A 144,179-nucleotide genomic window follows, 5' to 3' on the forward strand; every position below is an offset into this window, starting at 1 on the left:
TTCTCCTTAAATGTTGTCATCGTGAGAACGCAACGTGCCGCTAAGGATCTCGGAAATTGTAGTTCCGGCCCAGGGCATGCCGGGAGACGTAGTTTGAGTATGTTGCAAACTCGACAGTACATCCCTCTCTCAACAGAGGGGGTCATGAACCAGGCTTCACTGGGCATCTCCGATGGAAGGCAGACACCAACATGGGGGCATGAACACCCAGAGCAGGTTCCCACGAATTTTCCTCAGGCCCATACCACTTCCATGACACCAGATACCAAAACTTACTCCTCCGATACTTGGAATCCAGAATTCTGCGGACCACATACTCCAACTCACCCCGTACCAAAAAGGGGGGAGGACGATGTTGGCCCTTGGACAATGAAGGTTTCAACAATGAGACATGAAACACCGGATGGATGCGTAGATGAGAAGGGAGTTTTAATTTCACCGCCACCGGGTTCACACGTTTCAACACCTTATAGGGTCCAATGTCCCTAGGGTTGAACACGCTGTGTTTTCTGAAACGCAGATTCTTCGTGGACAACCATACCTCATCACCTGCGCAGTACCATGGACCTTGCCTCCGGTGTTTATCAGCGGCAGCCTTATAATTGAGTTTCACGGCCTGCAGCTGTTCCTGCGCTTTAACCATTGTTTCTTTAATATGAGCCACTCTGTGTGCCACCTCCGGAAGGAGTGAGTCTGTTTCGGGTGCACAAAGGGAAGAAACCGAGGGTGTCTGCCATACAAACAATAGAATGGAGTGTTCTTGGTGGAACTGTGCGTGGCGTTGTTATAAGCCACCTCTGCCAACCACAAGTAGTCCACCCAGTTCTACTTATCATTATCCACATAGCATCTCAAATACTGCTTAAGAGTCTGGTTTAACCGTTCAGTCTGGCCATCGGTTTGTGGATGAAAACTGGTGGAGAGGGCTGAGTCGATATGCAACGAAGAACACCATTTCTTCCAAAACTGGGCAGTAAACTGTGACCCTCTGTCGGAGACAATGACACTTGGCAGACCATGTAACCTAACCACGTTGACCATGAGCAGTCCAGCCAGCTGGCCCGCCAAAGGCACTTGTTTGCAGGCCACAAAATGCCCCATCTTGGACAGATAATCGACCACCACCATTATAGCCATACATCCCCGGTCAGCGGGAAGACCCACGATGAAATTCACCGATATCCGATCCCAAGGGATCGTTGGAGTAGGGACAACCCCTGTGGACGAGAGTGGTCGGACTTCATCCTTGCACATTGCGCACAGGCGGACACCCATCGCCCAACATCAGGTCTCACAGAAGGCCACCAGAACTGTCGCAGTACACGCTCCAGAGTCTTGGCAAAACCAAGATGACCCGCACTTGGCGACTCATGGCACCAGTAAACCTGCTTCTTCAAGGCCAATGTTAACACCAATAACCTGTTACGAAACATCGGCAGGCCCCCATGCAACCTCCATTCCTGATGACAACCAAGCAAGGTCCTCCAAACGAAGGAGTCCACCCCATTCTTGACATCCCTCAAGAAGGTATCAGGCTGCAAAACACACACCACTCTGTCCGGAGCAACAATGCTAGCCTCGGCCTTCTCCTCATAAGGAGTAACCATCGACTGGCGGGTGAGTGCATCCGCCTTCCGATTGGCAGTACCAGGGCGGAAAGTGATGACGAAATTGAACCCAGAGAAAAACATCATCCACCTGAGCTGTCTAGGTGAGAGATGACACGCGGCAGACATGAATTGTAAATTCCTGTGGTCGGAATAAACAGTGACCACATGCGGGCTCCCATGAGGAATTGCCGCCATTCCTGAAAAGAGTCCCAAATGGCCAACAACTCTTTTTCGGCGATGTGGTAGTTCTTTTCTGCTGGATTCAGCTTGCGAGACATATAAGCCACCGGGTGTAACTGGCCCGTATCCGCATGGCGTTGAGATAGGATAGCCCCGATCGCCACATCCGAGGCATCTGCCTCCACAACATAGGGCTTGTCCGGATCAGGGTGGGACAACACAGGAGCTGATACAAACGCGTCTTTGAGAGCCGTGAAAGCGGATTGCGCTTCCTCAGACCATACAAATCCCTTCGCTTTCCTCAGCAGCTGAGTGATAGGCGCCACCAACCGAGTGAACTGATTGATGAAACGCCTGTAAAAATTGGCAAAGCCGATGAAACACTGTACATCACGAACATTACATGGAACAGGCCAATTCCTCACAGCCGCTACCTTCCGTTCAGCCATCTCTTGGCCTTCAGGACTCAGCATTACCCCCAAAAACTCTACAACACGAACATGAAAGTCACACTTACTAAGTTTACAGTACAGATTGTTTGCCTGCAAAATGGTTAGCACATTTGCCACGTGTTGACAGTGCAAATCCTCCGAGTCCGAGTAAACCAAAATATCGTCTATATAGACGATCACATATTGGTCCAAGATGTCATGAAACACATCATTTAGAAAGAATTGAAAGGCCGCAGGGGCATTACAGAGACCGAAGGGCATCACTCTGTATTGGAAGAGTCCGTATCTGGTCTTGAATGCCGTCTTCCGTTCATCCCCGCTACGCATGCGGACCAGATGATATGCCCCCTTCAAATCAAGTTTTGTGAACTCAGTAGCCTTTTTCACCTGCTCCAGCAAAACACTAATCAAGGGTAGATGATACCTGTTCTTAACAGTAATTGCATTTAGTGTTCTAAAGTCAACACACGCGCGCAGCTCGCCATTTGCTTTTGGTATAAAAAAAAGAGGTGAGGCGGCTGGGGATTTGGATGGACGTATAAAACCTAGATCTAACAATTTGTCCAAATACTCTCATAGGTGGAGGTTCTCTGGTTCCGTCAGAGCATAAATCCACCCACATGGGCTCGCAGCTCCCGGGACCAGAACAATCTGGCAGTCATACTGCCTATGGGGAGGGAGCTCCTCAGCCTGTACCTCATTGAACACCTTGCCAAAGGACTGATACTCAGCAGGAAGTTGAACGCATTTTTCTGCGGCCGTGGCAATACAAGACCCACCAGATAAGGCTTGAGCAGGTTTCATAGCTCCCTTATGACAATGATTCATACAATACTCGAAACCCATATGAACGGTTCTATTGTCCCAATTTATACTAGGGTTATGCTTCTCTAACCAAGGTAAACCAAAGATTATACCGTATTGAGGAGCCCTGATAACACCAAATGTAAGAAACTCAGAGTGTGTCCCTTAGTAACACCTCAATTTCTTCTGTTTCATAGCTAATGGGACCCATACTAAGCTTCCTCCCATCAACAGCATATACTTCTTCAGGCCTCTCTTTTTGCACAAGAGTTATTCCTATGTGTTGGGCTTCTTGTATATCAATGAACATGCCTGTTGCCCCTGAATCCACCATAGCTGATGCTAGTACAGATTCCCCTGCCAGCATTAACACAATCGACACAAACAGATGATTCGTCACCTTTTTCAATCTGCCACTTAATGAAGGAACATATTTAGGACTCCAAGAAACCCCTTTCCCGTTTTCCAGAGTCAATTAGTTTTCCGCCACCTTTTCTGTATCTGCAGAGGCCACTCGGTAACCTCGGAAATGGTTTGTTTTGGGTTTAACTGGGCATTCTCTCACATAGTGGCCTTTTTTTCCGCAATATAAACAAAGGCCCTGTTTGCGCCTTGATTCTCTCTCGGCTGGTGTCAAACCTGATCTCGCAGCACCTATATTCATAGGTTCAGAAGAGGAAGCCGGATTCCCTTCCTTGGTGACATGTGTCTCAACCCCTGGTTTCCTCCGATTTTCCCCTTTCCTCTCACCTATTCGATGGTCTAACCGCAGGGCCAAATTAATCAAACCCTCACATGTGGTGAGTTGAGGATCGATTTGTGCTATAGCATCTTTAAGTTCATCGTTCAACCCTTGATGAAACAGGGAAGCCTGTTTATTTTCGGGCCATGTGGTTTCTGTCACTAAACGCCTGAAGGCATTCAAATATGTAACCAAATCTTTTTTACCTTGCCGTAATTCCAACAGTTCCCTATCAGTCATATAGGAATCAGCCCTTCTATCAAACACTCTAAGGAACTCTGTTTTAAAGGCTTCCCAATCATGTAACAAGGGATCATTGCGATTAACCAACGGGACCGCCCACTGAGCAGCATTGCAAGCTAGGTAGGATATCAGAAAGGCCACCTTTGCCTGATTAGTAGGGAACGATCAGGCTTACAAGAATAATGTAACGCTATCTGAGTGAGGAACACCTGAACTTTGTCTGAATCCCCATGAAAACGCTCAGGTGACGTTAATGGAACAGACACTGGCATCTCCACCACCACAGGCTGAGGCGGAGGAGCGGTCCCCGCATCAAAAGGATTGCGTTGAACGACATCCACACGGGCCCTCAAGTCAGCAGTCTCTAACCGAGACGCCGCTACCTCCAACTGTAAAGCAAACAGAGCCTCTATCACATCATCCAACGTGGCCATACCAGCAAAACCCGACCGGGAGGACTAAGATACGTGGGACGGGTATTCTGTTATGATGTAGTCCTCAGGATCAGTTTGCTGATTGATATGCCCACCTCTAGATCGAGCCAACGCCTGAATTGCCGTAATGGCGCAGAGCATTGACAGGATCAAGCGAGGGGATAATAGAACAGATCAGGGAAGGAAAGGAAGGGGACAGCAGGGAGGGAGATCAGAAAGACATAAACAGAGCACACACAAAAGACTAGTTTTCTATGCCTTAAACACAACAATACTCTTGAAACAACTGTAAGGAGATATACCTGTAAAGGAATATTTAAACCTTGTAGATGTGTAGAGGCAACGTAGGGGTTGATACGGTGAAACTATAGTAACGCAAAAGACAGGAAAACGTGATATACTACATGACGTATCATACAACGTATTATCTACATGTCCTGCCTTACAGAAATAGGAACATACCTAAGTATCTCTCTACTAAGCTTCACAGGGGAAGAGTGTAACCTACACCTCCAGATCCCCTGTTAAATAGAAGGGGTACATACACAGTTAACACCTTAAAATGAAGTGATGCACGTTGCCACTTACAGATGAAAATATAGTTCAAATGAGATAAAACAAAGATCACTTCTGGAACTCTTGGCAGTTCCAAACCCCCAATTAATGCCTCTTAGCTGGGTTCAAGGCGGAATCCCAATGTACGTAAAAAGCAACCTTGAATGTACTTAGTGCTACCCAAAAGTCTGCTAGCACTAAGCAGAGAATACACCGTTGGCCGAAAATGCCAACTGAGTCAATTCCACTTATAACCAAGTCTCAAAACCAGTACCAGGATAACAGCTTTATCGCGAAACCCTAAAGTATCTAGGAAACCAAAAAAACAGCAAACTGCTGTGAAGGGCTGTGGTGCAAGCACCCTTACCGCACCAGGACAGACGAGACCTCTATCCTGAACAAGCTCATGGACCAGAATACCCGACACCGATCCCCGGCCGCCATTCTCCTTAAATATTGTCATCATGAGAACGCAACGCGCCGCTAAGGATCTCGGAAATTGTAGTTCCGGCCCAGGGCATGCCGGGAGACGTAGTTCGAGTATGTCGCAAACTCGACACACGTTCACAAAAGGGTCTAAAACACATTTGCGCCCGCAAAAAACATTAGTACATCTGCCCCAAAGTCTTTTCCACAGCAAAGTGTTTTAGCACAGGATTAGCAGTGTGCTATCCATGCCAAGTTGCAAAATTAGAAGTTTTTTTTTCACTTTTCCGTAGAAGCTGCTCCGATGGGCATCAGGTTGATTTCTTTCTTCTGTGGGAAAAGTTACATTATATATATTTTAAATGTTTATTTGTAGGTGGTTGGGAGCTTTTAGTTTTATGTTTTACTTTGAAGGAGTAGCTGATATTTAGGAGTGTTTTGATTTTACATGCAGTTTACAGGCCACACTCCAGGTTTTTGATTGTCGAATTTTATTGGTAGTTCTGTAGGTTGTAGATTGTTTTGTAGATATTCTGTTTTACCTAAAGTGTGGTATATAAAAGTAGGTTGTAGATTGTGTAGAAGTGTTTACTGTAGTACCTATATATCAATAAAAATAGAAATGTTTGTTAATTGTTTATACTTTTATGCTTTTTAAATATGATACATTCAACCATGCTAAACTAAGCTGTTTATTTACTTGTGAAGGTAATTCTATTTTCTCCCTGTTCCCTTTTTTTGGTTTTCAGCTCGCAAAACTGCAGAGTGTCATTGTTTGGCATCATTTGGTGTGGTAAGAGTTTACATTTTCCGCTCTTTGTATATTGCATTTTTAATTAATGAAATATTTTTATTGGTTAGTTTGGTTTATGGTTGTTTTTATTGGTTGGTGTTCATTTAGTTAGAAGTTTACTTTTGTTGCGTATTGCCGTTTATGATGGTTGCTAGTGTTTCTTTTTTAATGTAGAATGTGTATTACTGTTTTTTGATTTTTCTGGATACATTGCTTATAGTTAGCTTTATTTATTAATTTTTCTTTTTATGTTAAATTAATTGTTTAATACATATTTTTGGTTTGTAAATTGTTTGATATTTTGCAATGTATTTTCATTTAGTTGTAGGTGTTTACAGTTTATTTTATAGTTTTAAAATTCACATAATGCAATTTAAATTATTAATGTTTGTGGATTTTAATTTTTTTGTTGTTTAAAGTAAAATAGAGTAATTACATATTTTTTACTAACTGGCTTTATTTTTTGCAATAGGGTAGTCAGTATTGTGTGATCTGATATTTTTAACAGTTTATGTATTTATTTAAAGGTAACAACAATTTTATTTCTGATACTTCTGTTTTAATATTAGTAGAAAAAGATACTTTTAACAGGATTCCAAATGAGTGGCCTGATCTCCCTCTTTCTGGTGAAATACAGTAGTAGGGAGCACATGCTTTCGTATTTAGGGCATTCCTTTCTAATACTGAATCACATCACTATGTAGGAATGTTTAGCGACCAAAATGCGGTTGCAAAACATTTGCATTTTACCACTTACTTTAAGGGACCCCTTCCCCTTTGTGAATGTTTGTTACAGTGTTTTTTAAGAGCAAGTAGTGGTCCCATGGACAACTACCTACTCTTAAAAAATTAAAAGAAAACTTTTCATTTCACATTTTGCAAATTATTTAGTTTTCCTTTAAGGAAAATAGGCTGCTTTAAAAAAAACATTGCTTTATGTAAAAGAAATCACGACGGACATGGTGATCTGCTTACCATCTCTGGGATTTTTGCAATTCCTAGGGGTCTCAAATTGCAATCCATCTCATTAATATTAATGAGGTAGAGTGATTTGAGAACCTCAAGGAATTGCTATCTAAAACTCTTTGAGTTTTGTACATTGCAAATTGTGATTACCTCATTGTGATTCTCAGGAATCCGCAATTAGGTATTCTCAATTACAATTTTTATGTAAGTATCCCTTTGCTCTTAAGAGATTTTGAATCCCAGAGTGTTGATTCTAGAGGAGACATCTGGTGTTTCTGTCTTTAGTCCATCTCCAGGAGTCATGTCTGGTGCACTGTGTTAGGTGGTGATGGCAAATCTCCTAAGTGGGTCACATGCTCCATTCAGATAGACGAGTAAAGCTTGCCCCGCTGAAGCTGCCTGAGTTGCACAACCTTTCATCGCCGAAGCAGCTGGGAGACAGGATCAAGTAACTTGACCCCCCTTCCCTGGCTAGGGAATGTCAATGGTCTTGCAGGTGCTGCCTGATCCATCAGTCCTGCACCATGGCATGTACATATAGGAACCCCACAGTTCTCTGCCATCACACAAAAGGAGAAAAGCATGAGAGGGAAGCAATAGACTCTGAGGTAAGCGATTCCCTCTGAAAGTGCCAAGTTATCCAACAAGCCCCCATAAGCTGATGTAGCAAAATTGAAGCCATATACAAATGGAAAGGAGTAGAGGGATTACTCATATAGGGGGTGTTAGAAATAGGGTGTCTGGTTGGCTAGGGCATGTACCTAAGTCAGGCATAACCCACCACTCTAGCCAGGGTAAGGGTGTTACACACCCAAGATAACCCCAGCTCACACCCTTGGAAGCTTGGCAGAGCAGTCAGGCTTATCCCAGAGGCAATGTGTAAAGTGTTCACACACCACACACACACACACCAGTGACACACTCGGCATACCACAAAAGTGACTCTACACCAGGTTATATCAAAAATCCCTTTAATTAGACCACAATCATTTACTACAGATAAAACATATCAGATCACCATTACAGTATTGGATGTCAATTTCATCAGACCATATCACTTATTACAGATAAAAACATAATAGATCACCATTATTTTGTGTTGAATGTGAATATCATTACACCATACTCTATCCAAAGCGCATTAGGCCAAAATCCTTTAAATTACCCATGTTCTGCCAACTAGGCAAGTATTGTCAGCATCACAGTGAAAAGATTTATATCACAGATACATATGAAAAGCTCACTTCCCCTGCACCCTCTACACTGCTACTGCAACCAAAAGACAAAATAGACAGGCTCCACTATTTCAGCAGTGGCAGGCAATGGGTGTAATGTGTGAGGCGTACAGGTAGAGAATAAACTGACAATATTCCCCACCTTGGAAGTAGCAGCTTGGTGCCATTTACTTGCGAGCACACGGTTACGGTTGTTCAATGGGTGGGCAGAAGTGTGGTATGGAGGGCAATCAGCCCAGAGCCCCTAGACAGACCACATCTGTGCTGTCCGCTCTCTGCAGTGCGAGGCACAAGCAACTGGCTGATTCCAGAGAACATGGCATGGCAGCCCTGGGCCGCTGGTGTGGTGGTGCGAGGCTCCTGATCCTTGTGCCATGTTGACTTGCACTGGGGCTTCCTTGGAGAGACTGGGTCCAACGTTGGTTGTGTTGGGTCGAAAGCTGCAGAGGCTGCACCGTTTTGGGCTTCTTGGGCGGTTGCCAGGCAACGCAAGGAACACCAGGTGGCACGTTGACCGTGCAGCACTGAAGACTCCTTCGTGCCGGCCACACCTGTTTTAGACAGGTTCTCTCCTACTTCACGGCTATGAGGCTGTGGGTAATTTGCAGAGTTTCCCAAGTGTATCATCCTGCTGGGCAGCCCACGTCTTTCCTCTGGTCACACCGCTGGCTTTCACAGGTCACAAGGCAACGCCCCGTGCCTCTGCAACCCTGCACGTAGTGGCTGATCCCAGGGCTGGGAAGCCTTTCTGAGGGAAAATGACTTTCAGCATGGACGGCCCAAGACATGGGTATTCAGATCAAAAAATATACAGGAGGAACTTCCCCTGCAATGAAGCACAGAGAGCCTTTCAGGTGATAAGCCTCAAGCAATCCTTTGTAGATATTGCAAAATGAAAGTGAAAACCTAGATGTCTCTGAGATTCCTTGAACAGAAGGCGAGCACACAGAGGCCCTAGAGTTCTTCACAGCAGGATACCACAGCAGGGTAAAAAGATTCAGTCCTTTTCCTCCACCACAGAGAGAAGCAGCAACTGCAGGCCGACCCACCCCTCACTCAGACAAGGCAGCGCTCCTCACACAGTCCTTTGTCTCTTCTTCTTGACAGGGTGCTCTTGTTCCTTGAAGAAATGTAATGTCCTGGGGTTTTAGGTGTAATACTTATAACCCAAAATGTAATTGTTCTCTCTGTAGCAAGGATCTCCGAACCCAGCCCAAACCAGTTCTATACTCCCTGGTGCAGTATGAACACAGGGGGTGGAGACAGCATTGTGCAAGGGAGTCAGGCCCTATTCAGGTGCAAGGAAAACGCATACCACTACTCTAAATTCAGACAAGGTATATTCAGATCAGCCCTGAGTCATCCAGGAAGGGCCAGGTACACCTTAACCCCCCCAGTGACTGTCTGCAGAGAATGTACATCTCTAGCCCCTGTCACTCCAAAACCAGACAGTAAATCCACAAACAGGCAAAGTCACACAGAATGGTTAAACAAGAAAATGCATGCTTTCTAAAAGTGGCATTTTTAAACGCACAATATAAAAAACATTTTCACTAAAAGATGGGTTAATAAATTCTGAGTTCAGAGAGCCTAAACTTTATTTCTCCATCTTGTCTGAATGGGAATTTATACTTGTAAGAAGTTAAACAGCTTCCCCCATGTTATCCTATGGATCAGATAATCTTTCAATTGTGAAAAACGAAATTGATAGTATATCACTATCAGGACATGTCACACACACCAGTACATATCCTACTTTTTACATACACTGCACCCTTACCACGGGGGTACCTTGGGCTTACCCGAGGGGTCCCTTACATGTAAGATAAGGGAATGGTAGGACCTGGCAAGTGGATGCACTTGTTATGCTGGCAAGGCAGTTTAAAACTGCATGCAGACACTACAGTGGCAGGTCTGAGTTACCTTTTAAGGGCTACTAATGTGGGTGTCAGAATCATTACTGCAGGACCACTAGTAGCATTTGACTTACCATCCCTGGCACACTCAGTGGAATTTACTAGGGGCTTACAAGTAAATCAAATATGCCAATCATGGATAACCAATCACAATAGTAATTTATAAAGGGAGCACTTGCACTTTGACACTGATCAGAAATGGCAAAGAGCCCAACGCATCTAAGCCAGCACAAACAAAGTCCTGCACAGCATAAAAACTACAGGTGGTAGGGGCAAAAAGTCAGGGGAAATCACTCCAAGGATGTCAGGTCTAACAGTGGGGGTAAACAGACGCTCATTTGTTGAGTAAATTAACCTGATGCCATCTTGCCTCCTCATGATCCTCAATAACTGACTAGTAGCTTCATTACAAAACATTGGTTTGCAGATATCAAAAGGCAGCCTTGTAGGATTTTAATGACGTTAATTAAAGTCTTCGATTTTTGAAACATCTTTTTTGTTTTGCTTTGTTCATCTTTGTGTCTTTGCTCACTGAGCTGCAGGAATAATTTGGCTTTAATTTGAAATGAATGTATACAATGCATATGTGTATATTCACCCGGATGGCTTTTTTATTTTGTACTGGAAGCATTTGAGTATGTTTTTTATTATCAAGGTTGGCATTGAGGCAGAATATTGTAGTTTTGTTTGCTCTTTTTATTTTAATGAGCAATGAAGGTGTCAGCAAAAAAGAATATATGGGCAATTGGTAATTCGTATCAAAATTTATATTACTCCAGGTTTACACGATATCCTATGTGTGCAAAATATGAAGTCAATGTTATCATTGATATATAAACATTCAAATGGTATGAAATTGTTTACACTTCGTAAATAGTATGTGGATATCTGCTTTTGGATGTTATTGTCTATAGACCATTAAAACAGTAAATGTTCTCTGTATTCACCATTTAAAAAAAGAGTAAGAATACTGGTTAATGGGATACATGATGAATGAATCACAACATTTTCTCGCTCCAAAACTTTAAGCTGTCTATCAGCATCACCATCCTGAACATTCATAGCAATTTAACAAAGACTTCAAATCTGGACTGCACACTGTGAAATACTCAGTGAAGTTTATACTTCTAAATCATTTAAGTTTACATCCTCTAACATCACACTGGCAATCAGTAGTCCTTTATCAATAAAATTCATACCATTTTTTGTTCAGCTGCTCTATAAAGGAACTCATATTGCAAATACAAATCCCACAACGTCATTGTCAAACAACCATTAACTGACTAATACGCACAAACCTTAGTTGTTCATTGTATTGTACTTAATTAATTAAAATCAATTTGCTCCCTAATGCACTAAAGTTGCCTTCAAGTTGATTGAAAAGACTAATCATTTATACAGATCATTCTAGCATATGCTCCAAGGTGGTATTGATAATTCCACACAGGGAACCAATGCAGGGATTAGAAATTCCAGCATTCAAAATTAATACAGTATTGCAAAGTATGCCCGTGGAATGGAATAACTCAGGGCATTTCATGAGTGGCATAAAAGGTTAACAAGTCAACAACAACCACAGCAGACCTACATGTCTGTGTAGTGGTGGAGTTGAGTGTAGTGGTATGATGACAGCGGTGCATTGATTTAGTCAATTCATTTGGAAAACGCTATGTTGCTGTATATGTGCTGCTTTGTCTGTCTCTGTCAAAATGTAAGCTAAATGGAGGTTGGTTCACAAGTGCTGTGGGCCTGCTCGGTCCTGTTGTTGTTGTTGTAGGTTAATGCTGGATGTATCCATGACGTCTCAGAAAGTGTTCTTGTTGCACTCCACCTTAATTTATGCATTTGTTTTCTCCTTGATTTTTCAATATCCCTTTTGTTTTTCCATCTACAATTACAGGCTGGCCCTTACCCTGTGCTATACCGGGAAAAACAACTCACACTTACCTTACCAATCTGAATCCGCCAGGCAGGCAGTGGCGGTACCCAAGATTGATGAACTGAGTGTCCATGGAAGGGAGGACCAAGAGGAATGCCGAGATGCAACTCCCCAATTTGACCAGGATAACATAAAGTAACAGTATCAACATTCATCATCTTTTAAATAATTAGATTCATTTTTTATCTTCCAAAACTACTACTGTGTGTTGTTGTTATTATGTTTTCTCTCTGCTTATAATTCATCCCTACAGCTATTTTCTCATTTTCTTTGCTATCTTTAAAAGTAAGCCCGGTACAACAGAACAGAAACTGTATGTCATTTGGGTCTTTCTGAGGGAATTCCGGCAAGGCAAATTGCATAATATACTGCTGCCCTGTACTGTCTAATTCTCTACTAGTAGCTAGGTAGTAAGTACTCTAACATTTGTGGGAGTTTCAGGCATTATACTAGCACTATGGACTCGAGTACACAGTACACTAGTTTTCTTCTCTCTTGTTTAGTGAAATTACGTTACCTTGTTGAAGCCGGCATGCCAGCCCAGTCAGCTTTTGCACAAAACAAACATACTCGAGTCATGACGCAGACTCACGTTATTTTTATGTACTACTGTCTGCAGGTGGGGAAATTCGTATTTTTCTATTATGGGTAGTACTGGCCATACTCTTTCTGTCACATCAAGGGCAACTGCTCAATTTCACTTTCACCCTACCCTGACTTTTATAAAAAGGCAGATGATATCTGATCCACTGATCATTGCTTATATATGGGATGACAGGAGGTACTTTGTTTTGATTCATTGTGTAACCAGCTGGTAGGCCACCCATGGCAGGCTGGCTGACACAGTTAAAAATAAATTAACATAGGTATGGCGCGGTCCTCGGAGTCTGAGAAAGGAGCCCAATAACTACCTACATGCACAATATATACATATGCTGTGCTTGCAAACTACTGTGAGTCAAGCGAGTGTTCTGAAAATACAACTTATATTCTCCTCGGCTTTGCTACTCTGGCGCAGTTTCTTTTACATTCTCTTCAAACAAAGACTAATTCAGTGACAGTCTCCACTGGCTTCCAATTGCTAAAAGGATTCTGTTTAAAACTTTGACCACGACTTTTAAGGCCTTACATGGCATAGGCCCCAAATATATTTCCAAACGATTGTCCTGGTATAACCCCCCCAGATCTCTCAGATCTTCGTCCCTATCAAAAATGAGTGTTCCCATTATCAAGCGTGCTAGAGCAGGAGGACGGTCTTTTCGCTACTTAGCTCCTCATGCTTGGAATGACCTCCCAATCTCTCTGAGACAGACCTCTAGCCTTCTGTCCTTCCGAAAGGCCCTTAAGACATGGCTTTTCCCTTAATTTGATGCTGCTTCCTGTGTCTGCACGTCCTCTCAGTGTTATGTTCTCCCTTCTTCGCTTGGGTTTCCTTCGATAAAGCGCCGGGATACTCCGTGGAGTGGCCGTGCGCTATAGAAGTATAAAAATAGCATAACATAACATAACATAACCTATGCTATCTATGATGAATACCATCCAGGCATCCATACATTCAAAGTAAACGTCTATCATTCTTCTTAATCTCTCAACAAACCTTAGTTTGTTTCACCAACAACAAACATTCATTCTTTTTTTTAAACCACCACCCATGCGTCCTACCTTGCTTGCCTTGGCTTTGAGTTTGACCCAAACACCACTAAGTATTCTTGCTATCCACACATACAGTTTCACCCACCCAGGCAGGCATCTTTTTTTTCACCTTCCACCCATGCTTCAACCACCCATGCATCTGATTCCTATCAACCACATATGCATGCTTCCCACGTATCCTTTTCTGCCAGTCATATTACATCTCGCACGTCCTTCCTCCTTCCACCCTTCTATCCCTTTTGGTTCGACACATCCATCAAGGTCATCTGATTTGACTTTTAGTCTTCTCCATAAAACATTCACAGATGAGATAAAGTCAGATAGAAGAGGCCATTGGTTACTCAACTCCCGCCGCTAATGCTATTGCTACTGCTAATGATAAGTGAAGCGTGCCTTCTTCAGCCGTTGTTCACAACAACTTTTTACTTGCCAAGTCTCAACAGTACAGTGTACACCCTTGCAGCGAGTGTAATGTCAATAAGTAATATATATAACTTACCATTGCCTGCCACTGCTGCTGGCTCAACCTCTGCAGCTCCTGCAGGTGCCGCATCTCCTGCTCCGTCCAAAATGTCCGAGTCGCCATCGCCGCTGGACCCAGCACTGGTGGTCAGTAGTACGCCTCGAAAAAACTTACATATTTTTTAGATGCCATAATCATCTCCCCCTATTTATTCATTTTAAATAGAAAGTTTGAAAAAAAGTTAATACATACATATACAACATAAATCACCAGGTCAAATCGGGTACTAGAGTAGAGTAGATACTGGTAGTGTTTATGGTCCCTAGGGTCATTCTATTCCACTCTTTGCTAAGTTAGCCTGAGCCATGCAACCATTTTAGCTTCCTGTCTTTTGCGCATGTTGCCTCGCAGCTTGTTGTGTAAGATGCCTTTTAGCCCACATGAGCTCATACTGACACTGTCTGAGTGCTGTGTACAAGGTCGACAAACAAGCCACTTTGTTATGGAGTTCTGGTCAGTCCGTATTGCTTAGCCATAACATGCTACACTTTTTGGCACGGCTGAGAAATGCTTGCATTATACTAGCGTGCACCATTTTTCTCATAACTGGCGAAAGATTCCCAGCTACGAGCCAGAGCTTTGCAGAGCTTATGATGTAACTAGTACTTCTAGGTTCTTAGTTCAGAAAAAATAAGGGGGCATATTACCAAGCAAAAGCGATAATTATCGCTATTGCTTGGTTAGAGACAAAAATTTACCACTGAGCTGAGGCGATTTTTATCGCAGATAAACCTTGGTATTACCAAGGTTTATCGCAAATGCGATAAAAATCGGCTGCAATGCATGAATATCGCTGAAAAGTAAGAGATATTCATGCATTACCGAGCTAATGCTCTTAGCCATGTTATCCACCTCCCATTGGATAACATGGCTAAGAACTGCTCAGGGCCGGTGTTAGCTTTTGGAGATATTCGCGCTTTGCGCGAATATATCCATAAGTTGGTAATAGGAGATAGCGATGTTAGCGACAGTTTCCAGTCGCTAACATCTTGGCACGCCCACTTTGCATGTCATTAGTGATAAATATCACTGACATGCAAAGTGGGGCCCTAGATGGTCGCTATCTCCTACCAGCTGTCGCTAACTGGTGTAGTAACAGCTAGGTAATAGGGAGAAAATGTTATCTCCGCTTTCTTGGCTTTTAAAGCCAGAAAAGCGGAGATAAACCCCCTTGATAATATGCCCCAAGGTGCAGTAAAAGCTAGGGAAATATAATTATTTATATTAACCACGGGAGGACTAACTGGGGCCAGCAGCAGAGCCCTCCGTAGAGTAGTAGTCCTAACCATGGGAGGCATCTGCTCCTGCTCATGCCAACTCTGACCCCGTCTTCTTGCCCCTGGGTACTGATAATGTAAGATATGATAAAGAAAGAGACAAACATTAATGATTGGTGTGAAACAAATACAATATTTTCAAAAACACTCAAAAAATATTTTTGGAAACAACAATTGCAATGAAATTGACCGATCTAATCTGATCAACTAGTAGTATTGCGGGATTCACGGACCGTCTAGTTATTATTTATGAACACTAATCCAGTGTTCCATTCTGATTCCAGAATACTAACTTAGCCTAAGTACCACCTGACCTAGACCACCTATTCCAGATGGGCCGATTGTTCACTAAGTCTGCATTTCCATTTATGTTAGCCCTCAAAAATGCATAGATGGAGGACACATGCATACATTTTTGCATACACCAAATTGTTGGTTGGTTGCTGCGGATGTATGACGTTACAACGCATACTTTTACCACGCATACCATTACAACGCGGTATTTACAACACATACCGTTACAACGCATAGCGCTTAGAGGTGCTGGATAGTGGTAAGTATAATTTTATATTCCAACTCCAGTCCCCGTGGACACTAGGGAAGGTGTTGGATATAAAATGTTACTTATTCCCTATCCTAGAGCGCCCCGCAGCGCAATGCGTTGTAATGGTATGCGTGGTAATGCCTGCGTTGTAGTGGCAGTGCGTGGTAAAAACTTCGTTGTAAATGTTGTATACCGGTTGCTGCTGATGTTCTGCTAGTGATGAGACTATTACCACTCACTAAACAAACTACTAAAGGTTCTACTAAGGACTGGGGTAAGCAGCACTCAGCAGCACCTGATGTGACAGAGGATGCGTCACGCAGACCACTAAAAAATGACCAGCTAAAACTAATAAGTAACTAAACCTATCAATCCACCACTATCTCTTCCTAGTGGCAGGAGGACAAAGGAAGAACAAGAGACTCTCTAGCATTACCTAACTTAAGTTTGCTAAAGTAAACTCTTACATAATCAGGCTAAGTGAGCACAAAGTTGCAAACAATTAATATTAGTAGGTAGTGCCGAGCACCTGTGTCATAACAATCACAGTAGAATTTTAAAATTAATTTACCTGCAACGTAAGCTGCAGCATTCTTGCTGTTCAGAAAAAATATATATTCGCAATATATAAGACAGAGCAGAAGAACAAAAACCTCCACTCCTAGGAGGTCTAGCAGGCCCTTCTCCCGGTCCAGGATATTGGACCACCAGTGCGTCAGCTGGGTATCGTTGAGACGGACACCAGAGCAGCAGAACACTGCCTGGCACACCTTTACCCGCCGCTTGTAATGCTCCCGGAGCCCGTACCCTGACCCAGGCCTGCAGCCTGCTGCTAAGGTTAAAGGGAGATGGCGCTGCACAAAAAAAACAAATGTGGCCACCTCTGCCTCACTAAAGATATTCCTAGCATGCACCCCTGTGGGTGCCGCCTTCCGCAGGGAAGTCGGTTGCGGCTGCAGCTACGGGCAGACTGCCCTTTCCCTTGTTGCCCTTGCTCTCTCCCTTGGCTATGGTTTTGGGAATCAGGGGTTGGAAAAGAAAAGGGAAGCATTAGGAAAGTAGGTAAAAATAATTAAAAAAGCAAGTTATAGAAAAATTGTGAAAAAATAGTAGAAACAGTCCCAAAAAAGTCAAAATATAGATGCAGGAAAGCGGAAAAATATATCAAAAATAAAAGAGATTTAAAAAAGTGTACAGAAACAAAGGATTGCAAAGAGAGAGGGAGAATAGAAAAGGAGGCCTAGAACCATAGCAATAGAATGAAAAACAAAATGGCCACGCCCGTTGCGACTGCTTAGGCAAGTTTGTGTGATGTTTCCCCCTGAGCACGCAAAAAGCACCACAAACAGGTAAAAGGCATTCCCGAACAGGAAATACTCATTGCAAATGGACGGGAGCATGCAGTAAGTCACCTGGAACAGGAAATAGCATTGCAAATGGGTAGGACAAGTGAAAAACAAGATGGCCGCGCCCATTAGCAAGTTTGCAAGATATTTCCATGCGAGCACGTTACGTGCTTTCCTGATCAGGAAAAACGCATCGCTAACGAGCGTAACAAGCAATTCCACATGCTCGTGGAATTCCACGTAGCTAGTGGAGAGTTTTCACCATTTTGCTGAACTTTACGTAACGCGACTACGCAAATTCCAGCCACCCCAAGAGTAGATTGGAGTGGCATACAGTGGAGTGAGGTAAATGAAACAGATGTAGCATGAAAGTGTGTTAGGTATAATGTGGTAGGAAAATAGAATATTTTGTGAGAATTATAATTTTTGGTGTTATGTGTGAAAGGCATAAGTAGTGTTAAAGTGATAATTTTTTAATACTGTAGCGATATACTGCAGAAAGTTAATGGTATATTTCCGTACATGGGCATGATAAGGTAGTATGTGATTGGTTAATGCTTGTATTTGCCAAATGTAAAAGGCAGCTGTGTAATTTTCTGTAGATTGTGGCTAGTTCTGCATTCTACGTTTCGCTGCGTTCTGGATTAGGAACCTATATCAAGGTAAATAGTTGGTTTTCCTGTTGTTTCCTATCTGTTACTACTTTAATAAAGTGTGTACATATAAAGAAAAATATTTATAATTTTCTATATGTTTTTTATGGCAGTTCAGTGATAACTATTCTGAATTGTACAAGTCCAAATCCTCACAAGTGGAAGAGGAAATAGATGATTATCTGAGTTACAATAAAATGCCCTTACTGTCCAACTCTCAAAGGGAATTCTTGATAATGCCCATACAAAAAGATGAGATTATGGAGGCGTTGGAGGGGATGCGGTCTGGCAGTGCCCCAGGTGCGGATGGGCTAACGGTAGACTTTTATAAGTCCTTTAAAGATAAATGTGTGCCTCATCTGTCCAACCTCTTTGACGACATCTGCGTGGAGGGAAGCATGCCTAGCTCTATGAGAGAGGCACTATTAATCACAAACCTGAAGCCCCAGAAACCGGCTAACGCGTGTGGTTCATATAGGCCACTGTCCCTAATAAATGTAGATGCCAAATTGTACGCTAAGGTCTTGGCCACTCGCCTGGCACTACTTGCGCCGGAGCTGGTTGCCCTGGAGCAAGCAGGATTTATACCCTACAGAAACCTCACATATAACATTCGTACAGTACTGGGGACAATGCAACATGTGCTCCAGGAGAACAAAGCGCTTGCAATTTTCCTTGACATGGAGAAGGCCTTTGACTCAGTAGAGTGGCCCTTCATGATACGGGTTCTTCGGAAATTGGGGCTGGGCGAACCCTTCCTACAGATGATAGGAGCATTATATCACAAGCCCACAGCGAGATTGCGGATGGGCGATTGTGTCACCGATCCCTTCGAGATAAGTAGAGGCACCAGGCAGGGCTGCCCTCTTTCGCCCTTACTATATGCGCTGGTTGCGGAACCATTGGCATGCGCGATTAGGGAATATCACAGGTTTGAGGGGATCAACTTCCCAACATACAAGATTGGCATATCTACGTATGCAGACGACACACTATTGAATGTCCGAGACCCGGAAACTAACCTCTCCTCGGTGTTAAGAGAAGTGGTGCGATTTGGAGTGCTTTCAGGGCTGAAAGTGATTTGGACCTAATCAGTTGCGTTCCCTCTAACGCCAGTGACGTTACAATTTGATATGGAATACCCATTACAATGGACAACCGAGCCGGTCAGGTACTTAGGGATCCAGCTTCACACAGATCCGGACATACTGGTTCAGGAAAACTACGGGGTAGCATATATGAAGCCGGTGGAGGATGTAGACACCTGGTGCAGACTTCCTCCATCTTTAATGGGAAGGATAGCACTCAGGAAGATGGTGGTTTATCCTAGATTCTTGTTTCTTTTTAATAATATCCCGGTGTTTTTGTCAAAAGCCTTTTTCAAAACATTGACACAAACTCTTATTAAACTTGCATGGGGTGGTAAACAGCCCAGAGTCCAGTGGAAGGTCCTAATGCTTCCATATGAGATGGGGGGGGGGTTGGGTGCACCTGACATGGAACAATACTACAGAGTGGCCGAGGCTGCTCATCTGCACACGTGGATCCACTGAGACTCTAATATTCCACATGTGACTCTTGAACGTTTGTTTGCAGACCCATCCCCTTTATCTGCTACGGTATTTCAGCCGGTCGATCGCAGTATTGATAAACTGGACTCTATTAAGGCCACGAATCTTGCCTGGCATGCTCTGCTGCAGACGCCGGACTGTGAACTGCTATACTCTCCCCTTATGCCGGTAGAATGGGCGGTATGGCTGACCCCACTAGAGGAGAAAGGAGCTATACGAGTGCTGAATAAGTTGGGCTTCACAAAGATGGAAGACCTATTTATAGATGGGGTGGTGAAAACCTGGGATCAGATAGCCTCAGTGAATGTAGAGGCCCCACTACTACTACACTTTCAGTTCCATAGGGTGCGTGGTGCACTATTAGACCTTTTGGGTCCGGACCTGGCAGAGCCACCTGAAATCCCAGAGCTTACATACGTGATAAAAACATCCTCGCCTCACAAACTAGTCACGAATCTAGGTAAGATAGGTGCTCAACACAAGGGACACCAACTTTCGAAGGCCAGGGTGGCGTGGCAGCACGATCTACAAATGCAGATCGATGATGACATGTGGAAATACTGTTGCACGAGTACAAGGAAATTGTCTCTTAATGGAAGACACAGACTGATTCATTTCAAATACCTTCAATGGGTTTATTACACACCAGAGAGGCTACGTAGATATAGACTTAGGCAATCTGCAGATTGTGAGCGCTGTCATACACAGGTGGCAGATTTCATGCATATGGCGTGGAGTTGCCCAGGTATTAATACATTTTGGAAGGAGATTTTTTCCGAATTGAGCGTAATACTGGAAACGGAGATGCCGTCTAACCCTGCACTGGCACTATTGGGATACTCCAAGACGCTGCCAGTGGCACTGCGCCACCTGGCAGATATAGGTCTGTTAATTGCCAGACGGGTTGTTGCTATGTGTTGGATGAGGGGACCGTTACCAACTAAGAACAGGTGGGCCAGGGATATGTTATACTGCTGCACGCAATCAGAAAATGATAGTGAATTGCTCCCACTTAAGAGTCGGCCGAAGAATTTTTGGGGTCTGTATCGGAAATATTTGAACGATAGAGATTGTGAGGAGACGGAACAGGACGAGGCAAATGACAGTGTGGAACTTCTGGGAGAAGAGGGAGTAACTGGACAGGCTGTGCGTGTTGTATGAATGGGGTTAGAAATACTAGTGTGGGACTAGGTACATAGGGAGGGTGGGGGCTGGGAGCTCTGGTCCACTAGCTAGGAGGCAGAGACGCTGAAGTGAAGGATAATCTGGGTGGTCCTGGGTGGTCGATAGGAAGGGACAGATTATAGCATGGAGGTGGGCTTATTTCTGAGGTAGGTGAGAGGGGGAGTATGTTTGCTCAATTTACAAGACGATAGGACGAGAGGGCACGCAGACCGGGTGTTGGGGTGGGGTGGTTGTTGGGGTTTGATTTTAGCAATGTTGAGCGTAAGGAACCTCTACAGCTCGGCTTCATGATAAGATGGTAATTGCAGTTCCTGATAGGAGAGAGTCCATCTCCATGTATGCTGGGCGGGTCTGGGAGAGTAAGGGCCTGTTATCTGAACGCCGCCGGGCCTTCGGGATGTCGGCTTCTTGGCTGTGTATGACACGATCTAGAGATGCAGACCTGCTGACTATAATTCGCTGCCGGCCCCGGGTTGTAGGCTGCTAGCTGTGTGAGATGTTTGGTTGCAAATAAAGGTTTTTTGAAAATCCCCCCCCCAAAAAAAATCATCTCTTCACAGTGCACAGGGTGTTTTGCACATCAAGAAAGGGAGACAGGAGCCGCCAAATAAATGCCCTAAATGCGGTGAGGAAAGGGCTGATAATGTCCATATGTTCTGTCGGTGTCCTCTGAAAGAGTCCTTCTTTCTGGATGTGGGTAAAATGGTTAAAGAGATTATAAATCAGATTATTAATGACGATATCAAGGTGATAAGGTTGGAATGTTTGCCGTAGAAGAGGGAGGGAGTAAGCTATCCAAGAATCAAACATCTTTATTGTTTATGCAAATGTTGTTGGCTAGGAAGGAGATCTGTATTAAAAGGGTATTGCCCATTGCCTCAACTAAATTGGAGTGGGTATTATCAATTCAGAGAATTAACTCTTTGGATCGTAAGAGCTCTTTAGAAAAAAAAGCCAAGTTTTGGGAGATTTGGGAGAAATGGCAAGAACAGTAAGAAATAAAAAAAGGAGTATTAGAGCCCTAAAGCATTTAAATACGAAATCTGTTCTATGATTAAAATATCAATAGCTAATTCACAGGAGTGGGTAACTCATTCTAAAAGACTTAGCAATGTGGTCATTGGGCTGAGTTACAGTGCAATATGGACTCTCCTCTTTGTAGGGGAAAAGCCCCTGAAATTGCCTGCTTAATCTGCCAAACCAAGCCTTGATACACTTAATGATGGTTTATGAGGGCAAGCAAAAAACTTTACTGTAATAATGAGTTCACAGGAAATTACATTCCTAGATATTCTTTTGAAGGTACATGAAGGGAAAGTACATACTTCTGTATACTGGAAGACCACCGCAGGCAATAGCACACTTCATTTTTCCAGACAATATCCCAAAAATCTAATAGAATGCATACCCTTGGGAGAGACCTTACATCTAAATCTGTAGTTATCAATATGACCTAAAGACACAAACATCACAAATGACAAAAAGATTTAAGGAGAGGGGACATACACCTAAATATTGAGTACAGCGGCCAGGAAAGCAAAACCCCTAATGAGAGACCAGTACCTTTGCCCTAATACTAAAATCAACGTGGAGGAAAATACTATTCTATTTATTATACCCTAGAATTCCTCATATTATTAGGTCAGGAATCTGATTTGTAAACATTGGACTATAGTAAGAAATGATCTGGTGATTGGTCAAGATCTACCTATGAGATCTTCTATTACTTATAGAAGGCGAAGAACTTTAGACGATGCCCTAAAACATAGTTATCATACTACAGCATGAAAAAAGGGTTAATGGCTAAGTAAAAACCAAAGGTATTTACGTGTGGTCATTGTAAGGCCTGCAGAATTATTTTAAACACTACTGAATACGCATAAAAGAAAGATTGTCAATTTTTATGATTGCGGCTCAGATCATTGTATCTAAGTTTTAGCATGTCCCTGTTTTCTTATGTACGTGGGAAGTATTATTTTCCACTTTGCAAACAGATAATAGAACATCAAAGGGCAATAAAGAAAGTGGATTTGACATATCCTGTAGCACGTCACTATTTTGAATTGTGTGATACTGATGTGTCTTAAGTTAACAAATTTTGCCTTAGACAGAATCCCAGCTAATGTGAGAGGAGGGAACAGGGTAACACAACTTAGATGCGTGGAATTGAGGTACATTTTGACTCTGCATACTAACACCTCTGCTGGATTGAATAAGAATCTGTAGTCATAGTTATCTCCAAAGGGAGGAAGCCCTGAGAACTGCCTGGTATTGCCTAGAAGTGTAATAGTAATAATGAGTGTGACATCTGTCTTTGGCTGAAAAAATGGTTGATTAATTGGGCACCAGCCCAAATTTAGTAGCTTTGCCCACCCCTAATGGAGATATAAAGTCGGAATTTCTAACATAATGGCTTTGGTATAATCCCTCCATTGTTAAAGTGGTTAAAACATGACCAGTCTCTTAGCAAAGCTCCTCCAAAGAGCATTCCTTTATTTAAAAGTAAAGCAAAGTGTGTGTGTGTGTATTATTCATAAGGAGCACCAATGAAACATTGATTTTATCTATTGTGAATTTTTCTCCTAAATGAATTGCCTATGATGATGTAATTGTTTTACATTTCATGATGCCTGGAGTGCCTGCGCATTCTTCGATTTTGATGGATTGAAGCTAAATCATACACACCAACACACACACACAAACGCGTCCTAATCTGGGATTGCATTACTGTGGAATAAATATATATATATATATATATATTCACTGAAAAAACCATAGGTTTCACACCAGTTATAGTTAGGAATTAGCATTTAAAAAACCTATTAAATTCACCATGTCATGAGTGATGTAATATGTGACGTCATCAGCAGTGCATTGCAAGTTATAGTGAGTCCAACTAACTATAACCTGGGAATTTCAATGGTTTTATGTCATTAAAATTTCCAGCTAACTATAACTGGTGTGAAACCTATGGTTTTTTCAGTGAATTTAATAGGTTTTTTAAATGCTAATTCCTAACTATAACTGGTGTGAAACCTATGTTTTTTTCAGTGAATTTCATAGGTTTTTTAAAGGCTAATTCCTTTCTATATCGAGTTTCTAACCTATGATTTTTTTTTTATTTGCTGTTTTGTGTAAGTATGAATTATTATTTTAAATTTTTTTTGATCATTTTTTTCCTGGGGCGCTCTGGGTGCGCGCTCCGGTAAGCTCTCCGGAAAGCGCACCCAGAGCGCTACTTTTGTTCGTGAAAAAAAATATGAATGAAAAGTAAATATTAACGCAAAACATTTAGTACCATACATATAAAAACAGTTTTTTGTTTTATAAGGAAATGAAAATGATTTTGCATTTCCGTGAAACTATCAAAACGTCACTTCGGCGCGCCTCATAAGCGCCCCCGGAAGCACCTACGTTCGCGCGGCGTATGCGCCCCGGAAGCACCTACGTTCGTGCCGGGTATGGGCCTACGTTCGCGCTGCGTGTGCCCCCCGAAAGCGCCCACGTTCATGCCGTGTATGCGCACCCGGAAGCGCTCCAGTGCGCGCAGCGTCAGCGCGTCAAGTCACGTGACCTTAAAATAACACTTTTCATTGGTTGCTAACAGTTTATTTTACAATGAATGAAATCCCCACCCATTTCCTTCACTTCTTCTTTCACTTTTGTGACTGAAAGACCTGTTTTTTGCTCTTGGATCTTTCTTGGTTTACCATGGCTGCCAGAGAATCCAGCAGCGATGAAGAGCGTGAATTCATCGATGAAGAGCCTCCTCAGAAATGTTTTAAAATACCACCTAACCAGAAAAAGGTGAATGGTCCAAAAGTGGAGTGCAGAATCTGCAAACAAGTCCTGTCACGGGGTGACCCCCCAAAAAAATATATTCTTTTGGGAACTTTACAATGATACGGCATGTGGAGAGGAGGCACCCCCAGAATTTTGCCCGGGAAAGTGTCAGGGCTCTGGCACAAGAGGTTCCCAGCGATGGGGCCTCTACATCCACCGGAGGAGCAACTACTTCTGGGAGGGGGCGATCGCAGGAGCTCGTGCCAAATATTCAACCTGCTTTCAACAATGCTGTCCTGAAATGCAGATACTGCGATCAACTCCTTACCTATGGGGAACAAAGTGTCCTGCTCATGGTTCGAGCATTGGAGAACCATCACTGCCGTTCCCAGCCCTAATTTTTTTTGTTTTTTTTGCTCCTGTTGAGCAATTTCCATTCCCTGTTTTTGTTTCTGTTCTTAAAAAAAAGAAGAAAAAAAGTTATTTTCAGAACTACCTCCAATTCTCATCAAAGAGCTATATTCTTAAAAAAATGAAAAAGAGTAAGTGAAATGGAGTGCATTGATAATGGAAAGGAAAATGAGTAAGAAAGAACAGAAAGGTATGAGAGGAGAAAGGAAGTGAAGTAGGGGGACTGAAAGAAGGTGAGTGTTGGGAAAAAAAGTAAGGAGAAGAAGAGTAAATATGGGGAATGTGGATATTCAAAGAAAATGTTGAAAAGGAACGGGGGTGTGGAAGGGTAAGAAAAGATGCATTGCTGGAGTTGAAGACTGAATGCCTCATTTATGAAGCCATGCGTCACTTTAACGCCACCAGAGCGTCACTTTTTGGGACGCATCAGTATAGTAAAAAATGCACCTTATTCAGTCATATTTACAAAGTGGCGCATCTAGGTAGATGCGTCACTTTGTAAGCCCCTGCGCCACATTATTCCTACGTCAGGTGTAATGTATGCAAAAGGGACGTATTGACACAAGAAAGGGTCGTAGAGGTGACGCAGTGAAATCTATGAGATATCACTGCGTCACTTTTATGACGCTGTTGCGTCCAAATATTACGCCTGTTTCACAGCCGACGTGCAGGCCCTTTCACATGGGGCTTGGTCTGGCCCCATGTGAAAGGATGCATTGCTGGAGTTGCATCATTTTTGAGACACACTCCAGCAATACATCACTTTTACGCTTACAGATACGTCTGAAATACTGACGTATCTGTAAGAACTTCCAACATAATACGTCATAAATTTAATATGATGCATGAGTAGAAGACTAAAGGCCTCATTTATGAGGCCATGCTCACTTTAACGCCACCGGTGCGTCACTTTTTGTGACGCACCAGTGCTGTAAATAATGCACCTTATTCAGTCATATTTACAAAGTGACGCATCTAGGTAGATGTGTCACTTTGTTAGCCCCTGCGCCACATTATACCTACGTCAGGTGTAATGTATGCAAAAGGGACGTATTGACACAAGATAGGGTCGTAGAGGTGACACAGTGAATAAACTGGGGCCTCATTTATGAAAAGTGACGCATCGCTGCGTGAAAACAGCGATGCGTCACTTTTCAGTGCGCACTCCTTACGACATTCCTGATGCGTCATATTTAATGTATGACGAATCATGTCACAAGGAGTTACAGATACGTCAGTATTTCTGACGTATCTGTAAGCGCAAAAGTGACGCATTGCTGGAGTGTGTCACAAAAGTGACGCAACTCCAGTAATGCGTCCTTTCACATGGGGAAAGCCCCATGTGAAAGGGCTTGCGTCAGTCTTACGCCTGCTGTGAGGGAGGCGCAAGATTTTGACGCAACAACGTCCTAAACGGGACGCTGTGAAATCTCATAGATTTCACTGCGTCACTATTATGAGGCTTTTTGCGGGGGAACGCCCCCTCTGCATACATTATAACTTACGCAGGTATAATGTGGCGCAGGGGTTTAAAAAGTGACGCATCTACCTAGATGCGTCACTTTTTAAATATGGCGCAACGAGGCACATTTTTTACACCGCTGGTGCGTCACAAAAAGTGACGCACCGGCGGTGCAAAACTGTTGCAAGGCCTTTATAAATAAGGCCCTGAATTTTCCCCATGCTTCGCTCCCCGGTCCGCTCCCCGGTGCGCGTACCGGGCGCTCTCCCCGCGCATATCGATTTTTTTTTAAATGCCCTGCGGGACCCTATTATAGCCCCCACATCAAACCTAGGTGGTCAGGGGGGGGTCTACCCTGCCCCCTTATAGTAATTTCCCCCTTTTTTTTATGCCACCTCTTGTGTCTCGATCCTACCGAGACACAAGATGGCGGCCGCCCCTGACTGTTTCAAATGTTTACAGACACCCGTGAGCCAATCAGCTTTCCATGCGCAAGTCACGTAGCTTGCCCGGTGCGCTCCCCGGTGCGCGTACCAGGGCGCGCCTATAGATATATGTTTTTTTGAACCTAAATTACTCAAAATCCACTGGAGCACATATCTTGAGACATAGCAAAGGCACATCGGGCTACCAGTCCCTACAATTTTGCCAAGTTTGGTGTAAATCCATTCAGCCGTTCGGGCTAAAAGTGAGTTCGACCGCCCTATGGAAATTAACATGGGGAAAACGCGTTTTGGGACCCCCCTTTTATCTCGGCCCCCGCTTGACGCATCCCCCCCCCCAATCTTTCAGGGAAGGGCCGGAGCTTGACGAGGCCATTTTGAGGAAATTTTCAGGCAGATTCGTCAACCGGCGCCAAAGTTTTCCAAATAGAATTTTGAGATTTTGCATTGAAAAAAATCCTAACTATAACTACCTACTGGCGACCGCCAGTAGGTAATATATATATATATATATATATATATTGACTGAAAAAACCATAGGTTATAGACCATATATAGTAAGGGATTAGCATTTACAAAACCTTATTTTACTCGCACAAAACCATTGAAATTCGCATATATAGTTAGTTGCACTAACTATATATCGCGCACCCGCAATCCACTGCTGATCATGTCACATATTACATCATTCATGACATGGTCAGTGACATCACTGATGACATCACTGATGACATCTCAAATGACATCACTGATGACATCACTGATGACATCTCACATGACATCACTGATGACATCACTGATGACATCTCAAATGACATCACTGATGATATCTCATTTGACATTACTGATCACATCACTGATGATATCATTCATGTGATAATACAATGAACCTCTTCAGACTCTATTATAACCTTAGATAGAATCAGTGTAAACAGACACTCACAGACTGTCACTCATCCATGGAGTTACTTACACACCTAGTCAGTCATGCAAAAAATCAATCACACCTCCATTTCCTCAACTATACAGTTATACACACCTTACTTATTCAAACATATACTAATACATATTTACTCTCTTATACAATCCCTGATACAAGTTTACAATGATCCATACAGCCACTCACACATTCACTGGCTCTTATGCACAGTTATTTATATATGTCAGCTCTGACATGTACTGTGTTTTACATATGTACTTACTTTGACATGTAGCACTGAGATATCCATTCACTCACCAATACACTCATGCACACAGTCAACCGCCCATACAGCTGATTCCACATGCACTTTTGAACCCATACATCTAGTGAATCAACTGCTCACACATCTATGCACAGAGTCACACACCTCCCAGCCATCCACACACACACACTCACTCTCCCATACAAATACTTGGGCAACCAATCAATAACCCTTATAGTTACTCATATAGCTACTAATTAACACATGCAGCAGTTTACAGAACAACAGACATAATGATGCACAAATTAAGACAGTTTAGTCACTTACCCATGCACTCAGTGAGACACATTTAATCACTCACTCATACAGTCAGTCATGCACCTACTAAATCCTTCATCCAGACACTTAAACATCCACTCATTCTTCAATATGTAAGACATATTTTAACTCTACAGAAACATACAGTCACTGGATGTTGTCATCAGTTGTCATCCAGAACTAATACACCAATTTTTATGTCCCTCAAAGAAGTGACTCTGTGTGTGTGTGTGTGTGTGTGCGAGGGTGGCTCTGTGTGTGTGGAGGTGGGTCTGTGTGAGGGTGGCTGTGTGTCTGTGTAGGTGGCTCTGTGTTGGTGGCTCTGTGTGGGTGGCTCTGTATGTGTGAGTGGGTGGCTTTGTGTGTGTGGCTGCAAATGCAGTAGGTCTCGCATTTGCGAGAGATTAAGCTATTGGCATTGTAAATGTCAATGCCATTTATCTATGTTTTAAAAACATAAATAAAAATAATGTCATGAGCAATGCCAATAGCTCTAACTTTAACAATGCAAAGACCACTGCATTGTAAATGCTTGTTAATTTTGTTTATGGGATTGCATACTGCTTTCTATGTAAGAAAAGTGCTTTGACCCATATTGTTGTGTTATGTTATTTTATGACAAATGCTAATAAAACATTTAAACCTTAAAGGAGTAGTGTGAAACCGGATGATTCCTGACAAAAGAGCAGAACCATTAACTGTTTTTTCACTGGTTCAGGTTCTGCCTTGGTCATCAGTGGAATTTCTGTTTTTTTTGCTAAACACAAATCATGGAAATTACCTGTAGCACCTGTGTTTAGCAAAACTGAAAGACTGTGTCTTTGAGGGCAGAAATGATAAAGGTAATTCAGATGGTCATGATTCCGGGGATATGATTAACAATATTAGTGACATATTGTGAGATTTAGTGATTCTGTTACTCTCGAAGGGGCGACCTCAATACTCTCTGAGAGAAGCAGTTTCCCGGATCTAGTTGGTTTACGTCTACATTTGCAATTACTTTTTTCTTTTGGGGTTTTTCATTGGACAATCTCTTGCAAACTACCAAGCCTTGCCACAATATAAGCACGGGTTACCTTTGTGACATTGTTCTTTCTCTTCTAGGGATAATGGACCTTTTGTTCTTTAAATTTGCATGGGTTTAGAACTATTTTGTTTATCTTCAGTTTCTTTTTTATCTATTTTTACAATGTCTACTCTGGGTTCTCTATGTGGTCTTTCATGTTTTCTCTCTCCTAACCTATAATCTAATTTAACAACGAGATCTAAGAATTTAGTATAATCCTCAGGCAGATCCACGATATGAGCCGGTGGATCTTTTAGCTCTTCTCTAAGTCCTCTATAAAACAAAGAAGTATGCTTTTCTTTAAGCCCAATGTGTTTCCGAGATTAACCAATTGAAATTTGTTATATACGTAAAGAGATCCTTGGAACATTGTCGTGAGTTTAACAACTCGTTGTCACTAGATTGGATGAAAAAATGACATGACATAACATTCTTAAACGCAATAACATTATTTAAAAGAGGATCGTTATTTTCAATCATGGGTATTGCCCAGTTTACAGCTACGCTGCCTTGATAGGAAATGATAACGGCGGTTTTGGGGCTTTCAGAGAAAATTTAATTGACATTGACTCTTAAATGAGGCAAAACATTCGGGATTGTCCAGGGGAACTGAATTTGAAGTTACTACAGTCACTTGTAAGTTTTGATCAGAGAGCAGAAGAGAAAATATCTGAGGAGCAAAAGTACTGGGGCCAAATTTCAGTGGAACCAACATGGGACAGGATTCAGGTACCTTTTTTCTCTCCATTGAGTGAATGCTCATGATTTCCTCCCTAAGCATGAGATACTCTTGTCTACATTGTTGCATTTCTGAATTTAACCCACAAATGATTTCAGTGAACTGCGATGCGTCTGAAGAGACCTGTGAGAATTCCATGGCTTCAGTTGTCGCCAAAGAGGAATAAAGTGCTGTGGCTTAGCCTTCTGTTATGACAAGCCACTCACCTGAACTCTAGGTTGTTCTGCCTTGGCGACGACTGTTACTTAATCCCTACAGGGACTCGCAGAGCGGCTGTGTAGACAAACACACTGTCAACCTGGAAGTGCCCAGGGGAAACATGGATTGGGATGAGAGACAATGGAAGAGACAGGAAACATACTGGTGTTCCTGGATGAGGTGGATTGGACCATCTCTCAGGGTTTCAGGAAGGTTCGTGGTAATTGGGGATGAGGGTTCTGGATATGTCCGAACTCTTTCAAGGGACAACTTTTCCAAAACGATTTACTTGATTAGTAGAAGAGAAGTTTTACCACATACAAGAATTAGCTAGCATAGCCAAAACTCTTTTGAAAAGTATCCTAACTAGATGTGCGAAATAATGTCTCTTAACAGTGAGATGTCAATTATATTCTGGATAATGCACACTGGATTAGTTATCAGTGAGGTGGCTTCTTATGGGATTATGCACATTCTGTGAATAGACGAATTGAATATACACCATTTAGCCACCTTTCTTATTATTAATCACTAGACGTATTATGTATTTGCCAAATATTCAGAATTTAAGATTATTGCGCAATCAACTTGGAACTGAATTCACTAAAAAGGAATAAGCAAAACAAATGCAAAAGAAAAGAGAAAACACTGTGAGGAATAATGCTCAATACGAAATGTCAATGACAATCTTTCACTGGAATGCAAATTAGACTTTTGTATTAGTCTAGTCCAGTCCACATTATAAGAATATTACAATTTTGTTTTCACAGCAAATGATAGCTGGTTGCTCTGCAAGTTTCTTAATGCAGAATATTAAGTAGTTCATATCCCTTGTACAAACACCAGAAGGTCTTTAATCTGCTTGTTTTATCGTTCAATATAATCAGTTCATATCTCTTTGTGCTCATATAAAAGTAAAGTTGAGCTCGCCAGCATATTTGTAGTTGCTTCGTTTGCACCTTTGTGGATGCTATCATGCCACGGTAGAAATCGCCGGAGTGGTAGAGTGAAGTACGGGTCCAGAGGCCGCCGAAGATGTCTGATCTAGGAGAAGGGACACCTAAGGATTCTGCCGATAACCTGGAGCCAGGTAAGTGCTGCAACCAAACGAGGCTACGCAAGGAATTCAGTGGCGGCTGGTGACATTTGAAAGTGGTGCGGCGGAAACTGATAATCATACTGCACCGTAGCGAGCGCGCGTAGCGCGCGAGCCCGAACCCCCTAAGGAAGGTTCGGGGGGAATTCCCCCCGAGAAAATTTTGAAAAAATTGTGGGAAAATGGTGCATTTCCAAGCAAATTTGAGTAAGCAGGAAGGATAATAAAGCAATTGTCAAAGTGCAGGTATTACATTATTAAAGAGCTGTCATATAACATACTAGGTAGTTGCTTATTCAGTATAACAACAGAGCTTCATAACAGACTTCAAGATACAATGATGAGAACCTCACAGATTGTTTTTATTTAAACTGCAAACAACAAAACAAACCACTTTTTTGATTTAAACTGCAAACAACAAAAGAACCAACTAAACAGGTCACAAACTATCACCATTCAACATATTTACTTTTTGCTGCTCTTTCATCCCGGCTACGACCCAGCAAACAACCGTCCGTGTTCAAGGTAAGGAAACTGATGATATTTTTTGTAGCTTAGAGTTAGGGCTTTGTGTATGTGGTCACTCACAGGGTGTAATATGACCTGTAGCTCCACAGACACTAAAAGTATACAAAAGTAGTAGAGACACTAGTACCATCAAGTGTTTTGCAATGGCCACTGATACATGATATTATTCTGTAAAAATCATAATAAAGTTATTGAGCTCTCAAAAGCAACCATTACTCTTGACACGTCCACTCTAAGCGCTCCGATGTGAATATGGTGGCACTGGAGACTGTGACTGCTTCCCTTGCAAGAGGGCCACCTCTTTCAGAGAGCGCAAGGACGGCGGAGGGTTGGAATATAGATTATGGTCATTCGGCATGCTGCTTTTTCTTTCCACCACTGTTCCTTTTAATAGTGCCCACCTTGCTTGCGATTCACAACCATTCCACAACTGTCGAGGTTGTGAATCTTTGCAGTGCAGCATTTTATTTGGGTCCCACACTGGTTGTAGGGGGAAGAGTACACCCCATGAATGCCTACACTGTACTACTTGACTTGGTCTCCGTTACCTTACCATATATCATTCCATTGGATAGGGCTCAGGAGGATAAAGAAATTGAAGACTTGAGAAGAAGACAGATGTTTAAAGAAGACAATTGGACACCCTAAGCCCACCAGTGTCTCAAACCAGCAGACAGCCTGCAGAAATATGTTGGAGGGGTGGTGTTATTTCAGAGGATTTAGCCCCAATACAGTGAGAGCGCATGCTGAGGTGTGAGAGGCTATTATTCAAGACATGCATAGAAGGCATAGAAGGGTGTAGAAGGCTGTTGGCCCCAGACTGTGGGTTCTAAAAGGCCTGATCGGACCCCAGGCATGATGTATTTGATATCGCCTGATTTGCAGTCGTAGCATCATTCTCAGTTACTCTGGGCGCTTGATAAGTTCTCCAACTGAGTCCTTTGCAATTTTTTTTATATGACGCAAACTCGTCCCGAATGTGTTAGAGCGCTTTACATCAGCACGGGTTCCATGTGGGGTACAAGATGCCTGCAGCAGTCGAGGGTGGAGGTGGGGCTCCTCTGAGAGGTTTCGAGCAGGAGAGGCTGGGGGAGGTGGGCAGATGACTGAGTGCTTCACTGAAAACAACAGTTATGATGCACTGAATGATCACAAAAGATTCTGTTTATAGGGGTGGTCTGTGATTGATCATTGAGTTTGTACCTAGGCAGAATACTATGCAAACTGACATGAGAAGTAGTGCCACTAGATGGACCACAAGGAGGAGGTTGCAGACTCTTTGTAACATATGCTATTTTAGATGAGCACTATACCAGTCCATTTGCAATCAACTTCATCACGGACGCCAGCTCTTGAAAGTTTCCCACATTCCCTCAACAAAAAATGTGGTTGAAGGGAGGAAACCATTAAAGGCCAACCACAGCTAGAACTGTCAGATGTATGTAAGGTTCACACCAAGCAATATTTTTGTAGAGTTAACTTAGAATGTATAGAAAAATATGACATGATTTGCTATAGAATAAAACAAAGTGAAAAAACTACTGTTATGGGAGAGTAGGCTATGACAAAAGCGGCTTCCTTAACTTCTTCAACTGCCTTTTAATGAAAAACATGAAACCCATATGTGGATAGCAAGCTAAAAATGATTTTCTCCAGCTATATTCAATTAGGCCCACAGTAGGTGGTTGACCACCTTACTTAAGGTCATTATGTATGCTGCCTCCAGTCCTAAACTTTTTCCCTGCAAATTTTTGCTTTCAGGTGTGTTAATTCTATCTAGCAGGTTGGGTGCACTCATTGCATGACTACAGTATCCACAATGCAGTAGGCTATCACACAAAGGTTCTGGAATGAAGTGTTCATAGTGACCGGATGATAGGAAATCTCCTTAGCCGGAAGCGAAAAATGAACGGCAAAAGAACAGTCAGGAAAAAGTGAATCATGAAATGTCAATCATTGGTTAAACCCTTTATATTAATTGGAGTCCGTAACCTTTGGCATCAATATGACCCAGACCCAAATGTACTGCATAATAAAGACAGAGAAAATAAAATCTTGTCAGAAGGAAAATATGCTCACACGAAAAGAAATATATAGGCAAAACATGTTTGGACTAATGGACTTGTTCGGTAGAGTGAAGGGACTTAAGCAGGTGTCTCATATGCATACGTTTACCAATCTTTACGTATTTTTGGGACATGCAAGCATAACACGGTATTAACTAAATACATGCATCTAATTGTAACGCTCCATTTGTAGTGACTTTATGGACACACTTCGGCGTCTGCAGGTTTGTTTTACAAGGAGCAGTGTGTTTATTGTCAATAAGGGTGTTGGCGCCCTTTCAACCACTAACAGTTTGCACGGTTAGATAGGGTTTAAAGCACTCCATTAATGAGAAAAGCAAAACTATATATTCCTCAATAGAAAGAACAGTTACACAAAGGTCAGGGCTGTTTGGTGTCAAACATGACGTTAGTGCATCAGAGCAAGCAAAGCAGATTGGTTTTACATTGCCAAATTCTGTTCTGATTCCTATGTGTAACGGCTACCATCGCATCAATATAGGGAAGTACACTAATTAAATAACATACACAAAGCATAGCATTTATTTTTAGGCTTTAATAACATATGGTTTTACAGCAGGCAGGCACACACCGTGATGCGATGGCGGAGCAGAAGCCTTGGGCTAATTCCAGGCAGCTCAGCTCTATTCACGGGCCTCACAGTCAGGGTATCGCGCACTCAGCACATGGCACAGCCTTCGGGTGGGATGGCAGTACGCTCAACGTCAAGTGCAAGGAATAGTCCGTCGTTAGCAATTGTAGCAAGATACCCGGTAATTATGTACTCCCTCCAAAATGGCGGCACACTCAAACGTGCCTGTTGCGGTAGCACGCACCACGCAGAGATGGACAGGCACTTGTACCAAAACGTCTTACTCATTGTTCCTAAGGTTTATTAATAAAAGCAATTGAAAACTACATCATTGGCTGGACATCGTAACTTCCCAGGACCTAAGTTGGCCAAAGAGAATGCCTGTATCTTATATCAATGTTAACACCATCCCTGTCAATAAAGTGAGTATGGGAGTGGGCTTTAGTAATTTCGTATGTCCTAAAGGGTTTTGGGACCTTGGAAGGTTGGTGTGAACTGACATTGCTTTTCAATGATACTACCGTAACCTAGAGATGCAGATGGCACTGTCGAGAGGCAATGGTATAATTACGTTGACAGAGGTTGCTTTAAGAAACATTAGATTATGTGTTACATTAATTAATAATTCAGAGAAGGACCTGAGTGTAACGACACAGCTGTCCAGCTGTATGATCCCCTTCACATGAGGTAGGCCAGGGATGGAATCAATCTACTCAAAATGTGCAAAGTTTTTTCAGATGCGTAGTGACTTGATGTGCCTAGAAATGAAGGTACCGAATTGCAATGGAACTAAGGGGCATATTTAGCAAAAAGTAATGCAACGTAGCACAGAGCACATCAAGTCACCAGAGGAAGAGCCACTCAACACCCCTGGGACGCCTTCCCAGAGCATAGTAACGCAATGCAGCGATTTGAGATGCATAGCTTGACAGTTTTCTCATTCAATGCACTCCAATAATATCACTGCAAAAGCGCAGTCTTCAGCTTCAGCCCTGGGCAGCAGCCTCCCTGGCTATTCAGCCAGCTCATAAACTGTGCCTATTCATGACAGGAGGATAACACTTGCAATTGTAAATTTCAATTCGTATTTTATGGCCCTCCAGTAAACTCTTACGGCTGCCACGTGTAAGTTGTGTCCTCTGTGTCTGATCTCTGGTGCAGCCTTACTCATGGCAGGAGGAGCTAGGGTCTGGGACAGTGAAATCCCTTGTATTTCTGTAGCCTAATAATACAGTTGCTGAGTACCTGCGCTTTAAAAAAAAAATGTGTAAAGATCGGCACTGCTTTCACTTCTCTGCCGGGGCGCAATACTTTTAATGTGGGAGTGCACAGAATGAATCAGCAGCAAACAGTGGGGTGGTGGGGGTGAAGGAGGGAGTGAGTACCTTCACTTTCATTTCTAGCACGGATTACAAATGTCGTAAATAAAAGTGACGAGTTAGACTTCCCGCACCTATTACGGGACATTTGGACTAACTTTCTTCTTTGGGCCTCGTTAGGAGATGGGAAGTAATCCGCTTCAGCTGGTAACCGCGGGTGACGGACAAGTTCAGTTTACAAATTCTATGGGAACAATGCCACGCGTGAGTTTAGCCAGGAAGTAACACTGTGCAATGTTTTTCAGAAACAGGGACCAGGAATAGGTCTAGGTGGAAATGTATACCAAATGGGTGTGTGCCAATGCCCCCAGGCGTGGGCGTGCCAATGCTCCTCGACCGGGCGGTGTGCCACTACCCCTAGCAATAAGGGCTTCTGGGCACTGTAATAAATACGCACAGTAGAGCGGGGCACATCCCCGGAACACTTCTTAATCAGCATTGCAGACAGGGTGGACGGTGCACGTTTTTCACACTTTCTATCAATACTGCTCACCTGGACACTCTGAGAACTCTTCTTTAAGCATCACTGAAAAAGTGAACATCAACAGCGGTTCTTCTCTCACCGCCACCAGACAAGACTACGAGGAGTACTTTGGACACCATCTCATTATCGCAAACAAAAATGCAGAGGCCGCAGGAGCCGCGATTTGTTTTAATATTTCGCAGACACCGAAAAGAAAACAGATCTAACTCCTTGCTGCAGAATTTCTACTTCTATGAATAAAAGCTAAAGCACCAAGACATTTTGTCTTGTCTTGGTAGTGTGCTTTATAAAGCTATATTATCATAAGATAACATGGGTCTTTTTGTATTGCGATGAAGCTTTTATAAAGCGCTGCCCAGATGGTGTTTCAAAACGCTCCACTTTGCATTTGGTGTACTTTTCCAGTTTGTGATTGAAATTAGCTGTAGACTGGCCTATGTTAGGGTCAGGTGTTGTCGAGGGGTGTGAAGCGCTTAATTTGTACGGGTGATTGCAGTTTGTGGGCACTGGCACTCACTTTTTGGGGGGACAGAGACCGAGACATATTTTATCATTAGACTCAGACTCAGAGCAAGAGATAAAACAGCAGAAAGATTAAAAGAATGAGGCAAACACTCCACTGCCCTAGTGTCGGATTATTATAGCCAAGGTCGCCCTGCCAGCCCTCAGAAAGCACTTTTCTGTTCCGCACAGACAGATATATATGTTCGCCTTCACAGCTGTGCAGTGACCAGCTCTGGCAGAGGTGGGGGGAGTGATGGGGTGGGGGTGAGTGGGGGCTCGAGGTGGGCTCTGAGTTTTACCGCAGTAAAATAGATCCATTCTTTAAGTTTGAAGAACGCCACTGATCTGCTTTCCAGAGAGACAATTGTTTCCCCCCTTCCCTCCCTCTCACTGCTCCGCATACACTGTCAAATTCACCTCCGTTCAACTCTCAAAAACAATAAAATAACAGGACGTAAAGGCAGGACGGATGCCCAAGACAGGTTTCAGGTTTGACACAAAAATCAAGCATTTCAGATGTATTCAGAAGTGGGGATATGTTGAAATATCGCTGGCGCTGAAGCACAATAGAGAAGAAAGAAAGGCAATACGAGAGGTTTTTTAGATATACCTATAGGCCCGCAGCGCTATCTCTAAGGTTACTAAATGGGCCTGCAGTGCGACAGGTCGGACAGGAGGGTGTAAAGAATAAACTGCATAGCATTAACAACAGTAACGTTACTTACATCACCACGATACGATACGACGACGAGTCGGGAGTCAGTCACGCGCTCTCCTCTCCGGATGGATCGACTGGACTCTCAGTAGTGGTCTGGTCTGGTCTGGACTTAATTAGTTCTAGAAGAACTTCAACTTTCAGTTTCACAATCACTCAGTCACTTGTTGTTGTAATGTGTGTGGCACTGGTGCGCCACGCGCGGGCACGTCACTGCAGCTTTCAGAAATGGCCAATCACCTCAACATGGCTTGATATAGCCATATGTGATTGGCCATTCTGAACAGAGCAGCAAACACCCACACTCGGCACCATGATCTGACCCTGCTGTCTTCTCAGCCAATCCTGGCGCAGGCTTAACAGCGCCACTGCGCCAGGATTGGGCTACGAGCAGGAGAAAATCTGCCCATACTGAGACCGGGGCCCCGGGTCCCTGCCAGTGTCTCTCAATGCTGTAGGGGGGGGAGGGCGAGGTCTAATAGGTACTACGCATGCGCAGGCCAGTCTCAATTATGAGTACCCCTGGCTGTCACATGCGTAGTCACCCCGACCCCGCTGCAGCTGCTTACGCTGCCTGTGCGCTGTCACTCACTCTGTCGCAGCCCCGCCCCCCACGGCCCACTTCCATAGGCAATGCCCGATTCTGTCGGGCTCGTCCCGGCCCGGTAGCGCTGAGTCAGTGCGCTCAGATTTATTTTAAAGAATGTGTTTTGGAACTTTTATTATGCATGTTGGCACCAGCGGCGGTCGTCCATGGCTAGTGGGGCAACGCCCCAACGCCCCCAATGGACGCACCGCCACTGAAGGAATTCATACTAGAGTGATGAAATACCCTTTCCGCCCTGCAGCTAATTTCCTTACACGTGTTGAACATTTAGCAGTGTACATGTGTAGCTAGAGCTGCCAGTGAGCAACTAATTAACATACTAGTGCAATGGCAGTACAACGTATGGGGAGTCATCTTATGTTCATACTGTTGATGAGAACAGGCTGGTAGTTTAATCGTGTAGCTAGAGCTGCTGGTGAACATCTAATTAACATGCTGAGGCAATACAATATGTGGCAAGCATTTAACATTCATCTTAGTGCTGAGATTAAAATACAACATATGCTGAGGCATACAATAGGAAATAAGAAAATAGAATGAAATAATGAGACCAATTGTTTGTTATTCAGCATAATGAGGAATTGTGCACTCACCAAGCTCTGCTTCAGGGTAGGGTATGTGGAAATGTGGTCATACCATAACATTGTTCCTCTAGCTCTACAGCTGCAGTCCCAGAGGGACTCACCACGGTAGAAAAGTATTTTTTTTATTCACCGCTATTTTCTCAAAATATTGCTGAGAATTGTTTAAAAAGGTGCAGGATCTGCTGTGCTTGTTTTCATTCTAGCCCTTGGATGGGCCAGGTTCCAGGACTATGCAGTCTTTAATTAAAAATGGAAGGGATGCATGGGGCCTTCCTCCAAGAGCTTGACAATGCCCTGGGGACCAAAAATGAGGGGGTGGGTGCATGGACTCTCCCCAGGCCGTGGTGGCCACCACTTCCTTGGGGCTATACATTTACATTAGTATGGGGGCTGCACAGACCTCCCTGGGTCGAAGGGAACACCACCTCTGTGGGGCTACATATTGAAAATGATATGGAGACCACGTGGACCCCCAAGGTCCCATGGACTACCACCTCTTCTGGGCTAAAATAACCATTAAAAGGGAGGAATCCAGCCGCCCTCCAGCTCCATACACAGCCTGGAAACCACCACCTTCCAGGGCTGGTCTGTGCATTGTAAAGAAGGGAGGCTGCATGGCCACCCTTCCAGGGCCATTATTGACCCTGGGCCACCACCCCCAGGGCTGACTTCTACTAAGTCCCAGCATGCCCACCCCAGTACATAGCTGTTTGCACTTGCTTGACGGGAGCTGACAGCTCCCGACCAACAAAAGCAAACAACTTGGCTTCCAAAAAGTGGGAGCAATCAAACTGCTTGATTGCTAGAAGTTGAGTTTCATCAGTTTCCCAGCCACAGACATGTGGGCAAGGAAAGGGATGCAAGATTGCTCTTGAATGCAGGCAGCTGCATTACCAGCAGCTTCATGTGTGTAAGAGCAATGCTGGCTCAGCAGGAGGTGGGGAGCCAGCTTGGACCAGGGCACCCAGTGACACATGGCCGAGCCCCGGAAAATTACATCCTTGGTCCTGAAATCAGCCGAGGAAGTAGGGCAAAATGGTTCCCTTCACCCACTCTATTGAGGCTGGGACCCAGGCAATGGGGTCTCTGGGGCCAAAATCAGCCCATGAAGGTGGCCTGCACAGCCCCCTCTCCCATTAATGTGTGGCCAAGCCCCAGGGGATGGGGTCCCCGGTCCCATTCTGGCACTGATGCTCCTTTCACAGAAATTAAACATCAACATGAAGCACTTACAAATATAGACATAGCAGGTACCCCATTGAAGCTCCACTACTGTAAGGGGCAAATGATTCTAACTCCAGTGTGGGTGAAAGCAAAGCAAGTGTTATATCTTGGCAATTTGAAAAAAAGATCTGAAATCCTTCGTGGAGATGGCTGCATAATTTATTTGTTGGAGCGCATCTGTATGTGATTGTGATGAGTGGGTTTTTGTTGTTCTGTCCAAGTGAGAGCAAAGCCCCTGGTTCTCCCTTTAAATTGCTATGAGTATGCAAATGTGGTAATGACTTTGATGTTATCCTGTCTCCTTAGCATCCAAAGGTCTTCTTGGCTTTTGCCAGGATGATGGGCAGTTTAACAAGCAGTTCTCCAGCCCATTACTTGCTGATTTTAGTCAGGAGTTCTTGGTGCTGAGGAACGTGAGAACATCTCAACCAAACAGGCACTTACTTCATGTAGTTTAGAGGAAGGACCCTTGTTTGGTGAAATTGTACCTCTTTGTAGTCTTGTTGTCTTCTCTATAGAGAATCCATTTACTCTCACAAGGACCAATCCCAGCGCAACACTTTTGACTTCACCAGCACTCCGGCTTCTGCAGCGCCAACTGACCCCTCCTTTACAAGATTTAACGAGAAGCCGTATTTACAAGATATACAACTGTATCGGTTAGTAACTTACTCAAAACAACGCCATTCCTCTGTTTCGCTAAAGAAAGTGATCGTTTTTCTCAATCACAAAAGTATTCTGTATTTCCAGTAGACCGCGCTTACCTGTTCTCTACCACAGAATTTTATACTCGCCGATAAAGTAGGACAACTTCCTCTACCTTACCCTTCTCTCAAGCTCGGGTTAAGCTCTGTTACTCTCCAAGCAGTAAGTTTTATATCAGGATACGCAATGATCCCTGTACTTGAAGGCTAAGATTTTATATGCTGTCCTTGCTATGCAATTTTCCTTTCACACGTAAAGTCCCTAAACTTGTGATGTGCAGCGAAACCACTTGTGTTATACAACGATACCACTGCAGTATACGACAATACTACCTTTTGAAACAGACTATGCGATGTGCGACTTCACTTGTCACACTTCCTCTGCCTGCAGACAGAAAGACTAGCTTCACGCAATCCTCGGAAGCCTTTTCAGGACTACATATAACGTAATACAAACTCAACCGGTGTCAGTCATATTTCTATACATCAAACTCTATATATTTCACCTTATACATTATCCTAGCTAATTCTATAGCAACCAATGCTCTGCTACCAAGTTTATAACTGATGCATCGCCTCTCCGTAAATAATTTCTAAAATCCTCATCACCTTTCCCTGAAGTCACAATTATTACATTAACTCGTCAGTGGGGCCAATAACACTGACATCACTTACGAACTTTCTCTCTACTTCATGGATTGGTAAGATTCAAAGGAGAGTGGCTGGATCAAAGTGGAGTGTCTAAATTAAACTATCCTATTTACAAAATTTACATCTGCAGTTAAATTCTTTTACCATGGCTCTGATATTTAATCGATTTATTCAGACACACCACCATTTATTTCGATGGATCATGCTAGTAAAAAATTAGGCTAAGGATGAACAAGACCAGCTTAATTCTTCATTTATCTAATGTTCATTTAGCAACGATTCTTAGTCATAAATAATTTTTATCAACGCAATTTAAATTATACTGAATTCAAGTTTAATAATTGTACGTCTCAAACATTTAATTTTATTAATAAGGCTCAGAAATTGACATTTATTCAAATTCAAAGGACACTTTTATTTAAAGAAAAAACATAATAGTTCCCAAGCTCATCATTCTATTTCCCTAACTATCAACCTCACCTAAAGACTCTGTTCCCATTCAGGCTAAGTTCAAAATTTCAAGAAAAACAGCAACGTTCTTACGCATCAGAATTCAATCAGCATTCTGGCAGCATGTCAAGATAAATCAGGCAAGAAAGTGTTTTACTTCATCGGAATGCCCTCTTTTATACCCTTTTTACTAACAAAACTATCTAATTTTCTAAAACATTTGGGGTCTCAAATACATCTGATTGGTCCTTTCAAGGGGTGGATGAGCATAACCTCATCTGAGCTTCCTCGAAATCAGCAACATTGAATATAGCCATTGTCTCTGCAAATGTTCATGTCACTTGTGTCCTCAAATTGCAATATTAGATTTGGTTCCCATGATTTCACTATGGACTTCCATCTTGTTGGCAGTCATTTAGGGTTTCAGGGCATATTGTCCTTGATCCATCTCATACAGCTAGAGGCTTTGCAAGCTTCGTCTGCAGTTTCATTCACAGCTCTGCACATGCGTGGTACACCTCAAGCTCGATTTCATACAAACGTACATTTTCCTACAGGCTGCAAAGGCCCATATGGGAACTAATATAGAATCAAACCCAGATAGCTATTATTTATTGAATTAAAACCCATTCTGTTTACCTCCCCCTTTACTAAGGTATCCCTGTTAGTTGTTACCTAGCAATTAAAGCCACAAATATGCTTGATTTTCTTACCCATCTTTTGGTTTCTGCCACAAATAGACAAACAGAAAGCACATTCATCCCACTTTTGGATTAATTTAAAGCTGCTTATTATTTTATGGTATGACTGAACTGGGGTGGTGTGGAGTTCAGAAAAACGATGGATTTAGGCCCAGATCTCTGTACTGGGGTGAATGTATGACATTGTTCTGCATTCTGTCCACCAACTGTGGTTTTTGCATTTGTCACCCCGAGTGGGATGGGTATGCTCAGACGTGAGTCCCATGCTCTCCACACCACTGGAGTCAAGCTATCCTGGCTGAAGACGGCTGATAGCCAGAAACCGGTCCTCGGATGCTTGATTCCGGTCCAGGAAAGACATGGCTTGGCTGTTTGGGCTGGACTGCTCCCATGAGGCACAGGGTCAAGGCTGATTTGCATATGGTATGTCTGAACCAGGGGTGGTGTGGAGTGCAAAAAAATTATGGATTTAGGCCCAGATCTTCGTACTGGGGTGAATGTATGACATTGTTCTGCATTCTGTCCATCAACTGCGGTCTTTGCATTTGTCACCCCGAGTGGGATGGGTATGCTCAGACGTCAGTCCCATGCTCTCCACCGCATTGGAGTCAAGCTATCCTGGCTGAAGACGGCTGATAGCCAGAAACCAGTCCTAGGAAGATTGATTCCGGTCCAGGAAAGACATGGCTTGGCAGTTCGGGCTGGACTGTTCCCATGAGGCACAGGGTCAAGGCTGATTTGCATATGATATGTCTGAACTGGGGTGGTGTGGAGTGCAAAAAAACGATAGATTTAGGCCCAGATCTCTGTACTGGGGTGAATGTATGAGATTGGTCTGCATTCTGTACATCAACTGTTGTTTTTGCATTTGTCACCCCGAGTGGGATGGGTATGCTCAGACGTGAGTCTCATGCTCTCCACACCACTGGAGTCAAGCTATCCTGGCTGAAGACGGCTGATAGCCAGAAACCGGTCCTAGGATGCTTGATTCCGGTCCAGGAAAGACATGGCTTGGCAGTTCGGGCTGGACTGTTCCCATGAGGCACAGGGTCAAGACAGATTTGCATATGGTATGTCTGAACTGGGGTGGTGTGGAGTGCAAAAAAACAATGGATTTAGTCCCAGATCTCTGTACTGGGGTGAATGTATGACATTGTTCTGCATTCTGTCCATCAACTGTGGTTTTTGCATTTGTCACCTCGAGTGGGATGGGTATGCTCAGACGTGAGTCCCATGCTCTCCATACCACTGGAGTCAAGCTATCCTGGCTGAAGACGGCTGATAGCCAGAAACTGGTCCTAAGATTCTTGATTCCGGTCCAGGAAAGACATGGCTTGGCAGTTCAGGCTGGACTGTTCCCATGAGGCACAGGGTCAAGGCTGATTTGCATATGGTATGTCTGAACAGGGGTTATGTGGAGTGCAAAAAAAGGATGGATTTAGGCCCAGATCTCTGTGCTGGGGTGAATGTATGACATTGTTCTGCATTCTGTCCTTCAACTGTCGTTTTTGCATTTGGCACCCCAAGTGGGATGGGTATGCTCAGACGTGAGTCCCATGCTCTCCACACCACTGGAGTCAAGCTATCCTGGCTGATGACGGCTGATAGCCAGAAACTGGTCCTAGGATGCTTGATTCTGGTCCAGGAAAGACATGGCTTGGCAGTTCAGACTGGACTGTTCCCATGAGGCACAGGGTCAAGGCTGATTTGCATATGGTATGTCTGAACTGGGGAGGTGTGGAGTGCAAAAAAATGATGGATTCAGGTCCTGATCTCTGTACTGGGGTGAATGTATGACATTGTTCTGCATTCTGACCATTAACTGTGGTTTTTGCGCTCATTAGTTTAGGACATGACAAAATCACTTTATTAGAATATTATGGTTGCAACATAAGCAAAATTATTTCCCACATATAATTGTGTAGGTGCAAATTTACTCTAGGTTGATTAGTATTTCAAACCACTCAAATTAGTAAATGTTACTGTTATGAGGGATTTCACGAGGGATATACAAAAATTTTGTTTCTACCCTCGCTCCATCACTTGATGCTGAGGAACGTGAGAACATCTCCACCAAACAGGCACTTACTTCATGTAGTTAAGAGGAAGGACCCTTGTTTGGTGAAAATGTACATCTTTGTAGTCTTGTCTTCTCTATAGGAGAATCCATGTTATCACATATTTCTGGATAAAGACGAACCAGTAACAATCACATTGCCAAAGCGCACACATTGTGAAATTTTTTTGTGCTCCATTTTGTAGCTGTAGTGTAAAATACGTACTGGGCATTTACTCAATGAAGTAACACTTACCAATTACCCAGTTGAAAGAACTCCACTTGTGAAGATATTGTATGTAAAACTGTGGACTCTTGTTGGTTAAAATAGAAGGTGTAGTTCTTTTGTGGCTGAGTCACTTCCACAGCTACTGACTCACCGACACAGACACTCAAACACCCACTCACAGACACACCAAGACACTCACTCAGGCACTCATGCATCCCCTCATAGACCCAAAGAGCCCCTCACACAGCACATCACATACCCATTCAGATACTCATGTACCCACTCACAGACCCACTCAAACACACACATTGACTCACAAAACAACTCAGACACTCAGAAGGCCATTCACAGACCCACTCAGAGACTCACACACCCATGCACAGACCCACTCAGGGACTAATGCACCCACTCACATACCAACTCAGACACTCATGCACTCACTCACAGACTGACTCACACACTCACAGACAGACTGACACACTGAGGAACCAGAATTCGATTTATGCCTAGTAAAACATGTATTCACTATTAGTAATTAGAGTGATGCACCTATTAGGCCAATATAGGGATTCGAACCCTAATAACATTGTATAGTAATAATTTAGGGATTAGTATACACCATATTACAAGTTTTTTGCACCTAATCATAGGCAATACAGCTTGACCCGACCAGCGCCATTTTGTGGCCTAGTCTGCCTGCAGTATTAGTGAAAACCTACCATTGCACTTAGCTAAAGCTGTTTTCCTGAGAAATAGTACAACTGTAGCAAACTGCTGCTTCTGCACGTTAGGCCTGTCAAGGTTGTAGGTGGGGGTAGGCTGGATAAGCACATTCCAGGAGGCGATGTGCAGACTCTCTCGAAGCTAGCAGAAGGGAGTCAACCTCTCTACCTTGCTATAACGAGCTGAGCTAAACTAAGGAAGATTTTTGTTCCATATATGGTCTTTCCCCTGCACCAACCTGTACCAACTTGTATTTTTCCTTCTTAGGTAACGGTTTCAAAATGTAACAGTATATATGTGATCTGTTGATAATGTGCCAGCAGTCTTCTTGGCGGACCTCGTGGGGTTAGGTCGCGAGAAGCTCCTCTGGCAGAGTTTGTTTGTTATATTAAATGATTGGACCTTCTACACTGCCAACTGACTGATTATTGGTAATTGGTATTAGGGATATTTGTAAATATGGCTCTATTTGGGTTGTAATTTATTTTTCGGTACTTCAGTTGGCGACTCCGCCGGGACTCCGCGTTGGGGTCGTCCCTCTGTAATCGGAAAAGAACGGGACATTGGGAAGGGTGATCTTGCTCGGGGGGGAGGATCAACCAAAGAATTTGGGGGTTTCTCCTCTCTCCCGATCGAGAGAGCCCCAGCTGCTAGTGACCCCACGCCGGAGTCCTACGGGTGTAACCCGAGAACGGACCACGTTGGTCTACAGGAGTTGGCAGTGGAGAGCGCACAATCGAACCTGAGTGCACCAGGTGAGTGATTTGTCTTGTTTTGTGTTGGATATCCTTTGGATCTGAATTTGGAATTTGGTGACTTTCGGTCACGGAGAACTCGGAAGGGGGTCTGACGGGGCAGTATTGAGACTGCACGGGCAGACGCTCCTGTTTTCAATTTTGGAGAAAACTAGAGATTAAGACCAGACGCCTTGGTGTAACTTGTGGAAAAAGTTCACACCTGGCCTAACTGCTCTCAGAAACGCTGGCAGCTGAGATTGGGTAGCACTCGGACAAATCTGGAACGGCGCTTGAAAAAGCAGGCTCAGCCAGAATAGTCCGGGAGGTGAACCATGAAGGTTGCCGGAAGGCCCGTAGGTCCGTCTGTGGTTTAAAAAAAAACATGTGTGACTATCTCTAGGCAGTCTAAGGACAAGACTGTTTGATTTTGTTTTCTTGGGGCCTCCTGTTTTCGGAGGTTTGGATAAGAGTTCTCCATAGGTGGGAGTCAACGGGCTCCACCTTTTGCTTGGAATACGTTTGTTTGTCTTTTATGTCAATGTAAAATTGAGGTCGATTTGTTTGTACAAATTTGAATATAATTGTAAACATGGCCATGTGTATGAGAGTGTTGTAAATAACACTTTTTCTTTTCAGCTAGAAGCAGTTAGATTCTATAAAGGGGGCAATGCCGTGTCCTAGTAAGTTATTCTTCGGCTGTATTGGCCAGGGAGGTACAAGACTGGACAAAAGCCAACCAGCCCCTCCTGAGGGAACTCCCAGCCATGATATGTATTGTAAACATGGTATTGGCCCACTCCTATTTAATACCTTATGGAATAAGTACACCAAAGATAATGTAGAACTACAATTTCCAAAGACCGGATATTTCAACGAGAAAAGGATCCAGTATCTGCAAGATCGTCTGTTCGCTAAACGCAGCAGACAAGTTTTGTTTGATACTCTTAATAATTGGCAGAAAGAGGCAAAGCTGAGACGTATATGGGCCGAGAAATGAATAAAGATACAGCAAGGGCAGACCGTAACTCAGAAAGCCATTGATTGTGATAAAAATCAGACCGAGCAAAATATCGAGTGTTTAGATAGACAGTTTAGGTTACAGGTGGACAAAAGTTATGTGACTTGAAATGAAGCGGAAGATGAGATAGAAGATTTATTGAATGTGCCGCCTCCCCCACCGTATGCGCCTCAACGCATATATCCCGCTGTGCCTCTCCAACCAGCTACCGCTTCCCTAGCCTTCTTCCCGGAGGCAGACGTGTCTCTCGTTTCCCTAGGTATTACTCATGCCACTTCTACCTCATCGAGAGACACAGCTACCCTTATCCCTGACACACGGCAACCCCTGGGAGCTTCCCTTATAGTTTTGGCAGCCCCAAGTCCCATATGGACGTCTCAATCAGCTAGTGCAACCCCCGAGGACAGAGAGCGTACTCCATTGGGGGATCCTAGAGGACTGAAAGCAAGACGATTATTTACAAGAGCCTCTTTGGGTTATAGTGAGAAAGAAGCTATAGCAGATCAGGCAGTTAAATGGATTATTTTTTGATACTTCAACACACTCATGAAGGCACTAGCAAACCCACTCAGACATTCTCACACCTACTCACAGACCCACTCAGACCCTCAATCTGAGACTCATGCGCCCACTTGGACGCCCATTCAGACACAGATGCACCCTCTCACAGAACCATTAAAATACCAATGTACCTCCTCACATACCCAGTAAGACACCTATATATCCCTCTCGGACCCATACAGACACTCACACAACCATTGAGACACTCCCACACACACCCACTGAGATACTCATGCACTCACTCACACACCCACTCTCAAAGGTTCTAGGTTAAAGTTAGGATTTGTTTTTAATGACGATATTGACTTTAAAAAACAATGGTTACAGGGACTTTATAGTTAGGAAATAGAATTAAAAAAAGTTAGATGAAAATTCGAAAGGTTACAGGTTAGTAATAGTTAGGCTCACATTTTACTTGTACACAATGAGTGAAATTCATCACTTATAGTTGGCTGAGCAATATATCATCTATACCCATGCACCATACTGCTTATGAACTTACATATTACATCTCCCATGACATGGTTTGTGACATCACTGATGACATCTCAAATGACATTGCTGATGACATCATCTACTGAAGCACTCAGGCACCCACTCATACCCATATAAAACCTCTCCTCTACCCACGTACCACACACCTACTCACAAACCCATTCACAGACTCATACAAGTATTCATATAACCACTCACTCATCTATAGAGATGCTCACACACCCACTCACTCACTCATATAGCCACTCATACAACCAGTCACTCACCCATACAGCTACTCATACAACCAGTCACTTGCCCATACTGCCACTCTTACAGCCCAAATCACCCATAGTTACTCATACACCCGTTTATTAATCTGTACAGCTATTCACACACTGACATATCCACTCACTCCCCCATACATCCATTCGCACAGACACTTACCCAACAATACAGCCACTCATACACCAAATCACTTAACCAAACACTCATTAAAAAAGCTACTCACTCACTCATACCGCCATTTAGACACCAACTCACTCACCCATACACTCACTTACATTCCCATTCACCCACCAGTACAGCCACTGACACACCCACTCACTTATTAATACAGTCATTCACACAGCCACTTATTCACCCACACAGCTATTCGCACACCTTATTAAAGAGCCATACAGTGACTCACACGGCCACTCACAAACCCATACAGACACTTCAAACAGCCACTCACACACTGATACACATAGTCACACAGCCACTCACATAATATATGTTAAAAATAGTATCACTAATTAGTAGTACAAAAAGTATACTATTTTAACTTTTGTAGTACCTGTGTATATATGTTTAACACTCATAAACATTTAGAAAACACTCACATTCACTGGATAATGTCATCAGTGATATCAGTTGAGATTTTATGAGTGATGACATCACTGATGGCATCAGGGATGTCACTGAAGATGTCATGACTGATGCAATATGAGAGGTCATTAGCAGAGCATTGTGGGGGTATAAGATATAGTTCGCTCAGCTGAATATGGCTGCTGAATTTCACTAATTTTGTATGAGTGATATGTAAGCCAAACTATAATGTCTCTGTAACCTTTGTTTTTTCAGTGAATTTCTAAGGTTTTTTAAATTCTATTTACTATCTTTAATGTCCCTGTAACCTTTGTTTTTTTCAGTGAATTACGAAGTTTCTTTAATATTGTTCTCTAACTATAATGCCCCTGTAACCTTTGGATTTTTAAGCAAATATCTATCTATCTATCTATCTATGGAGAAGTGTGGCTCAATGGTTAGAGCGGCAGACCCTGATGCAGAGGTCTGGCCCGGGACCAGGGTTCAATTCTCCCCTGTCTCGGCGGGTCTTGGGCTCAAAATTTCACAGACCTGATAATTCTCGCCTCGGTACCTATTCCAATCATCGAGTGCAACTCTGGGCAATAGCTTGCTTAATCTCCACAACGGCCCCCACAATGCTAAGGATGCCTGGCCTCCACCTTGGGGATGCCCACGAGTGGACGCCTCACAGGAAAAGCCAGGATGGGTTCCACAGCGGTATTCGTACAAGCACCTTGAGACCCTTGCGGGTGAGTAGTGCGCTATACAAGTATCAATTTACATTTTTGTACATTTTTCTATCTATCTATCTATCTATCTATCTATCTATCTATCTATCTATCTATCTATCTATCTATCTATATATCTATCTATCTATCTATCTATCTATCTATCTATCTATCTATCTATCTATCTATTCATCTATGTATCTATCTATCTATATATATATCTATATATCTACTTATAATGAGAGTGTGTGTATTACAAAGTGAGTTTTCATCATACCAACATCAAAATAATGAAAGGCTGAGCCCGTCATGCCAAGGTTTGAGCCTGTTTCCTATAGTTACATTGGACCATGATCATTAACCCACTGACCCACCCCTTCCCTACACATCCAATGTCCTGATGATCAGTTCTTCATAATTAACTAACCGCAATGGATTTGATCTAGAATACACCTTTCATGATGTGAGGAGGCAACCTATGGGCAATACTGCCTATGTGTTATTCTGGGACAGGACAAGATACACCAGGTGCATACTCCTGAGACAGCATACTAAAAACAAGGCATGGGAACCTGACAAAGTAACACCAGAAAATTTCCTTGAAGAGGATACACACTTAAGATCTAGCCTACTAATAAGAGTACACTCAGAACAACCCCTCTAAAACTGAATACAACTCTAGATGTGAGCCCTACAATTGGACACAATATTACTGATAAGGCATTGAAACTCCAGGAGCGAGAAGATGTGGCATGCAGCACTGGACACAAAGCTCTGATTTGAGTCTCACCAATAACGCCTACTGTGGTTGAAGAAAACCATGTGCACTTTCACAAATACTCTCTCCAAGGCTTCCTGGCATTAGCTAGAACAAGGGATTCCTGTCCCCATCGACACACCTCCCACAGTCTCAGCATGTGCGGTAGAAATGGTCAGTCACTCACTCAGTAAGTCCAGGTGTCAACTCTTTCTGCCCATGTTGTCAGGTCAACTCACTATTTTCCCCACCCAATAAGATGCAGTGTTTATAGAGACATGGGATTCTTCTACATTTTACAAACGCACATCACAAATACTCACATCATTCACATTACCCAACAGGGGTCCTTGCATGGGGTGCTCTCATTATACTGATTGACCTCTGATGTGGACTAGACAAAGAAGGGAATAAAATCATTCTGGGCTGGTCGGGTTGAGGCAGAGTCACTGCTTGTGCGGTCTGTCCTTTATTATTTTTTATTATTGTCACAACAAGGAGACCCTCTCAGCAGCACTTTCCAGTACAGAAGATGCTACACAATCACAGACAGAATGGCTTTTGTTTATGAATATTCTTTTTCTGAAGCGGAAATGTGCTCTCTCGTGTTTTTTGTCCTTTCACAGCAGGCCTTTGAGTAGGTTGTTTTGGCCTATATCATTGCCTGCTGCCCATCTGCACATTCTTGACTCAGCGAACACGTCAGCAAGAACTTTAGAAGGACCCCTGACAAAACTGAGCTCATCAGCACCGAAAACAATGGAGCCAGTGTGTGGAGAAGGGACTGGCAACAGAGGATTTTACTGCAGTAGACTGCAGCTGGAACACACCAAAGATAATATATATATTCCATGCTGACAATAGCTCAGCTAGGTGAGCACATGATGCATCTGCAGGTAACTAGCAGATCAAAGGTTTGAATTTCTGCAGAGAAACCTCAGCCTTTCATCCTTCCAAAGTAGACTAAGTATACATGCATGCTAAAACACAACCCAGTTTGTGGTGTGCGCTCTAAATACAGTCCTTTTACTGGTGTTCATCCCTGGACTAAAATGGGTGCGACGAGGTGCAGTAATCAAGCAAACATTTAGAGTGCTGGAAATGCTCCACGTATCTTCCTCAAATGGTTCTTTATTTAGTCCTCTTTGCTCATTAGTGCAACCCTGGAAGCCTGCAAACCCAGGTTTCTGTGTATCACTTTAACATGGCTTGCAGCTAGGAAAAATTGTCACAATAATTAAAAAGAAACACAGGTGATGCTGTGCTTTTCGCATAAGCCAGATTATGAAGATCACCCCTTCAGTCAACATCTTGAATATGTTGGATATGACCTTGCTCCTTTTAGCGGGTATACCAGCTATGTTACTACGCAGTGTTTTTAGAGTCACTCAATCACTATCCATGACCAAACTGTATCATTGAAACACAATGCAATTTCCTACTTACTCAACATCAGCCTGGTAGCCTATTGCTGTGAACGGATTGTGAGGTAACGCATAGCACTCTATAAAAGCAATTTAAAATAAAGGCTGGGTACCCAATGCAACTGACATAGGCAAGGAAACAGGCCCGCGCTTCAGCCACCTCTCCTCTGTAAGTGCTGCTCTCTCACCCAGTAGTTGTCACAAAGGAGTTGCCCCCTTCCCTCTTCTTCAGTCAATTCCTGCTCCCCTCCTCCCCACTTTATACATTCTAACCCAATCTTTACCCAACTCTATCCTCTGATCCAAGCCCTTTCAGTAGTTCTTGCTCTATCCATTCTCCCAGTGTCTACGTCCTCACCCCCTTGCACCACCTCTTCCCTTCACATCATATGCCTTCTCCCATTTTGGCCTCCCCTTTGTAGTTACTTCCCACTTGTACAACCTCTCACTCCGAACCCTACATTTTCTTGCTTCGCTGATTGCCACCTTTACTCCTTCTTTCTCATTCTCTGCAGTATGAGGGATACACCTTTCCAAAAGGAGACAGGACTTGGAAAGAGGCTTGCAGACCCCGAAGCCCCAACTGGAGGGGTCTACCATCTTTACTGGACCCTAGACCGAGGGCCTTGACCTCTTAAGGCCTCATCTAGGGGCTGTTGTGCCCAGGTCTGAAGACCTTAGCTGCAGCACTGTGCCCACTTTAAAGGGGCCAGCAATGGAGCATTGTACACAAAACTGGTGCCAAACCCAGAGCCTTGTACTGAGTCCAAAATGCTGCAATGGAAGCACAGTAACTCCTCTCTGGAGACCAAATTATGTCTGGAGCGCTGGACATATAAATATGCTCCCGGGACCTGGCCCGTCAGGGGCCTGAAATATAAACAAGCGTTGGAAGCCGCACTTGTTATTTTTACAAAAGGTTGTCACAAATTTGTGAATCTTTCATGATTTTCACTGCAAAGATTTTTAGAAATGCTTTTTGGGCCAGGTGGGGTCCCTTGGGACCCCACATCAGCCCTTGTGGGTCAGGGTATTCCTACCCTGCCCCTTTCTCTATTTGTTTTATATTTTTCTTTTGGACTCAGCTGAAACCAAATTTCAAGATGTCTGCCAACACTGGAGCATCCAAGTCCCTACATATACAAATTTGGTTTTCCTTTAGTGTCTCCAAAATTACTGAATGTATTCTCACCAAATAACAAAAAAACACTCTTTATGTACCAAGAGTTAGCTTTCTGCCAAATTTAGTGTCAATCTGTCCAACAGTTCAGGCTGTAGTTGTGTTCAAAATCCCTATGGAAATTAACATCGGAAACACACTTTTTTGCCGCCACTCCCTTTTTTTAAGCCCCACTTTACGCAACTCCCAGAAATCTTCCAAGCACAACAATAATTACCCAGTACACTTTTGTGGAAAGTATTTGTGAAGATGTTACAACAGTTGCCAAGGATAGAGGCAAATAAAAAACCTTTTTTCCTATGGAAACTAGGTCCTAACTATAACTACATATTGGCAACTGCCAGTATATATATATTCGTCATAAGTCAGCAGGGTATGCTCAGGCTTGAGTCCCTTGCTCACCTGGCCACTGAATTTAAGCCTGGTTGAAGACGGCTGCAATGCCAGAAACCGGTCCCAGGAAGCTTGAATCCGGTCCAGGGAAGGCATGGCTTGCCAGCTCGGGCTTCACTGTTCCAATGAGGCACATGGTCAGACTGATTTGCATATGGCCATATCTGAACTGGGGTGGCAGAGTGGGCTAAAGAACGGTGATGGATTAAACCCAGATCTGTTGACTGAGTGTGAGTGTTTGATTGGTTCAGATGCTCCGTCCATCACCACCCCCTTTTGTACCGCTTTGTTCGCTATAAATTGGCAGGGTATGCTCAGGCTTGAGTCCCATGCTCACTTTGCCACTGGATTCAAGCAAGCCTGGCTGAAGACGGCTGCAATGCCAGAATCCGGTCCTGGAAGCTTGAATCCGGTCCAGGTTAGGCATGGCTTGGCAGTTCGGGCTGGACTGTTCCCATGAGGCACAGGGTCAGACTGATTTGGATATGGCCATGTCTGAACTGGGGTGGCACAGTGGGCTAAAGACCAGTGATGGATTAAACCCAGAATAGTTGACTGGGTGTGAGTGTTTAATTGGTTCAGATGCTCCATCCATCACCACCCCCTTTTGTACTAATATCCAAAGTAAACACGCACACTCGAAGGTCTATCAATCCAGAGCAGATGATTTATTTCTCAAAAACGTTACGTGTTTCGCCAAATGAACGGCTTGATTACACGCCGTGTTTCCAATGTTACGTGCATAAATAAACAAAGGAAATCGATATTGGACTCTATGTTGCAATCATCTCAATGACCTAGGAAAACTGTCAGCCATATTGGAATAGATAAGACTATATCATCAACACACTGAGAAGTGAATACATCAATCTTGAAAGTACACATAAATGCATTCATACATTTTATACTCATGTTTAAAGTAAAAAAATACCAAAACAAATATGCCCCAGCTCTTCATAGGAATAATATACATTCTCTGTTAATGGTATCGTTCAGACACGTAATTCCAGTGCTCGGCCCCTCCCGCCCTCGCTGATACAAAAGCCCACTGCTCTCCCGTGCACCGATTGACAGAGTGTTCATCGTCCTGAGGCAGAAGCCGGGACTTGTGAGTGTGTGTGTGGTTTTGCAATTTACTTTACTTTTAATTTCACGGCGTTTGAATAATTGGGACTCACCTCGTCGATAATTTTAATTCAGAAACTGCACTCCAGCACTGACAAAGGGACTTCTTAATTACTGCCCCAACTAGTCTCCCTACCCTGCCCCTGCCCCATTTGCAGCCGATTAGGCGCTGCTTGGGTGACAGCCCTCTAGCCACCGCCATCTTGGGTGAGGAGCCGGCAAGCGGTCCAGTGCTCGGCCCCACCCGCCCTCGCTGGTACAAAATGGCTCCCCCACCTAGGGAGCGCAGCAGACGGGTGCAGCGGGCGTGCCGGCGGCGCGCCGAAGACACGCCAAAGGCAAGCCCGTCTGCGCCCTTCCGCGCCCAGACGGGCCTCAGGGCCAGCCATGCTGCCGGGCTGACCTCTTACTCCTGTGATGAGTTGCTGAACATCAACAACGGTCAGGGCTACTTGTCTGGGGCAGCATATAACCGGGCCCAGAGACTGGGGATTTTAGCTAACTGCACCTCCCCCCTGAAACCATTACAATGATAAATCCATTCCCTATTAGTCACACAGAGCCTGTTTCCCATTTTCATTCCATGTCCATATTTTACCTAAACACTCGTTCCATGGTGAAACACAAGATGGACCTTTTTCTCTTGCTGGACATGGATAAACCTGACATCCTTCTACTCACTCAGACGTGGTTGACCCAAGATTATGCCCCAGATATAATAGCGGCACTGCCACCTAATTACTGCATTATCCGTGCCGACAGTGGGTCAGGTAAATCTGGTGGGGGGAGTGGCGGCCATTTTTTGCTATGACCTGAAAGTCACCGCCCTGACTAGTTTGACGTTCCGGACACTGAAAACCTGGTCCTAAAAATTGAAACCTCATACACAACAGTGGCTTGTGTCCTATTGTACAAACCCCTTAGCAATAGGACTGCCTTCCCTCTCACGCTCAGCGAAGAAATCGCTAATCTGGCTATAGACCATGCCAGGATTCTTCTGGTAGGGGACTTCAATTACTGGTTCAATGACCCTTTGGAAGGCCCCCAGTCGTGTGAACTCACCAAGCTCCTCACAAATCTGAACTTTGAACAACAAGTGTTCTCACCAACCCATCGTAAAGGCCACACTCTGGACCAGGTTTGGTCTAATTCCCTCTTAGTTACAACCCCTGTCATTACCCCATGTTTATGGTCTAACCATTTTCTTCTTAAATTCAATCTCGTTTTTCCCCCTAGAAGGATAACCGCCACAGCAGCTGGTGGACGGGCTAGGAAATGGAATTCCCTAGACAGATCTGAATTTTTAGAAACACTTGCTAATTCCATCCCATCCCATCACCCTGATATTAATACATCAGAAAATAATCTCTCTGGCTGGCTGCAAACAGCTAGTGACACCCACGCCCCATACAAGAAGGTCAAATTAGCCCGGAGCGCAGACGCCCAAAAATGGTTCTCTCCGGACCTTAAAGTAAAGAAATTGGCCCTGCGCCAACTAGAGCGTCAGTGGCATTGCAACTACGCCCCTGACTCTAAATCCCGCTATATTATGGCCAGAAAAGAATACATGAAATCTATCCTATCCACTAATGATGCCTCTTTTTCCTCTCGTATTATCAACTTGAAAAACTGATCAAAGGACATTTTCTCCATTCTCAATGAGCTAACGGATCTTGACAATACCCGCTCAAGCTTACCTCCGACCCAGACCCTTTGCGACTCATTGAATGTCTTCTTTATAGAGAAAATTACGGCCATTAAAGCCAGTATTCCACAAACCATAAACCCCACCTTCTCTGAAACCGTAAGTCTTAATATTACTGGTACACTCAGCAGCTTCCCCTCCATTACCCCAGATCAATTTCAGGAGCTACTGGTGAGAGTAAAATCAGGCGCCCCTTTGGACAGATGCCCACCCTACATCTTGAAAGACTGCCTCTCAGTCATTCCGGCCCCTGCCTGCATCCTCCTACACGATTCATTAGCCTCCGGACAAGTCCCCCTCGCGTTTAAGGAAGCAACAGTTATACCACTCTTAAAGAAACCCGGGGCAGACCCCACATGCAGGGCAAACTATCGCCCAATTTCCCTTCCCCCCTTTTTTAGCTAAGGTGTTGGAGGCTCATGTAGACAAATGCCTGACCAACTTCATGGAGGAATCAAACTGCCTTGAACCACATCAGGTGGGATTTCGCCCTGCCCACTCAACGGAGGCTGTGGTCGCTTCAGTAATGGACACTCTCCGGGATTGTGCTGATAAACGTCTTCTTCAGGCCTTAGTGCTCCTGGACCTGTCAGCCACGTTTGACACGGTCGATCACACCATCTTGATCGACCGTGTCACCCAGGCGGGCCTCCGAGGCACGGCAGCCTGTTGGCTGAAGTCCTTCCTAGAGGACCGATCTCAGTCAGTTCGTCTGGGTGACTTAGTTGTCACCAAACAGGTCATCATGTGTGGCGTACCCCAGGGCTCCTCCCTGTCACCCCACCTGTTTAATCTCTATATCTTCCCCTAATCCAGGATCTCAGAGATAAACAAGTGACAGTGCTCAACTATGTGGACGACCTGCAGCTACTCTTTACAATTGACAACTCGGAAGCGTCCATTTCCATCTTTCAGTCAACAATGAGGTTCATCCAAGCCTAGATGGACCAAAATCATTTGAAGCTTAACTCAGGAAAAACCGAGTTGGTTCTCACAGGTGACAGTGTCAAACACTGGGGTTCACATTACTGGCCGACGGACATGGGTCAGGCATCAATCCCGTCCTCTTCGGCAAAGACACTTGGTGTCACCTTGAACAGCGACCTATAACTCAAAACACATGTGGGTCTGGTGGTCTCCAAGTGTCTTTTCCAACTTAGGAAAATACGGAAGGTCCGTCGCCTCCTGACCCTGGAAGCTTTGTCACAGGTGGTGATCGCCACGTGATCTCTCACTTAGATTATGCAAACTCGATCTATCTGTGCCTCCCTCAGTATCTTCTGAAACGTCTTCAGATGGCGCAAAACCACGCTGCCAGGCTGATTTTGAGTCAGCCCAGATGGCAATCAGCCACCCCCCTTTTAAAGAAACTTCACTGGCTCCCTGTGGCTCAGCGCTGCACCTTCAAAGTTGGCTGCATGATTTTTAAAGCGCTTCATTGTAAAAGTCCTAAATTTATTACGAAACTTATTATGAAGCATGCCCCGTCCTGAAATCTGTGCTCGGCTCACCAAGGCCTTCTACAGATACCATCTTTTAAACGCAAACGCTCGGGTGGTTGCAGATTCGGCACATTGGCCCCTCGCTTGTGGAATGCCTTCCCCCCTGAGATCCGGTTATGCCCGGACCTCATGTAATTTAGGAAAACCTTAAAGACCTGGCTCTACCAACAAGCATACCACTAACTCTGCAGGCTTACAACTCTGACATCGTCCTTTGTCTTCAATAGCGCCCGGAAACCAATCGGTGTCAGTGCGCTTAATAAACCATTATTAACATAACATAACATAACATAACATATAACACGTATGTCTGATAGTCAATAGGGTTAGGACTTAATATACAAAGTCTTGTTAGACATAATACCAGGCCCGAGCAGGAAAGTGAACTGTAAAGGCTATATGCATTCGCCAATTGGGTTTATCATCATTTATCACTTAGGCTTGTGCCTATAGTGGTTAGCGGGCATTCAAACTCAGTGCTTATAAGCACCGGAGAAGTATTAATTCCAGACAAAATACATTTTAAAACTTCCTGCATTCGCCAAGTTGCAATATATGAGGTCCTATGAGTTCCAATGTAAATTATAAAAACAGTGTTGACACCAATCCATAATGTGAGCATCAAATGACAAAATAGTGATTGCTGACCCGGGCCTGGGTGAAGAGAAGGGTAGGGAACCCGTGTAGTGACCGACTGTCCAGTGGTGGGTCCCTTCCTTTCATCCTGTGTAAAGACAAGACAAGAAAGAAAACAAATGTTAGACATTTGAAACTACTAAAATTGCACAAATTGCAGACGTTACATTTTAAATCTTGAAATAAAATGGGGAGAGAAACTGTAAAAGTGTAACTAAATATCTAATGTTTAACTTTCAATTAAATTCATAGTACAGTTACTTCTTTGTTACTATTCATCACAGGCATCAAACATAGCAAAAAGCTTAGTTAGGAGAGATCAAAATGTCACTCATAAAGGTGAGTTGCTAACTCTTCGTCAAGATTATGACCTTAAGGAAAACGGGTCTCTAGCTCTAGTATCCATTTTGATTCCCTCTTCCTAAGTGTTAATTCTCTGTTGCCGCCCCTGTGTCGCATATTGATTTGTTCTATAGCAAAGAAGCGCAAGAGGGAGCTATTGGATTGGTGTTTCTCCTGGAAGTGCCTCGCAATTGGATAATGCAGATCTTTATTGGTAATAGCCCTCAAGTGCTCAAGGACCCTCTTTTTTGCCATGCAGGTAGTGCTGCCCACATATTTGAGTCTGCAGGAGAACTCCAAGACATAAATTATGAGGCAGCTGCTACAGGTGAGCAATTACGTTATCTTTTTTCTTTCAGAAGTGTGGGGTATATGGAATTCCTTTACATGGTGGCTGGACTTGCACCCTCTACAATGCTCACATGGGAAGAAGCCCTTTAACCCATGAAGGTGAGCTTGAGGGGTTTCGGTGATGTCCTCTTTCATTAAAATATCTCTTAGGCTTCTGCCCTTCCAATATGTGATCATAGGTATGTCGCACAACTTCGGTCCTATAATGCCATCTGTTTATAGGACCATATAGGAATATTCCAATTATCCACTAAAGTAGTACCTATTTTGGATGAGGGTTGATTAAAAGTGGTTATAACCCTGATGTTACGTTTGGTTAGTTTCTCCGTAGTAACTGTCTCCAGAGCTTTGGGTCTGTCGATCTCCTTAATCTTAGCAATGGCTTTTCTATATATCCATTCAGGATACCCACATGCTCGAAAGCAAATAAGCATGATTTCTTGTTCTTTAAGAAAAGATTCTTCATTTTTTCAATTTCTCCTTGTGCTCATTAGTTCACCATAAGGGATGCTCCATTTAAGGGCATCAGGATGGCCACTGAGGGCATGGAGAAGACTATTGCCTGCTGTTTCCTTGAGAAACAGGCTGGTCAGTAGTTTCCCTTCCTGTATTTCTATTCTCACATCAAGTAAGTCAATGTTACTTCTACTGATATTCTGGATGAGGGCAATATTGAAGGGATTGTTGTTAAGTTTGTCAATAAATTCTGTAGCTTGGATTTCACTACCTTTCCATACAATGAATAAATCATCAATGTATCTCAGCCACACCACCACATTGTCAAAATCAGATACTAATGACGTGTCCCTGCAGATTTCCTCCTCCCACTTACCCAGGAAGTGGTTTGCAAAGATTGGTGCGAAGCGCGGTCCCATTGTCGTGCCCTGCACCTGCCTGTATAATCCAACATTAAACATAAAGATGGTATTGGTCAAACAAATCATCATCATTTCACTGAGAATACGAGTGTGTTCCAAATACTCAATATTCTTGGCCTTCAAAAAGTGCAGACATGCCTCAATTCCCTGGACGTGATCAATGATGGTATAAAGTGAATTCACATCCAGGGTAATGAGGATGTACTCCTTATCCCATGCAATCCCCTCAATCTTATTGAGGAAATCTTTTGTGTCTCTAACTTGTGATGGCAACGATGTAACATATTCACGTGCATATCGAATAAAGCTTTCAACCTACAACATACATACATTTCCTATGGACAACACAATAGGTCTACCAGGCGGAATTTCAGGATGTTTATGTATCTTCGGGAGAAGATACAGGATAGGTAGCTTGGGATAATCCTTTTTCAGGAAACAGTACTCATGCCAAGATACAATACCAGACTCTTGCCACTCATTCAATTGTCCCCATGTAGAGCTAATGCTCTCATTATATTCAATAGTGTTACATGAGCAGTAGAAATGAGCATCTCCCAATTGTCTATGTGCCTCATCAATATACAATTTCCTGTCCCATAACACTATGTTCCCCCCTTTGTCAGAAGGACAGATCACAATGTTCTTTGATATAGACAGGGATGTAATAAAGTCTCTTTGTTTCTTAGATAGATTATTCACCGATGATATGCTGGTATTAAATTTCTGTTTATTCCTTATTAGTTGTCTTGTTACCACCTCGTGAAAGGTATCAATTCAGTCAACTCGGCATGTGATCAAGCCTTTCATTCGGTGAAACGCGTAACGTTTTGGAGAAATAAATCATCTGCTCTGGATTGATAGACTATATACATATATATATATATATATATATATATATATATATATATATATATATATATATATATATTTATATATATATATATGTATATATATATATATATATATATATATATATATATATATATATATATATATATATATATATATGTTTATTTTTACATTTGATTGTCGCTCTTGCCCATTTTGTAAAGATGCTCGCCAATTCATAGTACTATTTTGCATTAGTTCCTATGTTAGGAACCCATTCCAAGATGGTGCCCATTTTGGCACTGGAAGGGCTGGTCCCTTGTTGATGTTCACTCTTGCACATGTGACTTTATTTAAACTGTAATTATGTGTAATTGGTTGTAACACTGACGAAGGCCTTTGCCGAAACGTTTGTTTGCTGCTATCATTAAACTTGCTGTTTAGCTGTCACCACCGGAGTGCTGTTTCCTTTCCCAACGTGGAGGGTCTTGAGCGTGCTATATTGCGGGAGTCTACGGCCCGCTGAGCAGAACCCGCACCAGAGTGCTCGAGAGTTTTGTAGAGACTTGAGCGTGGGAAGTTGGTATCTCCCCAGCACCGCCGCGACTGCATATGGGCATCGGAGAGGATCGGCTTTGAAGTAATGCCGGGATAATCTCTCTACATGCTGAACGGGAGCAACGACTACGCGTCTCACCGGTGAGCCCTTTCGTCCTTCCCTGCATCTGTGAGGAAGTGCAGCGATCCACGGCAGAGCGTCCAGGAGGGTGGCAGATTCAGCAAGGCTCATAGTTGGTTACGAGCACAAGCATTTTAAAAATAGTGAAACCAACCAAATTGCACTACAACATGAATATGTTTGGTGAGGATGAATGACGTGCTTTTGCACAAGGCATGTTTAAAAAACGTGACAAACCACACGCAGCAACGGCTTCGTCTTTGACGGCAGGAAAAGGAAGTAATAAATTAAATGAGCTAATAAACAAACTTGAAAAGCTACACGAGCGAGAAATTCGCAAATGGTGGGAGGCCACTAGCCTCTGCAGTTACATTGATGAAAAATGGTACCGAGAGGACTGCGGGTGTAAACTGTACCTGCTTATGAGCATCCAGACCCCCAATTACTAACGGACTGGCAGGAGCAAACTCAAGGGTATTGTGAGGGTATTCTTAAACTCTTAGCTAAATACGCGTGGAGCGATAGGGATACGGCACTGGCTGAAATTCAATCCCTGGAAGCCATCATCGATACAGAGGAGGATACAGCCAAGATGAATGAACTATAGGAGGCCATGAAAAAACGCCTGGTTAAATACCAACAGAAGATAATGGCGTGAAAACAAGAAAAGTTTGAGCGCGATGAGAATGACTATCGCCAGGGGCGTATCCTAACGTTCACAAAAAAGAATGATGCTCCAAGAAAAGCTATGAACCAAGGAATAACAACAACACCTGGTTCGAGTGCACCAACTTCAGAGTCCGAGGTAACTGCTGATGAATCGGGTGATGAACAGAGAGATCAAAGGAGTGAACGAAGAAGAGTCACCGTTCCTTTTCACACCGAGTTTCAACTAATCAGGCAAAATTGGCTGAGAGGGGGAAAGAACAAGCCCCCAGAGCGACAAGACGAAGGAGAACCAGGAGATCAGGGGGGGGCGGCAAAAGGAAGAGGAAGGGGAAACCAAAACCCCAAACCCGGCCGAGCCGCAAAACGAGGAAGTAAGGAATACGGATCACACAAAAGAGGATTATCTAACTGTGGTCAATCTTACGGATAAACCTTTGACTGATGAACAACATCAACTCCTGAGCCTGGGACTCACTTTTTGTCCTAACACAGACCTTGAATTTACGCAGACTAAAATCGATCTTTTCAAGTTCACCAGAAAACTTAAAGCTACATAAGCATTTCAAAACAAGACCACATATCAAGGGACCACTGAAACCTGGGATCAGGTTAACGGCCACTGACACTCTAATTGGGAGAGACATGCCTTGCATAGAAGCCATGGAAGCTTTGAGAACTGAAACTGAACATACAGATATTGCTGGCATGGATATGGTACAGAGGGCAGAAGCACAGGGGATTGAACAAGAAAGAGATGGTAGTCATTTCAAACCCCTCTCTACGTTTATTCCTCAATCTCCGTGGGATGCCATTGATGCTTTTTCAGAGGCCATGATGATGGAACTGTCAAAGCAAAGAAAGGTTACCCATACTTGTCAAGAAAACTTAAGAATGGGTCATAGTTTCCAGGGAAGGATCATGTTAATACAGAAGTTGTCTTTGGAGGTAGCAATGCTTGTTGATTGTACTCCTACCTTAATGTTGAAATAGGGAATCATGTTTGTACTGCGCAATGCTTATTTCCATAAGACCGGTAAGGGGATATGAATATTCATGAGGGAAGCACGTTGAGCAGGTGCGCTCAACCGACGTTCCCCCACACGTGTGAAAAAGCCTATAAAAGACTTTCCGGTTCCTTGGCAAGACGCTACGCGTCGCTTCAGGAGCCTCCAGGACCTTGTTCCCAGTACCCGGCCCCGCCCATTCTCCAGATCGCAGCGGTGACTTGCCTGCATCATCCCTCGGAGCAACCCAGCTGCTGAAGGATTCCCCGACACTCGAGCGCCTTGGCAGTTTCCAAGCTCCGTCGGACACAGCAGAGACTTCCGGTTTTAGAGTCGGAGCTCATTTTCAGTGGGACCTGCTCAACCCTTCCGGTCCCAGGATGGTCTTCCGACAACGCGCAGGATAAAGTAAGACTTTTCTATTGATTGTAATCAGGAATCAAACCTTGGCCAAAGCAAAAACGAACCTTGGCAAAACCAACACTATAATCGAAAAAACGAACCTTGGCTAAAAGTAAACGTCGGATCTTTTCTTTTATGGACATTGTAATTGTTTTATCTTGCTCTTAGAACTGCATTTGAATGTAATTTTTACAGCAGGGACAGAGACTGCAAACTTTCTTATGGTAACGCAGTGATTTAAACTGCAAAAACTGATTGTAAAGTTATTACCAAAGTTACTGGTTCATTGCAGTGGTTATTAGGGGGCCTGTCTTCTTTCTTTTCTTTATTTCCACAGAACCCCATTTATTGATGCACACGTAACAGTGTAAGGTAAGACAGACGGTTGCATGCTGAGTGTGATTTGCAGTTCAACTAACCAGTTCCTTCAATTTGTTGTGAAAGCAGTATAAGACAAATATTTACCCAGTGTATTTATGTTTTAAAAGGTGTTACAATTTCTAAGCAGTTCAGTGTATGCTTAACGTAGTCCCATAGGCTAGCACAAGAAGTACAGGAATGGGCTTTCTGATAGTTCGTATGTACAAAATTACTTCTTACTGTATGTGTTGTTAAAGCTGCAGAACGATAAGGAATTGGTGGTGATTGATGTTAATCTTGTTATGTAGTACTGCAACCTATGAATCACAGCAGTAAAGAGAAAGTCCAGAGTGCTTCAAAGAGAGAGACGGTCATCTCAAAGAAGAGATCCAGTGTTGTTTGTTTCTCTCTTTCGCTTTCCTTTCCCCCATCCACTACCCTTTCAGTCCCCCACTTCCCTGTCCCTTTAGGGGTCAGCAGATTGTGTCAAGTGTTACAATCCTTGTCACGTTTGTTGGTCCTTGGAGGTATTGGGATTAGTCAACTACAAGACGGAAGAAACCTGGACTCCTGAGGTGACGTTACTGACAATACTAACATCAGTAACATCACTTAATCTCAAAAGAAATTCTTACAAGAACTAGTAAACGACAAGAAAATTATCATAAAACCCTCGGATAAAGGGGGGAATGTCGTTTTAATGACAAGAGAATATTACCATCAGGAAGCTATGAGGCAACTCTCTGATACTAAGTACTATATGATCACCACCAAAGAAATATATGAATCTAGTATCAGGGAGTAGGATAATTTGATTTTGAAATGGTGCAACCTTTCTATGCTAGGAAAGGATGAACACATTTTTCTACGCAGTAACAACCCAATGACACCAACGTTTTATCACCTGCCCAAATTACATAAAAACAATATCTCCCCTCCAGGTCGACCTATTGTGGCATCTATCGGTGGACTGACAGAAAATATGTCAAAATTTGTGGACAATTACATCTTCCCCCTTGTTATAATTTTGGAATCTTATGTTCAAGACACCAAAGACTTTTTGAACATAGTGGCAGATATGGACTGGCAACCAGACTATCTATTCTTAGTGATGGGCATTACCAGTCTCTATACTATCATTGATCATGCCCATGGACTGACTGCCGTCGCATATTACTTAAACAAACGTCCAATTCGCTTTGCACAACATAATATTATGCTGATGGAATTTGTACAATTTTGTTTGACACACAACATTTTTCTGTTTGAGGATAGACTTTACAGGCAGACCTCTGGTACAGCGATGGGCACCTGCTTCGCTTCCAGCTATGCGAACTTGTTCGTTGGCTGGAGGAAGGAGCAGGTGCCCAGAAGCTACCAAGAAGGTACAGACAACGGGAAGGTGGTACATTGGTACCGCTACATTGATGACTTGTTTATCGTGTGGCAGGGGACCAAGGACATGGCAGAGAAATACATCCAGTCTCTCAATAACAACGTCTACAATGTGCACCTGTCTGGGACAATTAGCGGGGTGGCAGCCAACTACTTGGACCTACGGGTGTACATTGAGGATGGCCATGTCCATACCGCGCTGTACCGCAAGGAGACAGCAGGGAATTCTATTCTTTTTGCCAAAAGTGCCCATCCACCAAAACTTATTAAAATTATCCCCCATGGGGAACTCAAAACTTATTAAGATTATCCCCCATGGGGAACTCTTACGAATCAAGAGAAATAGCACCCAAAAGCAGGAATTCGAGGCGGCTGCCTCGGATTGCCTATCCCGTTTCAGGCTCAGAGGGTATGACGAACCACTTTTACAGAACACTTTGAGGAAAGTGAGAAAGATTCCTAGAAAGGACCTACTTAAAAAGAAATTGGGCGGGACAGATACCAACGCAAAGAATGTTTTTAGGATGATCACTCCATATTCTATGGGTGCCGAGAGACTGAGAGCTATGATGCGCAAGAATTGGTACATCCTTCTTACAGATGAGGTGCTAAAAGAAGATTTGCCACCACACCCATTAGTGACCTTTAATAAGGCTCGGTCCTTAGGTGATATGTTGGTACATAGCCATCTCGAACCCTTGACAATCCAGCCTAATACTCTAAAAAACATGAGTGGGTTCTTCCCATGTGGGAAGTGTAACACGTGCAGTAATAGCCGGAGAGTTCTCCACTATGATATCCCTGATGCAGGTAGAACGAATAAGATTCATACATTTATCACCTGTAGCACAACCTATGCCGTGTATTGTTCAATATGTCCATGCGGTTTGAGATACATAGGAAGCACCATCAACCAACTCAAATTAAGAGTGCTGGAACATCTTAGGGCCATAGACAGAGTAGACCCTGCCTACCCAGTAGCACGGCATTTTGCCGAACATCATAATAAAGACAGGAATAAACTACGCTTCTTTGGGCTAGATCATGTCCCATACAATCCAAGGGGCGGGGACAGATTAAGAAGGCTGAGACGTCTTAAATCACAATACATCATTGATCTGTCCACCAAGTACCCGAAGGGCATGAACAGAGGGGAGGACATGGTAGTCCACCTCGGAAAATGATGTGATGATATTGGAAGTGTTTTTTAACACTGTATATAACACTACTCACCATCTGTCATATGTCCTGTTGCTATTGTTATTTATTATGTATAAAACTAGGAGTAGGAAATTATTCATGCTAGCCTACCCACTTATACAGTTGGATCTTTCCTTAGGATAATATTTTGATTGTGTGTTTTGATGAAATCAAGTATGATTACTTTGAATTTATGGCATTTTCACACTCTGCATTTTCCGTGTCTTTATGACAAATGGCTTTGGTTCTCCGGATGAATTGTATTATTAATTAATACTATGCTATGCTCAATTATGAATTATTTAGGATATCTTTATGATGAGGGTTTTCCCTTATGCATGTCTGCTATATGTAGCACTTTCGTTTCATGCCGGATGGACGTCTGGTCGTCTCTAGTGTTGTGATGGTTATCTTTTGTTTCTAATTATCGATCAATTGATTGTTTGAACTGACATTATTATGATTACAATGAATTGTTGTTAAATAAAATATTATAAACAACAAACTTAGGGGTCTGAATTAGAATCCAGTAGTGATTCTCAAATCTTTTACCTAGACCAACTAATGTGCGTAGGAACCAAAATTACTAGGTGAAAAATGACAGACCATATCGCCAAAATGTGAGGCACCAGTAACCGTGAGTCACCCTTGATTGAGGATTCCCATCAAAGTCTTGTATGGATCAATATTCTCATCTGGTAATCCTTATCGGGTATTGTGTCTCTTGATCATTGAGACCACTAGCATACCCAGGTAGCCATTTCAGGGTAGCGACCCACAATCACTCGGATGTACCACATGAGGTGGATATGATGGGAATGTGCAGTGCAAAAAATGATATATGTGGTGATTAAAAAGGGATAGGGAACTTAACAAAAACCTATTTTATTGAACGTTAGCCCCTTCCTGTTTAAAAACAAGAACAGTTTAGCATAATCATCGCAGTACACACAAATAGCTGCGGGGCGACCAACATGTTTCAGCCCCAGAGGGAGGTGCCTCAGGCTTTCGTCAGGGTCTCCGTTCTCTACTACTGCTACTGCTTGCAAGTGATAAATAAAGTGTGAAAAAATTATATGAAAAAACACACAAGTGAAGTATAACAGTAAAGGATATATAATTCCTTCATCTGTACGAACTCCTCTTCGGAACCTGGTGTCTTAGTACTATCTGTAGGGGACAAACGTACAAGTGAGTCACATTCAGCTACCCTGGTCTGTACCGGGAGTAACACCATTACAGGAATATTTACAACATCATTACTCACCCAGTGTGTCCGGGGAGTGGACCTCACCTCTTCCTGGACCTGGCTCAGGATATGTGAGACCCCGCTCTACAAGAACAAAAACCTACTTCGTGATTACAGTGAACAGAGAGATCAATGTTCAAACAAGTTTTGAAATGCACCACCCAAATGAAGTAAATTGCCACTAGGCTTGATTGGTAAGGTTCATAAGCAAATAGTAGTTCCAGATGAAAAACGCTGAATCCGTGGTTGCAAAAGAGTTCTTTTAATATGCCAAGAAAAACCAGCCAACGCGTTTCGTTCTGTCAAGCAGAACTTCTTCAGGGCTGTAAATCATAAAGTGAAACATACAAAAACCCGTGTAAGTCATTTCTAGCCAACGGTTGTAAACCACAATAAAAGTGTGTGCACAGACATTACATTTAACAAAAGAAAAATACATACAAACCACAATTTCTAAAAACATGTCTCTGCTTTTGTGGATCACTTCCTCAAACCCCTGGTACACACATTGCCTACCTATCTTAAAGACACCAACGATGTCCTGAGAGTGATTCCCAACATAGCCTTTGATCAGGAGACTGACTACCTAGTCTCCCTTGATGTGGAGTCACTGTATACCTCCATTGCCCAGGATGCGACCCTAGATACTATCAGATCCATCCTGGAAGAATCTGAACTCGACTCCATTACTCCGGTACCCTTCATCATGGCCCTGGCTACCATAGCCATGAAAGAGAATTTCTTCATGTACGAGGACCAGATTTACCATCAAATCTCTGGGACCAGCATGGGCAGTATTTTTGCCCCGTCCCTAGCGAATCTATATGTCCATAAGTTTGAGCAGACTACAGTATTACACCCTGACAATCCCTTCTTTCCATCCATAATTTGGTGGAAAAGGTACATAGACGACATCCTCCTTGTTTGGAGAGGCAACAAGGAATCAGTCCTACAATTCCACCAATGGCTCAATATTCAGAACAACTACCTCCGCTTCACCATTGAAATGAGCAAAGATAGGGTACCTTTTCTGGACCTTTCTATCTATAGCACTGCAACTGGCTTACAGAGTGAACTATACCGGAAGCCCATGGCAAGGAACTCTCTTCTCTTATACGAAAGCCAGCACCCCAAGTCTTTGAGGGACAATTTGCCCTTTGGGCAATTCCTTCGAGTTCGACGGAACTGCTCCACACCGGAAACCTTTGAATGCCATGCTGGCGACCTGTCCAAGCAGTTGATCTCTAGACATTACCCCAGGAAATTGGTTCAACGTTCTTGCAAACGAGCAGCCAACAACCATCGTGCTGCACTACTTGAACCTAAACCTGAGAAACCACCTTCGAATCGCCTGACACTAGTGAGTACTTACAATACTAAGTCTAACAGTGTTCAGAAAATCATTAAAAAACACTGGCGCATTCTAAACAGTGGCAGAGACAAAATTGAGTTCCCGCTCTTTGCCTTTAAACGTGCCAGGAATCTCAGAGATCGTCTGATACACACTCGTCCCAAAGGTACACCCAGGAGAGAGGTAGGCACTCTTTGGGACTTACCACCCGTCAAGAGCCACCATCCTTGTGGTGGTTGTTCTGTTTGTCCCCTGACATCAAAGATCACCAGTGTCGACATTGGCACTGAGCGTCCTTGGGAACTGAGACAGTTTTTGAACTGCAACAGCACCAACGTGATCTACCTCCTCACCTGCACTTGCAATGAACGTTATGTGGGAATGACCACGAGAAAGGTGCGTGTGAGGATGCAAGAGCACAAAAGCACGTTTCGGTGTAAGAAGGACATTTCAAAACTCACCAAACACTTCATAGCACACAATCATGGAGAATCTGATTTCAAATGGCATGTCCTGGTAAAACCGTTCATTCCGCCACACGTGAGCGATGTTTCTAATTTTTCACCTAGTAATTTTGGTTCCTACGCACATTAGTTGGTCTAGGTACAAGATTTGAGAATCACTACTGGATTCTAATTCAGACCCCTAAGTTTGTTGTTTATAACTTTAGTCCTAGTGGGGGATATTACTTAGGCCTGGTCTTTAAACATCCCTCTAGCCCTATAAAAGTGTTTGGTTTCTTATGTTAAATAAAATATGCCAAACTCATGTACATAGTTTCTAGTATAGTAACATTTATTTGTTGCTGGATGTGCATCTTTTCCCAAGGGGCCAATGCCGATCCACGGCTTAATAATGTTTATTTTTACATTTGATTGTCGCTTTTGCCTGTTTTGTAAATATGCTTGCCAATTCATGGTACTATTTTGCATTAGTTCCTATGTTAGGAACCCATTCCAAGATGGTGCCCATTATGGCACTGGAAGGGCTGGTCCCTTGTTGATGTTCACTTTTGCACACGTGACTTTATTTGAACTGTAATTATGTGTAATTGGTTGTAACACTGACGAAGGCTTTTGCCGAAACGTTTGTTTGCTGCTATCATTAAACTTGCTGTTTAGCTGTCACCGCCGGAGTGCTGTTTCATTTCCCGACGTGGAGGGTCTTGAGCGTGATATATATATATATATATATATATATATATATATATATATATATATATATATATATATTGCAACACGTATCAACTTAATGAAGTCGATCGACATAGAAGATGGTAAAGATGTTGAAAGCTGTGGCCATCTTTGAATATATGTATCCACAAACATTACAATTGTTTAACCTGGCAAATAATAAAGTGCTCAAGTGCTTAATATTAAAAACATTATAACAACAAACAATTAATCATTTGAGTACATACTGATGATTTTGTTCATGGGGAATCGTGACCGGATCCTACATGGCATTGTTAGAATATCACAAAATTCCAATTTATGTGCTTATAGAGGGGTGTATCCCCTATGTATATTTTTTATATAGTTTCTGTCAAGGAACCAGGTCACTAACCAATTATTCTTGTTGGTCGTATCGCCCTGTATGGGCAGAGATCTTATTAAAAATACAATGAGCTGTGTTGTCACATGTCAGACTCACGGGTGCTTGGAGATCAAAGTTGTTATTACATATTTATCTCTTCAGCTGGTAATCAGGTTGAACGGGTGTTAGACCTGACATCCTTGGCGTGGTTTTTCCCCATCTTTTTGCCTCTGACTCATGTATTTTTGATGCTGTGCTGGATTTCGTTTTTGCTGATTTAGATGCTTTGGACCCTCAGCCACTGCTGAACAGTGTCAGAGGGTAAGTGCTCCCTCTGTAAATTGTCATATTAATTGGGTATACCTGATTGGCATATCTGTATCACCATGAAGTCCCTAGTAAAGTGCACTGTGTGTGCCAGGGCTGGTGATGACAGATGCTACTAGTGGGCCTGCAGCGCAGATTGCGCCACCCACATGAGTAGCTCTAAAAGGGTGTCTCAGGCCTGCCAGTGCAGGGCCTGTGTGCAGTCAGTGGACTGCCATGTCCGCCTGGCCAGTGTCCCCACTGGCTGGGCTTAACCCTCCCCTGTCTGTGCACATCAGCCATCCCTATGGAAGGCTCCAGGTACCCCCCTGGGCAGGGTGCAGTGTATGGATAGGATAGAACATGTACTAGTGCAGGTAACATGCTCTGGTGGAGAGCAGCAGCCACTTGGTGTGCTCACTGCTGTAGGGCTGTAAGGCTCCCTAGGGTAACATGGGGAGGCTGGTCCCATTGGACCCCAGCCTATCTCCCTATAGGAACAAGATGGAACATCAATGAAAGATATCCCTGAACTCAGAATTAAATGACACATCTTTTAGTGAAGGTTGTTTTTGGATCCTGGGGTTGAGAATAGCACTTTTAGAAAGTGGCTGTTCTTTTGTATAAACCTTTCTGTGTGCTTGGGCCTGTGCGTGTGGAATGCCTGCGTCACAGGAGCTGCAGGGCCCCGGAGGGGGTTGGAGTCAGCCCAGGGGTGAAAGGGGACATCTGTTGCCCGGGGAAGGGGAGAGAGAAGCGCCTGATAGTTCTGGGCTGTGCCTGCCTGACCACCGTGCTGGCTAACTCCCCTGCCGGCCCACTGTCACCTCTGGCCCTGAGGCTGTCAGGAAGAAGAACACCAGAAACATTCCAGAGCCAAGGATCCCCTTGCACAAAGGACTTCAAAGGCGTTCAGGGTTATAAGGGAAGGACCCCTTACTACAGAAGATTAGATTCTGAAATTCTACAATCAAGAAGGACCCTCTGCTGGAAGGAGGACGGCGAGAGAACTAAAGGAAGATTGCCTTGCTGTGTGCTCTAAGGGCTGACCTGTTCTGCTGTATCCCTGGAAGCTGAGGAGGAGAAAGGGACTTTGCTGTGTGCTGTGACCCTGCCTGCTTGAACTAAAAAGACTTTGCTGTATGCTGTGTCTACAACTTGAATCTCCAAGGGCCTGAGAAGAGCTGGCTCCCTGTCTGCAACCCAGGAACATAAAGGTTGTCCAAGGCTCCAAGAATCTGCTGTGTCCCCCCTGAGGCTGCTGTGTGGCGAAGAGATCGTGACACTGTGTGGTTTGCCTGCTTAGCGCATTGGCTGCTCTCTACTGCTTGAGAGCACCGGGCTGACCCAGCCTGCTGCGTGGCCCAGATCGACGTGTTCATCGACACGTGTGTGGGGCAGACCGGAGACCTGTGAGCCTCTGTAGCGCAAGGAGCGCTGCAAAACAATTGCTGGCCTGATCACCGCCGCTGCCCGGGGCCAGAAAACCTCTGAGGAAAGCGCCATCCTGATCGGCGCTGAGCCGACGAAGAACGAAGCCGCCGCGCTCCCATTGGTGGAGGGAGCCGAGCCCCCTCACTAACGCCGCAACGGGATTGGCCCGTGCGGCGTAGCGTCATCGGAAGAGGTGGGCCGTGATTGGCCGAAGTCGCGGATCGTCATTGTGTACTTGCCCGGGAGCCGCGCTGCCATTGGCTGACTCCCGGGTGCTGTGGAGGCTCGCCTGAGGAGCCGCGAGGGGATTGGCTGCCTTCGCTGAGGCAGCCGAAGAAGCCGAGGAATCAGCGCGATCACCGCCGGGCCCGGGAAGAAGTGACCTGACCTCGCCGAGGGATCTCCGCAAGTGCTCCAGCCCCTGGCCTGCCGTCTCTGCTCCCCGCTGCTCTCTGAAGGATCCAGAGCGGGCGGAGAGCGTCCTGAGACCGGCCGGGAGGGAGCAATACTGAGCTTTCCCCCGCGAGGTGCCCCTGGGGGACCCGCGTCACCGCGAGCACGGGGAAAGAAGTCCCCCTCCCTCAGGATACCGGGTGAGACGCGCTTGAAGCGCTTGTGGTCCCTGAAGCCAGGGGACCATTGGGGCATAGTTGTTTTAACGCTGGTATTGTTTCTTTGCTCATTTGAAGAGCATTGTCAACCCAATAACACTGGCATATCTTTTAAACGCTGGCATTGTTTGGACTGCTCGTTTTTAGAGCGTAGCCATTATAAATCAGTGGCATTAGGGTTAATACCGATTTGAAGAGACTTGAGAAATTTTGTTTTTACATGACAACTTCCTGAAGCTACGTACCACCATTAAGATTAAGTGCATCATTTTAATAATGAAGTGATTATCGTGCAACTGCTTGATTTACCTGGCTGAAACTAGATAAAGTTATATATTTTTATAAAAATATACTTACCTGTGTGGTCTCAGTTTGTGGTGGATTGGGGATTATTGTTGTGTTGAGTGCAATTATTATACACATTGCCTTGGGGATAAGCCTGCCTGCTCGCGCCAAGCTACCTAGAGGGAGAGCGGAGGTTATCTACTGTGTGTATTCCTTCACCCTGACTAGAAGCAAGGGTCCCTACTTGGTCTAAGGTACTTACCTCTGCCAACTAGAGACCCCCCAGTTCTAACATTGTTGGACAGCGGTGCAGATTTTGAACTAATAATTGCACTTGACCTGCAGTGATTTCTTGTACATCACTAGTCTAGTTTAGCAGCACAGGTTGCGCAAGATTTTTTCTTTTTGGTGAAACCTTTTTGTTGAAAAGGGCAGGAAGCATCATGTCTTTGAAAGCGGCAAGCGTGAGAGTAGAATTGGAAGTGGAATTCGAAATTCAGGAGTTGTACAACTACAGAAAGGAGCTCCTGAAGCAATTCTGCAAAAAGCTTGGATGCCCAGTGAAGGGCAGCGCAAACAAGGTAGAGCTACAGAAAGCTCTGAGGGCCTGGTGGGAGGCCAAACATGTCTCAGAAGAAGCTGCTGAAGTGGACGGCACACCGGAGAATGTTTTTTTGCTCAGTGATTTGCCAGTGTGGTCAGCATCTAAGGCTGGCAGCAACCACTCCAGTAGGAATATTTCTCCAGAGGAAGTGGAGGAGAATCAAAGAGCTAGGGCCCATGAGATTGAGATTTTGAAACTCAGAGCAGACGCCGATGAGAAGAAACTGCGCCTGGAAATTGAGAGAGAGGCGCAGGAGAGAGCGGCGCAGGAGAGAAGGGATGCTCTCGCTTTGGAGGAGAAGAAGCTCGACTTGGCTCATGAGAGGGGCATGAAGGAATTGGCCATCAAATATAAAGAGAGGGTGTCCAGTTCTAATGGTGGCAGCGCACAACCAGTACAGGCGGGTAAGGTATACATACCAAAGGATCTGGTACAGAATTATCAGAGGGGTGAGGATATTTATGCGTGGTTCAGAGCGTATGAACTTGCCTTAAAGATGAATGAAGTGCCTGAGAGGAATTGGGGAGCGGGATTGTGGAAGCATTTTGAGGCCTCTGGGAGGGATGTCTTGGCACCCTTAGACGCAGAGGATGCTTTATCCTACTCCGCCATGAAGGAGGCTTTGTGCCTCAGGTATGGGCTCACTGCTGAACAGTACCGCCTGAAGTTTAGGAACTTCAAGAAGCTTGATTCAAGTACTTGGGTGGAGTGTGTGAGTATGTACACGCGTGCACTGGAAGGTTGGATGAAGGGCAGCAAGGTTACTGATTATGTGGGGTTGTGTCACTTGATTAGTAGGGAGCACTTAAGTAGTTTATGTGTCCCAGAGCTGCGCCAGCATCTTTTGGATAGCAAGTTAACTGATCCCAGTGAGCTTGCTAAAGAGGCGGACCGGTGGACTAGCACCAGGGTCCACAAGGGGGTGGTAAGTACCCCAGCCAAGGGTGGACAGGGTCCCCAGCAGAAGAGTGGGGGGGACACGGGTAATCATAAGGAGTCTTCTAAAGGGCCCCAAACTGGTTCCCAGGAGAAGGTATCTCAACCCCCCAAGTCTAAGAAGTCCTGGCCCCGTAAGGGCAAGCAGGACAACAGGCCCCCGCCTACCTGCTTTGCATGTGGGGAGGAGGTGGGGCACATTGCCCCCAAATGTCCAAAGAAACCTCCAGCACCCTCTGGTGCTCCAGCACCGGCGTTGGCCAGTGTGGCTTTGGGAGGGGATTTGATTTCTAGTGGGGAGGAGGGGTTAGCAGTGATGACCCTGGTCTCTTTAGGAGACCAAGAGATGGCCCAGGAAGCCTTGTTGCCCTTAAACACTAAGAAATATGGGCAGAAGGTGACCATCAATGGAAAGGAGATAGAAGCTCTGAGAGACACAGGGGCCAGTGTGACATCTGTCAGGTGTCAATGGGTGTCTGAAGAGCAGATCATTCCCAATGTACTCCGTCCTGTGGTGGCAGCTGACAGTTCAGTGCGCTACTGCAAGTTGGCACGGGTTCCATTTGAGTGGGGAGGAGTCTCCGGTACTTTGGAAGTTGTTGTAAGTGATGCCTTGCCTGTAGATTGTCTATTAGGTAATGACCTGGAGAGCTCTCCCTGGAAAGAGGTAGAGCACAGGACTCACTTGGAGATGTTGGGTTTGCCTGCGTGGATCTGTGTGTCCACCCGGGCCATGACAGCCAGAGAGGGCGGTCTAGCAGAGCTGGAGCCTGGAACAAAGGCCCAGGAACCTACCAAGAGAAGAAGGGGTAGAGGGCGCGGGAAACCGGCCCCCACTGTCCCCACGGTCCAGGAGGAGGCAGACCCAGAGGGGGATGCCCTGGAACCTACAGGGGAGCAGGTGGCCGAACTAGGGGAATTGCCTGAGCTGTCCCAGTGGCAGCAGGAAGGTGGTCCCTCCAGGGAGGAATTCTGCCAGGCTCAGAAGGAGTGCCCTTCTCTCGTTGGTGTGCGGCAGCAGGCTGCCGACCAGGCCGCAGGCCTGGGGTCCAAGGAGCATTTGATCTACTGGGAGGATGACTTACTTTATAGTGAGCCTAAGTTCGCTGAGCCCGGTGCAGCACGAGTGCTGGTAGTGCCCGAGCGCTTCAGGAACTTCCTACTGGGTCTGGCTCATGACGTGCCTCTCGCAGGACATCTGGGGCAAGACAAGACCTATCACAGGCTTGTCACCCATTTCTACTGGCCCCAGATGAAGAAGCACGTCGCTGCCTTTTGTAAGTCTTGTCAGACTTGTCAGGCCAGTGGCAAGAGCGGAGGGAAGTGCGTGGCACCCCTCCAACCCTTTCCCGTGGTGAGCACCCCTTTCGAGCGGGTGGGCATTGACATTGTGGGGCCCCTGGATCCCAAGACAGCCCTAGGCAACAGGTTTATCCTGGTCTTGGTGGACCATGCCACTCGGTACCCGGAAGCCATCCCGCTCAGGACGGTCACAGCCCCCGTGGTGGGCCGTGCCCTGATGGGAATCTTTTCCCGGGTGGGATTTCCCAGGAAGGTGGTCTCAGACAGGGGGACAAACTTCATTTCTAGGTATATGAAGTCCCTGTGGGCGGAGTGTGGGGTGACATACAAATTCACCACTCCTTACCACCCTCAAGGAAATGGTTTGGTTGAGAGATTCAACCGCACATTGAAGGGCATGATCATGGGCTTGGAAGAGCCCATGAGGCGGAAATGGGATGTCTTGTTGCCATGCCTGTTGTTTGCCTACAGGGAGGTGCCTCAGAAATCCTTAGGGTTCAGTCCCTTTGAGTTGCTGTATGGCCACCCTGTCAGAGGGCCTCTTACTCTGGTGAGGGAGGGGTGGGAGAAATCCCGTGGGAAAACCCCTCAGGATGTGTTCAGCTATGTGCTGGCCATTCGCAACCAGACCAAGCGCTTCAGGAAGCTCGCTCAAGAGAACCTGGAGGCTAGCCAGGAGGAAATGAAGAGGTGGTATGACCAGAATACCTCTCTTGTGGAGTTCCAGCCTGGGCAGAAAGTGTGGGTGATGGCGCCGGTGGAGCCTTGTGCGCTCCGTGACAAATGGTCAGGGCCATACGAGGTGGTGGAGCGCAAGAGCGAGGTTACCTATTTGGTTAACCTGAAGACTCCCAGGCAACCCCTGAGAGTGCTACATGTGAACCGCCTCAAACCTCACTTTGAGAGGACTGAAGTGACTATGCTCATGGCTACAGATGCTGGAGGGGAGGAGGATAGTGATCCTCTCCCTGACCTCCTGGCAGTCAAGGAGCAGGATGGGTCAGTGGATGGTGTGATACTCTCACCCACCCTGACCCCAGAGCAGCAGAAGGACTGTCGCCAAGTCTTGGGTCAGTTCGCCCCCCTGTTCTCCCTGACCCCAGGTGTCACCAAGTGGTGCGTCCACGATGTGGACACCGGTGACAACCTGCCTGTGAAACAGAAGTTTTACAGAGTGGCTGACAAGGTCAGGGCTAGCATCAAAGAAGAGGTTTCTAAGATGTTAGCGCTAGGGGTAATTGAGCCCTCCAGCAGCCCCTGGGCTAGCCCAGTGGTCTTAGTGCCTAAGAAAGCTGCTACACCTGGTGGCCCCCCAGAACTCCGTTTCTGTGTGGACTACCGTGGGCTCAATGCGGTCACCAAGACTGACGCGCACCCCATCCCCAGAGCTGATGAGCTGGTGGATCGGTTGGGAGCTGCCCGGTACCTGAGCACTTTTGATTTGACTTCAGGTTACTGGCAGATTGCCTTAACTGAGGGGGCCAAGGAAAGATCAGCATTTTCAACACCTGAGGGGCACTTCCAGTTTCGTGTCATGCCCTTTGGGATGAAAAATGCCCCGGCCACATTCCAGAGACTGGTCAACCAGATATTAGCAGGGCTGGAGGAATTCAGCGCAGCATACCTGGATGACATTGCTGTGTTCAGCTCCACATGGGAGGAACACTTGCAACACCTCTGCGCAGTGTTGAAGGCTCTGCAGAAGGCAGGCCTCACTATCAAGGCCAGTAAGTGCCAGATAGGGCTAGGATCTGTGGTGTACTTGGGACACCAGGTGGGGAGCGGCCAGGTGGCGCCCCTACAGGCGAAGATTGATACCATTCTGGCTTGGGAACCCCCCAAGACCCAGACTGAGGTGAGAGCCTTTTTAGGTCTCACCGGGTATTACAGACGGTTTGTCAAAGGTTATGGCACCATTGTAGCCCCTTTGACAGAGCTGACATCTAGGAATCAGCCCAGAAAAGTGAATTGGACGGAGGCCTGTCAAACTGCTTTTGACACCCTCAAAACTGCCATGTGCACAGCACCGGTGCTTAAGGCACCTGACTTTTCAAGTGAGTTCATTGTGCAAACTGACGCTTCAGAGCAAGGCGTGGGAGCAGTACTCTCCCAGGTCAATGATGAGGGTGGAGACCAACCAGTGGCTTTCATTAGTAGGAGGCTACTCCCCAGGGAACAGAGATGGAGTGCAATCGAAAGGGAAGCTTTCGCTGTGGTCTGGGCTCTGAAGAAGCTGAGGCCCTACCTGTTTGGGACTCACTTCCCTGTTCAGACCGACCACAGGCCCCTCAGATGGTTAATGCATATGAGGGGCGAGAACCCAAAACTGTTGAGGTGGTCAATTTCCCTACAGGGGATGGACTTCACGGTGGAGCACCGCCCTGGTACAGAACACGCCAATGCTGACGGTCTGTCCAGATTCTTCCGCCTTAGTGATGAGGACTCCCAAGAGGTTGGGTAGTTCTCCCCACTTTCAGCTGGAGGGGACACGTGTTAGACCTGACATCCTTGGCGTGGTTTTTCCCCATCTTTTTGCCTCTGACTCATGTATTTTTGATGCTGTGCTGGATTTCATTTTTGCTGATTTAGATGCTTTGGACCCTCAGCCACTGCTGAACAGTGTCAGAGGGTAAGTGCTCCCTCTGTAAATTGTCATATTAATTGGGTATACCTGATTGGCATATCTGTATCACCATGAAGTCCCTAGTAAAGTGCACTGTGTGTGCCAGGGCTGGTGATGACAGATGCTACTAGTGGGCCTGCAGCGCAGATTGCGCTACCCACATGAGTAGCTCTAAAAGGGTGTCTCAGGCCTGCCAGCGCAGGGCCTGTGTGCAGTCAGTGGACTGCCATGTCCGCCTGGCCAGTGTCCCCACTGGCTGGGCTTAACCCTCCCCTGTCTGTGCACATCAGCCATCCCTATGGAAGGCTCCAGGTACCCCCTGGGCAGGGTGCAGTGCATGGATAGGATAGAACATGTACTAGTGCAGGTAACATGCTCTGGTGGAGAGCGGCAGCCACTTGGTGTGCTCACTGCTGTAGGGCTGTAAGGCTCCCTAGGGTAACATGGGGAGGCTGGTCCCATTGGACCCCAGCCTATCTCCCTATAGGAACAAGATGGAACATCAATGAAAGATATCCCTGAACTCAGAATTAAATGACACATCTTTTAGTGAAGGTTGTTTTTGGATCCTGGGGTTGAGAATAGCACTTTTAGAAAGTGGCTGTTCTTTTGTATAAACCTTTCTGTGTGCTTGGGCCTGTGTGTGTGTGGAATGCCTGCGTGACAGGAGCTGCAGGGCCCCGGAGGGGGTTGGAGTCAGCCCAGGGGTGAAAGGCGACATCTGTTGCCCGGGGAAGGGGAGAGAGAAGCGCCTGATAGTGCTGGGCTGTGCCTGCCTGACCACCGTGCTGGCTAACTCCCCTGCCGGCCCACTGTCACCTCTGGCCCTGAGGCTGTCAGGAAGAAGAACACCAGAAACATTCCAGAGCCAAGGATCCCCTTGCACAAAGGACTTCAAAGGCGTTCAGGGGTATAAGGGAAGGACCCCTTACTACAGAAGATTAGATTCTGAAATTCTACAATCAAGAAGGACCCTCTGCTGGAAGGAGGACGGCGAGAGAACTAAAGGGAGATTGCCTTGCTGTGTGCTCTAAGGGCTGACCTGTTCTGCTGTATCCCTGGAAGCTGAGGAGGAGAAAGGGACTTTGCTGTGTGCTGTGACCCTGCCTGCTTGAACTAAAAAGACTTTGCTGTATGCTGTGTCTACAACTTGAATCTCCAAGGGCCTGAGAAGAGCTGACTCCCTGTCTGCAACCCAGGAACATAAAGGTTGTCCAAGGCTCCCAGATTCTGATGTGTCCCCCCTGAGGCTGCTGTGTGGCGAAGAGATCGTGACACTGTGTGGTTTGCCTGCTTAGCGCATTGGCTGCTCTCTACTGCTTGAGAGCACGCGCTGACCCAGCCTGCTGCGTGGCCCAGATCGATGTGTTCATCGACACGTGTGTGGGGCAGACCGGAGACCTGTGAGCCTCTGTAGCGCAAGGAGCGCTGCAAAACAATTGCTGGCCTGATCACCGCCGCTGCCCGGGGCCAGAAAACCTCTGAGGAAAGCGCCATCCTGATCGGCGCTGAGCCGACGAAGAACGAAGCCGCCGCGCTCCCATTGGTGGAGGGAGCCGAGCCCCCTCACTAACGCCGCGACGGGATTGGCCCGTGCGGCGTAGCGTCATCGGAAGAGGTGGGCCGTGATTGGCCAAAGTCGCGGATCGTCATTGTGTACTTGCCCGGGAGCCGCGCTGCCATTGGCTGACTCCCGGGTGCTGTGGAGGCTCGCCTGAGGAGCCGCGAGGGGATTGGCTGCCTTCGCTGAGGCAGCCGAAGAAGCCGAGGAATCGTTTCTTCTTGCTGTGTGCTCTAAGGGCTGACCTGTTCTGCTGTATCCCTGGAAGCTGAGGAGGAGAAAGGGACTTTGCTGTGTGCTGTGACCCTGCCTGCTTGAACTAAAAAGACTTTGCTGTATGCTGTGTCTTCAACTTGAATCTCCAAGGGCCTGAGAAGAGCTGACTCCCTGTCTGCAACCCAGGAACATAAAGGTTGTCCAAGGGCGTGATTGGCCAAAGTCGCGGATCGTCATTGTGTACTTGCCCGGGAGCCGCGCTGCCATTGGCTGACTCCCGGGTGCTGTGGAGGCTCGCCTGAGGAGCCGCGAGGGGATTGGCTGCCTTCGCTGAGGCAGCCGAAGAAGCCGAGGAATCAGCGCGATCACCGCCGGGCCCGGGAAGAAGTGACCTGACCTCGCCGAGGGATCTCCGCAAGTGCTCCAGCCCCTGGCCTGCCGTCTCTGCTCCCCGCTGCTCTCTGAAGGATCCAGAGCGGGCGGAGAGCGTCCTGAGACCGGCCGGGCGGGAGCAATACTGAGCTTTCCCCCGCGAGGTGCCCCTGGGGGACCCGCGTCACCGCGAGCACGGGGAAAGAAGTCCCCCTCCCTCAGGATACCGGGTGAGACGCGCTTGAAGCGCTTGTGGTCCCTGAAGCCAGGGGACCATTGGGGCATAGTTGTTTTAACACTGGTATTGTTTCTTTGCTCATTTGAAGAGCATTGTCAACCCAATAACACTGGCATATCTTTTAAACGCTGGCATTGTTTGGACTGCTCGTTTTTAGAGCGTAGCCATTATAAATCAGTGGCATTAGGGTTAATACCGATTTGAAGAGACTTGAGACATTTGTTTTTACATGACAACTTCCTGAAGCTACGTACCACCATTAAGATTAAGTGCATCATTTTAATAATGAAGTGATTATCGTGCAACTGCTTGATTTACCTGGCTGAAACTAGATAAAGTTATATATTTTTATAAAAATATACTTACCTGTGTGGTCTCAGTTTGTGGTGGATTGGGGATTATTGTTGTGTTGAGTGCAATTATTATACACATTGCCTTGGGGATAAGCCTGCCTGCTCGCGCCAAGCTACCTAGAGGGAGAACGGAGGTTATCTACTGTGTGTATTCCTTCACCCTGACTAGAAGCAAGGGTCCCTACTTGGTCTAAGGTACTTACCTCTGCCAACTAGAGACCCCCCAGTTCTAACAACGGGCTTATGTTAAACATGGTTCCATGTGTTGATTTACAGGTGAACCCACATTTCCTGATCATTGTTAAGACCCCATGATGTCATAGTTTTAAGGTCAATAATGTATCTAGACTCTAGAATCCGGAGTGCCTTTTCTCTATCTCCCCCTCGTTCTAGGCGGTTCACTTGATCTATGCAGTAAAAACTCAAGAGATCCCTATTGCTTTGATGATATTCTGCAAAATGGCGAGCTACCGGATAGGATTTATCCTTGTAGGCGATTGCTTGCATGTGCTCGAGGATCCTGAGTTTAGTGGGGTTAATGGTGCTACCTATATACCGCTTTTTACAGGGGCACTCTAGGCAATAGATGGTATAATCCGAGTTGCAATTTGAGAGTTTTGTTATTTTTCTGTTTGGTCTATCTTCTCCTGTTCTACATGGGTATTCCAAGACTTTTGTTCTGTATTTGCATGCTTTACAGCGAAGACACGGAAAGAACCCCTTTGTGTAGGTTAGATTATGGGGCTGGGTTTTTGAGGAGAAATGACTGCGGACTAGGTAGTCCGACAGTGACTGGCAGCGTCGATAAATAATCAAAGGCCTTTCTGGGAGATGTTTTTTCAAGACGTTGTCAGTGTTTTAGAAATGCCAGTTTTTCTTAAAACTGTGGACCAGAATACCTGATTTAGTATTGAAGTTGGTGATCATTCTTACTTGATCATCATCTTTTTGCACAATTTTTGACCACCAGGAGATCCCTCCTATTAAAAGTTGACACTTTTTCAGCAGCTTGTTTTAGTATGTTAGTGGAGTAGCCCCTACTCTGGAACCTCTTATTGGCATCAGCTTTAGCATGTTGGAACTCTATATCTGCTGAACAATTCCTCTTCAAGCGTAAAAGTTCCCCATAAGGTACATTCTTAATTATACTCTTCGGGTGATAGTTTGCCGCGTGTAACACAGCATTTCCTGCTGTGGGTTTTCTATAGAGTCTCATTTGGAGAGTATCATTGTATACAAATAACTCCAAATCCAAATAACATAGGCTGGTCGCACTTATTGTGCTGGTGAATGTCAAGTTCAGGTCATTATTGTTCAGGATGGCGATGTAATCCTCAGCCGAGGTTCGATCGGCGCCACACAATACAAAGATCGTCTATATACCTTGTCCATATTAAAATCTTATCACTCTATACGTCATTGGTTCCTCCCCATGCCATGTGCTTCTCCCACCAGTCCACGAACAAGTACGCGTAGCTGGGGGAGTAGCACAAACCCATGGAAGTACCCCTGATTTGTTTATACAATTGGCCTGAGAAAAGGAAAATATTATTATATAGACAGAATCGCATCAGGCTTAATAACATGCTACTGTGTGCCTGATATCTGTCCGGTTTCCTGTCTAAGAACCATTTAGTAGCTGCTAGACTGTTATATATATATATATATATATATATATATATATATATATATATATATATATATATATATATATATATATATATATATATATATATATATATAAAAATATATCAACACGGTCTCACCAACGCGATCCTTTCTGCAATCCTTTGAAAGAAACAACAATGGAGCCGTGGCCTCAGATTTCGGTGCAGTTTTATTCGGAACACAATGTCCTACGCGTTTCGGAGTAAGACTACTCCTTCTTCACGGGCACGGTTTGTACATTTCAATAAAGGTAATAAAGAAAAGTAAAAACATCATGTGATGGTCAATATAAACAAAATACTTTGGCTTGTTCGTAACTCCGACTTATTTACATTTTTAAATTGATACAATTTATATAACCTTATTCTATGAACTTCTGATGGCTCATTATTACCACTATCATGGTTGTAGTACTATAACATGAGTCAACTCATTGAATTCCGAAATGAAACTGACTCGTAGTCTCACTTAACATACTTTCAACGTGGATTACAATCAATTAGATAAATAAACAATGCCTCAGCTACTGCAATAATGAATGTAAGCACCTTTACAGTACCTCTTTGGTATTAGGTCACAGTTGCAAAATTAATAAAGAAAATCGATGGGCCTGGGATTCGAACCTACGATCTCAAAAGCAGACAATTGCTGTCGCTGTATTAGTGTCTTGTGCTACGTTAGTCGTGGTCTTAGTCGCAACACATTTTTGTTAGATGGTCTAGGTATATCGTTAGTATACCAAGTAATTCAGACCGAGACTGATTCAATAAATAAAGTGATACCAAAGAAATCAACATAAGTAATGCCCAAGTGGGCTCAATATACCACGTGTTAATGGCACAGTTCATGTTTAGTGAGGTTAAATATTGCCCCAGTGGGCTTGTTCTTGCAAGTACTATTCTTGTTCAAGATGGAGTCCATTCTTTCATTTGTATCTGAAGCAAATAGGAGATGAAAAGACAAAGTCATATTAAAATCTCCACAAACCTAAAATAAAGTAGTTGTAGAGTTAAACACACAAATTCTTAAAAACAACATTCAGAAAGTTAGCAGAAAATGGCGAATGATTAGTTGTGAATTAATCACCCTGCAAGTGCACAGACATTTCTTCGTCCATATTCAATCCATGCAGGACCATGGCGTTGAATCTGATGATAAATTTGGACTCTAATTTTCTCAATTCCAATAACCTGTTACCCCCTCGTATATTGGGGGCGATGCAGTCTATAATTGCACATTTTACAAGATTGGTATTGCTTTTATGGTATTCCTGGAAGTGGCGGGCCACCGGGTAGGTTTTGTCATTTTCCTTATGACCCTAAGATGTTCCAACACACGTTTTTTGCCTCTATGGATACTACTCCCAATGTAGTATTTCGAGCATGGGCATTTTAGAGTGTAGATGGCATATTCAGTATTACAATTCAGGTGTTTCTGAATGACCCATGGTGCTTCCTTGTTATTGAATTTCAATGATTTAACATTGCAGCTGTATTTACAGGCTTTGCACTAGTTACAGGTAAAATAGCCTTTAATTTAATTCCCTTTTCTGGGGTTATGAATCATATTGCTGCACAAATGATCCCGTAGAGATTTGGGTTTTCGAACAGTAAGAGAAGTATGTTCACCTATATATTACTTCAAGTCATCATCAGTTTTTAACACTTCCCAAAACTTTTTCAGGCTTCTTCTCACCTCCCAAGCTTGTGTATTATAGGTCACTATGAATCTTATTAATTCTTTCGGTTTACTCACCAATTGCTCGGTTATGGGAAAGATAAGGTCCTGACGTTTTAGAGTATCTACTTTGGTGATAGCCTCATTGATACTCTTGGAGCTGTAGCCCCGTGTCAGAAATCTCTTGGTCATAGTTTCTTTCTCTCTTTCAAATTTCTCAGTGGTGCTGCAATTTCTACGGGTCCGTAGTAGTTCCCCAAATGGTATACTGCGTATTAGATTATGTGGATGGCAGCTGCCTGCATGTAGTAAGCTGTTGCCAGAAGTGGATTTTCTGCACAATGAACTTTCATTATATATATAAATACTTATGTGTGTGTATGCCTGAATGTATGGAAAAGGTATGGAATGCCCGCCGCAAAGAGGATAACTAGGTTTGGCTTCGATGTATGCTCTTTTAGAGTTTCAGAGATAGAAAAGGCACGAGTACTCAGTAAAAGTTGCAACTTCCATTTCTGTATATATGACGATGGTTACGTCTTGAAATGGTGAGCCTCAAATATATATAACGAGGTTCGAAGATTAATAAAAAGGGAGGAAAATAATACCATATTGAGGGGTTGAGGTGATTTATGATCCACTAGTCTCTTGTCAGAAAGTCCCAGGAACGAGGCGTTTAACAAGAATCAACCAGATTTCATGATAGGATATTTGCATGATCAGGAGTCTTGGTGAAATTGGGTTTGAATGAGGAGGCTGCAGATACTATATGCGCCTACAGCTCTGAATAAGGATTTAGGTCGGGGCAATCATAGAGTGGAACACAAAGAGACTTATATCACTTGTCTTGAAAAAGATGGAATATTATCAATAAAACCTTCGAAACGCGTAGATGCACCACTTCACATAATTTGTGGAAGTGACTGGATCTTTAGATATATAAATAACACGTTGCAACAGGTCCCAGTTACAAAACGGTTCTAATGGATATGTTTATTTGAATGACAAAGTACACTGTCTGTCCTTTTTCTCTCTCTTAATGTTCTGTATTTGTTGTCTTTAGTGTGTAAATTGTATTAGACTTTTGAGGAAATCATTTTAACTTTTAATGAACTAGAGACGCATAGCATATGTTGGATTCTTTTAAATATTTGTAATACAATAATGTATTTTTAATTTTAAAAAAGTGTGATAATATCTGGTTTGGGGCATACATCATTTGATCTATCACATGGGCTGTAGCAATGTCGTTATCCGTAACTGCATATTAATTGTGAGTAGAGTCTTGCTCTCAATCTAGTGAACAGTAACCAAGGGATAATTATGGTAAAGGCATGCATGGCAAAGGCATCTGTGTGATAAATCTTGCTATGTGGAAAATACTTACTAATAAAGGATGTTTTCATTTGTGATCCATTAGGCTGAGACTTTAGTAACCACCTGTGTTTGGAAGTTTTACAGTTACTGTGGGCTTTGCCCTTATTTCATCATTTCTTCGTTCATACTTATATTTTGGGCGAGGAATGGCTTCCTACTCTCCATATAAATGTAATGTCACACAGTATATAGTAAATTCCACTGACAGGTTAAGAAGCAGATATGTCGCAATCTTGATGCGACTTGTGACTGTCTGTGGGCTGTGTCTAACAAGTCAGATTAAAGCCAATACAGTCAGAGCAACAAAGAATGTTCCCTTTTGAATGGATCAGTAAAAAGAATTTCCACCACGCCATGGTCGTCATTTAGGGGTTTCCAGCAGTCTCAGCTGCGACCCCTGGCTTGCCCCTTGCGACGTCTGGCACTGCATTTGCAACCCCTGACCTCAGGGGTAGCAAGATCAGGGCCAGGAACATAGGGGCAGCCCGTCCTTATGGACATCTGTTGGGGCTTTAATCTCATTGTTTTGGGGATATTTTTTAATACAATAATAGAGAATAATAGCATATTATGGACAAAGTACTGTAATAAAAAATGGAGCCAATTACCTGTCATATAACCCTCCCTTGCAGCAGAGTTAGGTGCAACATGCTTTTAAATGTATGTTGTATGGATGCGATGCGTGCAGTGTGTTTAAGTGAGAGAGAGTGTTGTATCTGCGATTTTGTGTGTGTGTAAGCATGTGTGTGTATGAGTGAACATAAAGGTCAAATGGCTTGTGATGTCACTTCTGCCACCCCATGCCTTTTGGTGAATTGACGTTTATGCAGGACGCATGCGCACCAAAGAACAATGATGAAAATGATTCATGTTTCACGTGAACATTGTTTGATAATGAATCACTTTAAAACAAAATTGCCAAAGCTGCTTAGTCCAATGTAAACTCATTTTCTTTAAAAATCTCTTTTTGCGCTGTGCTCATGGGCACATTTATTCCCCAAATGAAATATATCTGGAATCGATACCTGAGTCAGGAACTGTTAGCTACACTGGTACGGTGTGTATCACAATGCCCGTGGGATTAAAAAAATAACCCCGGTCTCCATGGGAATCAAGTTCCAATGTTCTGCGAATTATATTGGCGCTGGAACCTCTCCTTTATTATTGCATTTTAACCTACCAGCTGCATATTTAAGAGTATAGCTTGCAAGACAATCTTATTTTTTTTTCTTCTCCATGTTGAGGGAGGGAGTACTGACAGGAACAAGTGACAGCTCTCTAATTATACCCTTACTGCCACTGCTGTTCTTGTTTTGGACGTGTTGCTCATTTTCTTCTGCTCTTCGCACTGAATAATGCATGGGTCCCTATCAGTATTCATGCAGTACCTCAGGGAGCTGCCAGCCTAACTAGCTGATAACTGATTCAGTTTGTAACCAGCGCCTGTGGGAGCTGGAAGGAAAAGTAGCCAAGAACAGATGTACTGGAACACTTCTTTCGTACTTCTTTTACCATCAAGGAGAAGGACAGTAAGAGTCCCCAGAAAAAATAATTGAACTGCCTGTTTGCGTTCATTGTGTGTAAGCATACCATACCCACTGCTTTCGAGCCAGTGCGCTCTAGTGACATTTCACAAACAGTGGTGTTTGGAAAATCAAAACGCAGGCAAGTGGTTTGGCATAAACAGCCACATCGAAAAGGCACAGAGCATAAAGTGCACAGCTTAAATATTGTCACCCCAAAAAACTGAAACGCGTTAGTTTGAATGTTGTTATTGGAAAGCTACAAATATTGAAAATTCAGGAATCTTGTCATGCAGAGAGAGCTATACTGGCCCGCAAAACTCTGCGGAGCCCTTCCAATCTGCAGTCAGTGTCGTAGCTGTAAACAGTGCAGCAGGTGCAGTGGTACCGGCTTCCTGTGCCCTGAGGGTTCCACGAAGGCCTGATTCTTTCTTTTTTCCCACTTATTTCTTTACGTGTCTGCCCAACTTGCGCCAGTGCGTCATTCTCTTTCTTGCATTAGGGCCCGTGGCACGTGACGGTCGGCTGCCTTTTCCAATTCAATACCAACAGGTCACCTGCTAATATTTGTTATGAGTAATTGATATGCATTTCTAAGTTGGGAAACAGTAGAGGGCTGGTCAAATAAGGGTCAGATAACTTCATTTTATTGACCTTTTAGTTGTAGATTGTGCTTGCGCGAGTAAACGTCCTCACAAACATCCATGTATGACGTGCAAACACTGCCTGACAGTATAGTGCAGTAAATTATATAAATAATCTTTTTTTTATTTTTAGGTTTCGGCTACCGTCCCACTGCATAAGCAGTGGGTAGGCGGAGCCGAAATCTTTTGTTAGTAGTACGGAGCCTGAACACGCCCCTCTTCTCCATTGGCTGGCCTCGTAAATGCTGGCCAGCCATTGGAGGAGAGGAGCGTCACTGAGTTCAGGGCCCGCCTTGACGCGATTCGGGGGCGTTTCCGTGTCTTTTTTTAAGTCACGCCCTCTACTCTTCCCATTGGCTGGAATTTTACCTTCCAGCCAATGGGAAGGGGAGAGCACGCCCCCGAATCACTACAGGACGCTGTGCTTTCTGAGCAGCGTCTACCGAGGCCATGCCATGAGGTAAGCCTCTGCCCCCCTGTTTGTGCCTTTCTTTCTTGTTTTTTACTTTTTAGGTCTCGGCATCGAGACCTATTGTTATGGAGTTCGCTCTGAAGGGACCTAGAGCTGTGAACACGCCGACCAGGGTCCGTGAACGCGCACACACACAGGCAGGCATGGCCGTGCACACACAGACACACACAGAAACAGACACACGCACACACGCACACACGCACGCACACACACACCCCATCCCTCTCTGCCCACTCCCTCTCTGCCGCCCCCCCCCTCTACCCACACTCACCGGGCTCTTTCCCTCTGCAGTTGGTCAGTCATGGCAGCAGGCAGACTCGTGTCTTCTCCGGCGATCCTTCAGCTGATGTGCACGCCCACGCTGCGTCACGTGCGCGCCCACCACGCTGTTTTCACGCCCGTTGATCCTCAGCTTGTTATATACTTTGGCTATGGACAATTAGACCATGTTTTCTTGGGCTGCGGTGTCTACAAGGCAAGGGGGCAGTGCACTGCACATGGATTTATCCTCGTCACGCCAATCGGTATTGTTTAATTTTATTTCTTTCGATCAGCATGTTTTTTTGTAATCTCTGGGAGAGCCGACGCTGGGACTTGAACCCCATTCCACAGTGTCAAAGTCTGGACACGGAGTGAAAGAACGTGGCTGTGCAAGCTACCACTGGACCCACTATACTCAGTTACCATGAGGTGGCGATATCTGCCACTCACTTTCCTCACTGCACCTTTGTGTTAGCCACGATGATCATAATCATTTCTATCCACTTTCATAATAGGCTTGTATTTTCAAAGATATCCTCTAATACTGAAAAAAAAATTAGGGCAATAAATATCTATACAGCAGAGTACGTAAACACAAAATGTCATGACATTTTGCACACTGTTGCAGGTCCGCTGTAGTCAAGGAGATTGTCTTCTGAGAAGTGTTTAAATCCTCAAAATGACTTTCCAGTGTAGAGGACCATTGGTGCACCTGCTTATCTGGCAATATGCATAAGGATTACTACCTATCTCACTAATATTTTATCTTCGTAAATAGTTTGTTCACAGTACATTGTAAATTGTTTTCACATCATGGGAGCTCTAAAAATTGAATTCTGTTCATCGCTTCTAAATGAGGCGCTTTTTGGCATTCTTCGACAATGCTTTCAAACTAATTTCTGCTACTGCGGTAGATGGATGGCACTCTGGAGAATATTGTGTTGATCGGTATAGCTCTATAAGTCGTGCGCGCCCCTGGTGACCCTCCCGCCCGACCCCAGGTCTGCCCAGTAGAACGGCGCTCACTTCATCCCTCTGTGAGGCAGAAGGTGAGTGTGAGTGCAGAGTGCGCAGAGTGTGAAGTAGTGAGTGCAGAGTGAGTGTGCAGAGTAGTGAGTGCAGAGTGGAGAGTAGTGAGTGCAGAGTGCAGAGTAGTGAGTGCAGAGTGCAGAGTAGTGAGTGCAGAGTGCAGAGTAGCAAGTGCAGAGTAGTGAGTGCAGAGTAGTGAGTGCAGAGTAGTGAGTGCAGAGTAGTGAGTGCAGAGTGCAGAGTAGTGAGTGCAGAGTGCAGAATAGTGAGTGCCTAGTAGTGAGTGCCTAGTAGTGAGTGCCTAGTAGTGAGTGCCTAGTAGTGAGTGCAGAGTAGTGAGTGCAGAGTAGTGAGTGCAGAGTAGTGAGTGCAGAGTGCAGAGTAGTGAGTGCAGGGTGCAGAGTAGTGAGTGCAGAGTGCAGAGTAGTGAGTGCAGAGTGCAGAGTAGTGAGTGCAGAGTGCAGAGTAGTGAGTGCAGAGTAGTGAGTGCAGAGTGCAGAGTAGGGAGTGCAGAGTGCAGAATAGTGAGTGCAGAATAGTGAGTGCCTAGTAGTGAGTGCCTAGTAGTGAGTGCCTAGTAGTGAGTGCCTAGTAGTGAGTGCAGAGTAGTGAGTGCAGAGTAGTGAGTGCAGAGTAGTGAGTGCAGAGTAGTGAGTGCAGAGTAGTGAGTGCAGAGTGCAGAGTAGTGAGTGCAGGGTGCAGAGTAGTGAGTGCAGAGTGCAGAGTAGTGAGTGCAGAGTGCAGAGTAGTGAGTGCAGAGTAGTGAGTGCAGAGTAGTGAGTGCAGAGTAGTGAGTGCAGAGTAGTGAGTGCAGAGTAGCGAGTGCAGAGTGCAGAGTGCAGAGTAGTGAGTGCAGAGTAGTGAGTGCAGAGTGCAAAGTAGTGAGTGCAGAGTGCAAAGTAGTGAGTGCAGAGTAGTGAGTGCAGAGTAGTGAGTGCAGAGTGCAGAGTAGTGAGTGCAGAGTAGTGAGTGCAGAGTGCAGAGTAGTGAGTGCAGAGTGCAGAGTAGAGAGTGCAGAGTAGTGAGTGCAGAGTGCAGAGTAGAGAGTGCAGAGTAGAGAGTGCAGAGTAGTGAGTGCAGAGTGCAGAGTAGTGAGTGCAGAGTAGTGAGTGCAGAGTAGTGAGTGCAGAGTAGTGAGTGCAGAGTGCAGAGTAGTGAGTGCAGAGTAGTGAGTGCAGAGTAGTGAGTGCAGAGTAGTGAGTGCAGAGTAGTGAGTGCAGAGTAGTGAGTGCAAAGTAGTGAGTGCAAAGTAGTGAGTGCAGAGTAGTGAGTGCAGAGTAGTGAGTGCAGAGTAGTGAGTGCAGAGTAGTGAGTGCAGAGTAGTGAGTGCAGAGTAGTGAGTGCAGAGTGCAGAGTAGTGAGTGCAGAGTAGTGAGTGCAGAGTCGTGAGTGCAGAGTAGTGAGTGCAGAGAGTGCGGAGTAGTGAGTGCAGAGTGCAAAGTAGTGAGTGCAAAGTAGTGAGTGCAGAGTAGTGAGTGCAGAGTAGTGAGTGCAGAGTAGTGAGTGCAGAGTAGTGAGTGCAGAGTGCAGAGTAGTGAGTGCAGAGTGCAGAGTAGTGAGTGCAGAGTGCAGAGTAGTGAGTGCAGAGTGCAGAGTAGTGAGTGCAGAGAGTGCAGAGTAGTGAGTGCAGAGTAGTGAGTGCAGAGAGTGCAGAGTAGTGAGTGCAGAGTAGTGAGTGCAGAGTGCAGAGTAGTGAGTGCAGAGTGCAGAGTAGTGAGTGCAGAGTGCAGAGTAGTGAGTGCAGAGTAGTGAGTGCTGAGTAGTGAGTGCAGAGTAGTGAGTGCAGAGTAGTGAGTGCAGAGTGCAGAGTAGTGAGTGCAGAGTGCAAAGTAGTGAGTGCAGAGTGCAAAGTAGTGAGTGCAGAGTGCAAAGTAGTGAGTGCAGAGTGCAGAGTAGTGAGTGCAGAGTGCAGAGTAGTGAGTGCAGAGTGCAGAGTAGTGAGTGAAGAGTGCAGAGTAGTGAGTGCAGAGTGCAGAGTAGTGAGTGCAGAGTAGTGAGTGCAGAGTAGTGAGTGCAGAGTAGTGAGTGCAGAGTAGTGAGTGCAGAGTAGTGAGTGCAGAGTAGTGAGTGCAGAGTGCAAAGTAGTGAGTGCAGAGTGCAAAGTAGTGAGTGCAGAGTGCAAAGTAGTGAGTGCAGAGTGCAAAGTAGTGAGTGCAGAGTGCAAAGTAGTGAGTGCAGAGTAGTGAGTGCAGAGTAGTGAGTGCAGAGTGCAGAGTAGTGAGTGCAGAGTGCAGAGTAGTGAGTGCAGAGTGCAGAGTAGTGAGTGCAGAGTGCAGAGTAGTGAGTGCAGAGTTCAGAGTAGTGAGTGCAGAGTAGTGAGTGCAGAGTAGTGAGTGCAGAGAGTGCAGAGTAGTGAGTGCAGAGTAGTGAGTGCAGAGTAGTGAGTGCAGAGTAGTGAGTGCAGAGTGCAGAGTAGTGAGTGCAGAGTGCAGAGTAGTGAGTGCAGAGTGCAGAGTAGTGAGTGCAGAGTGCAGAGTAGTGAGTGCAGAGTAGTGAGTGCAGAGTAGTGAGTGCAGAGTAGTGAGTGCAGAGTAGTGAGTGCAGAATGCAGAGTAGTGAGTGCAGAGTAGTGAGTGCAGAGTAGTGAGTGCAGAGTAGTGAGTGCAGAGTAGTGAGTGCAGAGTAGTGAGTGCTGGGTGCAGAGTAGTGAGTGCAGAGTGCAGAGTAGTGAGTGCAGAGTGCAGAGTAGTGAGTGCAGAGTGCAAAGTAGTGAGTGCAGATTAGTGAGTGCAGAGTAGTGAGTGCAGAGTAGTGAGTGCAGAGTAGTGAGTGCAGAGTAGTGAGTGCAGAGTAGTGAGTGCAGAGTGCAGAGTAGAGAGTGCAGAGTAGTGAGTGCAGAGTGCAGAATAGTGAGTGCAGAGTGCAGAGTAGTGAGTGCAGAGTAGTGAGTGCAGAGTAGTGAGTGCAGAGTAGTGAGTGCAGAGTAGTGAGTGCAGAGTAGTGAGTGCAAAGTGCAGAGTAGTGAGTGCAGAGTAGTGAGTGCAGAGTGCAGAGTAGTGAGTGCAGAGTGCAGAGTAGTGAGTGCAGAGTGCAGAGTAGTGAGTGCAGAGTGCAGAGTAGTGAGTGCAGAGTGCAGAGTAGTGAGTGCAGAGTAGTGAGTGCAGAGTGCAGAGTAGGGAGTGCAGAGTGCAGAATAGTGAGTGCAGAATAGTGAGTGCCTAGTAGTGAGTGCCTAGTAGTGAGTGCCTAGTAGTGAGTGCAGAGTAGTGAGTGCAGAGTAGTGAGTGCAGAGTAGTGAGTGCAGAGTAGTGAGTGCAGAGTAGTGAGTGCAGAGTGCAGAGTAGTGAGTGCAGAGTGCAGAGTAGTGAGTGCAGAGTAGTGAGTGCAGAGTAGTGAGTGCAAAGTGCAGAGTAGTGAGTGCAGAGTAGTGAGTGCAGAGTAGTGAGTGCAGAGTAGTGAGTGCAGAGTACAGAGTGCAGAGTAGTGAGTGCAGAGTAGTGAGTGCAGAGTAGTGAGTGCAGAGTAGTGAGTGCAAAGTGCAGAGTAGTGAGTGCAGAGTAGTGAGTGCAGAGTGCAGAGTAGTGAGTGCAGAGTGCAGAGTAGTGAGTGCAGAGTAGTGAGTGCAGAGTAGTGAGTGCAGAGTGCAGAGTAGTGAGTGCAGAGTAGTGAGTGCAGAGTAGTGAGTGCAGAGTAGTGAGTGCAGAGTAGTGAGTGCAGAGTGCAGAGTAGTGAGTGCAGAGTGCAGAGTAGTGAGTGCAGAGTAGTGAGTGCAGAGTAGTGAGTGCAGAGTGCAGAGTAGTGAGTGCAGAGTAGTGAGTGCAGAGTAGTGAGTGCAGAGTGCAGAGTAGTGAGTGCAGAGTGCAGAGTAGTGAGTGCAGAGTGAAGAGTAGTGAGTGCAGAGTGCAGAGTAGTGAGTGCAGAGTAGTGAGTGCAGAGTAGTGAGTGCAAAGTAGTGAGTGCAAAGTGAAGAGTAGTGAGTGCAGAGTAGTGAGTGCAAAGTGAAGAGTAGTGAGTAGTGAGTGCAGAGTAGTGAGTGCAAAGTAGTGAGTGCAAAGTGAAGAGTAGTGAGTAGTGAGTGAAGAGTAGTGAGTAGTGAGTGAAGAGTAGTGAGTGCAAAGTAGTGAGTGCAGAGTAGTGAGTAGTGAGTGAAAAGTAGTGAGTGCAGAGTGCAGAGTAGTGAGTGCAGAGTGCAGAGTAGTGAGTGCAGAATGCAGAGTTGTGAGCGCAGAGTTGTGAGCGCAGAGTTGTGAGCGCAGAGTTGTGAGCGCAGAGTTGTGAGCGCAGAGTTGTGAGCGCAGAGTTGTGAGCGCAGAGTTGTGAGCGCAGAATGCAGAGTTGCGAGCGCAGAGTTGTGAGCTCAGAATGCAGAGTTGCGAGCGCAGAGTTGTGAGCTCAGAATGCAGAGTTGCGAGCGCAGAGTTGTGAGCGCAGAATGCAGAGTTGCGAGCGCAGAATGCAGAGTTGCGAGCGCAGAGTTGTGAGCGCAGAATGCAGAGTTGCGAGCGCAGAATGCAGAGTTGTGAGCGCAGAGTTGTGAGCGCAGAGTTGTGAGCGCAGAGTTGTGAGCGCAGAGTTGTGAGCGCAGAGTTGTGAGCGCAGAATGCAGAGTTGCGAGCGCAGAGTTGTGAGCTCAGAATGCAGAGTTGCGAGCGCAGAGTTGTGAGCTCAGAATGCAGAGTTGCGAGCGCAGAGTTGTGAGCGCAGAATGCAGAGTTGCGAGCGCAGAATGCAGAGTTGCGAGCGCAGAGTTGTGAGCGCAGAATGCAGAGTTGCGAGCGCAGAATGCAGAGTTGTGAGCGCAGAGGAGTGAGCGCAGAGTTGTGAGCGCAGTGTTGTGAGCGCAGTGTTGTGAGCGCAGAGTTGTGAGCGCAGAGTTGTGAGCGCAGAGTTGTGAGCGCAGAGTTGTGAGCGCAGAATGCAGAGTTGCGAGCGCAGAGTTGTGAGCGCAGAATGCAGAGTTGCGAGCGCAGAGTTGTGAGCGCAGAATGCAGAGTTGTGAGCGCAGAATGCAGAGTTGCGAGTGCAGAGGAGTGAGCGCAGAATGCAGAGTTGTGAGCGCAGAGGAGTGAGCGCAGAATGCAGAGTGAGTGTGCAGAGCAGTAAGTGCAGGTGCAGAGCGGTGTGTGCTGTTGAGTGCAGAGCGCTGTGTGCTGTTGAGTGCAGAGCGCTGTGTATTGGCAATGTAAATGACAATGTCATTTGTTTATGATTTAAAGAAAAAAAAGAAATGTCATGAGCAATGCCAATAGCTCTTCCTTTAATGATGCCGAGACCATTGCATTGTAAATGCTTGTTTATCCCGTTGTGGCTTTGTTCAACATTTAACATCATTACCTCTTAGCACCACGTTAAGATGGCGCCCTAGAAACATATTATTTAGCCAGTGTCACCGTAACAATGTTACGTGGTTTTGAATCAGCGCTGAATTTCCGCGATTTAAACCTACACGGTTGTTTGCTGTGTCGATACATTTCTCCAAACCCGGTTGAGCAGACACGTCGTTCCTTCATCTGTTTCCTGATGAGTGTTTAGAGTTCCCCCGCTGCCCTTTTGCTTTGAGAATACCTGTATTTTAGCAGTAGCGGCATTTCGCTTATTAATTGCGTGTTTCTTTGCCTACTCAGTACTTTCACTTTTGCCCGTCCCCCGTCTGGTATTTCACTTCATTTCTGCCTAACAGGACACCAGTTCTTTCGTGCTGCTGGTGAGTGACTACTCCAGAGCTTTCCAAACTCTATGTCGCGACACGTTACTGTGTCGGCTGCCATGTGTGGGTGTGTCGCGCAATGAGGACGAGATGCGGCCTAATTATCATGCCATTCTTCAGCTGACTCATTGCAGCAGCGGTGAATATTATACTGCGGCGTCAACCCAATACTAATTCGCTTCTGAAATCACCTGCCATTGATGTCTACACACATTGTTATTGAAACGGGGCGCAGAGGGGAGAGAGAGAGGCAGGACCCGCGGTGGACTACAGGGGCGCATTCAAACCTACAATCACCACTCCCGGTGGCTTTTATCCTAATCCAAACTCACGGACAGCAATTCTTCAAGGTTAATGTATGCAGCCATTTCATAGAAGGAAAAAAAGATAAAACGCATCTACTTATGACATGTCTTGAGAGCAGTAGGACAGACTTTTCACTTCAGCAGCAACATTCTGTACAAAACAAAATAACATAAGACACATTTCAAGACCAGATGTACGGCATCAAATGGTGTCACCGAACAATTAATGCTCTGTTACGGTGAGAGCCGCTCTGTTAGCCGTTTGTCTACAACCAGAGTCCAGTGCCCGTCAGGTCTGGAGTTTCGAGGTTTTAACCTGCAAAATGTGGCAACACGGTTCAAAAGGGCTGTCTGCTTTCGCTATGTGACTAGTCGTGTAAATGGAATAAGAATGGAGTTATGTGGTTGGATTTGCATATTTATCTCCTGATTGCTGCATCCTGATCTCGCCTCGAGGCAGTGGCGTAGCTGTCGGAGGTGCAGCCGGTGCAGTTGCACCGTGGCCCAGGGGTTTGAAGGGACTCAGTCCTGCCCTGTTTGCAGTGACTTAGGAGACCGCTCGCACACGTGTTTTTAAACACAAAGCCTGCCTTGAGCCTGGCTCTGTGTTTAGTTTTTGTGGAGTTTGGGTGGAGCACGGGGGGGAAGGTTTTAGGGAGAAAAGGGATGAAATGAGAGGGTGAAAGATAGAATGGGGAGGTTGGAGAAAGAGGTTAGAATGAGAGAAGTGAATTATGATGGCAGAGAAACGATGATAAGGACGAGCAAAGAGGCAATGAAAGGGACCAGAAAAAGGATGTGAGGGAGAAAGGAGACATAGATCAGTGAGAAAGCAGCAAGCGAGGAAGGCAATGGGGAGGACGGAGGAGGGAGTAAAAGATTGGAAGGAGATGAGTGGAGAGAGGGAGAAGAGAAGACAGACATGCTGATTAAAGAACTTTGAGACGTTAGCAGGGTCGGAGCTATCATTAGTGCAGCAGGTGCAGTGCCTCTGGAGTCAATGGATGTAGGAACCCACTGCACCCCGTATAGCGCTGTCTTTTGTATTACCGATTCAGCAGGGGTGGGGTGCCAGGGGAAATTTTTCTTGCTTCCCTTGGGGCCCATAGCATCCAAGCTACGCCACTGCCTTGAGAAGTACATGAAACCCAACAGGTTATCAAAATGCACCAATAAACAACAAGCACTGGCTAAGCCACTATGTGTCTCATTAGACCTAGTGCTTTAAATGGTCCGGTACTGTCCGGTACAGAGTACCAGCACTTTTTTATTTTGGAAGGGAGAGTACCGGCACTTTTCAAGAGAAAAAGAGAAATGCTATACTATTAATTGGAGAGCACTGGCACTTCTCAGAAACAAGCAGGTACTCTGCTACAGAGCACCTGCACTTCGATTTTTCCATTTCAAGCACTGATTAGACCTATTGACTTTGCCAATCTTTTTTAGCCATGCTGTGAAGCATCTCGGCTGCACGCAGTGTGGCTGTTATTAACATTTTTTTTAAAAAAGGTAATGACATGACTGCTGCATAATTTTATAGGTCTGCACATGCGTTCAAACGTACGCATTTGCTTCTAACATGACTTTGGCGTGTTTTTTTTCTTGGAGGGAGTTCCCTGTATCCCACATGATCATTCCAGCCCGGACAACACCTGACTTACAGCAAGATATTTGCTGAGTATTCAATCCATGAACCACGTATACTTGGAAGTAATCCACATTCAGCCCTGGGCATCACAACTAGAGATGATGTTAACATAACGTCCCACAAGCAGCTCCAACAAATATCTGGACTTCCAACTGTTCCAGCCTCATCAATCCAGAAATGGCAACTCACGATCCTTGTATCGTCGCTTACCTCACTAATTAATTGACAGCATGCTTTTGCTCCACTGCTAGGTTTCTGCTACATAAATACAAATAGCGATATATGCATTAACAAATACTGAAAGACAACAAAATGAAATGGCTATCACTAGGAAGTGCTCTGTCCTTGTCCTTGACACTCCCCTGACCCTGATGATGTCGAAATCATGGATGGCACTGCAGGCATGCTTGATGAATCCGACCACCAAAGTACTGGTGAAAAACAAACCCACCTACAAATCCCGACTTCAAAGTATTCTCCTCTTTCACCATAAACAGCTCTCATGCAAATCCAAGTGGTGCTGCTAAGCTGCCTCTGCCTACTCGCTGCCCACTACTTGTTGTCAATACTCAGTAAGTCTGTATGTATGTACAGTGTGAAAAATGATGCATGTCTAAAAATGCTGCTAATTTAAATTCCGGTGTGCTAGTAAAACTGAACTACCGCGTCGCGAAATTATTAATGCCTATACAGTGTGTCACCAAGATGAAAAGTTTGGAAAGCACTGGACTACTCTGTACGCTTTCTGTGTACAGCTTCAAAACGCATGCATAGTGAAGTGTTTATTTAAGTGTGTGCTTTTATTTGTGCACTGACATGGTGTCTTTTTTTGTTTTATGCAGTTTCAGATTCCCCTTATCCATTGAGGTATTTCCGACACTTAGGGTATATTTTCTTGCGTTTCTCAGCACATTTTGGTTGCTTGTGCTTGTTTCAATTTCCAACTAATGCAGCTCCTCCTAATGACGAATGTCCGTTCGAAGCACTTGCGGATAGTTTCCCGCACTAGTTTCTAGTGTCACTGGCAGAGCCTATTAATGGTAGCGTAACGGCTAGAGCGGACGACTGTGAAGCTAAGGAACCGGTTCCGGTCTCGGCGGGAGGCTCAACATCCTGTAAATTTGGACAAATCTATCCGTGCCTAAAATGAATGTGTCTGTCTGCAACGCAACTGGTGATCGCATAGAGCGCATCGATATCTTCAGGTCGAGTTCGCGCTACATAAAAAAACTGCAAAAAAAAGTATTGTATTTATCGACCAGTATTGCAAATAAAATTTGAGAGTTCTAAGGAGAAAGGACTTTCCATGGTTGCAGAGTATTTTCATGTTTTTTAAACTGTGGTGTTTTGTAAGTTTCCCAGAAGGGTTCGAATTCCGGAAGGTTGGTGCAGCTATGCCAGGCTGTAAGTCACTGCACACACTGGGTGCCCTGATAGCGCATACTGCCCACAGCACTGTCCATTTTCTCTTTGAATTCATCAAAAAGCTCAAATGTTCTCCAAGTGCACTATCGCCCTATAAACCCCCCCTCTCCCTAGCGCTCAACGAGGCATCTGCCCGTTTTGTTAATTTATTGAATGCAGTTTTATATAGCGCAAACTTTACCCAAAGGTGTCGGAGCATTTTTACAGTAGAACCAAGTAAGTTACAAAAGGTACACATGATATAATTTTCATCCAGTAAAGGGTTCTGACGCGTTGCAGAGCCCTTCACAGACAACATTTACTGTAGCGGGTGCTTCTAAAAGAAGAGGCTGTATAAATGGAGTAGTACATAGTATGCAGGTCAGTCCTTGTTTTTATAATCACGGCATGCTTTATATCACCTTTGCGCTGTTGTTTATCCTTGTATCTGGATGATATTGTCCCAACAGGTGTTAGGGACTCTGTGCACGTCACGCTACCTGGCTAGCTGTGAACCCCTGAGTGAATTATAAGTGTTGCCGTGAATTGTTTGCACAGTAAAGGGGCAGTGCCCCTAAGGATGGGGCCGGAGGGGCTGGCACATCTGTGCCAAGTTCAGCCAGAAAGTTTTCCAAAGGAGGCATGAAAGTCAGAAGGGGGGGGCTGGGGTGGTGGGGGGAACAGTGACCTATTATCATCTGCTTTATACTCTGCCTGTGCCTCGGAGGTCTGCCCCTCCGCCTGACGCTCCCCTGTCCCCATAAACTAGATTTCAAACTCACTGTTTGTCCCCAAAACGCACTCTCTCTCTCATGCGTATTCCTTTTAAACCCAGCGTCCGTCCGACCTCCCCAAAACTCTGCCCGACTCTCTCTTCTAAAGTTTCTATTCTTTCTCAAGCCCAAAAATCTGCCTCTGCTCGACAAACTCTATTCCTCAAATGCACGCTCCCAACACCTATCCCCCATACAAAACTCTCTCCGTCTTTCTTCTAGTTTCTCCTCTCCCTCACTACAAACTCTCTATGTTGGTCTGTATCTATGCTATCCTACTGCCCCACACTTTGTCCCTTCGCAGAACTCTCACCTATCACTCCGTCACGCTGTCCCAAACACTGTCCTTAAAGTCTGCCCAAACTGTATTGGCTTTTTATTCACCGCAGCTGGTCACCCCATTTCAGGTCCCCACCCTTCCGACCCCCTAGTTTTACATGCCCCCCAGCAGCTCACCCCCCCAAACTCATTCCCCGTGGGTGTGTGTTCAAAGCCAAGCTCTTCAGAGCGAAGTCAAATTTTATTTTAAGCACCGTTTGCAAGTAACATTGGTCTCAGCATCACCAGACCCAACCTTTACAATAGGTTTGGGGTTCTCCCTGAAGGATTTTTATCAGCCAAACAACACGCTTTGTTGTCTGGCTTGCAGGCATTAGACCTGTTGGCGGTGGCATTTCTGATTCTGGCTTCTTGAACTAACAGTGGCTGATGGTGCACTCTATGGCACACTCTTCCTATTTCCATTAGGGCCCACCTACGTGTGTGTGCAGACGAGCAATGCCTGGGGTGCCTCCACCCTTCAAAGCAGGGTCTCCTCCCCCCTCACGCAGCTCTGTGCAAAGCAGCAGCCATGGTAAGGAGTCGTAAACACACTTGAAGCTGCAGAAACGTTCATCTTACCAGACTGTATGTTTTCAGTCTTAAATCAGCCAGCGATTTTTCTTTAGGGTGAACAAGCTCTAGAACAACAGTTTATGAGGCCAGTGAATAGATCTGACTGTCTATAAATGAGTTACATATCCCTTTTATGGAAAGCCTTGTTTAATGTTCCTTTGGGTAATGTCCGCGCTATATAAAAATGCCCTAAATAAAAATAAATAAATACTGCTGTGCTGGTCCTTTCGGATCTCCGACCCTGCTGCCCCTCCTCTAGTACCTGCGGAAGTCGTTCCTGTCCTTTGCAAAGCCATAAGCTGTCTTTGAGCTGGAAGGGCGCAGTGTGCTCTGGGCCAGTGGTTTTGTGTTACCTGTTTTCGTTACTTTTGGTAGATATGTGTGTGTATTTAGTTTGTATTTGGTGTTTTGCCATACGTGTCTTGTATGCTAAACTGCATTGGTGCGCCTTTGAAAGTTTATAATTGTGTTCAATGTATGTTTTGGGTATGTGCACATGTCGTTTTCATATGTACATGTCTATGTGACATAAGAGTGTTCCGTGTGTGTCGAATGTATGCATTATGTATGAGTGATTGGTTGTGCTTCTATCGCTGTGATTTGTGTTACATATGTTTGTAAGTTTTTGTTTGTGTTTTGTGGTTGTGTGCCTACCCCGAATGCACAGGAGTTTGTATTGTTATAGGCGTGCATGGTTTGATTGCTGTATGTGTGTGCTTCGGTGAAGTATTCCTGTAATTGTGTTTTGGGCTCACACGTCCTTTTGAGTGTGTGTACTTTGAGTGTGCGTGTTTGCGTGAATGTTGGGTGTTCATGCCGGTGTTGTGCTGTTTGAGCGCCTTGCTTCTGTGGCCCTGTTTGTGTGTGCGTGTGTGTGTATGTGGCAGAGAAAGTGCTCTAACTTTTACAAAGGCGAAACCGTTGCATTGTAAATGCTTGTTTTTATTGCAATCAGACATGATGCATTGGAGTACTCAAAAGAGAAAGAAACAACAACAACAACAACAAAAAAGCAGAACGATATACAGTTAAACAGTGGGTAGGTTAGATACAAGAGAAAAAAAAATATCTCTTAACGTTATCCTTTGTTTGTATTACCCTTTACATAGAGAATTATATCCATTTCGTTACCCTACCCCTTGCCTGTTTCGTTCCTCCATTCAGACAATAAGTGGTTTCCAAACCTTCATACCTTTTTCTTAGTTTTTAAGCCTTTACATTTATATAGAGCGATTTCTTGCTTCCCGATAAAGATTAATCGATTTAGCCAATGATAGTAAGTTGGTGGCTCAGAGTCCTTCCATGCTGTGGCAATCAAAAGACGTGCTACTGCTAGGCTTAAAAACATGAATTCTCTTTGTGACGCATCAAATTGCAAAGTGACATCAAAACCCAGTGCCATTAATGTCGCGGTGATCTTACAGTTTCTACCCAATGTCTTTAACATAAATGACTCGATTCCCATTTTTAGCTCATCTAATTTAACACAGGAGTAAAACATATGTATCATGTCGGCTGGTCCATTTTGGCATCTTGGACACCTATCACATTCTCTTTTCCCCCATTTACAAAGCTTCGCTGGTGTATAGTATAAGCTATAGATCATTTTATACTGTTGTGCTTTAACGTTAGATGACATAATTACATTTTTTCCCTATTTCCAGCACCTTATCTATAGCGACATCCCCATCATTTAATTTGGATGACCAGTTTGCTTCTGTTCTTTCTAAATAACTAGGCTTACATTTTTGCAGCTCCTGATGAAACTCTTTAATTCTGCTTATCGGATTACCCATAAAATGGAGTATTGGCATGGGATCTAGACTAATATTCTCTTTTGGGACCCCTCCCAGACAATTCCTAACTTGTAGATATTTAAAACATGAATCGCTTTGTAGATCATATTTTTGTGCAATTTCTATAAATCCGAGTATTTCTGAATTGGCATTAACATTCGTCAGCATTATAATCCCCTTTTCTTCCCACTTTCTAGCCATATCATCAGACATATTTCTATGCTGGAGATCAGAATGCCAGAGTGATGTATATTTGGTAAATCTGTTGATCTCACACGACTTCACTATCTTTCTCCAGTTTTTTATTTGCACAATCTTTACATGTATTTCCGTTCCTTTGATATTTTCTCATGTCATCTTGGCGCTAAAGAAGCTTCCCCAATTGCCAAATTCATAAATAGTTGGTATTTCTCTCCCATTATTTTGGAGCTTCTTATGATAATTGAGGGTACCCACATTTTGCAGGGCCATAGCCCAATAGTAAAGCTGTATATTTGGAGCATTCTAGCCACCTTGATCAATCGGTTGATTTAAATATTTATAGGCGCGGCGAGTTCTTAGGTAGTTCCAGATAAAATTAGTAAACATCCCTTCAATTTTCCTTATTTTTTTAGCCATTAGTTCTATAAGGATGGCCCGCATTAAATATAACATTTTTGTGAAAATTTTCATTTTAATTACGTTTACCCTGCCAATTATTGTGAGGTGCAGGTGATCTAATCGTTTTGTTTCCCTATTGATTAATGTCATAATTGGATCTATGTTTATTGTCCAGATATCACCCATTTTTGCTGTTAATCTAACTTCTAAATACACTGCAGACTCCTTTACACGGGGATCGTCCAATATACAATGAGAGGAGCAGATTACTTGTGTCTTTGAACGATTTAGTAAATAGCCTGATCTCTTCCCAAATCTTTCTGCCAGCCTCTCTACTTCTGTGATTGCTTCTTGAGGTACTGATGTTATTAGGGCGATATCATCAGCATATTCCAATATTTTTGCCTCATAATTATGAGAAATTACTGGTTTAATTATCGGATTATTTAAAATCAGGGGAATAAAAGGTTTCAAATAAAGTGCAAAAAGGATTGGGGAACAAGGACAGCCTTGGCGTGTGCCTCTTTCTATCTTCAATCTTTTGGATGTGTACCCCATTATCTGAATTTCAGCATGCAAATTATAATACATAGCCTGCATAGCCCATATAAATCCAGGCCCAAAACGTCTCTCAGGTAGTTTATCCCACAGATAACTCCAGGCCTCCCGATCAAAGGCTTTCTCAGCGTCTAGAAGGACCACAGCCGCAGCTCTCTCCTCTACCTCCGCTATATCTAATATTGATATTGCCCGTCGAGTGTGGTCTGTGGTCCCCCGGCCTGGAACAAAACCATGCTGCCATGGTGAAATAATTGCAGCGATGCTTTTCTGTAATCGGGTGGCCATGATTTTCGAGTATATCTTTGCATCTGAATTCATAAGTGATATTGGGCGGTATGACAAAGGCAGTTCTGGAGGTTTGTCTTTCTTTAAAAAGACCACAACATTTGTATCCTGCCATGAGCTTGGGGTATACCACGATATTGTACATCCAGGATTAGATCTTGCAGAAGGGGTGCTATTTGTATTGACAACATTTTATAGAGCTCAGTTTAAATTTTATCTGGCCCAGCAGCTTTGCCGGCTGAAAGAGAAGATAGTGCCTGCTGTACCTCCTCTAATGTAATTTACTGCTCTAATTCCTGGGTCATTTCCCTGCTTATCTTGGGAAGGAGTACACCACAATTATCAATCTCTTGTAGATCATCCTGCTCCCCTTCATCCCCTGCCGAGAGTTCTGCTTGGTATAATTTATTAGAGAAATCCTCAAAGATGTTGACAATTTTCTCTGAGTCAATGTTGCACTCCGATCTTTCATTTTTTATATAAATATTTCTGACATTTTTCTGTCTTGTTCTCAGAGCTAGTAGCTTCCCCATTGTCTCTCCATATTTATATACCTCCTTGCGATATATATGAAACTTTTGAGCAACTTTCTCCTGAAAATATTGATTAATATCGGCTTCAGCCAGTGCTATTTTAGATAAATGCTCTTTTAGTGCATCTTCTGGTGCACTATTATAAATTATTCGCACATGTTCTAGTTCCAGTCCCCCCAGTTTATGCACTAACTGATCGTTTTTTCTGTTCCCTACGACTATGAGCAGCAAACCCGATTATTTCTCCCCTCAGCGCAGCCTTATATGAGTCCCACACTGATACCCGTGAAGCACTAAATCTATTACAGTCAAAGAAGGCTTGCGTCCACTGTTTAATATATATACAAAATGTATCTTCTAGTAATAATTTTCTATCAAAAGTCCATGGAGTTTGTCTACTTAAGCCTTGAACTTCCCTAATTTCCAACATTAACGGATTATGATTTGAATATAGTTGAGGGAGTTTTTCTATAGCCAAATTATCTAACCATTGTACAGGTGCCAGAAAATAGTCCAGACAAACAAACTTTTTGTGGGGATGTGAATAATATGTAAAACCTGGGTCATCTTGATGTTTTTCTGCCCATATATCCGTAATCTCATGGGTACTTTTGAGTGCGAAGAGTGCCTTAAACACCTCAGGTTTCCTCCCTGTGTAGCTATTGCTAGTGATATCCCCTGCCATATGTATGATAAAATCACTACATATAATCAGAGAGCATGACCGCTGTGCCAGTTCCACCTCTGTCTCCTCTCATTTACTAGGACCGTCTAAATTTGAGCCATATATATTAACTACAGAAAATCCCAATGATATCTCCATTATGGCCCTTCGACCCCACTTATCTGCTTTTGTTCGATAAACAATTCCCCTCTGATGTTTAATATATGTGGCCACACCTCTAGTTGTTGTTGTTTGGGTGGTGCATACTGCTAAATTATACCCTCTCATTTCAAGGCACTTTTTGCTCCCCCACAGGATATGTGTCTCCTGAAGATATAAAACATCTGGATTCAATGTATTGATTATTTAACAAACCTTAAATTATATAAATAATCTTTATGCATATCTTGTTTCTCATTTTTTGCTACATGCCCTTCATTAATTTGAGGCTAAAAAGATGATGTAAGCTCATATGACTCACTTTGCAGAATCCTGGACAATCACCAAAATATCTAAGCAATACCAAGAACTTTAGACACAATCACATGACCTGAAATAAACCTGCTTCTTTCTAGGGCAATTACCAAGAACCCATCAATCACTGAAAAGAAGTATAGGTTTACCATTATTGAAATCAAGTTTTTGAAAGGCTATTCCTTCCAAGGAAAACAATGTATAAGGTATAGTTCGAAATATGCGTACAACATTGTTGTTCTGAATACCTGACAGCGACTGTAAAAAAGTTGGGTAGTAATTAAGGTGGACTTGAGTCCATGACAAGAAATGTGGTCAAAAACTTGTCAAGGTACTGCATAGTTTGCACCTGGACTCAACCACTTGGTAGCTACATGCCAGGCAGGCCTAACTCTATTGCCAAAATGGAAGTCTAAATTCTCCAGGGGAGCAAGGCTGTAAGCTGTATCCAACGAAAACCTCTAAAGGCCAGAAAAATACAGATAAAGTTCAACTGAAGCTGTTGGTTTTGGTAGGAAAAGCTTTGTGTAGAAAACATTCACATTTGATAGCCCAAGAAGTCCTTGAATTGAGTGGATACATTTTGCGCCTTCATCCGGCCAAGATTTCTACCTTCCAAATCAAGCACAGATTTACTAATATTTGACACTAGGCAGAAGAGCAACCAAAGTTGCTACACTTCTTTTTGTCAAAGGGAGAGAGAAGAAATGCACCAAATCTATTAAGACATAGCACCTTTTTTGTCCCTAAGCTCTGGTGCATTCTTGACTGCCATGTGCCAACCTACATGCTTGTGGCAAATTGCAAGAGTGTGTGGTTGTAAAAAGCATTGGTTTTCTGCTGAAAGGGAAGCTTTGCAGTACAAAAACATTCCCTAATACTTCACCACTTTGTACAGGTGCTGTACAATGCAGCCAAGTTCAAAGTTGGAAAACTAAGAGAAACTGAAAACATTTCTCCTTCTTCACCTGTCTCGATGAGGCAAATGTTTTTATGGAAATCACCATCTATGAATGTTAGATAATAGAAATTTGCTTCAAATTGCTCCCACGCAGAAAAGTAAATCAAGGTTGAGAATAGCCCAACAGTGTGTTACTTTGGGGAACTTTCCAATGCAAATTCTGGTTCATGTTTGATACTGAATCCCACCACCAACTCTTTGTGCCTGGTTTGCATCGCCATTGTGATAAAAACCTGGAAAACTGGAACCCAAAGAAGATAGGTCTATGAAAGCGTGGTAAAGGCTAGACCCTTTTTAAGTATAAAGCACAAAAATTGCCTAAACCACACTTACTTAAACGAAAAAACGTTTTTAGGTTAGAAAAATATTTATTACATTCCAACCAGGCATGCTTATTCAATGCCAATTGTTTTAACTTTTAAAGTATCTTTTTTAACATTGATAGGCAGAAATGAAACGGACTGTACATTCAATATTTACATCACTGTACAATTGGTTTGATACACATAGAAACAAACAATGTCAAAATAATATATAAAACATCCAACAAAGAAATTGATACATAACAAAACCCCAATATCAAATACATATAGAATCAATGAATGAAACAAATCGAAAGAATGGGGAATATGGTCAACTGACTGACTCGAGATTGATAATGTCTTGACTGGCTAATCCTAGTTTTGTTTGTTAATAATGCTCTATTCCACCAAAGCTGCGACGCGTTTTGAGACCAGGACAAGCGTCCCTGGGCTCACATCAGGGCTTTTATTCTTTGTGTCTGAAAGGTGCAAACAAAAAAGCGTTTTACTATTTTGATTGAATGAAAGCCTCTATTCTAAAGTTGCTACATATACTGCTAGTTTGTGCATGGATAAAATCTACATACCAGGCTCTTTTTATGGGGTGGAGAAGGCTTGTGGGACTTGTTGTCAGAGTGCGGGGAACCAAGGGGATCAATCGTTTTCTGTAGGCAGGCGATTTTATCTGAAAAATCAGGGTTTGATTGATTAAGGCTAAGCGTTTACATTGCTGCCTAATGAATAAGTGAAGGCATAACTCATAACCAACACTGACCTTGTGTCTGCCTCCTACCAGCGAGGTGGCTTGTAAAATATGACCATTCGCGTAATTTCCTAGCAAGGGCGTGTAAGTAAATTTGAACAAAGGGGGGGGGGGGCTCATCTACATTAGTGAACGCTGTGGAGTGGCAACAAGAGCCTACATCGTGAATACTTCTTTATTCTTGAATTCAATATGTTCCCAGCACTCACGGTCCTGTCAAGTAAAAGAGATGCTTATTGGAAATTCAAACGAAATTCAAGTTTTGGCCCAAAAGTTGAACCTTTAGAGTAAAGAATTACCTTCTCCAAAAGCGCTTTCTCAGCAACTGTGTTCCTCGAGGTCTCAACCAAAATGGCCGTTCGTTTAGGGCCTGGATTTATTTAAATTGAGCCCAAGTGCATTTTGGACCTAGTCGTTTTTTGATGGTAAATAGTCGCAGTGAAACAGATGATTTGAAAAAAAAAAAAAAGGGTTGACTAGTGTGTAACATAAGTCTAAGGGCCACAGTGTATTTAATTTTAAGGTTGGCGCTGTATTATTGGAGGTTAATCTGTAGATGAGAAAGCATGTGTTGTATGTGGCGAGTATTGTGCTCTTCTATGCTCTTCATTTTTGGATTCAATTTATATTATATTCAAGGGCTGGATGGTTGAAACGGCCCTGGTGGAATGCCAAGGTCCCTTTTAATGATGTTAAGGGTATATTTTTGCAGGTTTTATAGCACTCCACACCACCCCAGTTCAGACATGGCCATATGCAAATCAGTCTGACCCTGTGCCTCATGGGAACAGTCCCATGCTCTCCACACCACTGGATTCAAGCAAGCCGGGCTGAAGATGGGTGGAATGGCAGAAACTGGTCCTCGGAAGCTTGTTTCCTGTCCAGGGAAGGCATGGCTTGGCAGTTTGGGCTGATCTGTTCCCATAAGGCACAGGGTCAGACTGATTTGCATATGGCCATGTCTGAACTGGGGTGGTGTGGAGTGCAAAAAAAACGAAGGATTTAGGCCCAGATCTCTGTACTGGGGTGAATGTACGACATTGTTCTGCATTCTGTCCATCAACTGTGGTTTTTGCATTCACTTATTCATTAGGCAACAATGTAAAAGCTTAGCCTTAATCAATCAAACCCTGATTTTTCAGATAAAATCGCCTGCCTACAGAAAACGATTGATCCCCTTGGTTCCCCGCACTCTGACAACAAGTCCCACAAGCCTTCTTCACCCCATAAAAAGAGCCTGGTATGTAGATTCTATCCATGCACAAACTAGTAGTATATGTAGCAACTTTAGAATAGAGGCTTTCATTCAATCAAAATAGTAAAACGCTTTTTTGTTTGCATCTTTCAGACACAAAGAATAAAAGCCCTGATGAGAGCCCATGGACGCTTGTCCTGGTCTCGAAACGCGTCGGCAGCTTTGGTGGAATAGAGCATTATTAACAAACAATACTAGGATTAGCCAGTCAAGACATTATCAATCTCGAGTCATTCAGTTGACCATATTCCCCATTCTTTCGATTTGTTTCATTCATTGATTCTATATGTATATGATATTGGTGTTTTGTTATGTATTAATTTCTTTGTAGGATGTTTGATGTTTTATATATTATTTTGACATTGTTTGTTTCTATGTGTATCAAACCAATTGTACAGTGATGTAAATATTGAATGTACAGTCCGTTTCATTTCTGCCTAATAATGTTAAAAAAGATACTTTAAAAGTGAAAACAATTGACATTGACTAAGCATGCCTAGTTGGAATGTAATAAACATTTTACTAACCTAAAAACGTTTTTTCGTTTAAGTAAGTGTGGTTTAGGCAATTTTTGTGCTTTATACTAAAACACCTGGAAAACAGCATTAGCAAATCTGGACTTCAGTCTTTTGTATGTAGCTTTAAAGCTGTATATAACAAATTCAACTCAAAAGGAGCAGCTTTGCATTGACGTCCTGCTGGTGCTCTGGAGGTCTTGGAAGTCCCACCAAATCAGACTCTCTGGAGCTGCATCTTTGGGTCACCTCCTAGGCTCCCAGAATCTCTGGGACAGCACATGGGGGCCAGGACTTACTCCAGCAGAGGCTACAAGAAGGGGCCAGTCCAGGTCCAGTTGTAACTGGTTAGCTGGACACTACAGGAAAATGCTCTTGCAGCTTGTTGTGCCCTTTTCCACACACAAGGTGATCCAACAGACGATTGAAAACCACTTCTTAGTACTTCGTACAAGTGGGAGGAGGCCCATCCATTCAGGGCGCCACAATAGTCTCAAACTGAAAGTCCAATCTTCAGTTCATCCACAAGGTCAGAGCGTATTCAGAGGAGCTATGGGTGAAGTGCCAATTTTGTAGGGTTTGCTAGCCAAGGTGTGGGACTAAGTCTTGGATACTCCCTACCAAGGAGTACAGAGTTCCCAGGAGCCACCTTTCTCACTTTTTCAACACATCCTGTTGGCTTTCTTGCAAACCATTCCACAATGTTCTATTCTGAGGCATATCCAAGATGGCAGCACCATCCTCCTTTTGGTGGCTGTTACTGTGCCAGGCATGGGTGTGTTTAGAAAAATGAACTGCCCCCTCCTCATCAGCTCTTCATCAGTTACAATTGGTTCGACCTCAGCATAGACACTTTCAAGATAAGGATGTTTATGAACCCTCCCCAGCTGCCCTTCCTGAGCTGATATGAGATACATACCTTACAACAGCATGGTGTGCCTGCCAAGAGGCTTAAGGTATTGTTTGTGCTCTGGGAGCAGTTTCATAGCTCACTAAAAAGGAAGCCGTGACAGGGGCCAGCTGCTAGTAGGGTAATGATATTTAGACTACTGGACATTCAGGCAGATATACTGGCTTTTTAATGTACTTATCCTGAATATCTATTAACAATCTGACTCCACTACGGAATTGGGGCATTACTAACCCTCAAAATAGTGGTTAAATTACTGACATAGCTTGCACCAAACCAAAGTTAATAGAGTTTTAATTCTAGTCTGAAATGGGTTTGCCACATAGGGCGGCTACTATCATTTTGCACTAAAAATAGCTTTTGGAGCCTAGTCACTGTAGGCACATACCAATACTACATTCTTGCATGTGCCGTTTTTAAAGGTCTAGCCATCTTACCCTGTGAGCTGCAAGGTCTACCAAGGGGTAATAATTTATTTGATAATAAAACTTAGGGTTCTTTCCTGTTAAAAAGTTTAAGTTTGCCAGCAGGTTTCAAAGCTGCAGGAGTCAGCAGTACACAGGTAGGCCTAACGCTGTATTTTATTTCTTAGTTTGGATCCTGGCACTCTATGTACTTCAGTGCACAGATGACATTTCAAATTTCCATGCCACTGTTATATTCTCTTCACCATATACTATGGTCTCAGTGAAAAGTTAACCATGGCAATTGGAAAATAGAATTTATTTACCATGTTTTTTTTGGTCAGAGCACATGCAGTGTAGTCTACAAAGGAGATTTGTGAGGTAAGCTATCATTGGCAGAGCCAGTAGTTGGAATTATGATTTGTGGAGGCCTTTAGCATGCTCATCCCTTTAGTCCTTTTTTAGTTCCTGCATCTCCAGATCCTGAAGAAAAATCCTAACTATCATCAAATACATTCTTTTGTAAATCATGCACCATGTTTAAATACCTCTGTTTTGTATATAAGGAAATCCAATCTAAGCCAGACATCTAGACCTAATAAAAAACCTTCACTCTCTGGGTAAAATCTCCCCTTTCGCCTCCCCACGTATACACCTAACAAGTGTTTTGTCTTGTGCATAAATTCCAATATTTCTGTGTGTACCAATGATATTTCACTGAAGCTTAACATTTGTTCATTCAATTCTGTTAACTGAGAGATGCTGCATCCATTGTCTCCTAATGTAAAAGCTTTCATCTATCAATGTCTTCAAATGTCAGAACTAAAGGTGAGTGAAACTGGATTGTTTTCTGAAATTGCTGAAAATTATGTATGGAATGGCATGAAATTCTCAAATTGTATATTGCCAACTTTTGAAGTGAAATGTTCACTCAAGGACATACTTCTGCAAGACATTTTCTCTTAAAACCATATTCGTTAACCCCTTCCACGCTGATGACGAGCTGGGCTCGTCATGGGGTAGCCTCCTCGCACGCTGATGACGAGCCCAGCTCGTCACGTAAAGTGCGTTTTTAAAAATCTCAGCGTGAGAGCGGAATTCCGCTAGCGCGCATGAGGTTAAAGAATAAAGTGATGTAAAATGTCCTAATGAATGTAATGTTTTAATTTTCTGTAGCACACTTTTTGTTTTATTTCAGATGCATAATTTATACGTCATAAGTGCCTACTAAGAACCTCCCTCAGCAACTTCCCAGATTCATACTATTGGAAGGCAATGTATCCACTAAGCATGATCTGGAAACTTCAAACGGATCTAGAGGCCTTTATGCATAACCTAGGTGGCTTATACTTGATTTCATAGAAAAACTATTTAATGGAATGTCATTACTGAGAAACTATTTCATCTTACCTCTTTAATGGACAATTTTAGAATGAATTTTATTCACTTTTTCATTGAAACCAAATATTAGACTGTGTTTTTGGTCAAAATTGGCTTTTGAATGCTTATTAATAAGTGTAAATGCAATATTTGCGGGTCTTTCTTTCCGAAACAGTTCTGTTGGAGATATTTATTTCAGTGCTACAATTCAGGAGATATGTTTTAATTATTTATATATTTTACATTGTCAAGCAATTACTTTATATGTTTTTATTCACTGGCCCAACACCACCAGTAAACACATCCAGCCCTGCACCATCACAACCCCTAAACACCATCAATCCCTGCCCCCTAAAACTGCTAGTAACAGCTAAACTACACTCATCCCTAAAGCTTAAAAGGGCTTTCAACCCCAAAAAACCACCATCAATTAATCATAAAATCACTCACTACCCCAATGCTACCCAGTCCAGAATCCTAAAAGACCTTTGCTATGCCTAAAACCCACCTATCCCATACTCCTTAAAGCACCTGAGCACACCCAAACTCCCCCATACCTGATCCCTAAAAACCCTAACAGCCCTTAAACACCAGGCATCCATGACCCATAAGAACTTTTCATCACCCTAAACTACTCATCCCTGAACACTAAAAACCATTTTCTACACTTAAACTACACCCATCCCTAAATCCTTAAAACCCCTCACCACCTTAAATTCCATCCCATCCTGAACAGTAAAGCCTCTTTAACACCACAGCCGCTACCCTCTATTAAATTGTTAAACCCCTCACCAGCCCTAAACTCTGCCCATCCAGGAACCTTCAAACCCTCAACTCCCTTACACTCCACCCAACCCTGAACGCTAAAAACACCTTACGCACCTAAACACCAGTGATCCATGAACCCTTAAAACCCCTCACCACGCTTATGCTCCACCTATCTCTGAACCGCAAACACCCCTTTTGCATGCCCCAACTCTAATTATCCCTCAGCCCTTAAAACTTTTCATCACCCTCAACATTACCTGTGCCTGAACCCATACCCCCACAGTAGTCCTAAACTTAGCCCACGTTTGCTGCTCTTTTGTTTTTTTCCAATAACATTTTCTTTCCTTTAAAATGTTTCCTTCAATTGCAGGTTTTTGGGGATTTCCAGAAAATTGACTTTCCTTAAAACTGGTCTTTCATGATGTGGTTTCCTCCAAGATGGTTTCTCAGTTTTAAATTTCTATTAATTCACAAACATCATTCAAGGTGTTGTGCCATCTTTGGGTGAGTTCATTATTTGCTGAAGACATGAATAATGTAGATGTGTGTTTGTGCTTGTGTGTGCTTTATGTACATTTCTGCCATACGCCTATTTTATGTTCTGCTACGTTGATGCAGTCTCTGAATTGCAGATAGTCATCATGCGTAGGTTTACCGAATAATGGAACACTTTAAAATCATATTTTTATTTGCTTCTTCTGGTTTGTAAAATATTTTTTTATTTATGAAAAATGTGCTTCCTTCTCCACATGAGAATGTAGAACATCGGGACACTTTCTAACTTTTTTTACACCTCATAGACCTTTACCATTCAATTGTAATTATAAAAGCAGATAAGTATGTGGCACATACTACAGAAATTTGTGAACGCCCACAAAGTGATGCTTGTGTCGATATTCATCTAAGTTGTATATAATTTTCATGATTACTTATCTGACACTCCTATGACAGTACCTTGGTCTTCACATCTATGTGCGAATGGCGATAATAAACATTTTGTGTAAGTTCTGCACTTCTAGATGAAAGTGCAACATCTTTAGGATTGAATTGCAAATGAAAACTGTATTTGATAGGAACAAGGGTGGCCTGAGTATTGTGATGTGACTTTGGTGTAGTCTTCGCCTGCCAGAAGGCTTTTACAGTACTAAGTTTGCTTTTCGGTTGTGTCTTGTAATTCTTCAATCTCTATATCTCACTATATAGCTGTATTTATGTATTTATGAGGGGAAATCTAGAACCGAATTCTTTTAGCACCCCCCTCCAGATCTTATGATCCTGCTTCTTCCACAGTAAAGATAGTTTTGTCATATCAGTTTTGATGTGACATTTTTAAGGGAATATCTAATTGCTAAAATACTGAAAGAAGTAGTAGGAATGTAAATATCAATGGTAGAAGTAGTAGAAATTATAAAATAGTGTTGTACCTTTTCAAATTACTGGGATTCTTAAGTAATTTACTATATTTGATACCTCATCACCAAGACATTAAATATAATAAATTACTTAAGAATCCTGGAGTGTTCTGGGTATCACTATACGGGGGGCGATTTGTATCCCTACTGTTGACCTGTATGGAGTGGTAATAGTACATGTTACTGCTCTGAAATCCAATGCTTTCACTACAGTTGCATGAACTGAAGTGGAAATAGTATATCTATTATTTATGGACTATTTCTAAAATATAAAAATCAGCCTTTTATACTGTCATACTAATTGACATGCCAAGAGTTTTCCTTCCTTGACAGATTTTAATACGTCATAGGGAGCACATTACCGAAGATACTGATGTTAACCTGTAATCAAGTTTAAATAATTTTCTTATGGGGGCAAGTATCCAACGAGTCCCTTGTTATGGGACATCGGTGCTGGATTTAGATAGCGCCCGCCAGCTGAGGCTCACCTATGAGCTTGTAAATAATCTACAGTGAATGTTGTGCACTTTTTATGAACGCCGTAATGTGCGCCCACACCACAACTCCCAGAAGGCACAGCATAGTCTCATCCTGAGCAGCCCATTGGAGGGCACTCCCCTACGTGTACAAAAGGAGTGGAAGTGGACTATTAGTGTTTTCCTATACCACGAGCCCCTGAGGAAGAAAGTTTATTCGAAATGAGTTGGGCATTTGTGGCAGCAGGACTGTAAAATGATTGGGATGGTAGGCGCTTTCATACCAAATGAAGAGGGCAGATGCTTGGAGCCCTGCAGCGATGTCCGAGTGCACCCCAACTGGACGGAAACCAAGCATGAGCACGAACACTAGGCGGCGTCCGTGCCACCGGGAGAGCACCACCTCGTGAACCTGGGGGCCATGGGGGCAAGTATCCAACGGGCCCCTTGTTATGGGACATCAGTGCTGGATTTAGATAGCGCCCGCCAGCTGAGGCTCACCTATGAGCTTGTAAATAATATACAGTGAATGTTGTGCACTTTTTATGAACGCCGTAATGTGCGCCCACACCGCAACTCCCAGAAGGCACAGTGTAGTCTCATCCTGAGCAGCCCATTGGAGGGCACGCCACTACGTGTACAAAAGGAGTGGAAGTGGACAATTTGTGTTTTCCTATACCACGAGCCCCTGAGGAAGAAAGTCTATTCGACATGAGTTGGGCATTTGTGGCAGCAGGACTGTAAAATGATTGGGCTGGCAGGCGCTTTCATACCAAATGAAGAGGGCAGATGCCTGGAGCCCTGCAGCGATGTCCGAGTGCACCCCAACTTGACGGAAACCAAGCATGAGCACCAATACTAGGCAGGATCCATGCTTCCGGGAGAGCACCACCTTGTGAACCTGGGGGCCATTGGTGCAAGTATCCAACGAGCCCCTTGTTATGGGACATCGGTGGTGGATTTAGATAGCGCCCACCAGCTGAGGCTCACCTATGAACTTGTAAATAATCTACAGTGAATGTTGTGAACTTTTTATGAACACCGTAATGTGCGCCCACACCACAACTCCTAGAAGGCACAGCATAGTCTCATCCTGAGCAGCCCATTGGAGGGCACGCCACTACGTGTACAAAAGGAGTGGAAGTGGACAATTTGTGTTATCCTATATCACGAGCCCCTGAGAAAATAGTTTATTCGAAACGCGTTGGGCATTTGTGGCAGCAGGGCTGTAAAATGATTCAGCTGGCAGGCCCTTTCATACCAAATGAAGAGGGCAGATGCTTGGAGCCCTGCAGCGATGTCCGAGTGCATCCCAACTGGACGGAAACCATGCATGAGCACCAATACTAGGCGGCGTCTGTGCCGCCGGGAGAAATGAGAATGAAACGAAAGAGACATTTATAAAGCGCTTGGCTACCCGTATGCCTCCCAGCGCTAAGAAGAGAGCGTACAGATATGAACTGATTATCTGGCTGGGAATAGATGAGTCTTCAACATTTTTCAGAAAGAAAGATGATCTTATGTCATCCGAATATTTTCCGGAAGGTCATTCCTTTTTTTGGAGGCAACATAAGAGAAACGTCATCCTCCACTTCTGGCCCTCTTAATTTTTGGTACTAGGGCCATGCGTTTACTTTCAGACCGGAGAGCTCTTTTAGGACAGTATGGGGAGACCATCTGATGAAGTATTGGTGGACCCTTAGAAGTTAAAATCTTGTGCGTAATGCAGAGAGATTTAAATTGAATTCTCTAAGCAATTGGGAGCCAGTGAAGATGATTCAACGCTTTCCTCACTGATTCTCTCCGAGGGATATGCAGAAGCATTCTTGCTGCACAATTCTGAACCTTCTGAAGAAGGTTTATCGTATACTGCGGAGCTCCAAGATACACCGCATTTGCGTAATCCAGGCGTGACATTATCAACGCCTGGAGAAGCAGCTTTTTCGCTTAGAAGGGTAAGAGAGGAAGAATTTTTCTCACCGTTCTCATCATTCCAAAGCAGCACCATGCCACTTTCTTTGCCTGGAACCTCATGTTAAGTTTGTCATCAAGCCAAACACCCAGACTCTTTATATGGTCTTTAGGTGTAGGCAGATTCCCCATACAGTTGGGCCAGTTGAATGACAGACCAGGTTGCCAAGTTTTGCCCACTATCATAAGGTCCGTTTTTTCTCCACTCAATTGTAGGAAGGAGCCTTTCATCCAGGCTGAGATTTCCTCAAGGCACCTAGGGAGATGGTCCACACTGTCTCCCAATTGATTAAGGGATACAATTAATTGTGTATCATCGGCATACGTCACAATTTGTATGCCAAATGGTTCCACAATTTTTGCCAAGGGGTGCATATAAACGTTAAAAAGAGTAGGGCTCAAAGAAGAACCCTGTGGCACTCCACATTTCAATTGCATGATCTTAGAAATTAGAGCACCACCTCGTGACCCAGGGGGTTATAGGGGCAAGATCCAACGAGCCCCTTGTTATGGGACATCAGTACTGGATTTAGATAGTGCCCGCCAGCTGAGGCTCACCTATGAGCTTGTAAATAATCTACAGTGAATGTTGTGCACTTTTTATGAACGCCGTAATGTGCGCCCACACCACAACTCCCAGAAGGCACAATGTAGTCTCATCCTGAGCAGCCCATTGGAGGGCACGCCACTACGTGTACAAAGGAGTGGAAGTGGCCAATTAGTGTTTTCCTATACCACGAGCCCCTGAGGAAGAAAGTTTATTCGAAACGCGTTGAGCATTTGTGGCAGCAGGACTGTAAAATGATTTGGCTGGCAGGCGCTTTCATACAAAATGAAGAGGGTAAATGCTTGGAGCCCTGCAGCGATGTCCGAGTGCACCCCAACTGGATAGAAACCAAGCATGAGCATGAATATATATATATATATATATATATATATATATATATATATATGTATATTATATCTATATCTATATATATATATATATACATATATATAGATATACATATACTTACATATATACACACACTCATATATATATATATACACAAACACATATATATATACTTACACATATTACCTACTGGCGGTCGCCAGTAGGTAGTTATAGTTAGGACCTAGTTTCCATAGGAAATACACAACATTCTATTTGGAATAACTTTGGCGCTGGTGGACAAATCTTTGCGAAATTATCCAAGAAAATGGCCTTCTCCGCTCCTTCCCTGAAAGTTTGGGGGTGATTCGTAAAGTGGGGGCTGAGAAAAAAGGGGGGTCCCAAAACGTGTTTTCCTCATGCAATTTTCCATAGGACCTTCAGCCAGGGCTACAGCCCGAACAGCTGAATGGAATTACACCAAATTTGGCAAAAAGGTACAGTTTGGTTTGCAGATTGTGCTTTTTGTTAAATGGTGTAAATCCGTTCAGTAGTTCAAATCATAATGATATCTAGAGATGAGGCACAAGAAAGCAGTGAAACAAATGTGCAAAACACGCAAAGGGGGCAGGGTAGAAACACCCCGATCCCCTAGGCCTGCTCAGGGGGTCCCACAAGGATGATGTCATCAGTGATGCCATCAGTGATGTCATTGACCATGTCATGAGTGATGCAATATGTGACGTCATCAGCAGTGCTTTGCGGGCGCGCGAGTTATAGTTAGCTGAACTAACTATAACAGGGGAATTTCAATGGTTTTGTATGAGTGAAATGTCCTGCTAACTATAACATGTGTGAAACCTATGTTTTTTCTGGGAATTCGCAAGGTTTTTTAAATGCTAATTCCTAACTATAACGTGGCTGAAACCTATTGTTTTTTCAGTGAATATATATATATATATATTACCTACTGGCGGTCGCCAGTAGGTATATATAGTTAGGATTTTTTCTCTATGGGATTTTTGAAAATTCTATGTCTAATAACTTTGGCGTTTGTGGACGGAATTGGCTGAAATTTTCAGGAAAATTGAACATTTTGTTTCTGAGCAGCCCCTGACAATTTGGGGGGGGGTTTCATCAAGGGGGGGCCGAGAAAAAAGGGGGGTCCCAAAACTCGTTTTTCCCATGTTAATTTCCATAGGGCGGTTGGCCTCACTTTTAGCTCGAACGGCTGAATGGATTTGCACGAAACTTGGCAAAATTGTAGGGACTGTTAGCCCGATGTGCCTTTGCTAGGTCTCAATATATGTGCTCCAGTGGATTTTGAGTAATTTAGGTTCAAAAAAAGATATATATCTGGGTGGAGCCTAACCACACATCTGATCTGATTGGCTGTCAGCACTTCATCCAAGAAGTGTTGGCAGCCATCTTGGGACCAATATACATGATAGCACCTCATTAAAAAGCATTGTAGTTAATAGAGGGTTTTAGGACTTTAGTTACATTATAAATCATTTGTTGATGGTACCATACTCGTTTTAGGAATTGTGGTGGGTTCTAAGGTGATTTTACCATGTGAAAAAACCTTCTGCTGTGATATCATGAATATTGTTTGAAAGAAAACTAATATCTCATGATTTTCCCACAGTGGTTTGGAAGGGGATCTATAAGCTAAACTGAAAGCATATTTTCTGTAACTTCACATTATCTGACATTCTCAGTAAAACATGGACATCCAACAAGGACAGAGACTGTCAGTTGATTCCTTTGTGTTCTACTGCAGCCTCCTAGAGTGTTCTAAAGAACAACTAGAGCGCTAACAGTCCTACTTCTTACAAAGGTATGGCACACCTGAAGCCATCTTGATTGGAATAAAGTGGTAACTCTTAAAACATTTAATTTAAAAAGAAACAACATGAGGGGGTATATTTTGCCATAGAAAGTATGATTAGTGCTGCAGAATGAAAAATTAGGGCACATTTTGAGTGACTTCTCAAATCCTTTTCTATTTCATTAAAACATTCTGACATGCAGTCTCCCAAAATGGCCACCAGAGACAAAAGAGCCCAAATGTAGCCCAAATATCACCCAGATGTAGCCCAAGTATAGCCCAATGACAGAATGTCCCAGAGTGTTCTAAAGAACAACTAGAGCGCTAACAGTCCTACTTATTACAAAGGTATGGCACACCTGAAGCCATCTTGATTGGAATAAAGTGGTAACTCTTAAAACATTTAATTTAAAAAGAAACAACATGAGGGGGTACATTTTGCCATAGAAAGTATGATTAGTGCTGCAGAATGAAAAATTAGGGCACATTTTGAGTGACTTCTCAAATCCTTTTCTATTTCATTAAAACATTCTGACATGCAGTCTCCCAAAATGGCCACCAGAGACAAAAGAGCCCAAATGTAGCCCAAATATCACCCAGATGTAGCCCAAGTATAGCCCAATGACAGAATGTCCCAGAGTGTTCTAAAGAACAACTAGAGCGCTAACAGTCCTACTTATTACAAAGGTATAGCACACCTGGAGCCATCATGATGGGAATGAAGTGGTAACTCTTAAAACATTTAATTTAAAAAGGAACAAAATGAGGGGGTATATTATGCAATAGAAGGTATTATTAGTGCTGCAAAAAGAAAAATTAGGGCACATTTTGAGTGACTTTTCAAATCCTCTTCTATTTCATGAAAAAATTCTGACATGCAGTCTCCCAAAATGGCCACCAGAGACAAAAGAGCCCAAATGTAGGCCAAATATCACCCAGATGTAGCCCAAGTATAGCCCAATGACAGAATGTCCCAGAGTGTTCTAAAGAACAACTAGAGCTCTAACACTCCTACTTATTACAAAGGTATGGCACACCTGAAGCCATCTTGATTGGAATAAAGTGGTAACTCTTAAAACATTTAATTTAAAAAGGAACAAAATGAGGGGGTATATTTTGCCGTATAAATTATGATTAGTGCTGCAGAAAGAAAAATTAGGGCACATTTTGAGTGACTTCTCAAACCCTCTTCAATTTCATTAAAAAATTCTGACATACAGTCTCCCAAGATGGCCACCAGAGACAAAAGAGCCTAAAATGTAGCCCAAATATCACCCAGATGTACCCCAAGTATAGCCCAATGACAGAATGTCCCAGAGTGTTCTAAAGAACAACTAGAGCGCTAACATTCTTACTTATGACAAAAGTATGGCACACCAGAAGCCATCTTGATTGGAATGAAGTGGTAAGTCTGAAAACGCTCAATTTAAAAAGGAACAACATGAGGGGGTTAATTTTGCCATAGAAAGTATGATTAGTGCTTCAGAAAGAAAAATTAGGGATCATTTTGAGTGACTTCTCAAATCCTCTTCTATTTCATTAAAAAAATTCTGACATGCAGACTGAAACATGCACTTTGAATACCAGCAGCAGACGTCCCTGGTGAGCAGTAGCTTTACTACAGTGATCTAATGTGCAACTAGAGTGCTAACATTCAGAATTCATGGCAAATGTGTGACACATCTGAATGCCTTCTTGATGGAACCAAAGTAAACAAGCATTGAAAATGCATTAGATCTCGCCCTCGTTTAAGTTAAAGCCATTCTGTTTGTAATGAGGTGGCTTTTTAGCTTTGCTTTTATTAGTGTTTTTTCAACTTTCATGTAAATAACATGCATCTGTATGCATATAAGTATATGTATGCATGCATTTATGTTTGTATTTATATAGATATACAGATGATATATGTTTATATATGTATGTATATATATATATTCACTGAAAAAACCATAGGTTATAGACCATATGTAGTTAGGTATTAGCATTTACAAAACCTTGAAAATTCACTAAAAAAACCATAGGTTATAGACAATATATAGTTAGGAATTAGCATTTACAAAACCTTGAACATTCACTGAAAAAAACATAGGTTATAGACCATATATAGTTAGGAATTCGCATTTACAAAACCTTATTTTACTCACACAAAACCATTGAAATTCCATATATAGTTAGTTGCACTAACTATATATCGCGCACCCGCAATCCACTGCTGATGATGTCACATATTACATCATTCATGACATGGTCAGTGACATCACTGATGACATCACTGATGACATCTCAAATGACATCACTGATGACATCACTGATGACAACATCCAGTGACTGTATGTTTCTGTAAAGTTAAAATATGTCTTACATATTGAAGAATGAGTGGATGTATAAGTGTCTGGATGAAGGATTTAGTAGGTGCATGACTGACTGTATGAGTGAGTGATTAAATGTGTCTCACTGAGTGCATGGGTTAGTGACTAAACTGTCTTAATTTGTGCATCATTATGTCTGTTGTTCTGTAAACTGTTGCATGTGTTGATAAGTAGCTATATGAGTAACTATATGGGTTATTGATTGGTTGCCCAAGTATTTGTATGGGAGACTGAGTGTGTGTGTGGGTGGCTGGGAGGTGTATGACTCTGTGCATAGATGTGTGAGCAGTTGATTCACTAGATGTATGGTTTCAAAAGTGCATGTGGAAACAGCTGTATGGGCGGTTGACTGTGTGCATGAGTGTATTGGTGAGTGAATGGATATCTCAGTGCTACATGTCAAAGTAAGTACATATGTAAAACACAGTACATGTGAGAGTTGACATATATAAATAACTGTGCATAAGAGCCAGTGAATGTGTGAGTGGCTGTATGGATCATTGTGAACTTGTATCAGGGGTTGTATAAGAGAGTAAATATGTGTTAGTATATGTTTGAATAAGTAAAGTTTGTATAACTGTATAGTTGAGGAAATGGAGGTGTGATTGATTCTTTGCATGACTGACTAGGTGTGTGAGTAACTCCATGGATGAGTGACAGTCTGTGAGTGTCTGTTTACACTGATTGTATCTAAGGTTATATTAGAGTCTGAAGAGGTTCATCGTATTATCACATGAATGATATCATCAGTGATGTGATCAGTAATGACAAATGAGATGTTATCAGTGATGTCATCAGTGATGTCATTTGAGATGTCATCAGTGATGTCATTTGAGATGTCATCAGTGATGTCATCAGTGATGTCACTGACCATGTCATGAATGATGTAATATGTGACATCATCAGCAGTGGATTGCGGGTGCGCGATATATAGTTAGTGCAACTAACTATATATGGAATTTCAATGGTTTTGTGTGAGTAAAATAAGGTTTTGTAAATGCGAATTCCTAACTATATATGGTCTATAACCTATGTTTTTTTCAGTGAATATATATATATATATATATATATATCTATCTATATATATATATATATATATATATATATATATATAGATATATTACCTACAGGCGATAGCCAGTAGGTATATATAGTTAGGATTTTTTCTCTATGGGACTTTTGAAAATTCTATGTCTAATAACTTTGGCGTTTGTGGACGGAATTGGCTGAAATTTTCAGGAAAATGGCACATTTTGTTTCTGAGCAGCTCCTGGAAATTTAGGGGGGGTTCGTCAAGGGGGGGCCGAGAAAAAAGGGGGGTCCCAAAACGCGTTTTTCCCATGTTAATTTCCATAGGGCGGTTGGCCTCACTTTTAGCCCGAACGGCTGAATGGATTTCCACGAAACTTGGCAAAATTGTAGGGACTGTTAGCCCGATGTGCCTTTGCTAGGTCTCAATATATGTGCTTCAGTGGATTTTGAGAAATTAACGTTTAAAACAAGATATATATCTGTAACAGCGCTCCGGGCTGCGCTCCGGTTCGCGTACTTTTCGCGTATCGGAACTTTGCGAAGCGAAGCTGATTGGCTCTCCGGTGTCTGTCAACATTCTAAACAGTCCGGAGCGGCCGCCATCTTGTCTCTCGGTAGGATCGAGAGACAAGAGGAGACCAAAACAAAGGGGGAAATGAAGGAAAGAGGGCAAGGTAGACCCCTTCTGACCCCATAGGATTGATGAGGGGGATATTATAAAGCCACGCGGGGCCAAAAAAAAAAAAAAAAAAATCCGATTTTTTCGCCGTAGAGACGCGTCTTGGTACGCGAACTGGGCAGCTAACCGGGCAGCTAACCGGGAAGCTAACCGGCAGTGTAACGGGAGTCTGAGGAGTAGCTGATTGGCTGTCAACATTGTAAACAGTCCGGAGCGGCCGCCATCTTGTCTCTCGGTAGGATCGAGAGACAAGAGGTGGAAAAAAAAAAGGTGTAAATGAATGAAAGGGGTAAGGCAGACCCCTCCTGAACCCCTAGGATTGATGAGGGGGCTATTAAAGTTCCCTGCGGGGCATAAGAAAAAAAAATTGCGATTTTTCGCGGTAAAGGTGCTTCCTGGTACGTTAACCGGGCAGCTAACCGGCAGCGTAATGGGAGTCCGACATATTGTGTTTTTTGAACGTTTGTGATATGTGCACGTGTGGATTTTGTCTAATTAAGGTTAAAAAAATATATATATATCTTTAAGCGTGTTCTGGCGCGCTTACGTTTTGGGTTTGGTTTGCGCTGCAGAGACGATACGTCACGGTTATGCGATGCATCATGAGGCGTCTCACGGGCTACGTGATACGTCACTTAATAAAGAATATATTTTACAGCTATAGATATTAGCTTTTAAAAAACCAATGAAATTCACAGAAAAAAACATAGGTTATAGACCATATATAGTTAGGAATTTGCATTTACAAAACCTTGAAAATTCACTGAAAAAACCATATGTTATAGACCATATATAGTTAGGGATTAGCATTTAAAAAACCTTATTTTATTTGCACAAAACCATTGAAATTCCATACATAGTTAGTTGCACTAACTATATATCGCGGACCCGCAATCCACTGCTAATGATGTCACATATTACATCATTCATGACATGGTCAGTGACATCACTGATGACATCACTGATGACATCTCAAATGACATCACTGATGACATCACTGATGACATCTCAAATGACATCACTGATGACATCACTGATGACATCTCAAATGACATCACTGATGACATCACTGGCATCTCATTTGACATTACTGATTACATCACTGATGATATCATTTATGTGATAATACATCTTCAGACTCTAATATAACCTTAGATACACTCAGTGTAAACAGGCACTCACAGACTGTCACACATCCATGGAGTTACTCACACACCTAGTCAGTCATGCAAAGAATCAATCACATCTCCATTTCCTCAACTATACAGTTATACACACCTTACTTATTCAAACATATAGTAACACATATTTACTCTCCTATACAATCCTTGATACAAGTTCACAATGATTCATACAGCCACTCACACATTCACTGGCTCTTATGTTCAGTTATTTATATATGTCAACTCTCACATGGAGTGTGTTTTACATATGTACTTACTTTGACATGTAGCACTGAGATATCCATTCACTCACCAATATACTCATGCACACAGTCAACTGTCCATACAGCTGTTTCTACATGCACTTTTGAACCCATACACCTAGGGAATCAACTGCTCACACATCTATGCACAGAGTTATACACCTCCCAGCCACCCACACACATACTCAGTCTCCCATACAAATACTTGGGCAACCATTCAATAACCCATATAGTTACTCATATAGCTACTTATCAACACATGCAACAGTTTACAGAACAACAGACATAATGATGCACAAATTAAGACACTTTAATCACTAACCCATACACTCAGTGAGACACATTTAATCATTCTCTCATACAGTCAGTCATGCACCTACTAAATCCTTCATCCAGACACTTATACATCCACTCATTCTTCAATATGTAAGACATATTTTAACTTTACAGAAACATACAGTCACTGGGTTTTGTCATCAGTGATGTCATCAGTGATGTCATTTGAGATGTCATCAGTGATGTCATCAGTGATGTCACTGACCATGTCATGAATGATGTAATATGTGACATCATTAGCAGTGGATTGCGGGTCCGCGATATATAGTTAGTGCAACTAACTATATATGGAATTTCAATGGTTTTGTGCAAATAAAATAAGGTTTTTAAATGCTAATCCCTAACTATATATGGTCTATAACATATGGTTTTTTCAGTGAATATATATATATATATAGGATTTAGTAGGTGCATGACTGACTGTATGAGAGAGTGATGAAATGTGTCTCACTGAGTGCATGGGTTAGTGACTAAACTATCTTAATTTGTGCATCATTATATCTGTTGTTCTATGAACTGCTGCATCTGTTGATCAGTAGCTATATGAGTAACTGTATGAGTTATTGATTGGTTGTCCAAGTATTTGTATGGGAGAGTGAGTGTGTGTGTGGGGGTGGCTGGGAGGTGTGTGACTCTGTGCATACATGTGTGAACAGTTGATTCACTAGATCTATGGATTCAAAACTGCATGTGGAAACAGCTGTATGGGTGGTTGACTGTGTACGAGTCTATTGGTGAGTGAATGGATATCTCAGTGCTACATGTCAATCAATCAATCAATGACATTTATAAAGCGCACTACATACCCGTAGGGTCTCAAGGCGCTGGGGGTGGGGGGGTGCTGCTACTGCTCGAACAGCCAGGTCTTCAGCTTCTTCCTGAAGGAGAGGTGGTCTTGGGTCAGGCACAGGTCGGTTGGGAGGGAGTTCCAGGTCTTGGCGGCCAGGTAGGAGAAGGACCTTCCTCCTGTCGTCGCTCTTCGGATGCGGGGGATGGCGGCGAGGGCGGGGTTGGCTGATCGGAGGTGGCGTTTGGGAGCGTAGAAGTTGATCCGGCTGTTGAGGTAGCTCGGGCCTTGGTCGTGTAGGGCTTTGTGTGCGTGGGTGAGGAGGCGGAAGGTGATTCTTTTGTTGACGGGGAGCCAGTGAAGGTCTCTCAGATGTCCGGAGATGTGGCTGGTTCGTGGGATGTCAAAGTAAGTACATATGTAAAACACAGTACATGTGAGAGTTCACATATATAAATTACTGTGCATAAGAGCCAGTGAATGTGTGAGTGGCTGTATGGATCATTGTGAACTTGTATCAGGGATTGTATAAAAGAGTAAATATGTGTTAGTATATGTTCGAATAAGTAAGGTGTGTATAACTGTATAGTTGAGGAAATGGAGGTGTGATTGATTCTTTGCATGACTGACTAGGTGTGTGAGTAACTCCATGGATGAGTGACAGTCTGTGAGTGTCTGTTTACACTGAGTGTATCTAAGGTTATATCAGAGTCTGAAGAGGTTCATCGTATAATCACATGAATGATGTCATTAGTGATGTGCTCAGTAATGTCAAATGAGATGTCAAATGAGATGACATCAGTGATGTCATTTGAGATGTCTTCAGTGATGTCTTCAGTGATGTCATCAGTGATGTCATTTGAGATGTCATCAGTGATGTCATTTGAGATGTCATCAGTGATGTCATCAGTGATGTCACTGAGCATGTCATGAATGATGTAATATGTGACATCATCAGCAGTGGATTGCGGGTGCGCGATATATAGTTAGCGCATCTAACTATATATGCGAATTTCAATGGTTTTATGCGAGTAAAATAAGGTTTTGTAAATGCTAATCCCTAACTATATATGGGCTAAAACCTATGGTTTTTTCATTGAATTTCAATGGTTTTTTAATAGCAAATATCAAAAGCTGTCAAATGTCAAGTACATGATAGGTAAAAACATTTTCGTGTTTATGCACGCTGATGTGCTTTGAACGCTGCCCCCCTCCCCCCCCTCTTTTCTCTTAGCAGTACTCTCTCTTTGCAGATAGTGAAGGGTAGTTAACGCAGGCCTTTGCCCCCGTTGTAATCCGTCGTGCCTGCTTCTCTCTCTATTTGATTGATTGCTATCCAAGCATTTACTGTTTTAGAATTGGTTCTCTTTGGTTCATTCTGTATTTACAAACAAGCACAGAGTCGCAATACTCTTTTTAGTCTTTGCAGATAGTGAAAAATCGTTTAAAAAAACAAAAGGAATCGAGCAAAATCAGTAGGCCACTAATGGGATCTCTTTTTGACCTCGCTAAAATAGAAACATTAAGAACAACCCCTCATGAGAAATACGAAACTAGTGAGATGAACTTAGCTCCACACCATGATGGCTGCAAGACAGCTCGGCTCCGCCACCCACCCCGCCCAAAATAACGACAAACCCTATGCAAATATTATAAATATATACAACACACCAGCAAAGTAACAGGGTAAAACGTTTTATTAAATAACTATATACATGGCAGACTGCTGCAACATCGATCCAAATGCCTTTTGGTGACTCTTCCATTGTGAACATTGACCCACAATCCGTTTGACCTGAAACGATTACACAAATAAAACATTTGTGAGTTTTAAATTTCCGGAGAAGTATAATTCACCAATAGTTTTCTCTGTAGATCTTTTTCCATTAACAATCTCAGTTCCATCACCCGCCCAGGATATCACTACTGTTAGTTAGTAGATATTCCCTGTCTACAAACAGAGAAGAATAGAAATATTGTGTCTCCCTTTGCAGATAGTGAAGGATAGGTAATGCAGACTTTTGTCCCTTGTTGTTATCCGTCATGCCTGATTGATTGATTGGCTGGACATTTATTGTTCAAGGAATAGTTCTTTCGAGGTACTCTCTGTTTGCAAATAACGTGGAATAGAAATATTCTGTCTAGTCTTTGCAAGTAGTGAAGGAAGGGTAATGCGGACCTTTGTCCCCCGTTGTAATCTGTCATGCCCATCTACTCCCCACTGATTGAGAAACTAGTTCCACCCGGACCATTTATTAGAGGTACATCATCTGACTCAACCGGAGAGAACCCCTAATAAAGAAGACATATGTAAAATACGAAGTAATCCCTGTATCCTGTTAAACAGAAACTTTAGCATGAAACACACTTGAAAAGGAAGGGAAAGAAATCGAACAAAATCAGTAGGCCTCTGATGAGTTTTTGACTTCGCTAGAAATAAGAAACATGAAAGTGGTGAAAGAAGCCAAGCTTGACGTTACGGCAGCCACAAGGTAGCTAGGCTCCGCCACCCCCCCACTGCTCCAAGCATGTCTGTCCCACCGCCCGCCACGCCCAATAACGGTAACATGAAATAAATACAAATCAGCAGATACCTACCCCCATTCCGGAAACTCCCGAAGTGCAACAGGTTCGCGGCTACGCCCATCCGGAAGACGAGGCCTTCGGCACGTGTAGGGCGAGTCCTGCTGGCAGCCGTCGGCCGGGGAGGTCATCCCGTAAGGTGGGCCAGGAGAGGAGCCGAGGCCGACGGGATTCTTCTTCTTTCTTAGATAATGGCTGCGACAACGGGGGGGATGTCTTGCACATGCCACCGACCCCCTCCCCCCCTCGTATCTCCTGGTCTGGCCCCGGCTTGATATGAGCTCCCCGTTCGGGCCTGAAGCGGCGCCCTGCAGGCCACGGGGGGGATGTCTTGCCTCTGCCTCCGACCCCCCCCCCCCTCTTATAGCCTGGTCTGGACATCACGGATATCAACGCCAGGTGTCGGCGTGGGGTGCGCTGGGAGGGAGAGGCGGCGCAAACAAGCCTCTCCCACCCCCACAGGTGAGGGCCCCTCGGCTGCACCCCCAACGCTCCACTCACCCAACAAAAGGGTTCCTCCACTCTTGCGATGCAGCGACGCTCCACTCACCCAACAAAAGGGTTTCTCCACTCTTGCGATGCAGCAACGCTGCACTCACCCAACAAAAGGGTTTCTCCACTCTTGCGATGCAGCGACGCTGCACTCACCCGACAAAAGGTCTCGTCCACTATTGCGAGGCAATGATGCTCCGCTCACCCAGCGGGGGTCTAGTCCACTGTTGCGGTGCAACAGCGCTTCTGAGTTCAACTAGAAAATGAGTCCTGCATCCAGAAACGTTCTCCTCAACTTTGAAGATTCTATAAGAGCCACGGGGGCCCCCACCCCCGATGGGGAATGACTGCCATGATCACCCACGGAACGACCACGACGTAGCCGCGGGACATCGGCGCGCTCATGCCGGCGCCGGCCTCAGTCTTGAAATCACCAAAATCCTGCAAGACTACCAACTTGATCAGTTCCGGTGGGACACCAGTATGACCCGGTAGGAGAGATTTTTACCTCCCACCCCTCTTTGACTGATGGTTCATGTCGCCAGTCCCCTCTACTACCCTTCAACGAAAACTTTTAGACTGCCGAAAGAGGTCCCGGTCCAACCACGAGTTGGTGCAGACATTTTGACTATACTTGGACCTTCCTGACCTCACCCAAAATGGCGCCGGTACAAATGAAACTATTGTGCCCCGATTGCTCAGCCTTGATATCATGAGATATGTAAGTAAGTAAGTAATAAATTTATTGTGCAGTTAATTAAAACCATTACAATGATTGACCCACTATTATAAACAATAAAACCTCAATTTTCTTTATAAAAAAAGCTGATAGCCATAGTTAAACAAAAACATGCGTTAAGATTGGGAAGAAAATCCACACCCCCGGCCTCGGTAGTCCATATTCTTGTTTCTTCACTTCGGCCGGCGAATATCAGTGGCAGTCCGTGAGATAAAAGTACCCCCCTTATTAAAATCTTGACTTCAGAACGATGACAGACCGGGATGCGCCGATTTTAAAGTGCATAGTGCTGCCTCGGCTTCCGTTGGTTTGTGCAAAGTATGTCGTATAGTTAGCCTTTCAATGGTTTCCTTTGAGGTTTGGGTGTGGAGAAAGAAACTTGACATTGTATGCTTAACACACTGTTATGGTTGTGTGCACTTTATTTTAAAATGTAGGTCAGCTGCAATTAAAAACTTTACCAGACAGCAGCTTAGTTGAGTATCTTGGCCAGAGAAGCTTGCAAGCACCACTTGTCTGCATGACCGTATTTGGTTTTTGTTGAAAATTGGTCTGAGTAGTTGCCGGCGCTCCTGCATCAGCTCGCGGCAAATGGTTATAATGTGGACTATGTCCTCCTCTCCTTCCCCACAAAGGCGGCACACTGCTGGCTTTGGAGGGCGCAGCCAAGGGGGCAGGTGGTATGCTGTCGGCAGCAGACCTAACCGGAATTTCAGAAACTTCTCTTTGATGGTTCTGGAGAAGTTAGAGAGGAGGTAAGCTTGAGGAGTCGCTTTACTATAAGATTGTATAGTTAGCCAGCCATGCGAACGTTCAGTCAAGGCCGCTTTGTCCTGTAAGATTGACTCTTTTTTAACAGTGTTATTTACGATTTTCTTGAAGCTTACCATGGTCCCAGGCGTTGCCCAGAGTTGCCGTAAGCCCAACTGGTCCAGTGCAGTGTCCAAGAACAGTCTGGCTGGGCAAGTTACTTTCGTTTCTACTTCTCTCCACAAATAGAAATTTAAAGTTTCTGGTTGCCCTTTTTTGATCTTAAACCAGGTTTTAACAAAGGCTCCTTTCCTGTCCAGCTCCTGTTTACCAAATTCCAGCCTCATTTGCGCTGGAGATGTATATCCAGGCAGCCCGTATATAATTCTTAGCGCTCTGGCGATGGTACCATTTAATGTTTCCGCATCCCTCCCTCTCATGGCTTCGCTTCCATAGGTGATAGATGGTATGAGTTTGGCCTGTATCACCTTGGTCAGAGGGAGGAAGCTCGGGCCCGCGGTTATGTTCTTCAGGTTTCTTAGTGCTACTGCTGTCATGAGCCCCCTCTTTTTTATTGCCTCAAATTGTACTTTGTAATTGCCTTTGCTATCGATCATAACCCCCAGATATTTGTAGTCTTGTACGACTTCAAGCTTGCATTTTGCCAAGTGCCAGTTGTGTTTTGTTTTTGTTTTCCGGTAATTTATACACATGACTTTTGTTTTGTCTTGGTTGATGCTTAGTTTGTTAGTATCCGAGTATTGAGATGTAATGTCCAGCAGACGTTGTAAACCTATGGGTGTCCGACTGATAAGTACTAAATCATCTGCATATAGGAGATTAGATAGCTGGGGACCACCTAGCTTTGGTGCATGCGCATTGCTTCCATTGAGTTGAACTGAGAGCTCAGCCATAAATAGATTGAATAGTGTGGGGGCTAATACACACCCTTGTTTTAGTCCTGCGGTTGTGTTCATCTTTTTCGATAGATGGTCACCTGCCCCCAACTTTACTTGTATCCAGGTGTTACTGTGCAGAAGGGTTAGTTGTTTTAGGAGCAATGATGGAATACCTAATGTTTTTAATTTTTGCCACAGAATATTTCGGTTTATGTGGTCAAATGCTGAACTGTAGTCAATAAAGCAGATGTACAGAGGCTGTTTAATTGTAAGTGCTGCGTCTATCATTAGTGAGAGGGCAGAGATGTTAGTGGCAGTGCCCATGTCCCTACAGAAGCCAGTTTGATTGTAGGGTATTGCTTTAATTTCCGTGGCCCATGTTGTTAATTCTTGAAGAAGTACCCCGGCATAATATTTGGCCTCGTTATCCAAAAGAGCTACCAGCCGATAGCTCTTGGGATCGTTCCTGGTGCCTTTTTTGTATATAGGGGAGATTATTGAGCCTCTCCATGATGATGGTAATGTTGACGTCTGCAGGATTCTTTCAAATATTGGTTTTAGAACTGTAGCCCAATATGCAGGATCTTGTTTGAATAATATGGGCGGAATCCCATTGGGGCCAGGAGCTCCTTCTCGTCTGCCTTTCAAGATTCTTTTGTGAACTTGGATGTTTGTGATTGTGATTGTGGAGTTCTGTCCAAGACATGCATTGAGATTTTCATGGAGCGGTCGAAGTTCCAAATTAGGCTCATGGATATTTACACCGATTTGGGGGGTCTGATCTTTGTTGAAATGGGATTCGAGGTGGGTTATCCATGCTTCTTCTGTAGCATTGGAGCTGATGCGCTGACCTAGCGGATTTGATAGGGCATTTATCTTCTTCCAAAATTGTGCACTATTATTGTTCTTGACATCATACAGAAGTCTGGCCCACAGGGATTCTTCAGTTTCCTTTTTGTTTTGCCAAATCAGTTTTTTGCGAGTGGCTTTTAGCAACCTCAACTCTTGTAAGGCCGAGGGATCTTTCTTCAGCCTCCGCAGTGTAAGATTTATCCGAGTTTTTAGCTTTTTTAATTTGGCTCTGTTCCGTGGATTGGAGCCAGACTGTGGATTTTGTTGGGACGTTGTTCTCCCGTTTCCAGAGCGGATCTTTGTATCTCCGTAACTTTTACGTAGGGCGTTTGTAAATGCCTCCCAGCCTCCGATTATGTCGGGGGTAACTGCTTTCCCTTCTTCCCAGAGTTGTTTTGCTCGAGCTAGTAGTCCTTCAGGGTCGTTGGTGCTACATTTTACTCTTCTCTCGTTGTTGGTGTATTCTGAGCAGATATTTACTGGGGGCAGTTTGTGTAATGATGGCTCGTCTACCGTGATTTCCTGGGGTAAGTGGTTGCTGCATTCTTCGCTCCCAATGCAGTAGTTTTTTACTTTTGTGAACATGCAGCGAGAGATTTTTACCTCCCACCCCTCTTTGACTGATGGTTCATGTCGCCAGTCCCCTCTACTACCCTTCAACGAAAACTTTTAGACTGCCTAAAGAGGTTCAGGTCCAACCACGAGTTGGTGCAGACATTTTGACTATACTTGGACCTTCCTGACCTCACCCAAAATGGCGCCGGTACAAATGAAACTATTGTGCCCCGATTGCTCAGCCTTGATATCATGAGATATGTATGCAGTTTTTAGCACATGAATTGATATGGGATAAGACTGATTATATGTTCGGACAATTAATTGATCCGGGATGGGTATTGATTATACGTTCGAACAATAAATTGACATGGGACTTGTACTGATTACACATTCGGACAATGAATTGATATTAAGTTCTAATGCATCATTGATTACTGTATTTATTGAAGGTTAGAATTGTCGACACTTTTGGTACTTGCTCACAATGAATTATCGATATGATTTTGTTGCACTTGTCGCACTTTTTACTGATTACATATTCGGACAAAGAATTGATCCGGGATGGGTATTGATTATAAGTTCGAACAATGAATTGACATGGGACAGGTACTGATTACACGTTCGGAAAATGAATTGATATTAAGTTCTAATGCATCATTGATTACTGTATTTATTGAAGTAATACTGATCTCTCCGCATGAAATTAATTTTCCACATGCTACACAAGTCAATCTCATCTGCCCAAAGTTCTTTTGCAGATTTGGGACCGTTTCCCTTGCCTCTGACTCACTTATTGCTAAGTCATTGGTGGATGTTTTTGCCGGTCGGGGGTTATCCCCCAAATCTCGAAGTTGTGCTTTAGAATAATTAAAAGGGTGCCACCTCTCCATGTGCCGATGCATGGTATGATTACCATAGCAATATTTTTTTTCGGTCCCTCTCGAGAGTTTTTTTTTTTGCAGATGAGGCAGGTAACGAACCTGGCTTTAACTTTCTTTTCATGAGAAGGAAAAGAAAAAAATTGCCAGATAAAATTCACTTTCACATGGGACGTTCTTGGCATTTCTTTTAGTTTGTTAATGTACATGTTCATAAAACGATTACACAAATGAAACATTTGTGAGTTTTAAATTTCCGGAGAAGTATAATTTACCAATAGTTTTCTCTGTAGATGTTTTTCCATTAACAAACCCAGTGCCATCACCCGCCCAGGATATCACTACTGTTCCCCATGTCATAAAACCTTAGGATGTTCAATAACTGAAACAGCTAATATGGGTTTACTTACAGGGGACATCTTTTGTTCTGTTTTGTAAAGTAAAACTATTGTGAACGCAAGTATTATACATAGTAAGTGTTTAATATAGCATTTGTCAGTCATTGGTTAAGCAGCTAGGACCTGTTCACTCTTGACACCCCAGGTGCTGTGTATGTTGCACTATAGTGCTGCATCGGGAATACGGACAACCCTATTGATGTTGATTTTTCATTATTGATTATTGTAAAGAAATGGCGACTCCCCCCTTTAGCAGATTAGCTAAATCTTTGCGTAATTTGGGCATAAAAGTTATATTATTGGAAGTAGATGGTTATAGTTCTGGTTAATTTCCATTCAGAATGTCCTACACAGCACCACTCTAGGTAAATATGCTGCCTTGGGACTATTCGCACAACAGACCGCTACTGACCATTGTTGCTTCTGTTTTAATAAAAATTTTTTAAGGTGTTTACTCTTTTTGTTGCGATGTATATATTTATAAATTATTAAAGTGTTATTTTCCTTCTACTTTTTTGTGAGTGCTATATATTTTTAATGTGACACATAATTGTGAAGACTTTGATGTACAAAAAGGCATCCCTGGAATCTTCCACTTCAGGCTCGGTCCCACACACCCTCCCAGTGAGAATCCCCTCTCCAATCACAATACAGGATGGTTATCAGATTGCAGGAACGCGTGTAGTGTGACGGATCTCATCGGGTGGGGGCCTTGATCTACTGTAACTTCTTTAAAGAGGGGTGATTCTTTACAGTTGAGGCCATAAACTACATCTGCAGGGCTAGGTGATAGCCTGGGACGGGCCTGGACAATCGGACACAGAGGAAGAGGAGTGTCAGAGGGTGCGGTAGTGAATAGGGTGAAAGGCAGGTGTCGGGCGGGCACAGGGTGTGATTCTCATAGAAGAACAGCGCAAATGGGAGGAGGTTTCTAGCCCATACATGAGAAAGAGAGCGGGAGTGACCAGTGCGTGGGGGAGATGCTTGCGAGGGTGCAGACAGTGGGTCTGGTCAAGGCATCTAAAATGGCTGCCGTGCTCAACAAAAGTGTGGCATTGCAAAAAAGACAAGATGGCGCAGACAATGTTTATGAATAAGGATTAATTTATAACAATTATTTAAAACAAAATATTTACTCGCAGTGACAACATGGCGGTCAACAGTTCCTGATTTCCATCGAATCGAACGTTAACAGACGTTACCCAACAAAAAAAAAAAACGCTCACGCACAGCCGCTGGAAGACATGTATCAACATATATGAGCCTCCTCAGCCACCCTCAGAAAACAAAAGGGGTCAGGATACGTCTCCCGTACCCCCTTATACCTAGTAATTTAATGAAATCGAAACACAAAATGGCGAATTCACGTTTCGCTACCAGTTTGCAAACCGAGAAGCGCTTCTACCGCGAAAAATCAAATTTTTATTATTTGCCCCACGGGACCCTTTAATAACCCCAACATCATTCCTAGGGGGTCAAGAGAGGTCTACCTAGCCCCCTTTCATTAAATTCCCCCTTCGTTTTTCTCCTCCTCTTGTCTATCGATCCTACCGACAGACAAGATGGCGGCCGCACCGGACTGTTTAGAATGTTGACAGACACCGGAGAGCCAATCAGCTTCGCTACGTAAAGCTCCGTTACGCGAAAAGTACGCGATATGGAGCGCTATCTGGGACGCTGTCACAGATATACCTGTTTTTTAAACGTTCATTTCTCAAAATCCACTGGAGCACATATATTGAGACCCAGCAAAGGCACATCGGGCTAACAGTCCCTATAATTTTGCCAAGTTTCGTGCAAATCCATTCAGCCGTTAATTTGTGAACCGAGAAGCGCTTCTACCGTGAAAAATCAATTTTTATTAATTTTCCCCACGGGACCCTTTAATAACCCCAACATCATTCCTAGGGGGTCAAGAGGGGTCTACCTTGCCCCCTTTCATTAAATTCCCCCTTCGTTTTTCACCTCTTCTTGTCTCTCGATCCTACCGAGAGACAAGATGGCGGCCGCTCCGGACTGTTTAGAATGTTGACAGACACCGGAGAGCCAATCAGCATCGCTTCGCAAAGCTCCGTGACGCGAAAAGTACGCGATCTGGAGCGCTATCTGGGACGCTGTCACAGATATATACATTTTTTAAAACGTTAATTTCTCAAAATCCACTGGAGCACATATATTGAGATCCAGCAAAGGCACATCGGGCTAACAGTCCCTACAGTTTTGCCAAGTTTCGTGCAAATCCATTCAGCCGTTCGAGCTAAAAGTGAGGCCAAACGCCCTATGGAAATTAACATGGGAAAAGCGCGTTTTGGGACCCCCCTTTTTTCTCGGCCCCCCTTGACGAACCCCCCCAAATTTTCGGGGGCTGCTCAGAAACAAAATGTGCCATTTTCCTGAAAATTTCAGCCGATTCCGTCCACAAACGCCAAAGTTATTAGACATAGAATTTTCAAAAGTTCCATAGACAAATAATCCTAACTATATATACCTACTGGCTATCGCCAGTAGGTAATATATATATATATATATATATATATATATATATATATATATATATATATATATATATATATATATATATATATATTACCTACTGGCTATCGCCAGTAGGTATATATAGTTAGGATTAATTCCCTATGGGACTTTTGAAAATTCTATGTCTAATAACTTTGGCGTTTGTGGATGGAATCGGCTGAAATTTTCAGGAAAATGGCACATTTTGTTTCTGAGCAGCTCCTGAAAATTTGGTGGGGTTTCGTCAAGGGGGGGCTGAGAAAAAAGGGGGGTCCCAAAACGCGTTTTTTGCATTGAGTTTTCCATAGGGCGGTTGGACTCACTTTTAGCTCGAACGGCTGAATGGATTTGCACGAAACTTGGCAAAATTGTAGGGACTGTTAGCCCGATGTGCCTTTGCTAGGTCTCAATATATGTGCTCCAGTAGTTTTTGAGAAATTAACGTTTAAATCAAGATATATATCTGTAACAGCGCTCTGGGCAGCGATCCGGTCCGCTTACTTTTCGCTTATCGGAACTTTGCGCGCAGAAAGCTGATTGGCTCTCCGGTGTCTGTCAACATTCTAAACAGTCCGGAGCGGCCGCCATCTTGTCTCTCGGTAGGATCGAGAGAGAAGAAGAGGTGAAAAACGAAGGGTGAATTTAATGAAAGGGGGCAAGGTATCCCCCTTTTGACCCCCTAGGAATGCTGTTGGGGTTATTAAAGGGACCCGTGGGGAAAAGAAAAAAAAAATGATTTTTCACGGTAGAAGCGCTTCACGGGCCGCGAACTGGGCCGCAAACTGGTAGCGAAACGGGAATTCGCCATTTTGTGCTTCGTAAATTAAATTACTAGTTATAAGTGGGTACGGGAGACGTATCCTAATCCCCTATGTTTCCTGAGGGTGGGTGAGGAGGCTGATATATGTTGATACATCTCTTCCAGCGGCTGTGCGTGAGCTTTTTTTTTTTTTTTGCTGCGTGACAGTCCGGAGCGGCCGCCATCTTGTCTCTCGGTAGGATCGAGAGAGAAGAAAAGGTGAAAAACTAAGGGGGAATTTAATGAAAGGGGGCAAGGTATCCCCCTCTTGACCCCCTAGGAATGTTGTTGGGGTTATTAAAGGGTCCCGTGGGGAAAATAAAAAAAAAATGATTTTTCACGGTAGAAGCGCTTCACGGGCCGCGAACTGGGCCGCAAACTGGTAGCGAAACGGGAATTCGCCATTTTGTGCTTCGTAAATTAAATTACTAGGTATAAGGGGGTGCGGGAGACGTATCCTAATCCCCTATGTTTCCTGAGGGTGGCTGAGGAGGCTGATATATGTTGATACATCTCTTCCAGCGGCTGCGCCATCTTGCCTTTTTTCGAATGCCACAATTTTGTCGTGCACGGCAGCCATTTTAGATGCCAGGCTGGTCCCAGGCTATCACCTACCCCTGCGGATGTAGTTTATGGCCCCAGCTGTAGAGAATTCAGACATGCCAATCCTCCTGATTCAGGCGTGTGAGTACTGATTTCAGTGCTAGTCTCCCGCCTCCCGATTTCTGCAAGCAAAAACCCGGGGGCATATTACTAACAACTAGCGATAATTTTTGTCTATAACTTGTTTAGAGACAAAAATTATCGCCGCACATCGGCGATTTTTATCGCAGATAAACCTTGCTATTATCGCAGAAAAGTCAGCGATATTCATGTATTATCGACCTAATGCTCTTAGCCATGTTATCCACCTCCCATTGGATAACATGGCTAAAACCTGCTCAGGGCAGGTGTTAGCTTTTGGAGATATTCGCGCTTAGTGCGAATATCTCCAAAAGTTGGTAATAGAAGGTAGCGATGTTAGGGACTGTTTCCAGTCGCTAACATCTTGGCACGCCACTTTGCATGTCATTAGTGATAAGTATCACTGACATGCAAAGCCGGGCCCAAGATGGTCGCTATCTCCTTTTAGGTGTCACTAACTGGTGTTAGCGACAGCTTGATAATAGGGAAATAATTTTATCTCCGCTTTCATGGTTTTTAAAGCCAAAAAAGGGGAGATAAACCCCCTTGCTAATATGCCCCACGATTCCTTGGGGGTTTCAGCTGATAGGGCTTGGTATTGTGTTACATGGTAATTTTTCCATGAAACGTCAGAGGGTCGATGTAGGGGTTCTAGAAGAGGTGATAAACCATTTAAGCCTCATGAACAAGCGCATGGTCTTTTAAAGATTTCTGAAGTACTCGGGGCGGCGGTGTGTGTGTGCCCTCTTTCAGGAGCGGGCGGGGGGGCACTGCCAGCAACTTGCCAGGTCAGGTAGTGTTCAACACGTGCATCACCCTTTCTCTGCTTGCTATTGCGCTCCATGCTTCGGAAAGGTAAGAAAAAGAACGTGCATTTGAGTTTGAAATGTCCGATCCTGCAGCAGCACACTTCCAAAGCCCACACATGACAATAACCCGATTCAAGGCCCCATTCACCCGTTTTACAAAAAATAGATAACACTCCAACAAATTAAGGTTATAAAACTTTATTAACTTTTAACGATAATGAACAGAACAAAAACTAAAAACATTTAAACATTTATTAACACAAAAAGCAACAATGGTTAGAAGCTGTCTTTTGTGCGAATAGTCCCAAGGCAGCACAACGTGCAGAGTTCTGGACGGCACCCAGGTGATGTCGCCTGGGTGCCGCACTGGTTTAGGGATCCTACAATGCTGCTCCGAAAATTGGCGTGGGGCGTCCCGGGTGGGGCGGGGGGAGGCCTCGTCAGTAGCGGTCTGTTGTGCGAATAGTCCCAAGGCAGCACAACGTGCAGAGTTCTGGACGGCACCCAGGTGATGTCGCCTGGGTGCCGCACTGGTTTAGGGATCCTACAATGCAGCACAGAAAAACAGCGTGGGGCGTCCCGGGTGGTGCGGGGGGAGGCCTCGTCAGTAGCGGTCTGTGTCCAGTGTCACATGGCTGACACAACATGTACGACAGGCACCCAGGTGATGTCCAGTAAACTGCCGCACTGGTTTTGGTATCCTACAATGCTGCTCCGAAAATTGGCGTGCGGCGGCCCGGGGGGGGGGGGGGGGAGGCGGCGTGAACGGGTCTCCCCAGGTGGCGGCCATCTAGCTGAGTTGCGCTCGCTCTTGCGGCCACAGCGTCTCGCTCACCATGTTGTGGAGTTGCTCCCACTCTTGCAGTGCAGCGATAGGCGGCTGCCACATGGCTGTCAAAATGGCGGACGGCTCTTCGGTTTTGGGCCTGGTCCACTGAAATGGCCCTGGGACACCTTGGAAGTCGGACGCTTGCCTGCTAGGGCTTGGGCTCCATTCTCGAAAAGCGTCCCCTCAGCCGTGAAGATTGTATAAAAGTCTTGGGGGCCCCCGACTCCCGCAGGCTTCCGGTGGGGAGCGGCTGCCATGATTGCTCGCGGAATGACCACGACGGAGCCACGAGATGGTGGTGCTCTCATGCTGACGCCAGCTTCAGTCTGAATGATCCAGAAACAAGGTGGGGCTTTCATCGTTTGGGAAAAAAAAATGTTCTAAACCAATGAAAAGTGTTATTTTTAGGTCATATGACCAAGCCTTCCATCTTTAGGAAACCAAAAGTAAAATGAACCAATGAAAAGTTTTATAAACAAGTCACATGACCTGTTATGCGACATAGGGCTACAAAAAGCGTAGAAAATCCGTTGGCACGTGAGGCGGCGTCAGTAGCGGACCGATGTGCGAATAGGCCGAAGGCAGCACAACGCGCCGAGATCCGGATGGCACCGAGGTGGTGTCCAGCAAATTGCCGCACTGGTGTGGCCATCCTACAATGCTGCGCCGAAAGACGGCGTGTCCAGCTGAATTGCGGTCACTGTTGCGGTACAGTGACTCGAACGCGCCGAGATCCGGATGGCGCCGAGGTGGTGTCCAGCAAATTGCCGTACTGGTGTGGCCATCCTACAATGCTGCGCCGAAAGACGGCGTGTTCAGCTGAGTTCCGGTTACTCTTCCGGCACAGTGACTCGAACGCGCTGAGATCCGGATGGCACCGAGGTGGTGTCCAGCAAGTGGCTGCACTGGTGTGGCCATCCTACAATGCTGCGCCGGAAGTCGGCGTGGGGTGCCCCGTTGGCTTATGAGGTGATGTCAGTAGCGGACCGATGTGTGAATAGGTCGGAACCAGCACAAGGCGCCAAGATCCGAATGGCAAGTCCTGGATGTTGAGTGCCTCAGTTGAGATTTCTGAGAAGTGCTTGTAGAACTGTCTGAAGCTTATTTGCACCTGCTGCAGCTTCACTAGGTCCGGCGGAACTTGTTGCCTTTTCCTTTGTGCTTCTTTTCCTACAATGCGTTTCTTCTGAAGACACGACCAGGTCCCTGAATGTGTGCAGGGGGACGCTATTGAATGAATGAACGCGCCGAGATCTGGATGGCACCGAGGTGGTGTCCAGCAAATTGCCGCACTGGTGTGGCCATCCTACAATGCTGCGCCGAAAGACGGCGTGTCCAGCTGAATTGCGGTCACTGTTGCGGTACAGTGAGTCGAACGCGCCGAGATCTGGATGGCCAAGTTTCAAGTTTCATCTGGCAGTTTTTCTCCATCCCTCCTGGATCAAAGAAGGTGAATGCTAAATATGCCACCTGCCTCATCTGAACATATGAAGTTAACTTGTATACACTGTGGTGCTATGCTGTCCTATGGCAACATGAGCATCAACCTGATGAATACGGCATTCGAAAATCATAAATGCCCTAATGCACCCAAGAAGTAATTTTTTTTTTGCTCCAGTTGAGCCGTTTTCAATGCCTGTTTTTTGTTGTTTCCCCTCCATCAAGAACAAAACAAAAATACAAGGCGCTAAGATCCGAATGGCAAGTCCTGGATGTTGAGTGCCTCAGTTGAGAGTTCTGAGCAGTGCTTGTAAGACTGTCTGAAGCTTATTTGCACCTGCTGCAGCTTCACTAGGTCCGGCGGAAATTTTTTCCTTTTCCTTTCTGCTTCTTTTCCTACAATGCGTTTCATCTAAAGACACGACCAGGTCCCTGAATGTGTGCAGGGGGACGCTATTGATTGAATGAAAATGGCGGCTTGACACAAAGCTGACTCAAGCGTTACTGTTGGTGCTATACAGACAAAAATTGGTTTTCAGTTTGTACATTCTTCAGGTTTTTTTTCCATCTAAGTCTGATTGAGAGTTTGTAGAAAAATGGCTTCAGATTTTCCACATACTACTCTTCAACATTCTTCCTAAATGTAACAATGTGAAACTCACTAGGAGAACGGCTGTTTCTGTTTCCTTTCAAAATGCTGCCACCAATATTTTCTGAATAGAAGACACCATCTTGTAACATAAAGGGCCGAAAGGGGTTCTGGTCTGGCCGATGGTTGGTGGAGACATTTTGACTATATCTTGGACCTGCCCGGCCTCGCCCAAAATGGCGCCGGTATAAATGGGACTCGTAACTCTTTGCCCGCAAATGTATATCTAGAAAATGTTATTGTAAGTGGCCCTGTCGTATTTTAATTACAAAATGTACGTCCACCGATTCCGCAACTGTTAGACACCTTTGTTCTTGTCACCTAATGGCCCGCTCGTTACGTTCTTCTACAGTGTAAATGTCTCCTCATCATATACGATTTGAGTTTGCTCCGTGGCCGGCCCACGTGGTTATAGGCCCGTATTTGTATACTGACATTTTCACAATAAAGGTTTTTAAAACAAAACACGGTAGTAGTATTTTCATTTGTAAAGTTTTTACTTTTAGTGATTGTTTTGGAATCAGTAAAAGGCAAGTGAAATAAAGCAGTCCAATTACATGACGGATAAAAGGTATAATATGTAGGAACGCAGTAAAGATAAATGGTCAAGGGCAGTTGTGTTTTTCATGTCTGCAACATAAAGTGATCGATAAGAATCTGATAATCAGGCGTATCGGCGACTAAGACAGCAGGCCGAATCTCTTTTACTCAACGGCTCCGTCATGGAAGGAAGAAACGCCCTTTTTCTCGAAAAAGGAATATATTTTACTTGCAAGACAGTTGTAAATTTTCCGGGAAAGTACATTAGCCTGGAATATTATAACATATGTTTGAAAAAAAAATATTGTTCGAAAATAATAAAAAGCGTAATTTTTAGGTCATAAGACCAAGCTTTTCATCATTAAATTAACAAAAGTAAAATGAACCAATGAAAAGTTTTATTAACAAGTCACATGACCTGTTATGCTTACGTTACGCGCTGCGCGCCGCGCCTCGGATCACTTCCGGGTGCGCTAACGCGGCGTGTCATAAAACGCATTACGCGACAACGTAGGTCAAGAATATAGTCTAAATGTCTCCACCAACCAGCGTTCAGAACACAACCCCTTTCAGCAGTCCAAAAAGTTCTGTTAAATGACAACAGAGGGGACAGGCAACAAGAACCATCAGTCAAAGAGGGGAGGGCAAGTTCTTCTCTTCCGGGTCATGTTGGGGCGCTACCGGAACTGATCGAATTGGTAGTCTACAGTGTTTCTGGATGTTTCACACTAAAGCTGGCGTCAGCATGAGACCACTACCATCTCGTAGCTCCGTCGTGGCCATTCCACGAGCAATCATGGCAGCCGCTCCCCACCAGAAGCCTGCGGGAGTCGGAGGCCCCCAAGACTTTTGTAGAATCTTCACGGCTGAGGGGACGCTTTTCGAGAATGGGACCCAAGCCCTAGCAGACAAGCGTCCGAGTTCCAAGGTGTCCCAGGGCCATTTTAGTGGACCAG

This window comes from Lissotriton vulgaris, chromosome 11 (assembly GCF_964263255.1).
Source record: "Lissotriton vulgaris chromosome 11, aLisVul1.2, whole genome shotgun sequence".
NCBI classification, from domain to species: Eukaryota; Metazoa; Chordata; class Amphibia; order Caudata; family Salamandridae; genus Lissotriton; species Lissotriton vulgaris.